The 144,179-nt window shown below is 36.3% G+C and overlaps 3 protein-coding genes and 1 pseudogene across 3 annotated transcripts; all 4 read left to right on the top strand.

Moving 5' to 3' along the window:
• The first annotated feature begins 10,739 nt into the window (after positions 1–10,739).
• On the top strand, positions 10,740–12,671 carry LOC111881435 (demethylepipodophyllotoxin synthase). Its single transcript, XM_023877829.3, has 2 exons — positions 10,740–11,722; positions 11,818–12,671. Exons 1-2 carry the CDS (start codon positions 10,775–10,777, stop codon positions 12,448–12,450), a joined length of 1,581 nt encoding a protein of 526 aa, XP_023733597.1. The 5' UTR covers positions 10,740–10,774; the 3' UTR covers positions 12,451–12,671.
• A 12,514-nt stretch (positions 12,672–25,185) lies between these two features.
• LOC111881434 (cytochrome P450 CYP82D47) lies at positions 25,186–27,327 on the top strand. The gene is made up of 2 exons (XM_042901325.2): positions 25,186–26,302; positions 26,414–27,327. The coding sequence occupies exons 1-2, from the start codon at positions 25,313–25,315 to the stop codon at positions 27,041–27,043; spliced, it is 1,620 nt and encodes a 539-aa protein (XP_042757259.1). The 5' UTR covers positions 25,186–25,312; the 3' UTR covers positions 27,044–27,327.
• A 4,931-nt stretch (positions 27,328–32,258) lies between these two features.
• Positions 32,259–34,080, top strand: LOC122197398 (demethylepipodophyllotoxin synthase). Its single transcript, XM_042901326.2, has 2 exons — positions 32,259–33,270; positions 33,385–34,080. The coding sequence occupies exons 1-2, from the start codon at positions 32,878–32,880 to the stop codon at positions 33,673–33,675; spliced, it is 684 nt and encodes a 227-aa protein (XP_042757260.1). The 5' UTR covers positions 32,259–32,877; the 3' UTR covers positions 33,676–34,080.
• A 21,849-nt stretch (positions 34,081–55,929) lies between these two features.
• On the top strand, positions 55,930–103,562 carry LOC128133595 (cytochrome P450 CYP82D47-like; annotated as a pseudogene).
• The last annotated feature ends 40,617 nt before the right edge of the window (positions 103,563–144,179 follow it).

Raw genomic sequence — 144,179 nt, 5'->3', positions numbered from 1 at the left:
AACACAGGACTGACGTTTAGGATCCAATCAGACACATTCCGCGATTGGTGAGTTCATACCCCTACCCTTTTTCAATGGTTTTTCAATGTTTTCAGGGGGGAATACAAGCAAATTGCAAATGTTTTCAAACCATAACATTGATGTATTTAAATAAATATCTGGCAAATTTATAAATATCTTTATCCCTTATGTATTATGCTGAGCATAAGGGATGATTTATCAACTACAACTATATGAATTTTAGTTAAGGAAATAATCTAACTAATCAAATTATTATGGGAATAATTTGGGGTTCTTTAGTTCTCGTTTAATCACATACTAATATATATATATATATATATATATATATATATATATATATATATATATATATATATAAAGTTATTAGATAAACTATGTCTGATTCAGTTTATCTCCGTTTCATTTGAATGTATTGCCAGATAATTTCATTGTATATAATTGTATTCACTGTATTACATTTCATATCATTTTGTATGTTTGATATTGTATGAGAACCCTGTGAATAATTTAGTACTAGCTTGTGAGTTTCGTCATTACCCTTTGGGTTATCAGTAAATCCTCCCCAGAAGTGTAACCAGAGTCTCCTGGAGGGAGAGCATGGAATTTATGAATAGATCTATTCGGGACTGACAATCCCACACCTTAACTGCTAGCTACAGTTAGGCGGACACGCCTGGGGTGACAAATTCTGGTTATCGTCCGACGTCTGACAAGCGTCAAGGAGGTCTCGTTATCGTATTAGCATGGTTACCCAACTCACAATATGTATTAATATAAGTTTATTCACGGTTTCCCTTTGGGTTTGGTTTTGACTTTGATTCGATTTCATATCTATTTTCTATCTATAGCTTCCATATCTAGTACGGGATGATAGTCCCATGGTTTTTAGTCTCTTGATCTTGTATCTAGTGCGGGATTTTATTCCTATGGTTTTCAGTATGTATATATCTTATATCTAGTACGGGGCGATAGTCCCATGATTTTAATATATATCTTGTATGAGATGGTTATCTCATGGTTTTCAACTTATATCTAGTACGGGATGATAGTCACATGATTTCAATCTATATCTTGTACGGGATGGTAATCCCATGGTTTTGAATATATATCTAGTCCGGGATGGTAGTCCCACGGTTTTCAATCTATATTTTCATGTATATCAAACTATCTTGTATCTAGTACGGGATGTTAGTCCCAAGGTTTTTAAACTACTTTCCATTTATAGTTCATGTATATCAAACTATCTTGTATCTAGTACGGGATGTTAGTCCAAGGGTTTTTAAGCTACTTTCCATTTATAGTTCATGTATATCAAACTATTTTATATTTAGTTCGGGATAGTAATCCCATGATTTTCAATATATAGTTTTATGTATTAAACTATACTCTGTGATATTCAACCAGTCTTGCATTTAGGAAAATATGGGATTTTCCTAGGGTAAAATACAACACATAATCGAATTGGTAACAAGTGATAACTAAACTAATTTTACATAAGAAAATATGGGATTTTCTTGGATAACAAACCTTTTCGGAAAACTAAAGGAAAATGGTACGTTTTCAGAAAACAAACATCTTATGAACTCACCAGCTTTATGCTGATTTTTAAACTACTTGTATTCTCAGGTTCGCATTAGACAGGTACCCGGTGATCTCTTTTGGTGAAGACGGAGTGCGTAGAAGACTCGTCTCGTTTGGTTCATATATACTATGTATCACACTTGTACGATTCACTTTTGAAAAAATGTAAACTTTTATATATGTAATGTAATGGTTGTTTACTTTGATTACTATGTGCATTGGATTTGATACTCAACATGGAGTCAACCCCGGAAATGTTTCCGCCTTTGGTTTTCGGGGTGTGACATATGCATTCTCGCATTGGTGACAAACTTCAGTGATCTGATGTAGGGCTGTCCTGCCTTGAATCTCGTTTCGGGCCACTCTGTGGACCAATATTGGTAAGATTCTATCTGCTGAGCCCCCATTGCTCAGGTCATGAAAGCTTCGGTCACCATCAAATGGCATGGGTTGCTCTTGTCCTTAGCTCCATGTTTCCAGACATTCCACCCATGGAGGCGTCGGGCCATGAAAAGCCAGACGAGGGTTAGGAATTAGAACGGGAGCTGCCTGGGGTAGGTTCTCAACCTCGGGTTCGGAGTTAGCATCGTCCGAAAGGTCTTCATCATGGTGATCATTTAAAGGAATAGGATGATCATTCTCTGGTTCTTCTCCAAACCAACCAGCAATGACTTCGTTCGGAAGATACTAGTTTCCGTGGGGATGGAGTCCAGCCATGTTATCTACATGAGAATTGGGGTAAGAAAATAATTATTCGACGAACTTATCTAGATAATTATTAAGAAGATCTTCATTACTTACATCGCTATTTGTGAAGTGCATACCAGTTATATGTAATCGAACAGGATCGGCCATCGAATAAGTGACCTCAACTCCAAATTCACACAGAATAGGGGTAAAGTAAAATTTTCACAGATTCTAAGTCTATAACATCCTAATTACATATAGCCTTAGTGTATCCACTTAGCAACTATCAACTTAGTATTGAAGATCCCGTTTTAGTTCTCAAGTATATAGCACTTATAGTAACACCAAATACCCCTATAGTATTTTAAGTTTAATGTTATGTTCTACTGTTCTTATTGTGGTATTGTTGGTAAGATTTTAGACTTGTTGCACTTATAGTAACACCAAATACCCCTATAGTATTTTAAATTTAATGTTATGTTCTACGGTTCTTATTGTGGTATTGTTGGTAAGATTTTAGACTTGTTGTAACCACACAACTACACTTAGGCACATGCTAGTCAACCCTCGGATAATACAGTTGATCAGGCTATATCTTCCCAGTTTTGACCATATGTCTCTAAGTCCACCTGTGTTGCCCAACAATCGTAATTCTTTTGTACTGTCCTAGTGACACTGATTTTAGTATGAATGCAGGCACATACACTTAATTAAATATTTTACTATTTAAAGTATAAACTCTTGGTCAGAGTATTTTTAATCCCTATGTATTTATAGTTAGTATATCTTTTATGGGTTGATATACTTAATTCACTATAAACAATGCTATGATACCAATCTGTCACACCCCAAAACCAAGAACGGTGGAAATGTTCTGGGGCGGAGGACGTCATGTACAGTATCACAACAATGAAAAGTAGTAACAAGCAACAACATCATCCATTGCATTAATAATATAATTTTAATACAAGTGTGTTCTGTCAAATTATAATAGACACTAACGTATAAATCAAAATGAAAGATGAGTCTTGAACGAGCTCCATCTTCTCTAAACCTTGCATCAGTACCTGTCTACTGTTGACCTGAGGATACAAGTTATTTTGAAAGAGAGTATCAGCTTTTAAAGCTGGTGACATCATAAGTATTTTAATGTCTTAATTTGTATGTAAGTATTTGTATGACATGTAATGAAAGACTTGAAAATGTTTTGAAAGAAAGTTCACGTAAGTATGAAAATGTTTGTAAAACAACTGTAGACGTTTGAAAAACCCTAGAAATCCCTATGACTCCTACTAGTATAAAAGAGAGTCTTCTACCAAGACCTAAATGTTCTAAATGTAGCCTTCTACCAAGACCTAATTGCTCTGAATGTATCCTTCTACCAAGACCTGATTGCTCTCAATGTAGCCTTCTACGAAGACCCGACTGTGTTACTATTATTATTATTATAAGAAATTGTATCCTTTGGTACTAGAATAGTCAAATAATTCGCCTCATCGGTTATGTGAATGAGTCACAAGATAGAGGTAATAATATAAATAACCTAAGCGTTATCATTTTGTACTAATATAACTAACAGTGTCAACTGAAGACATCCGTAGATGTACATTTACTTCTGTTGCTAACAGCTGGGTGTAGGAATAGTTAGCCCCTTAAAGTATACCTGTAACGGTATCAACCGCAGACATCCGAGGATGTGCTTTTACCTCTATAGCTAACAGAGATTCTAGGAATGGTTAATCCCGCAACATATCCTTTGGTACTAGGATATTAAATCCAATCTATCTCGTCGATTATGTGATTATATCACAAGGTAAAGATAAGAACGAGGATTATATAACATAATCTATACATATAAAATGTACTAGTAACTCATCATATGTTATCTATGTAAACGTACTCATGTAAGTGTAGTCATGTAAATGTACTCATGTAGATGTATCTATGTAAGTGTACTCATGTAAGCGTATATATGTAAACGTATTCATGTAAATGTACTCATTTAGATGTATCTATGTAAGTGTACTCATCTAAGCGTATATATGTAAACGTATTCATGTAAATGTACTCATGTAGATGTATCTATGTAATAGTATAGTAATGTACTGTGTGTACTAGCTGTAACGTGTGTTCTCTCTCTACCTAGCAAGTATTGACTCATGAATGAACTAACTCGTTGTATGATATCGCGTTCTAGTAATAGTTCTAGTATCTTCCTAACTACCCAAATGGTAGCTTAGTAGTAATGTAACTTGTACGTATGAACATGGAAGTATACCCTTGCTACCCAAGGGTATTGAATGAACTGGGAGAACCTTTATGACTATATATGTACACATCATATATAACTAATATTTAAACGACCTTCGGACGGGTACCCGATATCCCACCAGACCACATCTCAAGCGCGAAAAGGAAATAGTGTGGATAGCCTTCCTAAGTCTTTTAAACATTTCATATTTAACTATACATATATAGGCAAGCAATTGATAATATAAAAGCATAAAATAAGTTTTGTAAAACCTTTGAACATGATTATTATCTAAGAAAAGATCAACTTGATGTCAATCTATAAAACAGTTTGAAAACATAGGTTTGATAAAACAGTTTAAGTATAAAGGAATATTTGTTTGAAACACAATTGTAAATGAGTTTGAAATGAAACATACAGTGTAAAATGAACAGTTTAATAAGGAGTTTTAAACATATAAAATGTTTATGAAAATCATTTGAAGGAAACTGTTTGGTAACACGGCTAATGAGTAGCCAATCATTTGAATGCTGCTTATTAATCACATGATTGATATAATAAGTAGCATGATTCTACTTGTATCCCCCTCCCATAAAGTATTTAAAAACATTTAAAACGTTGATTAAGGGGTATGAACTCACCTGTTGCGAGTGGATCGGAAGGAAGTGTCGGATAAGTGCTTGGTGTCAAGTGAAGACTTAGACACGCACAAAGATCCTAATTACATATGAGGACATTGGTATATATGCAATTAGTCTTTAAACAACTAATAAACAAGTCAAGACACTCTAGGACATGAAAACACTTTGTATAAGTGTCATAAGTGCTAAGGAGTGCATCTAAGTGTTGTAGGGAAAGGCTAGTGTGTTTGGGGTTCAACGAACACTCCTAAAATGAGTTTACTCCCTAAAGACCAACACCCCTTGAGTTTACGTTCGTAAACTCTTGAGTTTACGGTCATAAACTCCTAACCTTTTGATCATTTGTTGATTTGAAGTCTTCTAAGCTATTCCAAGCATTCTTACTTCATGATTTAGCCTTAGGAAGTGTTGTGTGGCATCAAAACACTCCTAAATGGAGTTTACGGTCTAAGGACCATTTTTCATGAGTTTACTACCTTAAACTCATGAGTTTACTACCTTAAACTCCTAATTTTATGGTATTTGGGGTTTTCAAGTCCTTAGCTCAATCATGGCACTAGTCTAGGTTAGATTTAGACATAAGGAACAACCATGGGACTTTTATGGGACATTTAAACACTTTTTGGGGTGTTTACGGTTTCGGGACATCCCCAAACCATAAACACATAAAAATGGAAGGTTTTTGTGCTTTTTGTGTGATAAACTCATCAAGGATGAATCTAGACAAGTCCCTGAGGCATTGTGAAGCATCTAGGCACCCTAAAGCACCCTAAGGCACTAAATTTGGTGTTTACGGTTTTGGGAGCCTCCCAAAACCATGAACACCTTGTTCTTGGTGTTCTTGGGAATTTTCCTTGGTATAAACATGTATAGCTAGCTTTAAATCACTCTAGGATAGAAGTACTTACATTGTGGAAGCTTGAAATGAACTTTAAGTCCAAGAACACTAGTGTGTGTTCTTGGTGTTCTTGGTGTTTTGGAAAAACTAGTCAAAACACAAAAATGGATGGATTAAAGGATGTACAATCACTAGATTAAGTGATATACTAACTTGAAAGGGCTAGAAACACTTACTAGATTGAAGATCTTGAATTAATTGTAGGATGATACTTGAGAGGATTTTTGGAGTTTACTCTTTTGGTAAATGGGGAGTAAACACAAAATGACTAGTTTTTTGGGAGTAAACTCATGCTTAAGGCATGAGTTTACGTTTTTGGATGATTTTTCGACCCAAACATAAAATTTTGGTCATGAACTTCTAAGACACGAGGTGTTTGCGGTTTTTAAATTTCAAAACCCGAGACGACACTTTCTTTCACCCGTTCGTTTAAAGATTAATTATTAAAATAATCAAATGAACTTATTTTTCCCAAAAACAAGTAAAAGTGAACTTGACTTATAATATGAAGTGATTGACTTTTAGGGTTTCACCGAATGAAAATTCCGGGTTGTCACAGATATGCTGGAAGCCTTTTTGTTTGGTCTTTGCTGGAAAAGATAAGAAGGGCAAAGCTAAGAGGTTTTTGTTTCAAGCATGTGAAGTGGAAAGATATACTACATCCCAATATACGAACTTCATTGTTCGTATGAATAATTGCTTTAAGAATAACGAGGGGGATAAAAAGGAATTGAGGAAAATTTTGACATGGTACTCAGAGATTCGAAGGATGATGCATTTTGTTGCACATATTCTCACAAATTGAGAAGTTTGACATGATTACAAAAGGGGAGATTGTAGAGTCGAAATATATTGTAATATGTCGAAGTCTGCGTATTTGTTAATTTTCTATGTATTTACTAAGGCTTCTTTTTAACGAAGCTTAATGTCTAGCCTTAGTATTTTTGTACTTTTAGTCTCCTATAAATAGGAGCTGAACATAGAGTTGATAGTAGAGTTTTTCAAGGTTTACTATCAGTTTTCTACTCGTGTTCATTGAAAGTTATATGAGCTAAACCGGATCTTATTTAGTTTGTGTGTTCATATTATATTGTTTTACTCTGATTTGATTCTTATACTAGATTAAACACTTCAACAGTTGACCTTGACTATGGACCTTGACTTTGACCAAGGTTGACCTGGGAGTATTTATAGGATGGTGTTAAGTTAATCATTTAATGATTATAGTCAGTTAAGAAGGATCAGTGTGTGGGACATATTTGACTTCAGCTTACCAGATTAGTATTCGAGAGGTGAGTCATCTCAGCATACCCATGGGTCTAAGGCACCAACGTTGGCCCATTATGTGATTATGGTTTATGTGTTAGTCATTTCTGTGATTTGATATGTTATGTGATTATATGTTATTGTATGGAAGACCCCGGGGGAAGCCTGTGGCATTGCTTGTAAGACCATATAGGGTTGCTCATGCCAGTCATAGGTAAAGACCGTGTGGGGTAGCCTATAGCATTGTATGTAAGACCATGTGGGGTAAGCCATGCAATTCCTAGGTAAAGACAATGTGGGGTAGCCCATGACGCGATAATGTAAGACCTAGGAGGGAGCCCATGGCATCCTTACAGGTTTATGTATGCATGGCTTATGTATTATATGTAGCTTTTATAGCTAACAAGATATGAGTATTGTGTGTGGTATGCTCTGGGAAACTCACTAAACATTAGCTTACAGGTTGTGGTATGGACACTCTGATATTGGATTAAAAGTTGTATTTGATATATGTTTGAAAACAATTTCGAGCGGAGCCTAATGACGGGCAGGGCCCGATACCGGACCGGGTCCAATGACGGGCGATGCCCATTATTTATTTTGATATGTATGGTAGGTTGTATTTTGGGCAAAACTACTAAGCTTTATTCTTATCCAGTTGCTTATTATTTCAAGCATCATTAGAGTCTATGGGAAGCCGAATGTAGGACGGTACACACGCAACAACAACGTTGATGATTCCATGTTTTCTATAAAACTCTGATTTTGAACAAATGTAATTTGGAATAAACGGTTTTCTTAATAATGTATTTATAAATTGGAAAGCATTCATCTTAATAAAAATGAAAAAGTTTTGGTTGTGAAAATGGGACGTTTCATTAACTTGCTAGGTAAGCTTCCCAAATACTCCCTTTATGTATCAACATCGGTTAGGTTAAGAAAACGAAGGCTCTTTGTATGTTCATTTTCTCATCAATAATATACAAGAGCATCGACCAAATTCGTTCCAATTTTGTGTGCTTGATTCACGATTCTTATTCTAATTCTGCATTCGACATTTAGCTGTGGACATCACATCACAATTCCCATAAAAACCGCTGAAAGGAGAAACTAGAGTGCGTCTCCGCCAGTTGAATAAATACTATACATTTTGTTTTGATTCTTAGTAAAATGATGTTATTGTCTCCTTTCAATGAAAAATATGTTAATATTTAAGTGAGTAAATTGGTTATTTAAAATAGAAATTAGTTTATACTTAGCTTAATTACACTACCAATAATTTGAAAAATGAAAGGGTCTTTTAATGGATTAGATTTATAATGATTCATAGAAAATTAAAAATAATCATGTTATTCACATTTATAAATATACGTAAATTATAAGATTTATCATATTAATGGGCTATGAACTTATAAAACAAATAATATCAATTATAAATTTATGCTTACTTGTTACATTTTCAAAGATATAATAAAATAGTACACGTTTAGTTTTGTATTTAAATAAAACAATGTTATTGTCTATTTTATATATTTAAGTAACTAATTTGGTGATCTAAAATAAAATTTATTTTATATGTAGCTTATACTATTAATGATTTGAAAATTGAAACTGTATGTTATTCGTTTCGATGTTCAGTCAGTTAGATTAGTAGAAAATAATCGGTTTTATCGGTTCAATGTTTACTCAGTGTGACTAATCAACAAAATAGGATGACGTCATAAATATGTCATAACTAAATATAAAAAAATATATAAAAAATCTCCAAAATTAAAAGAGCAATAAAATATGAGATTTAAATAAAAATCCAAGAAACAAGAAGGGATGTATAACATTTTGGAACACGAACTCCTTTATGTAATAAATAAGTTATAAGATATAATGAATATAATGAACATGAAAAAATATAGTTACAAGCCGTATATTTTTGTGTTTGGCCACTCTTTTTCTTTGAGTTTTTTCTTTTAGTTTTTTCTATATTTATTAAATTATATTTTTGTGAGTGCAGATGAGTGCGGGTAAAGAATGAGAAGTCTATCTTCATTATCTCTTTTCGTGTGATTAACCACTCTTTTTCTTGTAGTTTTTTATATATTTATTAAATTATATATCTGTACAAAAATTATAAATTAATATATCAAAATTCATGATATTTTAATTCCTACAAAATGAGTATATAATATTTATTTAAAATATATTTGTATTAAAAAATTAAAAAACAAAAAGTAGTGAAAAAATGATTATTTATTGTATTTCAGTGAAGTAAAAGAAAATGAAGGAAAACTAATGCATATTCATAAAGAAATATTGTTTTCATACATACTGTATAGTCTTATGGGATCAAGTCTCTCTTTGTGACATAAATGGGAGCTTAGTATATATATATATATATATATATATATATATATATATATATATATATATATATATATATATATATATATATATATATATATATATATATATATATATATATATATATATATATATATATATTAGTTAGATGAATAATACATAAAAACGAATAGTACATTAACGGTTTGTACATTTAAGAAGTATTATTACAATCGTTGTTATCAAAATCGTAATACCATATTATCTATAAAAAACGATACGGATCGTACATGAGGTAAAATCGTAATATTGTAGGTAGGATCATAAGATCGGCACTGATCCGATCCTTCCTTCCCTTGATTTTTTTTTATTTTTTTATTTTTTGTGAAAATGAAAATTATTTTTATCACATTATGTTTATATATACCATTTACCAAATTACCCTTTATCATTTTATATTGTGACTTATGACTAATATTTTGAAGTTTTATATTTTTTGAACGAAATATTAAAAGTTTAAATATTTCCATGTTTAAAAAATATAAATTAAAATTATATTTTATTTTTTAGGATTTTAGGATACGCTTGTAAACCTTATAAACCTAAAAGTAATAATATATATGATCCCGATCTTCACATATTGATACAATCAGTAATTTTAAAGAAAAAACAATTTTAAAAATTCTATTCTCCCATCATATTTAAGAGACAAAGTTGCTTTTTAGAATCAAAATCACCTACGCTTTATCCATTGGGAGGAGAATAGGAGATATATGGTAGTGCACATTAATTAAATATATTGAAAAGATCAGTTGCTTAATGAGTAATAATTGACTATATCCACTATATCAATAATAGCTCCCTTACGAAAGATTTTCAGTTGCCAATAAGTAGAAATGGTTTGCACATTAAAAACAATCCATTTTTAGTGCACATTAAAAAAATATATTGAAAAGATTTGATTGCTTGATGAGTAATAATCGACTATATCCCTATACCAATAATAGTTCCCTTATTATAGATTTTCAGTTTGCCTATAAATAGAAAAAGGTTTGCTCATAAATATAACTACACATCCATTTCGCTCACTCAGCCATGCAGTTCTACCTCATAATATCAACGATTGTTGCAACAATCTTTTCTATTCTTGTATACCGTTTATTACTCCACAAAAAGAGTGTAAAGACAGCGACGAACCAAAAACCACCTCAAGCAAAAGGTGCATGGCCGATAATCGGACACTTACACCTTTTAGGTGGACCTGAGCTGCATCAGAAGGTTTTCGGTGACATGGCAGACAAACATGGCCCTATTTTCACCATCAAGCTCGGTGTGCATGAAGCTTTGGTGGTGAACGATGCAGCGATAGCTAAGGAATGCTTTACTACCAACGACAAAGCCTTTGCAAGTCGACCAAAAGCGGAGGCAGCAAAAATCTTGGGCTATAACTATGCTGCATTTGGCCTGGCTCCATATGGTGAATATTGGCGAAAAGTACGCAAGATGGTGGTGTCGGAGGTTCTTTCTCAACGAAGAGTTGAGATGCTTGGACATATTCGAGCTTCAGAAGTTAGAGCATCCCTTAAAGATTTATATGATGGTTGGGTAAAGAACAAACTTGGTAAAAATTCAGAGATGGTGATGGTGGAGATGAAGCAATGGTTTGCGAACTTGATTGTAAACAATATGGTTATGGTAATTATAGGAAAAAGGTTTTCGCCAAATGATAAAGAAGGACTTCAATTTCAGGCTGCGACAAGAAAATTATTTGAATTATTGGGAGCATTTGTGCTTACTGATTTTATACCTTATCTCAGCTATTTCGATGTGGGCGGATACAAAAAGGCCATGAAGACTACTCGCAAGGATTTGGACAAAATATTTGACCGATTTGTAAAGGAGCACAGACAGGAGAGTAAATTTATACAACAACACGAAGGGAATCAAGACTTCATGCATGTGCTGATTTCCATTATTCAAGGTGCTTTTGAAGAGGAATTCAAGGGTGTTGACCATGATACAATTATAAAGGCGACATGTTTAGTAAGCTCAATACTTTTATCTAATTGTTTCTTGATTCATTGAAATATTAGTTTGACTTTTTACCAATAACATTTGGTGTAAATTCCTATTCGCAGCAACTCCTACTAGCAGGCACTGACACGACACATTTGACATTAACGTGGGCTTTATCATTGTTACTCAACAACCCAAAAGCATTAGAAACTGCACAAGATGAAATTGATGAGCATGTTGGAAGGGATAGACTTGTAAAGGAATCGGACTTGAAGAACTTAGTCTACCTTAATGCGGTCATTAAAGAAACTTTTCGCTTATACCCAGCTGGACCTCTCGCTGTTCCTCATGAGTCACTTGAAGAGTGTAATGTGGGTGGCTACAATATTCCGAAAGGAACTCGTCTGTTATTAAATATTTGGAAGATTCAACGTGACCCAAAGATTTGGTCAGATCCAGACGAATTCAAGCCTGAGAGATTCTTGACAAGTGACAAAGATATCGATGTCAAGGGAAACCATTATGAATTGCTCCCTTTTGGTAGTGGTAGAAGAATGTGCCCTGGTGTTTCCTTTGCACTACAGGCATTGGGTTTAACGCTAGCAAGTTTGATACAACAATTTACGATTAAAAAACCATCAGACGAACTTGTTGATATGACGGAAAGCATGGGTATGACTAACGGCAAAGCAACACCACTTGTTGTCCTTTTGGGCCCTCGTTTATCCACTAATATGTATGAAGGTGGTCCATGATATAGCAAGTTTCAATTATGGTTATCTGATTCAAATAATCATTGCCATATGTCTTTAATTTCTGAACATTAGTGTGTCTGAAAAGTTTGTTTCAGTTACATAAGTCATTGAGTTGTGGTCTGTCATTTTAGTTTTCTTTTAGCTCATGTTTTTTTTTTGTATTTAAGCATTGTAATTTCTCAGTTTCAAGTGGCAATTAAATAAACAATGTTTATGTACAACAGTTATATCAAGTTATATATCGAGCATAATCTAGGTTTTGGTCCGTTTCTTTCTTTATCAAGCAAAAGAAAGAAGTTATTAAATGAAACACGTGAGAGAGATATAGTTATGGCAATCAATGTAACGTTACCTAACTTTTAATAAAACAGTCGTAAAATTTTATTTTATTTTATTTTATTTTACTTTTTTTTTGAACCGGCGAGAATTTTATTAAAACAAGCAAGGCAAGATGTCAAGCAAGCCACAAACCAAAATCAATTACATTATGAAGTATAGGGAGAGATCCCACCTCTTGACTAAAAGGTAAAATTTTATTTACAAAACGGATTGGCCCCATCGCAACACTTGACGGCAAAATAGTAGTTAATAATTATAATAAAAATGATTAACCAATACACAAAATTAATACTAACTGTGGTGATATTAATAACTATAGTAAAAATGATTAACATTAATACACAAAATCACATACCTAGTTTGTTGCCTTCTCCAAATAATGAAAAGCTTGTTAATCTGTGTCAACTCCCTCATTCTGTTTCACAAATTAGATTATGTAAACTTTAAGTTATGTTCCCAACTTTTTACCATGAATCAAACTGTTAACAGGCATATACATAAAGTATACACATTGAACCTTATGGTTATTACCTCTTGTGACTTTGCTTGGTAGTTCTTTCTTGTTGTAGTCATGCTAACTTTTCAATGGGTTCAGGTAATTGGTCGTTGGAAAGAAGAAACCCGACCATTGCCATTATTGATAATTCTAGAATAGGATTGAACAACAAAATTTCGGGAAAGATCTAGATCATTCTATTAATTAGATAACAAATTTCATTAGTTACAAAAGTTTATATGAAGATTGGAAGGCTTTACCAATAAAATTATAAAACAAAATATGAATCCCACTTACGGTGAAGGTCAACTGTAAACTTTGAAAAGATCTAATAGTTGGATGTAGAAAGGTGACCCCTTAGGCCCTCTTCTTTTTGCTTTCGTTTTGCACCTACTTATGCACAAGATTAGAGACAGTTGTAAGCCCGTTCTCCGTGCTTGGTATCTAGATGATGGGACTATCATTGGGGATTCAGAGGAGGTGGCTGGAGTGTTGGACATTATCCGGGTGAATGGTCCAGGCTTGGGTCTTGAGTTGAACATCAAGAAAATGGAGATTTTTTGGCCCTCCTGTAATGGTAAGAAGCTTCATGACGATTTATTTCCAACGGATATATGGAGACCTTCTTTGGGGGTGAAGCTTCTTGGGGGGGGGGGGGGGGGGTGTTAGCAGAGATGCAGGGTTTATTAGCAGGTTGGCTATGAAGAGAGCAGTCAATGATGTTGATTTGATGGGTCTTCTTCCACAACTATGTGACCCGCAGGGTGAGCTCCTTTTGTTTCGATCATATATGGGTATTGCAAAACTTTTCTTTGGTTTAAGGATATGCCAGCCGGTGCACATAGAAGAGATAACTTTTTTCTTTGACAAAGGATTGTGCATGTCTATCGAGGATATGGTGGTATGTGGAGGCCCCTTCTTCCGAGACATCCTGTGGCGTCTGGCTTTGTTACCTATTCGTTTCGGTGGTTTGGGTTAGTACTCGGCATACGAGGTTTCCTCTATGCATTTGTTGCCTCAAGGGCCCAATCATGGGCATTACAAGACCACATCTTACGTGACAGTGGCATATGCGGTCTCTACTCTGATTACCTATTTGCTATGACTCGTTTTCGTAATACGATTTCAGGATTCAGCTGTAGCAGTTTCAATAATAAGGACACCCCCCCCCCCTAAATCCCAAAAAGCATTGGCGTGTGCCCTTTTTAGCTAAATCGTCAAAGATATGGAAGTCGACTTCGAAATGACTGTTAGACATAAAGTAGTTTTTGAGTGTCTTCGGGCACCTCATGCTCAGGACTTTCTGCTAACTATCCCTATTGAGGGCCTCGACCAACATATGTCTCATGTAGAGTATCGAACTATCTGTAACATCCTGGTTCCCAAGTATTCTATATTGTTCATTATTTTTTAGTTCAAAAGAAGCAATCGACAAGTTGGTGCCTAGACTCGTCGATTAGGAACACGATTTGATGACTGGATTAGTGATTAAACTCGACGAGTCTGCACTGGCGGTGGAAACCCTAAATCTCGGGGTCTGTGACCTATTTAAAGGCCTTTATGACCTTCATTTGCGGCCATTACACCCTTGAGAAACCCTAGAGAGCAGAGAGAACGTTTGTAGTGCAAGAGGAGGGCTTCATCATTATTTGGTGTGTTTTAAGAAAGGAAAGGGAGGATTTCGAGCTAGGCAGTCTCGTGGGACTCAAATCTTCCATCATTTGGTGCAAAGCTGCTATGGGAGGTAAGGATTCATATCCATTTCCATTGAGTATAAAATCTAGGGCTTTTCTCTTCTTTTTGGTAAGAGATCTAATGTTTGAGATGTCCTCTTTTGACACTATCATCAGATCTAGACCTTGAGAGGTCCAGAGAGTCCTTATTCTCCAGATTTATGTAGTCCTTTATGAGTTTGGGGCTTAGGTTAGCATATTAAGGGTTATTTTGGCATATAGAGGTGATAGTGTGATGCATGGGCCTAAAGTTCGAACCTTTACACGACTATCATGCTTGGGAAGGTTATATCTATAGATTAGAGAAGCAGATCTGACCTCAAAAGGTCATTTGAGTATGATCATGGAAGCAACTCGCCGAGTTCATAAATGGACTCGACGAGTTGAGTCGGGGTTGCCCCGCAGTTCGTGACAGGAGGAACCCATCGAGTGGAGGGATGACTCGACGTGTCATGAGAGGCTAGAATGATTCAGAGGACCCGCATGGACTCGCCGAGTCGCCCATGTGCACTCGACGAGTCGAGTCAAAGTTTGACCGTTGACTTCAGTTGCCCTTAGGGTTTGGGCAAGACTAATTCAAGAGAATTCAGGGAAAGGTAGAATGGTCTTCTACCCAATCCTTAGGGATAAGACTACGAGAGAGTATTGATCGGGAATGTTATTTGAATGATAGGAGGAGGCTAGGTCAGGACGTTGAGCACGAGAGTTTATCCGACTTCATTGAGGTGAGTCTTCTCACTATACTGTACCTGGAAGGGTACTCATGTGTGACCGGAAGGTCTTATATGCTATGAGATATATGTGATGTATGTTGTTAGGTGATATGTATGTGTTATGTATGTTATGTATGATAGGGGCTGGAAGGTCAAGATGATATGGACCGGAAGGTCAAGAGGTTACGGACCGGAAGGTCGATACGGGTAGGACTCGAAGGTCTACCGGGATTCGAGACGGAAGTCCCCTGAGACACTTGGACCGAAATGTCCCACAGAGTTATGGCCTGGAAAGGCGTATGTGTTGTATGTGGTATTTTGAGGAACTCACTAAGCAATTATGCTTACGGTTGTTGTGTTATGTGTTTCAGGTACTAGCGGGGATCGTAGGAAGGCGCCGACATGATCCGTACACACTCATAGAGATTATGTTGAGATTCTTGGAATTGTTATGTTATGATAACATTGGATACATTATGTTTTGGGATTGTTATTGATGATTAAAAGTATGATTTAAAAATGAAAATTTGTTTTGAAAATTTACATTATTACAACTTGGTATCAAAGACATGGTTTGAGGGATTCGGGTGCATCGTCGGATGTATTTGAAGTCAAACTCAGGATTTGAGAAAGTTTTTCATAAAATAAACAATTTTTCTAAAGATGTAAAAGAATTTGAGAAAAGGAGAAGGAAGCAGTGTGTACGATCAGCCAGCGCCCGAACGGTGATTTCCCAAAATACCCTTACATTATGTGTTATGAGATATGTTATGCTATGTTATGCTAAAGTAGGCTAGGTATTCATATTAGGACTAGAGTGGGCTGATTTGTGATGCCTTAGCCTAGGAAGATTTCTGCTGTTATGAGATGCCTGAGAGTGAGTAGGTAGCAGTGAGGAGCTTATGAGAGGTCTACCGAAGGGTAGCCTATCCTAGCGAGATGTAGAGTACTTGTGATCTGGGATCCAAGGAGGAGGAATTGAGGTGAATACTGATGCGATGTGGACGGTAGTATAGGGCCCGTACTACTGAAGACACCGGATCAGTGCGCAGTCCAAGTAAGAATCCTTAGGGTACTAGGGAAGAAGTAGGGTTGAGTTATCAAGTGCGAGTATTACCTAGCGAGTCTCTGATATTTTATGTTGTATTTCAGAGACATCATGGTTGGGACATGCCACAGACCTGAGACGAGTGACGTGAGTGACGAGGAGCTTTGCCAGATGATCCATGATGAGGTGGCAGTGACGATTCGAGCCGAGATTCCGAAGATGTTTGGGTCTATCAAGACCACATTGATTGAGACCTTTGATGAGCAATACGCAACGGTTACTGAGGTTACAGGTGTGGCTGCTGCTAGGCCTTAGGGAGGTGACTCGTTTTTGTTTCGAGAGTTCAGCAACACGAAGCCACCAAGGTTTGACAGGACGCAGGATCCGATCGTTGCGATGAGATGGATTTCTGATATCGAGGGATGCTTCTACACGTGTTCATGTCCGGAGCATCTGAGGGTATGGTTCACGTTGAACCAGCTTCGCTTGGGAGCGAAGGACTGGTGGAAGTTCGTGACGGCGAGCTTCACTCTTGCAGAGATTTCAGAGGTGACCTGGGAGAGGTCCACCACCATGCTCAGAGGTGACGGCGAACTTCACTCTTGCACTGATTCTGTTACTGTGATCACCAAGAAGTTTCATGAGAGGGCGATGTTCTGCCCTGAGCAGGTGTCTACCGAGCAGGAACACATGAGCCGGTATTTGAGTGTTTTGAGGATGGATATTCGGGAGTTCGTATCGAACTCGACTTATCGGACATTTGCTAAGCTCCAGGAAAATGCCCGGAAGGGGGAGATTGACTTGGAGACTCAGGCTAGGGAGGAGGTCGAGTCTCAGGGGATGGATCGGCGGCCGACACAGTCTCAGCCGACAGCCAAGCGGGCTAAGCCCGCCGATTCGAGATCTGGAGGTCAGAAGGGTCGCACTTGTGGGAAGTGCGGCAAGGGACATGACGGGGTTTGTTGATCATGTGCTTGCTACAAACGTGGCAAGGAGGGGCATATAGCCAAGGATTGCCCCAATGGGTTCATGGTTTGCTTTCATTGCAACCAAACGGGCCATCGGAAGGTCGAGTATCCGCAGCTACGGGGGACAACACAGGGAGCACCGCAGGGATCTGCCCCTCCCGTCGTGCGAGCTACTGAGGTTCGGCCGGTGAAGGCCGAGGCACCGAAGGCTCACGGGAGAGCCTTCCAGTTGACAGCGAAGGAGGTCCGCACAATGTCCGAGGTCGTGGCTGGTACGTATTCTTTCACTTATTTATGTTGAGTTATGATATGATGCTTATTTTATGATATGCATAGGTACTTTTATTATGAATTCTTTACCTGCTTTGGTGTTATTTGACTCGGGTGCGAGACAATCATTTGTTCCTTTAACTTTTAGTCAGCACATCAGTATCCGACGAGAGGCGTTGAGTTGACCTCTACGGGTTTCTATAGCTGACGAGCGAGCGGTGTATGCTACGGATGTGTTTCGAGGATGTGTACTCGAGATCTTCGGTGTTGAGATCCCGATAGATTTGGTCCCGATCGCGATGGGGGATGTGTGTGTCATAATGGGCATGGATTGGTTGAGCCGATTTTGGGGCTGTTATAGACTACAAGCGATAGTTGGTGACGATACGAGACCATAGTGGGGGAGTACTTACGGTGTACGGCGAGGGTACCCGATGTGGGTCAGCATTTTGTTCAGCTGCCAGAGCGAGACAGAGTTTACAGTAGGGCTGCAATGGGTCTCTGGATGTTTTTCCCGAGGATTTGTCGGGTGTGCCTCCCGAGAGGCAGGTAGAGTTCCACATCGATTTGGTTCCTGGGGCAGTGTCTATCGCCAAGGCGCCTTATTGCCTTGCGCCGCCAGAGATGCATGATTTATCCTCGCAACTTCAGGAGCTGCTAGGGAAGGGGTTTATTAGACTGAGTAGTTCACCATGGGGAGCGCCGATCCTTTTTGTCAAGAAAAAGGATGGTTCACACCGGATGTGCATTGGTTACCGGGAGTTGAACAAGTTGACGGTCAAGAACTGTTATCCATTACCGAGGATCGACGATCTGCTCGATCAGTTGCAGGGAGCGTCTTGGTTCTCCAATATAGACTTGAAGTCTGGATATCATCAGATGAGAGTGCGGGATGAAGATATCCAGAAGACGGCGTTCAGAACTCGTTATGGGCATTACGACTTCGTGGAGATGCCTTTTGGGCTCACTAATGCACTGACAGTGTTCATGGATCTCATGAACAGGGTGTGCAGGCCGATGCTGGATAGGTTGGTGATCGTGTTCATCGACGATATTCTGGTATATTCGAGATCTAGAGAGCAACATGAGGAGCATCTTAGAGAGATTCTCGGGGTATTGAGGTCGGAGAGGCTTTTCGCCAAATTCTCCAAATGTGATTTTTTGTTACGAGATGTCCAGTTTTTGGGACACCTCATTAACCAGAATGAGATATTGGTCGACCCGGCCAAAATTAAGGCGGTTATGAGGTGGGAGGTGTTGAGATTATGCGAGGCCCCGATGTTAGCCCTCCCAGAAGGGATGGAGGATTTTGTGGTGTATTGTGACGCATCGATATCGGGGTTGGGTGCAGTTCTTATGCAGAGGGGGCATGTGATAGCGTATGCATCGAGGCAGCTGAATCCTCATGAGACAAGGTATCCCACCCACGATCTGGAGTTAGGGCCAGTGGTGTTCGCCCTCAAGATCTAGTGTCACTATTTGTATGGGTTTCGGTGTACCATATACACGGATCACAAGAGCTTGAAGTATTTGGTGGATCGGCCAACCTGAATATGCGCCAGAGGAGATGGTTGGATGTGGTAAAGGATTACGATTGTGAGATCCTGTACCACCCAGAGAAAGCTAATGTTGTAGCTAATGCCCTGAGCCGTAGGGCAGAGAGTGCCCCGATTTGAGACATTTGTATGCGTTTAACAGTGATGACTCTGATGCTGGACACCATTCGGGAGGCCCAGGCAGAAGTCGTGATACTGGAGAACCGCAAGTGGGAGCGGGTGATCGGGCAGGTGTCTGAGTTCGTTACCGATAACCAAGGGTTGATGACCTTTCAAGGTCGGATTTGGGTGTCGTATGCAGGTGGGGCACGTACCATTCTGATGGAGGAGGCGCACAGATCGAGATGTATGTTTCACTTCCAGGTTCTTGAAGAAGTTCAATGAGGAGTTGGGTACGAGGCTGCATTTCAGTACCGCTTCCCACCCACAGACGGACGGACAGAGTGAGCGGAAGATTCAGACGCTCAAGGGCATGCTCCAAGCATGTGGGATGGACTTCGGGGGAAGTTGGGACACGTATTTGTCGTTGGCTGAGTTCTCCTATAACAATAGCCACCATTCGAGTATTGGCATGCCTCCCTTCGAGTTGTTGTACGGGAGGAGATGTCGGACTCCTATTTGCTGGGGAGAGGTAGGGAAACGCATGATGGGCAGCACTGAGATAGTGCTCCCGACGATCAAGCAGATACAACAGCTTAGACAGAGGTTGTTGACGACTCTGAGTCGCCAGAAGAGTTCTACAGGTAGGCGACGATCCGAGCTTGAGTTCCAGGTGGGAGACTTCGTACTCCTGAAGGTATCTCCTTGGAAAGGAGTGATTCGATTCAGGAGGAGGGGCAAGTTGGGGCCCCGGTACTTTGGGCCGTTCAGGGTGACCGTGAGGGTGGGCAGGGTAGCATATCGGTTTGAGCTACCTACGGAGTTGAGCCAGATTCATGCTACCTTCCATGTGTCTCAATTGAGAAAGTGTATAGCCGATGAGTCGGCGGTGGTGCCGCTGGAGGATATTTAGGTGGATGCGAGCTTGAATTATGTTGAGAGACCAATCGCGATATGGGATCGGAAGATCAAGGTTCTGAGGAACAAGGAGGTGTCTCTGGTTCAGGTCCAGTGGCAACATCGGATAGGGTCCGGGCTGACATGGGAGCCGGAGTTGGAGATGCAGAAGCAGTACCCCGAGTTTTTTGTCGAGCGAGACTTCGAGGACGAAGTCTGATTCTAGTAGGGGAGAATTGTAACATCCGGATTCCCAGGTATTCTATATTGTTCATTATTTTTGAGTTAAAGAGAAGGACTCGACGAGTTGGCGCCTAGAATCGTCGAGTAGGAACGCGATTTGATGATTGGATTAGTGATTGGACTCGACGAGTCGGTTTGGGACTCGACGAGTCTGTGCTGGCGGCGAAAACCCTAAATCTCGGGGGTATGTGCCCTATTTAAAGGCCTTTATGGCCTTCATTTATGGCCATTACACCCCTGAGAAACCCTGGAGAGCAGAGAGAACGTTTGTAGTGCCAGAGGAAGGCTAATTCATCATTATTTTGTGTGTTTTAGCAACGGAGAGGGAGGACTTCGAGCTAGGCAGTCTTGTGGGACTCAAATCTTCCATCATTTGGTGCAGAGCTGCTGTGGGAGGTAAGGATTCGTGTCCATTTTCATTGAGTATACAATCTAGGGCTTTTCTCTTCTTTTTGGTAAGAGATCTAATGTTTGAGATGTCCTCTTTTGACACTATCATCAGATCTAGACCTTGAGAGGTCCAGAGAGTCCTTATTCTCCAGATTTATGCAGTCCTTTATGAGTTTGGGGCTTAGGTTAGCATATTAAGGGTTATTTTGGCATATAGAGGTGATAGTGTGATGCATGGGCCTAAAGTTCGAACCTTTACGTGATTATCATGCTTGGGAAGGTCATATCTATAGATTATAGAAGTAGATCTGACCTCAGAAGGTCATTTGAGTATGATCATGGAAGCAACTCGTCGAGTTCATAAGTGGACTCAACGAGTCGAGTCGGGGTTGCCCCGCGATTCGTGACAGGAGGAACCCGTCGAGTGGAGGACCTGCATGGACTCGCCGAGTCGCCCATGTGCACTTGACGATTCGGGTCAAAATTTGACCGTTGACTTCAGTTGACCTTAGGGTTTGAGCAAGACTGATTCAAGAGAATTCAGGGAAGGGTAGAATGGTCTTCTACCCAATCCTTAGGGATGAGACTATGAGAGAGTTTTAATCGGGAATGTTATTTGAATGATAGGAGGAAGGTAGGTCAGGACGTTGAGCACGAGAGTTTATCCGACTGCATTGAGGTGAGTCTTCTCACTATATTGTACCTGGAAGGGTACCCAATGTGTGATCGGAAGGTCTTATATGCCATGCGATGTATGTGTTGTATATTGTTATGTGATATGTATGTGTTATGTATGGTATGTATGATAAGGGCCGGAAGGTGAAGATGATATGGACCGGAAGGTCAAAAGGTTACGGACCGGAAGGTCGATATGGGTAGGACCGGAAGGTCTACCAGGATTCAGGACGGAAGTCCCCTGAGACACTTGGACTGGAAGGTCCCATAGAGTTATGACCTGGAAAGGTGTATGTGTTGTATGTGGTATTTTGGGGAACTCACTAAGTATTTATGCTTACAGTTGTTGTGTTATGTGTTTTAGGTATTAGTGAGGATCGCGGGAAGGCACCGACATGATCCGTACACACTCATAGAGGATTATGTTGAGATTCTGGGAATTGTTATGTTATGATAACATTGGATACATTATGTTTTGTTATTGTTTTTGATGATTAAAAGTATGATTTAAAAATGAAAAATTGTTTTTCAAATTGACATTGTTACACTATCCTCTGTTACCGCCTCATAATTCCTCTAGTCCCAACTGACGAGATATGCTCAGTTTGCCGTAAGGCATGTTTGGACACTTTTGGGAAACATATGGTTCATTGTAAAGAGCTTCCTGGTTTCAAGTATCGACATGATGTGGTTAGTGATGTTCTCTTTTATGTTTATCGGCGTGCTGGTATATCTGTGAAGAAAGAAGCGCCCGTGAACATTTTGACGGACCCGCAGGATGGAAGATCTACCCTTAGGCCGACTAACATTTTGGTATTTGGATGGTACGAAGAAAGCACGGGTGTGTGGATCTTACGCGGGTCTCTCATCTCGTCGGTTTAAGGAGTGAGGGTTTCACAGCAGGGCATACCGCTTTGAAAGTCGTTGCGTGCAAAATGGAAAATCACGAGAATGCATGTATAGAAAATCAACATGTGTTTGTACATTTTGCATTTGATACATTTAGTTTTCTCGAAGCAGAGACCGTTGAGCTCCTAAAAAAAATAGTTTTGTCATCCAAAAAGTGCTAGCGGCGCAGCTTGTTGCCCGTTTGCCTTCCATCGATATGTATTGAGCGTTATTTATTTAAATTATATGACATCAATTTTCCATGTAGAAAGGAAAGAAAACAATACCCATAGCTTTCAACAGCATTGATGACTGGTAAAAAAAAATCTTATTTATGATTTTGTCTGACTGCTACTTTCCAAGTTTCCGAGTTCAATTTAGCCACTGCATACTCCATCCTTTGATATTAGAAAGAAACATATTTAACTTCATATCAATCGATTCATATTGAAAAAGGGCAGAAATCGATAGAGCCAGAGTTTACCTAACAACCGAAATTGAAGAACACACGATGTACTCACCTTCGCTCTCTTTATGTGTTTATGTCGTCCCAGATTGTTTAAAGATAGAAACGACGATGAATTGTTCTTTTTCCGATCTCTGCAAACACACACAAAAAATTGACGACTTATAATCGAAGATGAAAAAGAAGTTTGATTTAAGGGTCGAATGGATTCAGATTTAAGATTTAAGGGTTGTATCGATCCAGGGGTTCAATACCCTTTTGCTCAAAACACACATAATCGACTGTATGTGTGTAATCTCTTTGTTGAATATAGTTGGTCCCTTTGATTTCATTCGACAACCAAAGGCGGTGGAAATGGGGACCAAAATTGACGAGCACTACAAAATAGTGGCAAATTTCTGAAAAAGCAAAAATACATTGTTCATAAAAAGCTAGGGAAATTAAGAGCAAAAATACATTGTTTATAAAAGGGTAGGGAAAGATTATATAATAATTATAATAATAATAATAATAATAATAATAATAATAATAATAATGAATATTGTTATTAACATTAATAATTATAATAAAAAGAAATTTCATTTGATCTATTTAAATTAAAAAAAAAAGTTTGAAAATAAGCAAACTTTACGCATTACCAATAGATTTTTTAAATTATTATACTTGGTCGATAATCGTCTAAATTATTTAAAAGAATACTTTCAAATGTACCCACAAATTCGTATGGATTTAAAACTGCTAAAATAAATTGCTGATCCAGTAAAAAAAATGGATCACAACGGTACTTTTATATTTGTCACTAACCAATCCGTCTCAGACCAAATATTTGTAAAATTCTATCAATAACAAGGGCTTGTGTGGTAGTGATATTTATGATAAGTTAACAAAATATATGTATAAGTTGTAAAATTTATGTCATTTGATGCATTTTGATCAACCGAAACAAGAATGGAATATGAACTTGACATGATTAAAATCTAGAATAGAAAGAACAAAAAAAAAGAGGAATAGATGATTGAAATTGGGGAAACAATCAGAGTATGAGAACCGGAAGACGCTCTGATACCATATTTGCTTTTAGAATTTTAGATGATGAAATGTTTGAGAGATTCATTTCATCACTTGGAAACAGAAAAACAAGGAGTTTATATACATGGGTATGAGCTTAACCTACACACATTAAGCTAAAAATAGCCTAACGGAAAATGATTAAAAAGAATAAAACTTTTATGTCTTTTGTTTTAACTTTTACCAACTTAATTATTAGGTGGAGGCAATCTTGTCATCGAAACCGCACTCCCTTCACTGTCACATATACGCCACATCATTTTTTATCACACAAATGTGCTTTCTTGTCTCACCCAAGGAGTGGTGCCACGTTTTTCTTTGTTTTTTTTAAATAATTTAATTTAATAAAACTTATTTTTTAATAAAAAAACATAATTTTTCATTACTTCATAATAAAAAAAAACATTACATTGCATTACTAAAAAAAAACATAAAAAATCCTATAAAGTTAAAAAACACATATCATACGCTTGTTCTGCTATTTGAGCATAACCAATAGCAGCATAAAAAATAACTTAGAATTCTTTAGAAAATGAAGAAGATGACATGTTCTATTAATTTTAAGAAAGAAAGCGATAGATAAATGTAAAGGTTTGGTTTTGGTTTGAACAAATGAAATAGATGGTTTAATTTATATGAAAGGAAAAAAAAAGTTAAATCTTAACATTTTTGACCGTTCAACCGTCAGTTTAGCATTAACCAACGAAAATATGGGCCAAAAAAGAGTGAGGTGTGGCCTAAACCCACACGAAACCGCATAGGGGAATGGTGCTTCCTTGCCTATGTGACAAAAAGTACAGTAGAAACCACACCACCCCCTTGAGTCTTAGCTTCAACCGTAAATATGTCCAACAAACTCATGTAGATGCAGATATAAAGCCATAGGATCCACTTTATTTTTAAAGGTTGACATGATTGATCTTTTAATGATCACCATAAGGATTTAGTGTTATTATCTATCGGTTACAAAAACAATATCTTAGCTTTTTAGCTTCGCAAATAAATACAACCATATGCATTCAATTTGCTCACTAGCCATGGAGTTCTACCTCTTAGTGTCAACTATTGTTGCAACAATCTCTGTCCCTATTCTTGTACACCGTTTACTACTCCCTATCCTCCACAGAAAGAACGAAAACACAGGGAAAAACCTAAAGCCACCACAAGCAAAAGGGGCATGGCCGATAATCGGACACTTACACCTTTTACGTGGACCTGAGCTACCTCACAAGGTTTTAGGTGACATGGCAGAAAAATATGGCCCTATCTTCACCGTCAAGCTTGGTGTTCATCAAGCTTTGGTGATAAGTGATTCAAAGATAGCTAAGGACTGCTTTACTACTAACGACAAGGCTTTTGCAAGTCGACCGAAAATGGAGGCCTCAAAAATCATGGCCTATAATTATGCGGTGCTTGGCCGTGCTCCATATGGGGACTACTGGCGAAAAATGCGTAAGATGCTTGTGTTGGAGGTTCTTTCTCAACGAAGAGTTGAGATGCTTGGACATATTCGAGCTTCAGAAGTTAGAGCATCCGTTAAAGAATTATATGATGGGTGGGTAACGAATAAACTTACTGAAAGTTCAGAGTCACAGATGGTAAAGGTGGAGATGAGTCAATGGTTTGGGAACTTGATTTTAAACATTATTGTTAGGATTGTTTCTGGAAAGAGGTTTTCTCCAAATGACGAAGAACGGCTTCGATTTCAGGCTGTGGCAGGGAAATACTTTGAGTTGTTTGGGGCATTTTTGGTTGCTGATTTTATACCTTATCTCAACTGGTTGGATGTGAGTGGATACAAAAAATTGATGAAGAATACTGGGAAGGATTTGGACAATATTGTTGACCAATGGTTGAAGGAACACAATCAGGAGAGTAAGTCTATACAACAACATGAAGCGAACCAAGACTTTATGCATGTGCTAATTTCCATTCTTCGAGGTGCTTCTAAACAGGAATTCAGGGGTTTTGACCATGATACAATTATCAAAGCGACAAGTCTAGTAAACTCATCCTTTTTATCTCATTGTTTCGTGATTACATTAAATATTTCTTCAGCCTTTTAACTATATAACCTAATCTGGTTGGATGTGGGTGTCAATTCTTGTTCACAGCAAGTCCTAGTAGCAGGCGTTGACACGACATCTGTGACATTTACGTGGGCTTTAGCATTGTTGCTCAACAACCCAAAAGCGTTAGAAACTGCCCAAGATGAAATTGATGAGTATGTTGGAAGGGACAGATTGGTGGAGGAGTCAGACCTAAAGAACTTAGTCTACCTCAATGCCATCATCAAAGAAACATTACGATTATACCCAGCTGGACCTCTCTCTGTTCCTCACGAGTCACTGGAGGACTGCATTGTGGGTGGCTACAGCATTCCAAAAGGAACTCGTCTTCTGGTAAATCTTTGGAAGTTGCAACGTGACCCAAGTATCTGGTCAGATCCCGAGGAATTCAAGCCTGAGAGATTCTTGACAAGTCACAAGGATATCGATGTCAAGGGAAACCATTATGAATTGCTTCCTTTTGGTAGTGGTAGAAGGATGTGCCCTGGTGTTTTATTTGCTCTTCAGGTTTTGGGTTTAACGCTAGCTCGTTTGCTACAACAATTTGTGCTTAAAAAACCATCAGACGAACCTGTTGATATGACTGAAAGCATGGGGGCGACTAATGGCAAAGCAGCACCACTTGATGTTCTTTTGGGCCCTCGTTTACCCACTGATATGTATAAAGTCGGTTAGTGATATATCAACTTCAGATCGCATACAAATCCCATTCCATCAATCATTCTCCATAAAGCAATCAATTATGATGGGGGCAAGCAAAATAACCCAATTATGACAGCCACTGTGGAACATAAATGATCGGTTTTTGAGTACTCCTATTATTTATAAAGTAATTAATAAAAGCTTGATAATTATTATGTAATGAAGTCATGTGGCTGCATTCTACTCATCTCGTTTATATGTGTTGTGTACCGATCACATTCCATATGATAATGTTTTCATTGTCACAATTAAGTTTATATATGTGTTGTGTACCGATCATTTTCATATGATAGATTTTCATATGATAGTGTTACGAAAAGTATTTTTCAATTAGATTAAAAGAATGGATGATTAGAGCATCGTGGGGAGTTTAATCGTGGGGAGTTTAATGGAAGAGTTGAATCACTACAAGAATAAACACCTCTAGGGATGAGTTCTATAGTGACGACTTAAGTCGTCACAATAGGCTTTCTATAGGGACAACATATCGTCACTATAGAGTTGACCATTTTTTATTGACTCTTTTTGATACAGGGACGTATTTTTGTCTCAACATGTTAAGCTGGAAAAATAAGGGATTGGTGTGTTCTTTAAACACCTATAGAGACCACAAATCGCTCTAATAAATAACAAAAATTAAAAGTAACATATTTTTTTAATCGTTTCACGGAAATAAAGTGTTTTGAGGAAAATATAGAGACGACTCGTCCCCATAGCATTCTATGCCCAAAAAAAAATATTTTTAATCTATTTGGTTGGAAAAGTGAAAACGATGTCGTTTGTTTGTGGGTATAGGGACGATAGATCATCCCCATACGGTTATGATCTTAGGATCCTTTTCCGTTTGGGCTTCTCCGGTCTCCGGTCTCGGATCTTCTCTGGGTGCTTGGGTGCTCCGTGCTCATCGAATAGCTTTTCTCTGGATCCATCTTCCCCCTTCACTAACCCAAACGCCTCCATCTCTATTTCTCATTCAAGGCTTAGAACTCAAGCAAATCTCTATCTTTTTGCACATGTTCGTTGAAGCTCATGCGCATCTCAATATTTCTATGTTTTTTTTTCCTTCTTATCCATCCCTAACTTGTGATTTTCTATGATTTCACGGTTGCACTCTTAGTTGCTGTCTCAGGATGCGATTTGCTCCCACCATTTCTGGTTCCCAGCTTATTAAAAGGTATTTTGTTTTCAGCATTGATAATCACAGTTGCTTTTTCATGTACAATATTCACAGATTTACTTCAATTGTTGAAATTTTCTCATATCTAGTTGAGAATTTCTTATGTTTGCTTAAGAAAATCCATTATTTTCATCCAATTTTGGGGTTTTAAGCAGCATGATTACAATTTTGAGTTCATTAGAAACTTGGATTTTCTGTGTTATAAGGAGAAGAAGGAACAAATGAATTGACAATGTTAAATGTCAATGATACAATTATACCCTTCTGTTGAAACTCCTCAGGTAGCTTCAAAACCATATCTTCATTGCAATTATTTGGAGATAATCCATCATTAAACATACAGAAAACAAACACTTTAGCATATTCAATATCTTTAATCTTGCAAAATCCATGAACTAATGCCTTGTAAATAAACAAATCAGGCTTTAATCCTGCATACAACCTTGCAATAAGCATTAATCAACGTGTTACAAGTGATTTTATCATGAACAACCTTTTTCTCAGTCATTTCATTCAACATTTTGTTTGCATCCTTTATTCTTCCATCTTCACATAATTTAGTTTCTTCCATACCATGTATCATATCTAAACATGATTCAGAATTTTCATAATTATTGCTTATGTGTCTTCTAATGTAGCTTGTGGTGAGCAATTGCTGACACCATCAACTTCTTTACCTGACTCCACATTGTTGTCACTTTGGTCAACTTTGCAGACTTCTTCTATATCAATTTCTATATGATTTGCACCATAGAAGCTATGGATTTCTCACTTTATTCGGCATCATCATAATCACTCGATGAGTTCCCAGTTATATCCACATCACAAACATCATAAAACTTCTTTTGTGTCTTCTTCCATGTGGCTTTCTGTGTCACTTTCCTCTTTCACTTCTTTTTCTTCCTCAACCACTTTCTCACTTGCTTCATCATCACTATTTGATTCATGAATCTCTACAATTAGTACTTCCTCAGTGTTCAAGAACTTCCTGCTTTGTATTTTCCAATAACCCCAATGCTTCACTGAAACTCTTCTCATAACCATTTTCATCATAATCATGGGATGTTTTCTTTTCATTTTCCACCTTCTGATACAAAGCTAAGTTGTTGGTTTCATCAGCAAGATTATTAGAATTACTTGATCCCACCTCATCCTTATTCTCCTTTGACTCTATGTGCATGTCATCTTTGACTGTCTCCTTATTTTCACAAGTGTCAAGTACAAAATAAACATTTGGTCCTTGTCTATCTTTCTTCAAAGATTTATTTACATCATTTTCAATCACCTCAGAAGACCTTGTTGGATGTTCTACAAATTTTGTTTCACCTACAATTTCTTTAGCATCACAAACAATTTTATCATCTTCCAATTCATGAGAAAATCTTATTGGTATCTCACAGTTCTTATGATTCTTTCCCACATTCAAAGAAACTTCTAAAGCACTTACATTTGCCATTCTAGCTTTAAAGATTTCTTTAATCCAATGTTCATTTTCTTTTTACTCTTCACTTGTGCTTATCCATAATGATTAACCTTTTTGTTATTCTCTATTGAGTTGCCAATTTTTCCATGGAATATCCCCCTCAGGTCTGTGTGTAGCTTTGTAATCCTGTTTGTATTACGTGCACATCCATTAACATATGAAACATCTATTCGATGCCCACTAAAAATAAGGGAAGGTAGACACTTGCGATGTCAACGGGGGCAAACGGGACGGGGATTCCATCCCCCGCACCCGCCCCCAAAATTTTCCCGTTCCCCCGGCCCTGTCCCCGCCCCTGAAATCTCCATCCCTTCCACCCCCGCCCCGCCCCCGCTCCCCCACCCCCGATTGATTCTGGGCTACCTTAATTGGGCTAAAAGAAATTCTTGTTTGGGCTAAAAGAAACTATTTCTTGGGTAACAAATAGATATTTATAACATAATTTTACAAGTTACAAACAACTTAGAAACATTTTTTGTAGAATTTTTGTATGTAAAAATCATTTTATTGTTTATTATAATTATATAATTAATATATGTCAATTTATATAATTAATTAACAGGGCTCCCACGGGTGTTTCGGGACGGGACTACCAACCCCGCCCCCGCCCCCGAAATCAAAACGGGGCTTAACCTTGCCCCCGCCCCCGCCCCCGCCCCTGCCTCCGTCCCCTATTTTTTTCAACAAATGCTCTCATACGAGACGGGGGCCCTACGGGATCGGGGTCCCACGGGACTTTTTGACACCCCTAGTAGACACATATACAATTGAAATCAGCTTACGATTACATCTTTAGTCCCTGTGCTATAGCAATATTTTCAGATTTGATCCAAAGAGGATTATTTTTTTCCTTTTTCGGGAATGATTTGGGTGAAACAGGGACCAAAGGAAAATAAAAAAGGTTCCTTGTTGTAGCAGATCTAAAAATATCATTATAGTCCAGGGACCAAAAAGGAAAAAAGATTCGTTGTTGAACCAGATCTAAAATATCACTGGAGGACAGGGACAAAAATGTAATTTACTTGATAATCTAATCAATGGTTGAAATTTGAAAATACTGGACAACTTAGACGAACTTACTGCAACATGAAAGCTATTTATTTCTTCTTTGTTCATAATATCACCAGAACTTCATTTAAATCTTTTTGGTGTTTGGTTTGGTTGAAATCTGAAATAATTGATATTTTGTCACATGTTTTGTTGACAGAATTGGAATGGAATTCAGTTCCAAACCTTTGTATATTTCTGTTTTTAAATGAATATAAATGATAAATGGCAAAACTACTCGTTTTTGTAAAACACAAAATGGAATTCAAGTTTTGAATATTATAAACAATGATAATTACCCTTTGAAAAAATATGTATTCTTAACAAGGAGAATTCCTTGGGACTCATAATGAAATGTTTGAATCAAAAAGGATTTTGTGAATTCCAACTGAATTCAAAATTCATAGTCTTTTACAAACAATGAAATGGAATTCCAAATCCCATGGAGTCCAACAAACCAAACACCAAAAAGATTTAATTGGGTTATTTTTGTTGGTTGTTTCTGTTTTTGTAGATTCTTGGACCAGGGTTGATTTCTAGGATAGAGTTTACAGATAACAAGTCACCAGAATGGGGTAACATTCCAATCATTAAACTTAAAGAAAAATCCAAATTTAAAGATATATAGAAACTGAATTATGAATAGTAAAGATTCATTTGGTTTCTGATTATCTTTCTTCAAAGATTCAGTTACATCCTTTTTAATCTCTGATACTCTGTATCGCATTCCATTCAGACTCCTGTTCTATGTCTATTTTGATTAGAGAAAATGAGACCTGATTAAAATCAATATTGCTAAATATGACAATATATGTTATATTGTTGTTAGGAAACTTCATATTGTCTACTCGCAAATTGATCATGAAAGTTCATTGATTAAAAAAGCTCAATTCCAAAAGTTGAAAATTCAAGAACATATAGAAATACCGAGGAATAAAATAAAGAAATCTATTAGATTTTGCCTGTTATTCGTATGGATTGAATTTGTTATTAGCATTGGATTATGAACTTAAGTTACGATCTTTTTTCTTGGCGCAATTAGATTGAAATAAGCCGACAATTGAAGACCAGGTCGTCTTGTACTGAAATTTTTTTTTAAAAAGTTCACAAAATCTCGTTAATTTGCCAATCTACTACTATTAATCTAAAATGGATTGCGTATTTTTTATTTAAGAATATTATATTTGCCTTATCATATTAGTTAAATGAAATATTTGATTTATTTTAATAAAATGCTATCATTCTATATGAAGCACCGACAGTTGGCATTAGTGTGCTATGACAGGATTAATATTCAATTATAAATAATTAAAACTATTAAATTTATTTTTAATGGTGACGTTTTTTAAATAAATATTGATCATATTAGTTAATGTTATTTTTTATTTTTATTTTTCATAGAAGCATCCAAAGTGTTACCCTCAAGGGTAAATATGTCTAACAAATTGATGTAGACGTAGATATAAATCCATAGGATCCACTTTATTGTTAAAGGTTGACATGATTGATCTTCTAAGGATCACCATAAGAATTTACTGCTATTATCTATCGGCAAATACAACCATGCATTCAATTTGCTCAATGGAGTTCTACCTCTTAGTATCACTATTGTTGCAACAATCTTTGTCTCTATTCTTGTACACTGTTTGCTACTCCCTATCCTCCACAGAAAGAAGGAAAACACAGTGAAGAACCAAAAGCCACCACAAGCAAAAGGGGCATGGCAGAAAAACATGGCGCTATCTGCACCATCAAGCCTGGTGTTCATCAAGCTTTGGTGGTGAGTGATGCAACGATTGCTAAGGACTGCTTTACTACCAATGACAAGGCCTTCGCAAGTCGACCGAAAACAGAGGCATCAAAAATCATGGCCTATAATAATGCCGTGTTTGGCCTGGCTCCATATGGGGACTATTGGCGAAAAATGCGCAAGATGGTCGTGTTGGAGGGTCTTTCTCAACAAAGAGTTGAAATGATTGGACATATTCGAGCTTCAGAAGTTAGAGCATCCGTTAAAGAGTTATATGATGGGTGGGTAATGAATAAACTTACTGAAAGTTCAGAGTCACAGTCACAGATGGTAAAGGTGGAGTCCTGGAGATGAGTCAATGGTTTGGGAAATTTGTTTTAAATATTATGGTTAGGATTATTACAGGAAAGTGGTTTTCGCCAAATCATGAAGAAGGGGTTCAATTTCAGGCTGTGGTAAGGAAGTTCTTTGAGTTAATGGGGGCATTTGTGCTTGCAGATTTTATACCTTATCTCAACTATTTGGACGTGGGTGGATACAAAAAAGTGATGAAGAATACTTGGAAGGATTTGGACAATATCTTTGACCGATGGTTAAAGGAGCACAAACAGGAGATTAAGTCTATACAACAACATGAAGCGAACCAAGACTTTATGCATGTGCTAATTTCCATTCTTCGAGGTGCTTCTGAAGATCAATTCCCGGGTTTTGACCATGATACAATTATCAAAGCGACAAGTCTAGTAAACTCAAACTTTTTATCTCAATGTTTCGTGATTACATTAAATATTTATTCAGCCTTTTAACTATAGAACCTAATCCACGAGTGTTTAATTTGTGTAAACTCCTGTTCACAGCAAATCCTATTAGCAGCCGTTGACACGACATCTGTGACATTAACCTGGGCTTTATCATTGTTGCTCAACCACCCAAAAACATTAAAAATTGCGCAAGATGAAATTGATGAGCATGTTGGAAGGGACGGATTGGTGGAGGAGTCAGACCTAAAGAACTTATCTACCTCAATGCCATCATCAAAGAAACATTACGATTATACCCAGCTTGACCTCTCGCTGTTCCTCACGAGTCACTGGACGACTGCACTGTGGGTGGCTATAACATTCCAAAAGGAACTCGTCTTTTGGTAAATCTTTGGAAGTTGCAACGTGACCCAAATATATGGTCTGATCCCACAGAATTCAAGCCTGAGAGATTCTTGACCAGTCACAAGGATATCGATGTCATGGGAAACCATTATGAATTGCTTCCTTTTGGTAGTGGTAGAGGAATGTGTAAGATTACTTGGGTTGAAACTTGTGTAAATAACAAGCAAAAATAAACCCTTATGCAACAACTAAAAAGAATACGTGAGAATGGAAGAATTGAAACCAATATATTACTTGAATAAAAGTAAACTAGAAAAGGTCTTGCATAAAAGAAAATACCATACCATTGATCCTATTTATACTAGACAAATAAGTATCCTACTTGAATTCTAAAACCATGCAGGATATAAAATAAAAAACTTAAATATGGCTACTTTCCTAATTGCCCATTATTTAAACTAAACAAAATAAACTCCTAAAATAATAAAACCGATTAATCCAACAATCACCCCCTTAATCGGTTTGGTCATACGAGCCACTCGTTCAAAACAATGTTGGTTCCTCTTCGATTAGACCCGCTTCTTCCTTTTTCCATTTAGGACACTCGTTTTTATAGTGACCAAGCTCACCACATTTGTAACATCTAACGTGACTTTTATCCCGGACACGTTCATTACCATCTCGACTTCTCCCGGACCCCCGACCTCTTCCCCGGCCACGTCCAAAGTCATCCCGATTTGAACGTCCATTGCCACAATGCTTACAAACATGTGACGTTTCGTCACTAGCCAACAACAACCCACCTTGAGTGTTCTCCACTTTCTCGGTTCCTCTTATACGCTCCTCGTACGCCTCCAATCTACCAACCGCTTCATCGAATAACATTGAATCCAACTCGAAACATTGCTCAACTGAAGCCACGATTTGGAGATATAAAGTAATGCTTCTAATTATGTATATATTGCTTTTCTGATAGCGTACATTGGTGTAGCTTATATAGCCTACTGTTATAACCTAATCTAGAGATAAAGTAGGAACATTTACAGGAGAGAAATTAGTATTGACTATGACTGAATACAACAACTTGTGACTATGTAAATATTGGTGTGGAACACGTGTAGATTATCTTTATTCCTTAATACGCCCCCGCAAGATGGAGGATCCATAGGATACGCCAATCTTGGAACGTAGTCTCTGAAATGGACCCCGTGAAAGTGGTTTGGTAAGAGCATCTGCTAGCTGATCAAATGAGTTAACGTGTCTGACAATGAGAGAGCCATCTTGTACTTTTTCCCGAACAAAATGATAATCAAGTGCAACATGTTTCATCCGAGAGTGGTAAACTGGATTTGCACATGAGTATGTAGCGCCTGTGTTATCGCAGTAAAGAGTGGCTGCTGATGAGGATTTAATACGAAGTTCACTGAGAAGATTTTGTACCCACATAACTTCCGATGCAGCATTGGCTAGCGCTTTGTATTCCGCCTCCGTGGAGGACCGAGAAACTGACTTTTGTCTTGCTGATCTCCAAGATATGATATTAGGACCAAGAAACAGCAAGTATGCAGTAGTTGAGCGACCCCCATTGTCAATTCCTCCCCAGTCAGAATCCGAGAATGCAGTGAGGGAATGTGACTGGTTCCTGTGCAAATAAAGCCCATGATGAATAGTACCTTTAAGATACCGTAGTACACGTTTTAGTGCTGCCAGTGCGTCTCAGTTGGTGCATGCATGAACTGTGACAGCTTGTTGACTGCAAATGATATGTCGGGTCAAGTGAATGCCAGGTACTGAAGTGAACCAACTAGCTTTCGGTATGGTGTTGGATCTGTGCTGGCGGACCCGTCATGCAAGGTGAGAGAAACTGAGGAGCTCAGCGGAGTAGTAACTTCTTTAGCACCATCCATGTGAAATTTTTCAAGTAGATCATGGATATGACGATGTTGGGATAAAAACAGACCAGAGGAGACAGGAATTACTTCAACTCCTAGAAAGTGATGTAGAGGACCAAGGTCCTTGATTGAAAACCGTTTTGCTAGAGAGGAAACAAAGGAGTCTAAGAATGAATTGTTGTTACCCGTGAGTACAAAATCATCAACATATACTAGAAGGTAACTGAGGATACCATTTGAGTGGTAGATAAAAAGAGATGGATCAGCTCTAGATTTTCGGTAACCAGTGGAAACAAGGAAGGAGGTGAGTTCAAGGTACGATGCTCTTGGAGCCTGTTTTAGGCCATACAACGATTTTTTAATTTGCAAATATGGGATGGGAATTCAGGATGAGTGAAACCGGGTGGCTGAGACATGAAGACCTCTTCATGGAGGGTGCCATGAAGAAACGCATTATTGACATCTAATTGACGAAGAGGCCAGTTGTGAGAGAGTGCTATGGAGAGAACATCACGAATAGTTACTGGGTTAGTGACCGGGCTGAATGTATCAAAGTAGTCTTTCCCGTATTGTTGAAGAAAACCTTTAGCTACAAGACGAGCTTTGTATTTGGATATGGTGCCATTGGGATTTCGTTTGATTCGGAAAATCCATTTACAACCAATTGGGGTGTGATTGGTTTTTGGAACAAGTTCCCATGTTCCGTTTTGTATAAGGGCATTAAACTCTTGATCCATTGCTTCCCGCCATTTTGGATCTTTTAAAGCTTGAGTGTGTGTATTAGGTTCAATGGCTGTGGGAATCGGATGTAAGGTTGTGGTGTTAACAAATGAGGGGTTGAAATATTTGGAGTTTGCTTTGCGATGTCTAGTGGTGGGAGGGTGTGGTGGAGGTGGAGTGGGATTAATAACAGTTGACGGAGGTGATGAAGCTTCAGTTTGGGGTGATGGTGGTGGGGAGGGAGTTTGTGGGGATGTCGGTTCCGGGTGAGCAGGTTGTGGTAAAGTGGGGTCGAGTATGGGATCAAGGGGATGTATGGGGATAGATATTTGAGGAGGAGGGTCGGAGGTCGGGATAGGAGACAGGTCAGATGGTGGTGTTAGGAACTGATATGGGCTCGGTAGAGATTCCAGGGGAGTTTTAGCTTGATATGGGAACTGAGTTGGAATAAACTCCACATGTCTTGAGTGATACAGTTTTTTTGTGTTTGGGTCATAACATTTATAAGCTGATTTAGAGGATGAGTAACCAAGAAATACACAAGGTGCGGATCTAGGTTGTAGTTTAGATGTGGTGTAAGGACGTAACCAGTGGTAGCATAGACATCCAAAGGGTTGAAGTTTGTGATAATTTGGGTGTTGGTTGAAAAGACACTCGTATGGAGATTTATTGGAAAGGATGGGTGTAGGAAGACGATTTATGAGGTAAATGGCTGCTTGAAATGCATAAGACCAGAATGTGAGCGGAAGATGTGCATGGTGGAGGAGTGCTAGGCCTGTCTCGACAATGTGTCGATGACGGCGTTCAACAATACTGTTTTGTTCAGGTGTATGAGGTGGAGTTGTGTAATGGGAGATTCCATGTTTTTGGAGATAGGGTGATAGACCTTGGTATTCACCACCATTATCATTGAAGAGAGATATAATGGGGTGCTGAAAGAATTTCTCAACCAGTAATTTGAATTGAGGGAAGATGGTAGCTACATCACTTTTATGACTGATTGGATAGAGGCAGGAGTATTTTGTAAAGTAGTCAACAAACAGAACATAGTAGGAATATTTGTCAATCGATTTTTGGACAGGTCCCCATACATCTGAATAAATAAGTTGAAGTGGTTTAGTGGCAACAAAAGAGTTTTGACCAAATGGTAATTTGTGACTTTTATTAATAGAACATGAAGGACAATGAACATCAAACTTTGATTTGAACCTAAAACCTAATTTGGAAACAACATGCTTGAAAACTTGACGTGAAGGGTGACCCAACTTATGATTAAGTAGAAGAGGCGAATGCTTGAGGGTGGTGTTAATGGAATGACTCGTGAGTGACTTGGCGAGGTAGACTCCATCAACTCTCTCTCCTCGCATGAGACGCGCCCCCATGCCCAGATCCTTCACAAAAAAATGAGATGGAAAAAATTCCACCGAAACTAGATTAGTATCACATAATTCACCAACAGAAACTAAGTTTTTGTGTAATTTAGGAACATGTAGCACATTAGACAAAATAAGTTGTTTTTGTGGTGTATTAATATAGGAATTGCCAGTATGGGCAATAGGTAAACTTGTACCATCACCGAGTACAATCTCTTCTGCGCCACCATACTTAGAGACTTGGTGGAGAGTGTTGTGATCTGAGGTAACATGATTGGAGGCACCGGTGTCAAACAACCATTGAGGAGAAGCTGGTGCTGATGTGGTTACATGGGCTTGTGGAGTCTGAGATTTTGTGGCATCAGTGACAATGTTGTTGTCACGAAGGAACCTGGCAAGCTTTCGGCAGTCTTTGGTTGTGTGACCCGGAATGTTGCAAAATTGGCAAAATTGACTGCTTCTGTTTGACCGAGTACCAGAGGTGTTGTGATTGTTCCATTGTGATTGTGGAGCGCCTCTTGACTGATAGGATGGGGGTGACGTGTTGTTGCGGTTATAGTAATTGTTATGTGACCCGGAATGTTTGTTATTGTTTGACTTGTTTTGGAATCATGAATTGCGAGAAGTGTAATTGACAGTAGAAGGCATTGAATCAGAGGAGAGTGAGGTTTCCTTAAGTGCTCTTTCAAAGTCAGTGAGACGGTCAAAAAGTTCTGAGTATGAAAGGGAGGTATCTCGCACCTTAATGGCAGCTACAATTGTGCTGTAATCATCACCTTATTGAGAAAGAATATGCACCATAAGATCTTCTTCCAGAACAGGGATTTGGGCAAGGGCTAGGTCATCGGCAATTGAGCGCATCTCCTGGAGGTATTCGGTGATTGATATGGTTCCTTTGGGGTTCTTGACTAATTTTGATTTTAGAGAGATTATACGTGACCTGGATGTAGAGGCAAAGCTGGAATGCAAGCGATTCCAGGCTTCACGGGCTGTTGTGGCTGAGGAGACGAGAGGTTGTATTGAGTCTGAGCAACTTCCTAGCAGAGCACTGAAAATCATCTGGTCCTTAGAGAACCATGGGCGATAATCGGGATTGGCCACTGTTTTTCCCTCCTTGTCTGTGAGTGTTGGTGCCAGTGGTGCAGAGGTGATGTGACCATCGAGCTCTATACTGATGAGAGTCGATTCCACCTGCTTTCTCCAAACTGGGTAATTATTGGGTGTGAGTTTGATTGTAAGGTGGGTAGTGGCAGTGATTTGGGTGGTATTTTTGGACGCCATCTAGAGTCGCTGATGGATCGGATTAGGTCGCGTGTGAGCACTTGTGGCTCTGATACCATATAAAGTAATGCTTCTGATTATGTATATAGTGCTTTTCTGATAGCATACATTGGTGTGGCTTATATACCCTGCTGTTATAACCTAATCTAGAGATAAAGTAGGAACATTTAAAGGAGTGAAACTAGTATCGACTATGACTGAATACAACAACTTGTGACTATGTAAATATTGGTGTGGAACACGTGTAGATTATCTTTATTCCTTAATAAGAGAAACGACTTAGGCATCGAATCTACTAACATTTTTACCAAATCACCTTCTTCAAGCTCATATCCAAGACTCCTTATTTTTGACGCTAAACCGGATAATTTCGTCACAAAATCATCAACCGTTTCATCCTCTTTCATGCGTAAACTTTCAAGCTCCCTTTTTAAGGTTGCAAGTCGAGCCGTTCTCAACCGATCCACTCCCAAATTGTAACAACCCAAATTTTCAAACAAATTTTTCATTTCAACAATAAAGTATTTTCATTCAAACAAGGCATAATTATTCCAATTGTCATGTCAAAATACAAATTATAGAATTCCCAAGATCTCAAAACGACAATCAGTGTGTACAGATCACGCCGGCGCCTTCCCACGATCCTCGCTAGTACCTGAAGCACATACATAACAACTGTAAGCATAAATGCTTAGTGAGTTCCCCAATATACAACTTACGCACATACGCCTTTCCAGGCCCTGACCTTCCGGTCCATTTGTCTCAGGGGACTTCCGTCCCTGCTGGGTAAACCTTCCGGTCCTACCCACGCCGACCTTCCGGTCCATAACACAACGCCTTCCGGCCCATAATATAATCGCCTTCCGGCCCATAACATAATGCCTTCCAGCCCATAACATAATCGCCTTCCGGCCCATAACATACATAGCACATATAACAAATAACTTGCCACATATAGCACATATATCACATATCATATCTGACCTTCCGGTCATACAGTCAAACCCTTCCGGGTACAGTATAGTGAGAAGACTCACCTCGTGAATACTGAAAGCTAGCAAATCCTGGAATTACTCATGCTCGATCCGCCGAGCTACAATCTCCCTATAACATCATATATCTCTTATTAACACTTTTACCTTCTAAGTTTAACTGTCCCTAAGAAGACACACATAGGTCAACTCTGGTCAACGGTCAACGGTCAACTCGACCGGACTCGGCGAGTGCCATGGCGACTCGGCGAGTCTAGACGTCCTCCAATTCTCTAAGATTCCCCTTCTACTCGTCGAGTATCCTCCTTGACTCGACGAGTTACTCCTGGAAGAATCGCGGGGCCACCCCGACTCAACTCGCCGAGTCTGAAGAACAACTCGACGAGTCCCAGTTAATCTTCAAGCTACTCGCCGAGTCTGTTCATCGAACTCGGCGAGTCCATGCCATGCAACCGCTCAAACTGCTTCCTAAGGTCAGAACTGCTCCGACCATTCATAGGTCTGGCCTTCCTAGACTGATCCATCACGTAAGGTCCTCATTTCGGTGCTCATGATACACCCCATGACTTTTAATTTACATTTTGACCTAAGGCATAAGGATTCCAATCCAAAACCTTCATCAATTCCCGAAATGCTCAGGCATGGGACATTCTGGACCTCCAAAGGTCTCAATACAGGGTTCCAATCGTTTGGGGGACTAGGGTAACATTCAATCTAATCACAAAAGGGTTCCATAAACCCTAAATCCATAAATACATCAACATAGCAGAGTATACTCGAATTCTTACCTAGATGATGTACTCTCTGCGTCCCCAATCCTCAGAACGTGACTCCCTTGCTGTTCCTTTAGCCAAGCCCTTCTCTTCCTTGCACAACAACTCCTCTAAAATCAACAATGGCCTTTAACCTTGCTCCAGATGCACACAATCGATTTAGGGTTTCTCTCAGAAGGCTAAAATGAACAATGACGGCCAATAAGTCCCTTTTATACGTCCCAAGCCTGAACGGTTAGGGTTTTCGCTAAACAGCGCAGACTCGCCGAGTCCATATCCGGACTCGTCGAGTCCAGTCGCGAACCCGCGACCAGGTCTGCGATCCTACTCGGCGAGTCTAGACTCCAACTCGCCGAGTCCCCTCTTAAAACACCCCAAAAACATAATTTTAACAATACCTGAAAATTCGGGCTGTTACAACTCTACCCCACTAGGACTAGACTTCGCCCTTGAAGTCTCACTCTGAAAATAGCTCTGGATGCTGCTCCCGCATCTCCCGCTCCGGCTCCCAAGTCATTTCCGATCCCTTCCGGTGTTGCCACTGAACCAACACCAGAGGTACCTCCTTGTTCCTCAGAACCTTGATCTTCCGATCCCTGATGGCCACTGGTCTCTCAGCATAATTCAGGCTCGCATCCACCTGAACATCCTCTAATGGAACCACTGCCGACTCATCGGCTATACACTTCCTCAGTTGCGACACATGGAAAGTGTCGTGGATTTGCCCCAACTCTGCTGGCAACTCCAAACGATAGGCTACCCGGCCTATCCTTGCAATCACCTGAAATGGCCCAATATACCGGGGTCCCAACTTGCCCCTCTTTCTGAATCGGATCACTCCTTTCCAAGGAGAGACCTTCAGGAGAACGAAGTCGCCGACTTGAAACTCAAGCTCGGATCGGCGTCTGTCTGCATAACTCTTCTGTCGGATCTGGGCGGTCAATAACCTCTGTCTAACTTGTTGAATTTGTTCTGTCGTCTGAAGCACGATCTCTGTACTGCCCATCACTCTCTGTCCCACCTCTCCCCAGCAAATGGGGGTCCGACACCTCCTACCATACAACAGCTCAAAAGGTGGCATACCAATGCTCGAATGATGGCTGTTGTTGTAGGAAAACTCTGCCAAGGGTAAATACGCATCCCAGCTACCCCCGAAGTCTAACACACACGCTCGAAGCATGTCCTCCAGCGTCTGAATCGTTCGCTCCTCATGGAATTTCTTCCAGAACCTGGAAGTGAAACGCACATCACGGTCTGAAACAATCGAGATCGGCACCCCATGCCGAGATACCGCTTCTCTCACATATATCTCCGCCAACTTCTCCGCTGAAGAACTCTCGCTGATGGCAAGGAAGTGTGCACTCTTCGTCAACCTATCCACAATCACCCAAATTGCATCAACTCCCCTGGCAGTCCTCGGCAATTTGGTGATGAAGTCCATAGTGATCTGTTCCCACTTCCACTCGGGAATCTCCAATGGCTGTAACTTGCCATGCGGCCTCTGGTGCTCGGCCTTAACCCTACGGCAGGTCAAGCACCTCTCAACGAACCATGCGACGTCCCTCTTCATGCAGGGCCACCAATACTCTTTCCTCAAATCCAGGTACATCTTCGTAGCACCGGGATGGATCGAGAATTTCGATCTATGAGCCTCTTCCATCAAAGTAATACGCGTACCACCCACGAACGGTACCCAGATCCGACCCTGAAACGTCAGAAGCCCTCGTCCATCCTTAACGAACTCTGAAATTAACCCAACAACCCGCTCTTTCTTCTGCATCTCTGGTCGCACAGCCTCGGCCTGTGCCCCACGAATAGCATCCAATACTGGAGTCATCACAGTCAATCTCAAACATACATCTCACAATGGAGTGCTCTCTACCCTGCGGCTCAATGCATCGGCTACCACATTAGCCTTGCCTGGGTGGTACAGGATCTCACAATCATAATCCTTGACCACATCCAACCACCTCCTCTGACGCATATTTAAGTTGGGCTGATCCATCAAATACTTCAAGCTCTTATGGTCCGTGTATATCGTACATCGAACCCAATACAGGTAGTGACGCCAAATCTTGAGAGCGAACACTACTGCCCCCAACTCTAAATCGTGCGTGGGATATCTCGTCTCATGAGGCTTCAGCTGCCTCGACGCATAAGCTATCACATGACCCCTCTGCATCAATACTGCACCCAGTCCCGAAATCGATGCATCGCAATATACTACAAAATCTTCCATCCCTTCCGGGAGAGCTAATACCGGGGCTTCGCACAACCTCTGGCGAAGTGTCTCAAAGGAGGTCTGCTGCTCGGGTCCCCAAGAGAATGCAACACCCTTCCGGGTCAATCTGGTGAGCAGCACTGCGATCTTGGAGAAATCCTAATGAATCTCCGATAGTACCCTGCTAACCCAAGGAAGCTCCTGATCTCAGAGGGTGACTTCGGCACCTCCCAACTCATCACCGCCTCAACCTTGGCCAGATCGACCAATATCCCTTCTTGATTAACAACATGTCCTAGAAATTGGACCTCCCACAACCAGAAGTCACATTTGGAGAACTTTACATAAAGCTTCTCCGACCTCAATACCTCAAGGACCTCCCTCAAATGCTCCTCATGCTGCTCTCTAGATCTCGAATACACTAGAATGTCGTCGATAAATACAATCACTGACCGATCCAACATCGGCCTGCATACCCTGTTCATGAGATCCATGAACACAGCCGGGGCATTGGTGAGCCCGAAAGGCATCACCACAAACTCATAATGCCCATATCGCGTCCTAAATGCTGTCTTTTGGACGTCCTCATCCCGCACTCTCACCTAATGGTACCCTGACCTCAGATCGATTTTGGAAAACCAAGATGCTCCCTGCAACTGATCGAATAAATCATCGATCCTCGGTAACGGGTAACGGTTCTTGACCGTCAACTTGTTCAACTCCCGGTAATCAATGCACATCCGGTGTGAACCATCCTTCTTCTTGACGAACAGAATAGGTGCTCCCCACGGCGAGCTGCTCGGCCGAATGATCCCTTCCCCAGCAACTCCTGGAGCTGCGAGGACAACTCTTGCATCTCTGGAGGTGCAAGACGATAAGGCACCTTAGCAATAGGCGCGGCCCCCGGAACCAGATCGATACCAAACTCTACTTGCCTCACAGGAGGTACTCCCGGCAGCTCCTCGGGGAAAACGTCTGGAAACTCACACACCACTGGAACCTCCTCAACTGACCTCGGTCTCTCGGAAACCTCCCGCGTATCCATCACATACGCCACAAAACCCTTACAGCCCTGCTGTAGACACTGCCTCGCCCTAGCGGCCGAACAAAAAGCTGACCCTGAACGGGTACCCTAGCCGTACACTGAAAGAACTCCCCCACTATGGTCTCGTATAGTCACCAGCTGACGCTCACAGTCGATGACAGCGCCGAATCGGCTCAACCAGTCCATGCCCACGATGACACAGACATCACCCATCGCAATAGGAATCAGGTCAATCGGGAACTCAACCCCGAAAATCTCTAGCACGCATCCCCGAAGAACCTCCGTGGCACAAATCACTCTCTCATCAGCTATAGAAACTCTCAGAGGCCGACTCAACGACTCCCGACTAACGCTGATATGCTGACTGAAAGCTAAAGATACAAAGGACCTACTCGCACCCGAGTCAAATAATACTAGAGCAGGCACAGAGTTTACAAGGAAAGTACCTACGCATATAATAACATAAGCATAACATCTCGACATTAAAATAAATACATGAATTACAGTATACCTGCCACAACATCGGGCGCAGCGCGGACCTCCTCCGCAGTCAGCTGAAAGGCTCTCCCCCGAGCCCTCGGGGCCTCGGCCTTCACCGGTCGAGTCGCAGTAGCTCTGGCAGCAGGTGCAGATCCCTGAAGAAGCTGAGGGCACTCGGCCTTCCGATGGCCTGTCTGGTTGCAATGAAAGCAAACCGTGAACCCCTTGGGGCACTCCCTAGCAATGTGCCCCTCCTTGCCACACTTGTAGCAAGCACCAGATTGACACGCCCCATCATGACCCTTGCCGCACTTTCCGCAAGTGCGGCCCTTCGGACCCCCTGTCCTCGAATCGGCGGACTTTATCCGCTTGGCTGCTGGCTGGGACTGAGCCAGTCGCCGGTCCACCCGCTGAGACTCGGCCTCCTCCCTGGCCTGGGTCTCCAACTCGATCTCGCGCTTCCTGGCATTCGCCTGAAGCTCAGCAAAGGTATGATAGGTGGAGTTTGACACAAACTCCCGGATATCCCTCCTCAAAACACCCAAGTACCGGCTCATCCGAGCCTGCTCTGTAGTCACCAGCTCGGGGCAGAACATCGCCCTCTCATGAAACTTCCGCGTGATCACCGCAACCGAATCAGTACCCTGCTTGAGGGTCAAAAACTCCTGAACCAATCGTTCCCTCTCCACCGGGGGAACGTACTCGTCTCTGAACATAGTAGTAAACCCCTCCCATGTCACTGCTGTAATCTCTGCCAAAGTGAAGTTCGCCGTCACGAACTTCCACCAGTCCTTCGCTCCCAGACGGAGCTGGTTCAAAGCGAACCGTACCCTCAGGTGCTCCGGGCATGAACAAGTGTAGAAGCACCCCTCTATATCCGCGATCCACCTCATCGCAGCAATCGGATCCTGCGTCCCATCGAACTCCGGTGGCTTCGTGTTGCTTAACTCCCGGAACAGCAGCGAGTCACCCCCTTGTGGCCTGGCAGCGGCCACAGCTGCGGTAGCTGCAGCGGCTGCAGCTTCAGTCAATGCGGCGTACCGCTCCTCAAATGTCTCCATCAGGGTGGTCTTAATAGACCCAAACATCTCCGGGATCTCAGCCCGGATCGCCGCAGCTACCTCCTCGTGAATCATCTGACGAATCTCCTCGTCACTCACACCGCTCGAACTCGCTCCGTGGCGTGGTCTAACCATGATGTCTCTGAAATACAACATAAAACTATCAGAGACTCCATCGAGTATAATCGTACTCGATAACGCAACCCTACTCAGTCTCCGACATCCAGGGATTCTTACTTGGGTCTCCCACTGACCCGATGCCTTCGGTAGTACGGGCCCAATACTACCGACCACACCGCATCAGTATTCATCCCAAATCTTCCTCCCCAAACCCCGGATAGTGAGTACTCTACTTCTGTTATGCACTATCTACTCGCACGCTAGCAAAGCATCTCATATCGGCAAACTTCCCTAGACTAAGGCATCACAAATCAGGCCACTCTAGTCCTATCATGAATACCTAGTCTTCTAGCATGCATAACAATTCATATCATATAATATTGTAAGGTATTTTGGGGATCTTTACCGTTCGGGCGCTGACTGATCGTACACACTGCTTCTTTCTTGCTTGCCACAAAACCATTTACAAGAGTTTATGCCTTTATTTAAAAAGTTTTTCTCAAATCCTCGGTTTGAGTTCAGTTACTCCCGAAGGTGCACCCGAATCCCTCAAACCAAGGCTCTGATACCAATTGTAACAACGCAAATTTTCAAACAAATTTTTCATTTCAACAATAAAGTATTTTCATTCAAACAAGGCATAATTATTCCTATTGTCATGTCAAAATACAAATTATAGAATTCCCAAGATCTCAAAACGACAATCAGTGTGTACAGATCACGCCGGCGCCTTCCCACGGTCCTCGCTAGTACCTGAAGCACATACATAACAACTGTAAGCATAAATGCTTAGTGAGTTCCCCAATATACAACTTACGCACATACGCCTTTCCAGGCCCTGACCTTCCGGTCCATGTGTCTCAGGGGACTTCCGTCCCTGCTGGGTAAACCTTCTGGTCCTAGCCACGCCGACCTTCCGGTCCATAACACAACGCCTTCCGGCCCATAATATAATCGCCTTCCGGCCCATAACATAATGCCTTCCGGCCCATAACATAATCGCCTTCCGGCCCATAACATACATAGCACATATAACAAATAACTTGCCACATATAGCACATATATCACATATCATATCTGACCTTCCGGTCATACAGTCAAACCCTTCTGGGTACAGTATAGTGAGAAGACTCACCTCGTGAATACTGAAAGCTAGCAAATCCTGGAATTACTCGTGCTCGATCCGCCGAGCTACAATCTCCCTATAACATCATATATCTCTTATTAACACTTTTACCTTCTAAGTTTAACTGTCCCTAAGAAGACACACATAGGTCAACTCTGGTCAACGGTCAACGGTCAACTCGACCGGACTCGGCGAGTGCCATGGCGACTCGGCGAGTCTAGACGTCCTCCAATTCTCTAAGATTCCCCTTCTACTCGTCGAGTATCCTCCTTGACTCGACGAGTTACTCCTGGAAGAATCGCGGGGCCACCCCGACTCAACTCGCCGAGTCTGAAGAACAACTCGACGAGTCCCAGTTAATCTTCAAGCTACTCGCCGAGTCTGTTCATCGAACTCGGCGAGTCCATGCCATGCAACCGCTCAAACTGCTTCCTAAGGTCAGAACTGCTCCGACCATTCATAGGTCTGGCCTTCCTAGACTGATCCATCACGTAAGGTCCTCATTTCGGTGCTCATGATACACCCCATGACTTTTAATTTACATTTTGACCTAAGGCATAAGGATTCCAATCCAAAACCTTCATCAATTCCCGAAATGCTCAGGCATGGGACATTCTGGACCTCCAAAGGTCTCAATACAGGGTTCCAATCGTTTGGGGGACTAGGCTAACATTCAATCTAATCACAAAAGGGTTCCATAAACCCTAAATCCATAAATACATCAACATAGCAGAGTATACTCGAATTCTTACCTGGATGATGTACTCTCTGCGTCCCCAATCCTCAGAACGTGACTCCCTTGCTGTTCCTTTAGCCAAGCCCTTCTCTTCCTTGCACAACAACTCCTCTAAAATCAACAATGGCCTTTAACCTTGCTCCAGATGCACACAATCGATTTAGGGTTTCTCTCAGAAGGCTAAAATGAACAATGATGGCCAATAAGTCCCTCTTATACGTCCCAAGCCTGAACGGTTAGGGTTTTCGCTAAACAGCGCAGACTCGCCGAGTCCATATCTGGACTCGTCGAGTCCAGTCGCGAACCCGCGACCAGGTCTGCGATCCTACTCGGCGAGTCTAGACTCCAACTCGCCGAGTCCCCTCTTAAAACACCCCAAAAACATAATTTTAACAATACCTGAAAATCCGGGTTGTTACACAAATACCGTGTTTTTAGCCCATCCCACACTTGCTTCGGGTCGGTGTAACTCGCCATTTGCAACACCATGTCTTCGAGTATCGCTTGGAACAAAAAAGCAAGAGCTTGTTTTGACTTCTTTTGATCTGGCCCTTTATCTGACGTCTTCGGTTCGACCGTCTCCCATATGCCATGTGCATCCATAATTGACTTGACCTTAACCGCCCACACCAGATAATTCGTTGGAGTCAAAACCGGAACTTGATATGTCAACGAACCTCCTTCTTTAACCAACGACATCATTTTCTCCTTAACCCCGACTTCTTTAATCAAGCTTGTTCCGAGAGCACTCTTCCACCGGACAACAAGACAAGGTCACAACCACCTTTACCGTCTTTCGTCACCCGCAAAACAAACCGAATCAAAGCCACCCGCTTTGACGTCTTCCTGTTCGTTTACTTCGTGCCTCCGGTTAGTCTCTCACAAGCCCGATTAAAAGAAACCGGGGTTGCTTCTAATCAACCTCGAATTACACCCCTTTCAACGAAACCACGCTCTGATACTAAGTGTAAGATTACTTGGGTTGAAACTTGTGTAAATAACAAGCAAAAATAAACCCTTATGCAACAAGTAAAAAGAATACGTGAGAATGGAAGAATTGAAACCAATATATTACTTGAACAAAAGTAAACTAGAAAAGGTCTTGCATAAAAGAAAATACCATACCATTGATCCTATTTATACTAGACAAATAAGTATCCTACTTAGAATTCTAAAACCATGCAGGATATAAAATAAAAAACTTAAATATGGCTACTTTCCTAATTGCCCATTATTTAAACTAAACAAAATAAACTCCTAAAATAATAAAACCGATTAATCCAACAGAATGTGCCCTGGTGTTTTATTTGCCCTTCAGGTTTTGGGTTTAACGCTAGCTCGTTTGATACAACAGTTTGTGCTCAAAAAACCATCAGACGAACCTGTTGATATGACTGAAAGCATGGGGGCGACTAATGGCAAAGCAACACCACTTGATGTTCTTTTTGGCCCTCGTTTACCCACTGATATGTATAAAGTCGGTTTGTGATATATCAACTTCAAATCGCATACAAATCCCATTCAATCAATCATTCTCCATAAAGCAATCAATTATGATGGGGGCAAGCAAAATAACCCAATTATGACAGCCACTGTTGAAAGTGAATGATCTTGAGTATGGTTTTTGAATACACCTATTATTTATATAGTAATTAATAAAACCTTGATAATTATTATGTAATGAAGTCATGTGGTTGTATTCTACTCGTCTCGTTTATAGATGTGTTGTGTACCGATCACACTCCATATGATAATGTTTTCATTGTCACAATTAAGTTTATATATGTGTTGTGTACGGATCATTTTCATATGATAGTGTTACGAAAAGTATTTTTCAATTAGATTAAAAGAATAGATGATTAGGATGAACAATAACACCATGGTAAATAACGGAAGAATATTTAAGTGTTTTCCTTATTGAAACAACCGGTAAGGTATATTGGAAAATTAATATGCTGAACAACTAATAAGGATATTGTGGATGTTCAGGAGTACAAAGACCTATGTCAATCAAATTTTAAAAATACATCAGGAAATCCATTAATAACAAAGGATGATGATGATTTTGTTGCCCTACCTCAAGGTTAGGTTCACTTATTCTTAAGCTTCTAATCGAATTTGAAAATTTCAATTTTTTAAAGAATGGATGTAGGGAAATTGAAATTGTGTTTTCAAAACATGAAAAAAAAATAAAATTAGAATCAACTTTAGAATTTTAGTTCATGGATAAAAAACTAGAAACAGCAAAAAAATATTTTGAAAGTTAAGTCAAGGTGTTTTAATATATATTTTTAATTTTTTGAGTTTTGTGGATTAAAATTCTAGTTCCTGAAAAAAGAATTGCCGCTATTTAAAACTAATTTTTAGTGAAGGTTTTCTGAAAACATGGTCGTTAGGCCTTTCATAATTTTTGTCACCAAAAGTCAAACTAACTTTTAGGACTATTTTAGTCACAATTTATTCGAAATGTGTTAACCATTGCAAATCATATTTCACACCTTAGAAACAGTTTTATATAGGAATTGTGAACAATCACTACAAGAAATACAACCATTACTGGCGACACTAATAGTGGCAATAACACCTTTAGCAGCGACAAATCGAAAAGTTGTCGCTATTGGTGTCGCCGGTAATGCGTACCTATCCGATTCCGCATTCTCACGTTCTGGTGAACGCCAACCGTTCGATCATTTTTATAATCCAATGGCTGAGAAACTCGTGGAACGCACAAAACCAATACCTGCCACCATATGTCGTCACTAAAGACCTAAAATTGTCACCGCTAAAGGACGAAAAAAACATGCCTTCTTTTCCCTCTACGTATGTCGCCACTAGAGATTGGATGTCGCCGATATTGATTCTTTTGTAGCCACTATTGGGTGTCGACGCTAAAGGTCGACACATATTTCACCCACTTGCTTCCGCTTTCTGCGTCGATCTGCTCTCATTTTGTTCCATTTTCTCGATCATTTGCGCTGACTATTCTCCATTCCTCCAACGATTCACCCTCGTTTAGCAACATATAGTTGAAGAGATACTGCCGGCCACCGAAAACTTCCCCTCTCCGACCACCGACACTGTTGCTGTTGTCGATTTCCTTCTCTCGGATTCGTGTTTCCTTCTTCAATTCATCTCTTCCTTTCTTTCTATTTTAATGTGATTTCCATAAGAATTTGTGATTAATTGCATTTTTGTTTTCAAAAAGCTATTTTCCACTCCGGTCACCACCACTACCGTCAGCTGTTGCTGTCATTGGCATCAACTACCACCATCACTGTTGCAGCACCACTACCGTCAGCTGTTGCTGTCATTGGCATCAACTACCACCATCACTGTTGCAGCACCGAAGACTACCACCACTAGTTGAAAGAGGGAAAAGTTTTTGGGAACCACAGGTGCATTTTGTTTGTAATTTGTTTTGTATGTGTGCATTTGTCTGTGTATTTTGTATATATATGTGTGTGTATTTCATATGTGTGTGTGTGTATTTCCTATATATGTGTGTTTCATATATGTGTGTGTATAAAAAATACGTGTATATCTGTATAATGTATGTATGTATGTATGTATGTATGTATTTGTATGCAATTTGGATTGTGTTCATGATTGTTTAATGTGTATAAAAAGTATGTATACATGTGTATGATGTATGTATGTGTGTATTTATGTGCAATTTGGAGTGTGTTGATGGTTGTTCTATGTATATAAAAAGTATCTATATATTTGTATAATGTATGTATGTGTGTATTTGTATGCAATTTGGAGTGTATTTGTATACAATGTGTAAACTAGCTACAATGTCATAATGGAAAAAAAGAAACAAAAAACAAGTAGGACGCTATTATTGAAATGTTATTCAAAGTAAATTACTATAATAGTTCCTATACAATCTGTATTTGTAGATAAATGGGTAATTATTAGTTTGTTGGTTTGTTAGTTTGATTGTTGGTTTAACTTAGAAGGTTAATGTTAATTAGTTGGGTTGTTAATTTGATAGTTTGTTGATATATATATATATATATATATATATATATATATATATATATATATATATATATATATATATATATATATATAGATAAATTGGTAATTGTTAGTTTTCTTATAATTTGGTAACTAGGTGTGACACCCACGTATTACATGAGTTTATTTACAAAAAAAATTAAATATGAAATTTTAACAATTTGAAAAGTTTGAATTTATAAGAAAAAAATAAGAAAAATTTTGAATTATTAAAATTAATGAGACTTTAATGTATTGAATACATTACATATATAAACTATTTATAATAAATACCTTACATATATATTACCTTACATATTAAATGTCGAATTTTAATTTAATAAAATGACAAATACAATAAAATGACAAATGGAAAATAAAAAATTCAAAAATTCTAGAAAATGTCATGTGTCCAAATGAAGGAGAAGAGGACATGTAACAAAAAGTTCTTTATTTATTAGGGAGGATGTTTAGTTTGGTTTAAATTAATAGGTTAACTTAAAATTGTATATGTTGTTATTTACTATGTAGTTGGAGAATCTTCGATCAATGTCCAACAATCCGGAGTCAACCGTGGAACTTATAGGATGGAACAACAGTGGTAGGGATGATGACACGTCGTATTAGTTTTATCTTATATTAGAAATTGTAGTATGACATAAATTTATAAGAATTTTGTTATTTATTTTGGTGTATGTATGGTATTATAAAACTTGGATGTTATGTTATCGTTTTTCTGCATTTAACCTATCGGTTTTTCTGCATTTCACGTTATTACGTATCGATTTTTGGATAGCCGAGAATGGCTGCTTAAAAAAAAAGGCAATAGCGGCGACATTATCATTAGCGGCGACACGTAACATTAGCGACAACTTTTTGAGCAATAACGACAGGACAGTAGTGGCGACATGTCGCCGGTAAAGGTATTAGCCAATGGCATAGCCACATTAGTACAAGGGTGGGCCTTGGCCCACCCAAATAAATTTGAGTTTATATATATATATATATATATATATATATATATATATATATATATATATATATATATATATATATATATATATATATATATATATTAAAATTTTCAAATTATACACAAATAGAATATCTTTTGCCGTATATATTGTTACATTTTGTTATTATTTGAAGTATTTTACTACCGTTCATATTTTGTAAATTATTTGGCCCACCCTAAAACAAAATTCTGGCTACGCCACTGATGTTAGCGGCAACTTTGATGAGAAATAGCGGCGATTTTTGTCGCCGCTAATATCCTTTCTTCTTGTAGTGAATATTGACATGATCGAGAATCCTGGCAAAATTGCATCATTTATAACGGTTTTTACATTGATACGTACATTTACCTTGTGACAATTATTAAGTGAGACGTAAAACATACAAGGTGATGAAGTATAATGTTAAGTGACTAAATCGTATATTGGAATTAGTCATACGAAAAAAACGTGAAGGTATAGGTTATATAGTGACGAAAATTTATTTAAGCAACCAAAGGGTTATGGTCATAATTTAATACTCGTTTTGTCACTAAAAGTAAACAATATTCATAATAAAAATAACTTATAATTTGTCGGTACAAAGTTGTAAAATATCAATGTTATTATAAATAATGTATGATGATGGTTGAATTTATTATGTGATTAAATGTAAACAACAATCATTATAAATGATTAAACATGTGACTACATGCAAAAATAAAATGTTTGTGACTATATGTATTTTAGGGTGATTCTTTGTCTATTAGCAAACATTTGTTATCATAAAAGTTGAAAATAATATACCTACAAGTTATTTCTGGTCACAGTTAAACTCTTAGGGATATCTTATAAATATAATTTTGTTTATTTAAATTCTTCATGACATTCTATTTATATTATTCTTCTAACTTAAGGGAATGGTTTAATTTCGAAGTCAAATACTTAAGTATATCTTATAAATCATTATCCGGCACTCTGGTTTAATTTCTTCCATACCATGTATCATATCTGAACATGATTTAGATTTTTCATAATTATTGTTTCTGTGTCTTCTAATGTAGCTTGTGGTGAGCTATTGCTGACACCATCAACTTCTTGACCTGATTCCACATTGTTGTCACTTTGGTCAACTTTGTAGGCTTCTTCTATTTCAATTTCTATACGATTTGCACCATGGAAGCTATGGATGCTCTCACTTTCTTCTGCATCATCATAATCACTCGATGAATTCTCAATTATTTCCACATCACAAACATCATAAAACTTCTTTTGTGTCTTCTTCCATGTGGCTATCAGTGTCACTTTCCTCCTTCACTTCTTTTCTTCCTCAACCACTTTCTCACTTGCTTCATCATCACTATTTGATTCATGAATCTCTGCAATTACTACTTCCTCAGTGTTCAAGAACTTCCTACCTTGTATTTTCCAATAACCCCAATGCTTCACTAAATCTCTTCTCATAACCATTTTCATCATAATCATGGGATGTTTTCTTTTCATTTTCCACCTTCTGATACAAAGCTAAGTTGTTGGTTTCTTCAGCAAGATTATTAGAATTATTGGGTCCCACCTCATCTTGATTCTCCTTTGACTCTGTGTGCATGTCATCTTTGATTGTCTCCTTATTTTCACAAGTTTCAAGTACAAAAAAATATTTGATCCTTGTCTATCTTTCTTCATAGATTTATTTACATCATTTTCAATCTCATCAGAAGACCTTGTTGGATGTTCTACAACTTTTGTTTCACCTACAACTTCTTTAGCATCACAAACAATTTTATCATCTTCCAATTCATGAGAAGATCTTATTGGTATCTCACAGTTCTTATGATTCCTTCCCACATTCAAAGAAACTTCTAAAGCACTTACATTTGCCATTCTAGCTTTAAAGATTTCTTTACTCCAATTGTCATTTTCTTTCTATTCTTCACCTGTGCTTATCCATAATGATTAACCTTTTTGTAATTTTCTATTGAGCTGCCAATTTTTCCATGGAATATCCCCCTCAGGTCTGTGTTTAGCTTTGCAATCCTACTTGTATCACGTGGACATCCATTGATATATGAAACATCTATTTGATTCCCACTAAAAATAATGGAAGGTAGACAATAGACACATATATACAGTTGAAATCAGCTTACGATTACATCTTTATTCCCTGTGTTATAGCAATATTTTTAGATTTGATCCAAAGAGGATTATTTTTTTTTCCATTTTCGGGAATGATTTGGTTGAAACAGGGACAAAAGGAAAATAAAAAAGGTTCCTTGTTGTACAAGATCTAAAAATATCATTATAGTCGAGGGACCAAAAAGGAAAAAAAAAAAAAGATTCATTGTTGAACTAGATCCAAAACATCAGTGGAGGACAGGGACAAAAATGTAATTTACTTGATAATCTAATCAATGGTTGAAACTTGAAAATACTGGACAACTGAGACGAACTTACAGCAACATGACAGCTATTTATTTGTTCTTTGTTCATAATATCACCAAAACTTCATTTAAATCTTTTTGGTGTTTGGTTTGGTTGAAATTTGAAAGAATTGATATTTTGTCACATGTTTTGTTGACAGAATTGGAATGGAATTCAGTTCCATTCCTTTGTATATTTCTGTTTTTTTAAATGAATATAAATGATAAATAGCAAAACTACTCGTTTTTGTAGAACAAAAAATGGAATTCAGGTTTTGAATATTATAAGCAATGATAATTACCCTTTGAAAAAATATGTATTCCTAACAAGGAGAATTCCTTGGGACATAGAATGAAATGTTTGAATCAAAAAGGATTTTGTGAATCCCAACTGAATTCAATTCCATAGTCTTTTACAACCAAACAATGGAATGGAATTCCAAATCCCATGGAATCGAACAAACCAAACACCAAAAAGATTTAATTGGGCTATTTTTGTTGGTTATTTCTTTTTTTGTAGATTCTTGGAACAGGTTTGATTTCTAGGACAGAGTTTACAGATAACATGTCACCAGAATGGGGTAAGATTCCAATCATTAAACTTAAAGAAAAATCCAAATTTAAAGATATATAGAAACCGAATTATGAATAGTAAAGATTCATTTGGTCTCTGATTATCTTTCTTCAAAGATTCATTTACATCATTTTCAATCTCTGATACTCTGTGCTGCATTCCATTCAGACTCCTATTCTAAGTCTATTTTGATTAGAGAAAATGAGACCTGATTAAAATCAATATTGCTAAATATGACAATATATGTTATATTGTTCCTAGGAAACTTGATATTTTCTACTCGCAAATTGAGCATGAAAGTTCATTGATTGAAAATTCAATTCCAAAAGTTGAAAATTCAAGAACAAATTGATGTAGAAGTAGATATAAATCCATAGGATCCACTTTATTGTTAATGGTTGACATGATTGATCTTTTAAGGATCACCATAAGAATTTAATGCTATTATCTATCGGAAAATACAACCATGCATTCAATTTGCTCACTCAGCCATGGAGTTCTACCTCTTAGTATCAGCTATTGTTGCAACAATCTTTGTCTCTATTCTTGTACACTGTTTGCTATTCCCGATCCCAGGGCCTGTCCAAACATATATGGGGCCCGGGGCGAAAAGAAACAAAAAGACCCCTCAAATACAAATATAATAACGATTCAAAAAAATATCATTACTCTTAAATATAGACGTTTTCAAATAGAAATAACAAGCAAACTAAAGTGTTTATATTTTGAGCTAAATTGAGTTTCAACAAACTTTAGGTCTTAAAAATCATTTAGGTACTTTTATATATATATATATATATATATATATATATATATATATATATATATATATATATATATATATATATATATATATATATATATATATATAAATTACATAGCCCATAAATTTTGGGCCCCCTGGAGTCGTGGCCCTGAGCGGTTGCCCGGGTTGCCCACCGTCTGGACCGGCCGTGCCCTATCCTCCACAGAGAGAAGGAAAACACAGGGAAGAACCTAAAGCCACCACAAGCAAAAGGGGCATGGCCAATAATCGGACACTTACACCTTTTACGTGGACCTGAGCTACCTCACAAGGTTTTAGGTGACATGGAAAACATGGCCCTATCTCCATCAAGCTTGGTGTTCATCAAGGCTTGGTATTGGGTGATGCAACGATTGCTAAGGACTGCTTTACTACCAATGACAAGGCCTTCGCAAGTCGACCGAAAACAGAGGCATCAAAAACCATGGCGTATAATAATGTCGTGTTTGGCCTGGCTCCATATGGGGACTATTGGCGAAAAATGCGCAAGATGGTCGTGTCGGAGGTTCTTTCTCAACAAAGAGTTGAAATGATTGTACATATTCGAGCTTCAGAATTTAGAGCATCCGTTAAAGAGTTATATGATGGGTGGGTAATGAATAAACTTACTGAAAGTTCAGAGTCACAGTCACAGATGGTAAAGGTGGAGTCCTGGAGATGAGTCAATGGTTTGGGAAATTTGTTTTAAATATTATGGTTAGGATTATTACAGGAAAGAGGTTTTCACCAAATCATGAAGAAGGGGTTCAATTTCAGGCTGTGGTAAGGAAGCTCTTTGAGTTAATGGGGGCATTTGTTCTTGCTGATTTTATACCTTATCTCAACTATTTCACTACAAGAATACCAAGCTAAGCCGACGACACCTATCCCGACGCCGGAAGTCCTCGCTACAGGTCAACCTATGCCGACGACAAGTTGTCGCCATAGCTTTTGGAACGTTTGACCAACTTTCTTTGACCGCTATATCTGTGCAGACGACAAGTCGTCGCCATAGGTCTGGCGGGATCGACGAAAATGTTGGCGGTAATATGAAAATATATACTGACGACGTGTCGTCGGTATAGGTAAGAAAAAAAGGATTTTTCATTTATTTTTATTCCAAGTGCCAGAAAAAGAAAACGACGTAGTTTTTGAACATCCTATACCGACGACAAGTCGTCGGCACAGGATTTTTAATTTACATTTATATTTTTATTCCAGGATTAAATGATACGTCGTCGTTTATGTCGACCCTATGCCGACGACATGTCGTCGGCATAGGGGTATACCCTAAAACAGATACGCAACTTTCTTTCATTTGCACACAACGATTTTTTCTGCATCCTCTCCTCCCAAGCGACGAAATCGGCTACCCAGCTTCAATTTCCGGCGATTAACCCAATCCAAGGTCGTTACTACCCCTAATTTGTTTTTTATTGTTGTTTGATATTGATTTTTACCCCTAATTTGGTGTTTTTTTGTGTGTAGCAACCTGTGGTGAAGCTCTACCAATCTAGTGACTGCCTCACCTTCCACCACCTAGTGTTGCCGCCTGAAATCACCACCAGCCAACACCTTGCTTCTTTGACTAGCAAAAAAAAAAACAGAACATCACAAGAACAAAAGGTTAGTTTTTTTTTCTAATTTTTTTTAAATTGAATTTGAATTGTGTTGAAATTGTTTGTTGTTTGTATATATATATATATATATATATATATATATATATATATATATATATATGTGTGTGTGTGTGTGTGTGTGCGTGCGTGCTTGTGTTGTATATATATGTGATTGTGTTGTTGTTTGTTGTTTTTTTCTAATTTTTTTTCTAATTGTATTGTTTGTTATATATATATATATATATATATATATATATATATATATATATATATATATATATAGTCTTTATATATAACACAATTTAATGGTATAGTTTATACAAATATAGTCTTTATGATTTTCATCCATAAATTCTTGTGTAAATTCCAACTAATAACACAATTTAACAATATCAACAAATATTAATTTGTAAAAAACGTAATATAGTATATACATCAAACGTACTCGAATAATGAATATTATTCCAATATAAATCATATTAATTTATTCTATAGTGAATATATAAAGAACACTCACAAAAAGATATTCATGATCGAATCTAATATGGTAAAAGATATTCAATAGCCTCAACCGATCCAAAATTCATAAATGAATTCATAACTCTAAAATTTATCTTTAACAACATGTTATATCTTAACCCTCATGGTAACCCAATTTAAGTTTAGTACTCCTAGTTAAATTTTTATAAATAATGAAAAACATGAATCTATAAAATGTAGGGTCTTTGTGGAATACACCTAGTTTAACCGTTGGTAACCGGTTTTAGGCTGAAATAACAAAAAATAAGTAAAAATTTGATTTTTTTTTTCCAAAATAGAAAAGTCAACATATAAAGGTTTTTTTATATAATAAACATTTTTTATATTATAAATTTTGTTTTGATGAATCGCGGAACAAGAAATTCACATTTCAATATAAGTAATTTTTTTGAACGGCAAGGATAAAACATTCATTAAAAGAAGTCAGCAGGACGCTGGGCGATCACAGTACATACAGGAGATGAATTAAGAAGAGAGAGAGAATAGATGTAGATAAGATAGCCTAGACTAAGCTAATGTTGATCTAGGAAATTTAATTGGAATCCAAAACATGTTTACAACCAGATTCTCCGCCTAGAGTGCTTGAGGCATCGAAGACCTTTGATTGAAGCAACACCGACAGGGTAGTTTTGCACAGCGGGTGAGATGGTTGTGCTTCAAAGCAAACTATCCCTCCAGAAGACTAGATTCTACCGGATTTTATGTTCCTTGATGATCCTCCAGGTGCGAATATGAGATCCTTTATGAAAATTCTGCATATATATCCAATTCCAAGGAGTGCATGCGTGTGTCCTAATTTTTTATAGACCTTATGAAATTTATGCAGCTACCTCCAACTCCAAGAAATGCAATTGAGAGATCCTGCAAGATGTTATGCGACTACCTCCAAAACCAAGAATGAATTGAGGGAACCTGCAAGAATAGACAAACACGAATAGAGAAAAACACACACCAAGATAACATTTCCCCCCATCCCATTTTAAATCGACACACACTAGAAAGAAACACACGAAAGAATGCCAAGCATAGTTATATGCCTAAAAAAGATGCCTACCCGGGGTAAAGAAAAAAACGCACACCAAACACACTAAAAATACTACCTGGCATACACCTAGACACCAAAACAAATGAAGTGGAACCAATCCCCCCCCCCCCCCCCCCCCCCCCCCCCCCACAATATAAGTATTTAAGATGAAAAGTAGCTCACACAAACTTGCGGCTGATTTTCAAGAAATTGGTAGTTATTTTTAAAATCCAGAAAAAATATGATTATCTTGAAATATTAACCTTTGTGATAATTTATGAATAACTCTATTATTATTTTCCCTTAGAAAAGTTATTTTGCTAAAAGCATCACAAAATACGTTTTTTTAAATAAATAGTTTTTAAGAATTTAAAAGGCTATTGGAGTATTGGAGTTTTTTCCAAAACCGCTTTCCTTTTCAATTAACATGTTAATTAAAAACAATTTATGGGTATATTTTCTTTTTAGTTAAAAAGCATTGTCATGTTTGTGTTTTTCATGCAATCGAATTTTATTTATGTATCTCTTAAAAATTTTTGGTTGAGTTATTTTGCACAATGTAATTTTTACACATATTTTGGTGAAAAATAGCTTATTTATTATCAATTGTATGATTAAATAATTATTTATTCTATTCTATTAATTTTTTTTATCAACCACGGTTTTCACAGGTTATAACCTAATATGAGTAATATTGTTTTATCATATTTCACAAATGTCATAACAACCTAACATTGAAAATCCAATTAAATAATGTAAATAACAACCCAACATTGATAATCCAGTTAAATAATGTAAAGTCAGCAGCAAAAGAAATAGTCGGAAGCTGCATAAAAAGTTGGTGATAAAGAAATCAACAAGGTGAAAGTATTTACCGATTGAGGAAAATCACACATCAACAAACGTTACTAATAGCAACATAAAAAGAAAATATAAAAATATTTAAACTAATAAAAGTATGATTATTGAGAGTAAACAAAATATAAAAGTATTTAAACTAATAGAAGTACATTTATTGTAACTATGTATACAATCTAACTTTTTATAATTAAAAAGTAATGACGAACGATAAGAGTTGGATTCGGGAACACCGAACGTCCCCAAGTCGTCGCCATAGGTCTGGCGGGAACGACGAAAATGTTGGTGGTAATATGAAAATATATACCGACAATGTGTCGTCGGTATAGGTAAGAAAAAAAGGATTTTTCATTTATTTTTATCCCAAGTGCCAGAAAAAGAAAACGACGTAGTTTTTGAACATCCTATACCGACGACAAGTCGGCAGCACAGGGTTTTTAATTTACATTTATATTTTTATTCCATGATTAAATGATATGTCGTCGGTTTTGTCGATATACCCTAAAACATATACCCAACTTTCTTTCATTTGCACACAGCGATTGCTTCTGCATCCTCTCCTCCCATGCGACGAAATCGGCTACCCAGCTTCAATTTCCGGCGATTAACCCAATCCTAGGTCATTTCTACCCCTAATTTGTTTTTTATTGTTGTTTGATATTGATTTTTACCCCTAATTTGGGGTTTTTTTATGTGTAGCAACCGGTGGTGAAGCTCCACTGATCTAGTTACTGGCTCACCTTCCACCACCTAGTGTTGCCGCCTGAAATCACCACCTTGCTTCTTTGACTAGCAAAAAAAACAGAACATCACAAGAACAAAAGGTTAGTTTTTTTTTTCTAATTTTTTTTGAAATTGAATTTGAATTGTGTTGAAATTGTTTGTCTATATATATATATATATATATATATATATATATATATATATATATGTGTGTGTGTGTGTGTGATTGTGTTGTATATATATGTGATTGTGTTGTTGTTTGTTGTTTTTTTCTAATTTTTTTTCTAATTGTATTGTTTGTTTTATATATATATATATATATATATATATATATATATATATATATATATATATATATATATGTATGTATGTATGTATGTATATATAATCTTTATATATAACACAATTTAATGGTATAGTTTATACAAATATATACTTTATGATTTTCATCCATAAATTCTTGTGTAAATTCCAACTAATAACACAATTTAACAATATCATCAAATATTAATTTGTCAAAAACGTAATATAGTATATACATCAAACGTACTCGAATAATGAATATTATTCCAATATAATTCATATTAATTTATTCTATAGTGAATATATAAAGAACACTCACAAAAAGATATTCATGATTGAATCCAATATGGTAAAAGATATTCAATAGCCTCAACCGACCAAAAATTCATAAACGAATTCATAACTCTAAAATTTATCTTTAACAACATGTTATATCTTAACCCTCATGGTAACCCAATTTAAGTTTAGTACTCCTAGTTAAATATTTATAAATAATGAAAAACATGAATCTATAAAATGTAGGGTCTTTGTGGAATACACCTAGTTTAACCGTTGGTAACCGGTTTTAGGTTGAAATAACAAAAAATAAGTAAAAATTTGATTTTTTTTCCAAAACAGAAAAGTCAACATAAAAATTTTTTTTTTATATAATAAACATTTTTTATATTATAAATTTTGTTTTGATGAATCGCGGAACAAGAAATTCACATTTCAATATAAGTATTTTTTTTTTTTGAACGGCAAGGATAAATCATTCATTAAAAGAAGCCAGCAGGACGTTGGGCGATCACAGTACATATAGGAGATGAATTAAGAAGAGAGAGAGAATAGATGTAGATAAGACGGTCTAGACTAAGCTAATGTTGATCTAGGAAATTTAATTGGAATCCAAAATATGTTTAAAACCAGATTCTCCGCCTAGAGTGCTTGAGGCATCGACGACCTTTGATTGAAGCAACACCGACAGGGTAGTTTTGCACAGCGGGTGAGATAGTTGTGCTTCAAAGCAAACTACCCCTCCAAAAGACCAGATTCTACCGGATTTTATGTTCCTTGACGATCCTCCAGGTGCGAATATGAGATCCTTTATGAAAATTCTGCATATATATCCAATTCCAAGGAGTGCTTGCGTGTGTCCCAATTTTTTATAGACCTTATGAAATTTATGCAGCTACCTCCAACTCCAAGAAATGCAATTGAGAGATCCTGCAAGATGTTATGCGACTACCTCCAAAACCAAGAATGAATTGAGGGAACCTGCAAGAATAGACAAACACGAATAGAAAAAAACACACACCAAGATAACATTTCCCCCCATCCCATTTTAAATCGACACACACTATAAAGAAACACACGAAAGTATGCAAGCATAGTTATATGCCTAAAAAAGATGTCTACCCGGGGTAAAAAAAAAAAACGCACACCAAACACACACTAAAACTACTACCTGGCATACACCAAGACACCAAAACAAATGAAGTGGAACCAATCCTCCTCCTCCTCCCCTCCCCCCCCCCCCCCCCCCCCCCCCCCACACCACAATATAAGTATTTAAGATGAAAAGTAGCTCACACAAACTTGCGGCTGATTTTCAAGAAATTGGTACTTGGTAGTTATTTTTAAAATCCAGAAAAAATATGATTATCTTGAAATATTAACCTTTGTGATATTTTATGAATAACTCTATTATTATTTTTCCTTAGAAAAGTTATTTTGCTAAAAGCATCACAAAAGACGTTTTTTCAAATAAATAGTTTTTAAGAATTTAAAAGGCTATTAGAGTATTGGAGTTTTTTCCAAAACCGCTTTCCTTTTCAATTAACATGTTAATTAAAAAAAATTTATGGGTAGATTTTCTTTTTAGTTAAAAAGCATTATCATGTTTGTGATTTGCATGCAATCGAATTTTATTTATGTATCTCTTAAATATTTTTGGTTGAGTTATTTTGCACAATGTAATTTTTACAAATATTTTGGTTAAAAATAACTTATTTATTATCAGTTGTATGAATAAATAATTATTTATTCTATTCTATTAATTTTTTTTATCAACCACGGTTTTCACAGGTTATAACTTAATATGAGTAATATTGTGTTATCATATTTCACAAATGTCATAACAACCTAACAGTGAAAATCCAATTAAATAATGTAAATAACAACCCAACATTGATAATCCAGTTAAATAATGTAAAGTTAGCAGCAAAAAAAAATAGTCGGAAGCTGCATAAAAGGTTGGTGATAAAGAAATCAACAAGGTGAAAGTATTTACCGATTGAGGAATATCACACATCAACAAACGTTACTAATAGCAACATAAAAAGAAAATATAAAAATATTTATACTAATAAAAGTATGTTTATTGAGAGTAAACAAATTATAAAATTATTTAAACTAATAAAAGTACATTTATTGTAACTATGTATACAATCTAATTTTTTATAATTAAAAAGTAATGACGGTCGATAAGAGTTGGATTCGGAAACACCAAACGTCCCCAAGTCGTCGCCATAGGTCTGGCGGGAACGACAAAAATGTTGGCGGTAATATGAAAATATATACCGACAACGTGTCGTCGGTATAGGTAAGAAAAAAAGGATTTTTCATTTATTTTTATCCCAAGTGCCAGAAAAAGAAAACGACATAGTTTTTAAACATCCTATACTGACGACTAGTCGGCAGCACAGGGTTTTTATACATTTATATTTTTATTCCATGATTAAATTATATGTCGTCGTTTATGTCGACCCTATGCCGACGACATGTCGTTGGCATAAGGGTATACCCTAAAACAGATACCCAGCTTTCTTTCATTTGCACATAGCGATTGTTTCTGCATCCTCTCCTCCCAAGCGACGAAATCGGCTCCCCAACTTCAATTTCCGGCAATTAACCCAATCCAAGGTCGTTTCTACCCCTAATTTGTTTTTTATTGTTGTTTGATATTGATTTTTACCCCTAATTTGGGGTTTTTTTGTGTGTAGCAACCGGTGGTGAAGCTCCACCGATCTAGTGACTGCCTCACCTTCCACCACCTAGTGTTGCCGCCTGAAATCACCACCAGCCACCACCTTGCTTATTTGACTAGCAAAAAAAAACAGAACATCACAAGAACAAAAGGTTAATTTTTTCTTCTAATTTTTTTTGAAATTGAATTTGAATTGTGTTGAAATTGTTTGTTTATATATATATATATATATATATATATATATATATATATATATATATATATATATATATATATATATATATATATATATATATATATATCTGTGTGTGTGTGTGTATGTATATGTGATTGTGTTGTTGTTTGTTGTATTTTTCTAATTTTTTTTTCAAATTGTATTGTTTGTTTTATATATATATATATATATATATATATATATATATATATATATATATATATATATATATGTATGTATGTATGCTTATATAGTCATTATATATAACACAATTTAATGGTATAGTTTATACAAATATAGTCTTTATGATTTTCATCCATAAATTCTTGTGTAAATACCAACTAATAACACAATTTAACAATATCATCAAATATTAATTTGTAAAAAACTGTAATATAGTATATACATCAAACGTACTCGAATAATGAATATTATTCCAATATAAATCATATTAATTTATTCTATAGTGAATATATAAAGAACACTCACAAAAAGATATTCATGATAGAATCTAATATGGTAAAAGATATTCAATAGCCTCAACCGACCCAAAATTCATAAACGAATTCATAACTCTAAAATTTATCTTTAACAACATGTTATATCTTAACCCTCATGGTAACCCAATTTAAGTTTAGTACTCCTAGTTAAATATTTATAAATAATGAAAAACATGAATCTATAAAATGTAGGGTCTTTGTGGAATACACCTAGTTCAACCGTTGGTAACCGGTTTTAGGCTAAAATAACAAAAAATAAGTAAAAATTTGATTTTTTTTCCCAAACTGAAAAGTCAACATATAAAGTTTTTTTTTATATAATAAACATTTTTTATATTATAAATTTTGTTTTGATGAATCGCGGAACAAGAAATTCACATTTCAATATAAGTTTTTTTTTTTGAACGGCAAGGATAAATCATTCATTAAAAGAAGCCAGCAGGACGTTGGGCGATCACAGTACATATAGGAGATGAATTAAGAAGAGAGAGAGAATAGATGTAGATAAGACGGTCTAGACTAAGCTAATGTTGATCTAGGAAATTTAATTGGAATCCAAAATATGTTTAAAACCAGATTCTCCGCCTAGAGTGCTTGAGGCATCGACGACCTTTGATTGAAGCAACACCGACAGGGTAGTTTTGCACAGCGGGTGAGATAGTTGTGCTTCAAAGCAAACTACCCCTCCAAAAGACCAGATTCTACCGGATTTTATGTTCCTTGACGATCCTCCAGGTGCGAATATGAGATCCTTTATGAAAATTCTGCATATATATCCAATTCCAAGGAGTGCTTGCGTGTGTCCCAATTTTTTATAGACCTTATGAAATTTATGCAGCTACCTCCAACTCCAAGAAATGCAATTGAGAGATCCTGCAAGATGTTATGCGACTACCTCCAAAACCAAGAATGAATTGAGGGAACCTGCAAGAATAGACAAACACGAATAGAAAAAAACACACACCAAGATAACATTTCCCCCCATCCCATTTTAAATCGACACACACTAGAAAGAAACACACGAAAGTATGCAAGCATAGTTATATGCCTAAAAAAGATGTCTACCCGGGGTAAAAAAAAACGCACACCAAACACACACTAAAACTACTACCTGGCATACACCAAGACACCAAAACAAATGAAGTGGAACCAATCCTCCTCCTCCTCCTCCCCCCCCCCCCCCCCCCCCACCACCACCACAATATAAGTATTTAAGATGAAAATTAGCTCACACAAACTTGCGGCTGATTTTCAAGAAATTTGTACTTGGTAGTTATTTTTAAAATCCAGAAAAAATATGATTATCTTGAAATATTAACCTTTGTGATATTTTATGAATAACTCTATTATTATTTTTCCTTAGAAAAGTTATTTTGCTAAAAGCATCACAAAAGACGTTTTTTCAAATAAATAGTTTTTAAGAATTTAAAAGGCTATTAGAGTATTGGAGTTTTTTCCAAAACCGCTTTCCTTTTCAATTAACATGTTAATTAAAAAAAATTTATGGGTAGATTTTCTTTTTAGTTAAAAAGCATTATCATGTTTGTGTTTTGCATGCAATCGAATTTTATTTATGTATCTCTTAAAAATTTTTGGTTGAGTTATTTTGCACAATGTAATTTTTACAAATATTTTGGTTAAAAATAACTTATTTATTATCAGTTGTATGATTAAATAATTATTTACTCTATTTTATTAATTTTTTTTATCAACCATGGTTTTCACAGGTTATAACCCAATATGAGTAATATTGTGTTATCATATTTCACAAATGTCATAACAACCTAACATTGAAAATCCAATTAAATAATGTAAATAACAACCCAACATTGATAATCCAGTTAAATAATGTAAAGTTAGCAGCAAAAAAAAATAGTCGGAAGCTGCATAAAAGGTTGGTGATAAAGAAATCAACAAGGTGAAAGTATTTACCGATTGAGGAATATCACACATCAACAAACGTTACTAATAGCAACATAAAAAGAAAATATAAAAATATTTATACTAATAAAAGTATGTTTATTGAGAGTAAACAAATTATAAAATTATTTAAACTAATAAAAGTACATTTATTGTAACTATGTATACAATCTAATTTTTTATAATTAAAAAGTAATGACGGTCGATAAGAGTTGGATTCGGAAACACCAAACGTCCCCAAGTCGTCGCCATAGGTCTGGCGGGAACGACAAAAATGTTGGCGGTAATATGAAAATATATACCGACAACGTGTCGTCGGTATAGGTAAGAAAAAAAGGATTTTTCATTTATTTTTATCCCAAGTGCCAGAAAAAGAAAACGACATAGTTTTTAAACATCCTATACTGACGACTAGTCGGCAGCACAGGGTTTTTATACATTTATATTTTTATTCCATGATTAAATTATATGTCGTCGTTTATGTCGACCCTATGCCGACGACATGTCGTTGGCATAAGGGTATACCCTAAAACAGATACCCAGCTTTCTTTCATTTGCACATAGCGATTGTTTCTGCATCCTCTCCTCCCAAGCGACGAAATCGGCTCCCCAACTTCAATTTCCGGCAATTAACCCAATCCAAGGTCGTTTCTACCCCTAATTTGTTTTTTATTGTTGTTTGATATTGATTTTTACCCCTAATTTGGGGTTTTTTTGTGTGTAGCAACCGGTGGTGAAGCTCCACCGATCTAGTGACTGCCTCACCTTCCACCACCTAGTGTTGCCGCCTGAAATCACCACCAGCCACCACCTTGCTTATTTGACTAGCAAAAAAAAACAGAACATCACAAGAACAAAAGGTTAATTTTTTCTTCTAATTTTTTTTGAAATTGAATTTGAATTGTGTTGAAATTGTTTGTTGTTTATATATATATATATATATATATATATATATATATATATATATATATATATGTGTGTGTGTGTGTGTGTGTGTATGTATATGTGATTGTGTTGTTGTTTGTTGTATTTTTCTAATTTTTTTTTCTAATTGTATTGTTTGTTTTATATATATATATATATATATATATATATATATATATATGTATGTATGCTTATATAGTCATTATATATAACACAATTTAATGGTATAGTTTATACAAATATAGTCTTTATGATTTTCATCCATAAATTCTTGTGTAAATACAAACTAATAACACAATTTAACAATATCATCAAATATTAATTTGTAAAAAACTGTAATATAGTATATACATCAAACGTACTCGAATAATGAATATTATTCCAATATAAATCATATTAATTTATTCTATAGTGAATATATAAAGAACACTCACAAAAAGATATTCATGATAGAATCTAATATGGTAAAAGATATTCAATAGCCTCAACCGACCCAAAATTCATAAACGAATTCATAACTCTAAAATTTATCTTTAACAACATGTTATATCTTAACCCTCATGGTAACCCAATTTAAGTTTAGTACTCCTAGTTAAATATTTATAAATAATGAAAAACATGAATCTATAAAATGTAGGGTCTTTGTGGAATACACCTAGTTCAACCGTTGGTAACCGGTTTTAGGCTAAAATAACAAAAAATAAGTAAAAATTTGATTTTTTTTCCCAAACTGAAAAGTCAACATATAAAGTTTTTTTTTATATAATAAACATTTTTTATATTATAAATTTTGTTTTGATGAATCGCGGAACAAGAAATTCACATTTCAATATAAGTTTTTTTTTTGAACGGCAAGGATAAATCATTCATTAAAAGAAGCCAGCAGGACGTTGGGCGATCACAGTACATATAGGAGATGAATTAAGAAGAGAGAGAGAATAGATGTAGATAAGACGGTCTAGACTAAGCTAATGTTGATCTAGGAAATTTAATTGGAATCCAAAATATGTTTAAAACCAGATTCTCCGCCTAGAGTGCTTGAGGCATCGACGACCTTTGATTGAAGCAACACCGACAGGGTAGTTTTGCACAGCGGGTGAGATAGTTGTGCTTCAAAGCAAACTACCCCTCCAAAAGACCAGATTCTACCGGATTTTATGTTCCTTGACGATCCTCCAGGTGCGAATATGAGATCCTTTATGAAAATTCTGCATATATATCCAATTCCAAGGAGTGCTTGCGTGTGTCCCAATTTTTTATAGACCTTATGAAATTTATGCAGCTACCTCCAACTCCAAGAAATGCAATTGAGAGATCCTGCAAGATGTTATGCGACTACCTCCAAAACCAAGAATGAATTGAGGGAACCTGCAAGAATAGACAAACACGAATAGAAAAAAACACACACCAAGATAACATTTCCCCCCATCCCATTTTAAATCGACACACACTAGAAAGAAACACACGAAAGTATGCAAGCATAGTTATATGCCTAAAAAAGATGTCTACCCGGGGTAAAAAAAAAACGCACACCAAACACACACTAAAACTACTACCTGGCATACACCAAGACACCAAAACAAATGAAGTGGAACCAATCCTCCTCCTCCTCCTCCCCCCCCCCCCCCCCCCCCCCACCACCACAATATAAGTATTTAAGATGAAAAGTAGCTCACACAAACTTGCGGCTGATTTTCAAGAAATTGGTACTTGGTAGTTATTTTTAAAATCCAGAAAAAATATGATTATCTTGAAATATTAACCTTTGTGATATTTTATGAATAACTCTATTATTATTTTTCCTTAGAAAAGTTATTTTGCTAAAAGCATCACAAAAGACGTTTTTTCAAATAAATAGTTTTTAAGAATTTAAAAGGCTATTAGAGTATTGGAGTTTTTTCCAAAACCGCTTTCCTTTTCAATTAACATGTTAATTAAAAAAAATTTATGGGTAGATTTTCTTTTTAGTTAAAAAGCATTATCATGTTTGTGTTTTGCATGCAATCGAATTTTATTTATGTATCTCTTAAAAATTTTTGGTTGAGTTATTTTGCACAATGTAATTTTTACAAATATTTTGGTTAAAAATAACTTATTTATTATCAGTTGTATGATTAAATAATTATTTACTCTATTTTATTAATTTTTTTTATCAACCATGGTTTTCACAGGTTATAACCCAATATGAGTAATATTGTGTTATCATATTTCACAAATGTCATAACAACCTAACATTGAAAATCCAATTAAATAATGTAAATAACAACCCAACATTGATAATCCAGTTAAATAATGTAAAGTCAGCAGCAAAAAAAAATAGTCGGAAGCTGCATAAAAGGTTGGTGATAACGAAATCAACAAGGTGAAAGTATTTACCGATTGAGGAAGATCACACATCAACAAACGTTACTAATAGCAACATAAAAAGAAAATATAAAAATATTTATACTAATAAAAGTATGTTTATTGAGAGTAAACAAATTATAAAATTATTTAAACTAATAAAAGTACATTTATTGTAACTATGTATACAATCTAATTTTTTATAATTAAAAAGTAATGACGATCGATAAGAGTTGGATTCGGAAACACCGAACGTCCCCAAGTCGTCGCCATAGGTCTGGCGGGAACGACAAAAATGTTGGCGGTAATATGAAAATATATACCGACGACGTGTCGTCGGTATAGGTAAGAAAAAAAGGATTTTTCATTTATTTTTATTCCATGTGCCAGAAAAAGAAAACGACGTAGTTTTTGAACATCCTATACCGACGACAAGTCGGCAGCACATGGTTTTTAATTTACATTTATATTTTTATTCCAAGATTAAATGATACGTCGTCGTTTATGTCGACCCAATGCCGACGACATGTCGTCGGCATAGGGGTATACCCTAAAACAGATACGCAGCTTTCTTTCATTTGCACACAACGATTGTTTCTGCATCCTCTCCTCCCAAGCGACGAAATCGGCTACCCAGCTTCAATTTCCGGCGATTAACCCAATCCAAGGTCGTTTCTACCCCTAATTTGTTTTTTATTGTTGTTTGATATTGATTTTTACCCCTAATTTGGGGTTTTTTTGTGTGTAGCAACCGGTGGTGAAGCTCCACCGATCGAGTGACTGCCTCACCTTCCACCACCTAGTGTTGCCGCCTGAAATCACCACCAGCCACCACCTTGCTTCTTTGACTAGCAAAAAAAAAACAGAACATCACAAGAACAAAATGTTAGTTTTTTTTTTCTAATTTTTTTTGAAATTGAATTTGAATTGTGTTGATATTGTTTGTTGTTTATATATATATATATATATATATATATATATATATATATATATATATATATATATATATATATATATATATGTGATTCTGTTGTTGTTTGTTGTTTTTTTCTAATTTTTTTCTAATTGTATTGTTTGTTATATATATATATATATATATATATATATATATATATATATATATATATATATATATATATAGTCTTTATATATAACACAATTTAATGGTATAGTTTATACAAATATAGTCATTATGATTTTCATCCATAAATTCTTTTGTAAATACCAACTAATAACACAATTTAACAATATCATCAAATTTTAATTTGTAAAAAACTTAATATAGTATATACATCAAACGTACTCAAATAACGAATGTTATTTCAATATAAATCATATTAATTTATTCTATAGTGAATATATAAAGAACACTCACAAAAAGATATTCATGATAGAATCTAATATGGTAAAAGATATTCAATAGCCTCAACCGACCCAAAAATCATAAACGAATTCATAACTCTAAAATTTATCTTTAACAACATGTTATATCTTAACCCTCATGGTAACCCAATTTAAGTTTAGTACTCCTAGTTAAATATTTATAAATAATGAAAAACATGAATCTATAAAATGTAGGGTCTTTGTGCAATACACCTAGTTCAACCGTTGGTAACCGGTTTTAGGCTAAAATAACAAAAAATAAGTAAAAATTTGATTTTTTTTCCAAAACAGAAAAGTCAACATATAAAGTTTTTTTTATATAATAAACATTTTTTATATTATAAATTTTGTTTTGATGAATCGCGGAACAAGAAATTCACATTTCAATATAAGTTTTTTTTTTGAACGGCAAGGATAAATCATTCATTAAAAGAAGCCAGCAGGACGCTGGGCGATCACAGTACATATAGGAGATGAATTAAGAAGAGAGAGAGAATAGATGTATATAAGACAGTCTAGACTAAGCTAATGTTGATCTAGGAAATTTAATTGGAATCCAAAACATGTTTACAACCAGATTCTCCGCCTAGAGTGCTTGAGGCATCGACGACCTTTGATTGAAGCAACACCGACAGGGTAGTTTTGCACAGCGGGTGAGATAGTTGTGCTTCCAAGCAAACTACCCCTCCAGAAGACCAGATTCTACCGGATTTTATGTTCCTTGACGATCCTCCAGGTGCGAATATGAGATCCTTTATGAAAATTCTGCATATATATCCAATTCCAAGGAGTGCTTGCGTGTGTCCCAATTTTTTATAGACCTTATGAAATTTATGCAGCTACCTCCAACTCCAAGAAATGCAATTGAGAGATCCTACAAGATGTTATGCGACTACCTCCAAAACCAAGAATGAATTGAGGGAACCTGCAAGAATAGAAAAACACGAATAGAGAAAAACACACACCAAGATAACATTTCCCCCCATCCCATTTTAAATCGACACACACTAGAAAGAAACACACGAAAGAATGCAAGCGTAGTTATATGCCTAAAAAAGATGTCTACCCGGGGTAAAAAAAAAAATGCACACCAAACACACACTAAAACTACTACCTGGCATACACCAAGACACCAAAACAAATGAAGTGGAACCAATCCTCCTCCCCCCCCCCCCCCCCCCCCCCCCCACCCCCCACAATATAAGTATTTAAGATGAAAAGTAGCTCACACAAACTTGCGGCTGATTTTCAAGAAATTGGTAGTTGGTAGTTATTTTTAAAATCCAGAAAAAATATGATTATCTTGAAATATTAACCTTTGTGATAATTTATGAATAACTCTATTATTATTTTTCCTTAGAAAAGTTATTTTGCTAAAAGCATCACAAAAGACGTTTTTTCAAATAAATAGTTTTTAAGAATTTAAAAGGCTATTAGAGTATTGGAGTTTTTTCCAAAACCGCTTTCCTTTTCAATTAACATGTTAATTAAAAAAAATTTATGGGTAGATTTTCTTTTTAGTTAAAAAGCATTATCATGTTTGTGTTTTGCATGCAATCGAATTTTATTTATGTATCTCTTAAAAATTTTTGGTTGAGTTATTTTGCATAATGTAATTTTTACACATATTTTGGTTAAAAATAACTTATTTATTATCAGTTGTATGATTAAATAATTATTTATTCTATTTTATTAATTTTTTTATCAACCATGGTTTTCACAGGTTATAACCCAATATGAGTAATATGGTGTTATCATATTTCACAAATGTCATAACAACCTAACATTGAAAATCCAATTAAATAATGTAAATCACAACCCAACATTGATAATCCAGTTAAATAATGTAAAGTCAACAGGCAAAGAAATAGTCGGAAGCTGCATAAAAAGATGGTGATAAAGAAATCAACAAGGTGAAATTATTTACCGATTGAGGAAGATCACACATCAACAAACGTTACTAATAACAACATAAAAAGAAAATATAAAAATATTTAAACTAATAAAAGTATGATTATTGAGAGTAAACAAAATATAAAAGTATTTAAACTAAGAAAACTACATTTATTGTAACTATGTATACAATCTATTTTTTTATAATTAAAAAGTAATGACGATCGTTAAGAGTTGGATTCGGGAACACCGAACGTCCCCAAGTCGTCGCCATAGGTCTGGCGGGAACGACGAAAATGTTGGCGGTAATATGAAAATATATACCGACGACGTGTCGTCGGTATAGGTAAGAAAAAAAGGATTTTTCATTTATTTTTATTCCAAGTGCCAGAAAAAGAAAACGACGTAGTTTTTGAACATCCTATACCGACGACAAGTCGGCAGCACATGGTTTTTAATTTACATATATATTTTTATTCCAGGATTAAACGATACGTCGTCTTTTATGTCGACCCTATGCCGACGACATGTCGTCGGCATAGGGGTATACCCTAAAACAGATACGCAACTTTCTTTCATTTGCACACAACGATTATTTATGCATCCTTTCCTCCCAAGCGACGAAATCGGCTACCCAACTTCAATTTCCGGCGATTAACCCAATCCAAGGTCGTTTCTACCCCTAATTTGTTTTTTATTGTTGTTTGATATTGATTTTTACCCGTAATTTGGGGTTTTTTTGTGTGTAGCAACCGATGGTGAAGCTCCACCGATCTAGTGACTGCCTCACCTTCCACCACCTAGTGTTGCCGCCTGAAATCACCACCAGCCACCACCTTGCTTCTTTGACTAGCAAAAAAAACAGAACATCACAAGAACAAAATGTTAGTTTTTTTTTTTCTAATTTTTTTTGAAATTGAATTTGAATTGTTTTGAAATTCTTTGTTGGTTGTATATATATATATATATATATATATATATATATATATATATATATATATATATATATATGTGATTGTGTTGTATATATATGTGATTATGTTGTTGTTTGTTGTTTTTTTCTAATTGTATTGTTAGTTATATATATATATATATATATATATATATATATATATATATATATATATATATATATATATATATATATAGTCATTATATATAACACAATTTAATGGTATAGTTTATACAAGTATAGTCATTATGATTTTCATCCATAAATTCTTGTGTAAATACCAACTAATAACACAATTTAACAATATCATCAAATTTTAATTTGTAAAAAACGTAATATAGTATATACATCAAACGTACTCGAATAATGAATGTTATTTCAATATAAATCATATTAATTTATTCTATAGTGAATATATAAAGAACACTCACAAAAAGATATTCATGATTGAATCTAATATGGTAAAAGATATTCAATTGTCTCAACCGACCCAAAATTCATAAACGAATTCATAACTCTAAAATTTATCTTTAACAACATGTTATATCTTAACCCTCATGGTAACCCAATTTAAGTTTAGTACTCCTAGTTAAATATTTATAAATAATAAAAAACATGAATCTATAAAATGTAGGGTCTTTGTGGAATACACCTAGTTCAACCGTTGGTAACCGGTTTTAGGCTGAAATAACAAAAAATAAGTAAAAATTTGATATTTCTTTTTTCCAAAACAGAAAAGTCAACATATTAAGTTTTTTTTAATATAATAAACATTTTTTATATTATAAATTTTTTTTTGATGAATCGCGGAACAAGAAATTCATATTTCAATATAAGTATTTAAGATGAAAAGTAGCTCACACAAAGTTGCGGCTGATTTTCAAGAAATTGGTAGTTGGTAGTTATTTTTAAAATCCAGAAAAAATATGATTATCTTGAAATATTAACCTTTGTGAAATTTTATGAATAACTCTATTATTATTTTTCCTTAGAAAAGTTATTTTGCTAAAAGCATCACAAAAGACGTTTTTTCAAATAAATAGTTTTAAAGAATTTAAAAGGCTATTGGAGTATTGGAGTTTTTTCCAAAACCGCTTTCCTTTTCAATTAACATGTTAATTAAAAACAATTTATGGGTAGATTTTCTTTTTAGTTAAAAAGCATTGTCATGTTTGTGTTTTGCATGCAATCGAATTTTATTTATGTATCTCTTAAAATTTTTGGTTGAGTTATTTTGCACAATGTAATTTTTACACATATTTTGGTTAAAAATAGCTTATTTATTATCAATTGTATGATTAAATAATTATTTATTCTATTCTATTAATTTTTTTTATCTACCATGGTTTTCACAGGTTATAACGCAATATGAGTAATATTTTGTTATCATATTTCACAAATGTAATAACAACCTAACATTGAAAATCCAATTAAATAATGTAAATCACAACCCAACATTGATAATCCAGTTAAATAATGTAAAGTCAACAGCAAAAGAAATAGTCGGAAGCTGCATAAAAAGTTGGTGATAAAGAAATCAACAAGGTGAAAGTATTTACCGATTGAGGAAGATCACACATCAACAAACGTTTCTAATACCAACATAAAAAAAAATATAAAAATATTTAAACTAATAAAAGTATGTTTATTGAGAGTAAACAAAATATAAAAGTATTTAAACTAAGAAAACTACATTTATTGTAACTATGTATACAATCTATTTTTTTATAATTAAAAAGTAATGACGATCGTTAAGAGTTGGATTCGGGAACACCGAACGTCCCCAAGTCGTCGCCATAGGTCTGGCGGGAACGACGAAAATGTTGGCGGTAATATGAAAATATATACCGACGACGTGTCGTCGGTATAGGTAAGAAAAAAAGGATTTTTCATTTATTTTTATTCCAAGTGCCAGAAAAAGAAAACGACGTAGTTTTTGAACATCCTATACCGACGACAAGTCGGCAGCACATGGTTTTTAATTTACATTTATATTTTTATTCCAGGATTAAATGATACGTCGTCGTTTATGTCGACCCTATGCCGACGACATGTCGTCGGCATAGGGGTATACCCTAAAATAGATACGCAGCTTTCTTTCATTTGCACACAACGATTGTTTCTGCATCCTCTCCTCCCAAGCGACGAAATCGGCTACCCAACTTCAATTTCCCGCGATTAACCCAATCCAAGGTCGTTTCTACCCCTAATTTGTTTTTTAGTGTTGTTTGATATTGATTTTTACCCCTAATTTGGGGTTTTTTTTGTGTGTAGCAACCGGTGGTGAAGATCCACCGATCTAGTGACTGCCTCACCTTCCACCACCTAGTGTTGCCGCCTAAAATCACCACCAACCACCACCTTGCTTCTTTGACTAGCAAAAAAAAACAGAACATCACAAGAACAAAATGTTAGTTTTTTTTTTTCTAATTTTTTTTTAAATTGAATTTGAATTGTGTTGAAATTGTTTGTTTATATATATATATATATATATATATATATATATATATATATATATATATATATATGTGTGTGTGTGTGTGATTGTGTTATTGTTTATTGTTTTTTTCTAATTTTTTTTCTAATTGTATTGTTTGTTATATATATATATATATATATATATATATATATATATATATAGTCTTTATATATAACACAATTTAATGGTATAGTTTATACAAATATAGTCATTATGATTTTCATCCATAAATTCTTGTGTAAATACCAACTAATAACACAATTTAACAATATCATCAAATTTTCATTTGTAAAAAACGTAATATAGTATATACATCAAACGTACTCGAATAATGAATGTTATTTCAATATAAATCATATTAATCTATTCTATTGTGAATATATAAAGAACACTCACAAAAAGATATTCATTATTGAATCTAATATGGTAAAAGATATTCAATAGCCTCAACCGATCCAAAAATCATAAACGAATTCATAACTCTAAAATTTATCTTTAACAACATGTTATATCTTAACCCTCATGGTAAGCCAATTTAAGTTTAGTACTCCTAGTTAAATATTTATAAATAATGAAAAACATGAATCTATAAAATATAGCGTCTTTGTGGAATACATCTAGTTCAACCGTTGGTAACCGACGACATGTCGGCAACACATGGTTTTTAATTTACATTTATATTTTTATTCCAGGATCAAATGATACGTCGTCGTTTATGTCGACCCTATGCCGACGACATGTCGTCGGCATAGGGGTATACCCAAAAACATATACGCAGCTTTCTTTCATTTGCACACAACGATTGTTTCTGCATCCTCTCCTCCCAAGCGACAAAATCGGCTACCCAGCTTCAATTTCCGGCGATTAACCCAATCCAAGGTCGTTTCTACCCCTAATTTGTTTTTTATTGTTGTTTGATATTGATTTTTACCCGTAATTTGGGGTTTTTTTGTGTGTAGCAACCGGTGGTGAAGCTCCACCGATCTAGTGACTGCCTCACCTTCCACCACCTAGTGTTGCCGCTTGAAATCACCACCAGCCACCACCTTGCTTCTTTGACTAGCAAAAAAAAACAAAACCAGAACATCACAAGAACAAAATGTTAGTTTTTTTTTCTAATTTTTTTTGAAATTGAAATTTAATTTTGTTGAAATTGTTTGTTGTTTGTGTGTGTATATATATATATATATATATATATATATATATATATATATATATATGTGTGTGTTTGTGTGAGATTGTGTTGTTGTTTGTTGTTTTTTTCTAATTTTTTTTCTAATTGTATTGTTTGTTATATATAGTCTTTATATATAACACAATTTTATGGTATAGTTTATACAAATATAGTCATTATGATTTTCATCCATAAATTCTTGTGTAAATACCAACTAATAACACAATTTAACAATATCATCAAATTTTAATTTGTAAAAAACGTAATATAGTATATACATCAAACGTACTCGAATAATGAATGTTATTTCAATATAAATCAAATTAATTTATTCTATAGTGAATATATAAAGAACACTCACAAAAAGATATTCATGATTGAATCTAATATGGTAAAAGATATTCAATAGCCTCAACCGACCCAAAATTCATAAACGAATTCATAACTCTAAAATTTATCTTTAACAACATGTTATATCTTAACCCTCATGGTAACCCAATTTAAGTTTAGTACCCCTAGTTAAATATTTATAAATAATGAAAAACATGAATCTATAAAATGTAGGGTCTTCGTGGAATACACCTAGTTCAACCGTTGGTAACCGGTTTTAGGCTGAAATAACAAAAAATAAGTAAAAATTTGAAATTTTTTTTTCCAAAACAGAAAAGTCAACATATAATTTTTTTTTATATAATAAACATTTTTTATATTATAAATTTTGTTTTGATGAATCGCGGAACAAGAAATTCACATTTCAATATAAGTATTTAAGATGCAAAGTAGCTCACACAATCTTGCGGCTGATTTTCAAGAAATTGGTAGTTGGTAGTTATTTTTAAAATCCAGAAAATATATGATTATCTTGAAATATTAACCTTTGTGATATTTTATGAATAACTCTATTATTATTTTTCCTTAGAAATGTTATTTTGCTAAAAGCATCACAAAAGACGTTTTTTCAAATAAATAGTTTTTAAGAATTTAAAAGGCTATTGGAGTATTGGAGTTTTTTCCAAAACCGCTTTCTTTTTCAATTAACATGTTAATTAAAAAAAATTTAAGGGTAGATTTTCTTTTTAGTTAAAAAGCATTGCCATGTTTGTGTTTTGCATGCAATCGAATTTTATTTATGTATCTCTTAAAATTTTTGGTTGAGTTATTTTGCACAATGTAATTTTTACACATATTTTGGTTAAAAATAGCTTATTTATTATCAATTGTATGATTAAATAATTATTTATTTTATTCTATTAATTTTTTTATCAACCATGGTTTTCACAGGTTATAACCTAATATGAGTAATATCGTGTTATCAAATTTCACAAATGTCATAACAACCTAACATTGAAAATCCAATTAAATAATGTAAATAACAACCCAACATTGATAATCCAGTTAAATAATGTAAAGTCAGCAGCAAAAGAAATAGTCGGAAGCTGCATAAAAAGTTGGTGATAAAGAAATCAACAAGGTGAAATTATTTACCGATTGAGGAAGATCACACATCAACAAACATTACTAATACCAAGGTAAAAAGAAAATATAAAAATATTTATACTAATAAAAGTATGTTTATTGAGAGTAAACAAAATATAAAAGTATTTAAACTAAGAAAAGTACATTTATTGTAACTATGTATACAATCTAATTTTTTATAATTAAAAAGTATTGACGATCGATAAGAGTTGGATTCGGGAACACTGAACGTCGCCAAGTCGTCGCCATAGGTCTGGCGGGAACGACGAAATTGTTGATGGTAATATGAAAATATATACCGACGACGTGTCGTCGGTATAGGTAAGAAAAAAAGGATTTTTCATTTATTTTTATTCCAAGTGCCAGAAAAAAAAACGACGTAGTTTTTAAACATCCTATACCAACGACAAGTCGGCAGCACATGGTTTTTAATTTACATTTATATTTTTATTCCAGGATCAAATGATACGTCGTCGTTTATGTCGACCCTATGTCGACGTCATGTCGTCGGCATAGGGGTATACCCAAAAACATATACGCAGCTTTCTTTCATTTGCACACAGCGATTGTTTCTGCATCCTCTCCTCCCAAGCGACGAAATCGGCTACCCAGCTTCAATTTCCGGCGATTAACCCAATCCAAGGTCGTTTCTACCCCTAATTTGTTTTTTATTGTTGTTTGATATTGATTTTTACCCGTAATTTGGGGTTTTTTTGTGTGTAGCAACCGGTGGTGAAGCTCCACCGATCTAGTGACTGCCTCACCTTCCACCACCTAGTGTTGCCGCTTGAAATCACCACCAGCCACCACCTTGCTTCTTTGACTAGCAAAAAAAAAAACCAGAACATCACAAGAACAAAATGTTAGTTTTTTTTTTCTAATTTTTTTTGAAATTGAATTTGAATTGTGTTGAAATTTTTTGTTGTTTGTGTGTGTATATATATATATATATATATATATATATATATATATATATATATATATATATATATATGTGTGTGTGTGTGTGTGTGATTGTGTTGTTGTTTGTTGTTTTTTTCTAATTTTTTTTCTAATTGTATTGTTTGTTATATATAGTCTTTATATATAACACAGTTTAATGGTATAGTTTATACAAATATAGTCATTATGATTTTCATCCATAAATTCTTGTGTAAATACCAACAAATACCACAATTTAACAATATCATCAAATTTTAATTTGTAAAAAACGTAATATAGTATATACATCAAACGTACTCGAATAATGAATGTTATTTCAATATAAATCAAATTAATTTATTCTATAGTGAATATATAAAGAACACTCACAAAAAGATATTCATGATTGAATCTAATATGGTAAAAGATATTCAATAGCCTCAACCGACCCAAAATTCATAAACGAATTCATAACTCTAAAATTTATCTTTAACAACATGTTATATCTTAACCCTCATGGTAACCCAATTTAAGTTTAGTACCCCTAGTTAAATATTTATAAATAATGAAAAACATGAATCTATAAAATGTAGGGTCTTCGTGGAATACACCTAGTTCAACCGTTGGTAACCGGTTTTAGGCTGAAATAACAAAAAATAAGTAAAAATTTGATATTTCTTTTTTCCAAAACAGAAAAGTCAACATATAAATTTTTTTTTATATAATAAACATTTTTTATATTATAAATTTTGTTTTGATGAATCGCGGAACAAGAAATTCACATTTCAATATAAGTATTTAAGATGAAAAGTAGCTCACACAAACTTGCGCTGATTTTCAAGAAATTGGTAGTTGGTAGTTATTTTTAAAATCCAGAAAAAATATGATTATCTTGAAATATTAACCTTTGTGATATTTTATGAATAACTCTATTATTATTTTTCCTTAGAAAAGTTATTTTGCTAAAAGCATCACAAAAGACGTTTTTTCAAATAAATAGTTTTTAAGAATTTAAAAGGCTATTGGAGTATTGGAGTTTTTTCCAAAACCACTTTCTTTTTCAATTAACATGTTAATTAAAAAAATTTAAGGGTAGATTTTCTTTTTAGTTAAAAAGCATTGCCATGTTTGTGTTTTGCATGCAATCGAATTTTATTTATGTATCTCTTAAAATTTTTGGTTGAGTTATTTTGCACAATGTAATTTTTACACATATTTTGGTTAAAAATAGCTTATTTATTATCAATTGTATGATTAAATAATTATTTATTTTATTCTATTAATTTTTTTATCAACCATGGTTTTCACAGGTTATAACCTAATATGAGTAATATCGTGTTATCAAATTTCACAAATGTCATAACAACCTAACATTGAAAATCCAATTAAATAATGTAAATAACAACCCAACATTGATAATCCAGTTAAATAATGTAAAGTCAGCAGCAAAAGAAATAGTCGGAAGCTGCATAAAAAGTTGGTGATAAAGAAATCAACAAGGTGAAATTATTTACCGATTGAGGAAGATCACACATCAACAAACATTACTAATACCAAGGTAAAAAGAAAATATAAAAATATTTATACTAATAAAAGTATGTTTATTGAGAGTAAACAAAATATAAAAGTATTTAAACTAAGAAAAGTACATTTATTGTAACTATGTATACAATCTAATTTTTTATAATTAAAAAGTATTGACGATCGATAAGAGTTGGATTCGGGAACACTGAACGTCGCCAAGTCGTCGCCATAGGTCTGGCGGGAACGACGAAATTGTTGATGGTAATATGAAAATATATACCGACGACGTGTCGTCGGTATAGGTAAGAAAAAAAGGATTTTTCATTTATTTTTATTCCAAGTGCCAGAAAAAAAAACGACGTAGTTTTTAAACATCCTATACCAACGACAAGTCGGCAGCACATGGTTTTTAATTTACATTTATATTTTTATTCCAGGATCAAATGATACGTCGTCGTTTATGTCGACCCTATGTCGACGACATGTCGTCGGCATAGGGGTATACCCAAAAACATATACGCAGCTTTCTTTCATTTGCACACAGCGATTGTTTCTGCATCCTCTCCTCCCAAGCGACGAAATCGGCTACCCAGCTTCAATTTCCGGCGATTAACCCAATCCAAGGTCGTTTCTACCCCTAATTTGTTTTTTATTGTTGTTTGATATTGATTTTTACCCGTAATTTGGGGTTTTTTTGTGTGTAGCAACCGGTGGTGAAGCTCCACCGATCTAGTGACTGCCTCACCTTCCACCACCTAGTGTTGCCGCTTGAAATCACCACCAGCCACCACCTTGCTTCTTTGACTAGCAAAAAAAAAACCAGAACATCACAAGAACAAAATGTTAGTTTTTTTTTTTCTAATTTTTTTTGAAATTGAATTTGAATTGTGTTGAAATTTTTTGTTGTTTGTGTGTGTATATATATATATATATATATATATATATATATATATATATGTGTGTGTGTGTGTGTGTGTGTGATTGTGTTGTTGTTTGTTGTTTTTTTCTAATTTTTTTTCTAATTGTATTGTTTGTTATATATAGTCTTTATATATAACACAGTTTAATGGTATAGTTTATACAAATATAGTCATTATGATTTTCATCCATAAATTCTTGTGTAAATACCAACTAATAACACAATTTAACAATATCATCAAATTTTAATTTGTAAAAAACGTAATATAGTATATACATCAAACGTACTCGAATAATGAATGTTATTTCAATATAAATCAAATTAATTTATTCTATAGTGAATATATAAAGAACACTCACAAAAAGATATTCATGATTGAATCTAATATGGTAAAAGATATTCAATAGCCTCAACCGACCCAAAATTCATAAACGAATTCATAACTCTAAAATTTATCTTTAACAACATGTTATATCTTAACCCTCATGGTAACCCAATTTAAGTTTAGTACCCCTAGTTAAATATTTATAAATAATGAAAAACATGAATCTATAAAATGTAGGGTCTTCGTGGAATACACCTAGTTCAACCGTTGGTAACCGGTTTTAGGCTGAAATAACAAAAAATAAGTAAAAATTTGAATTTTTTTTTTCCAAAACAGAAAACTCAACATATAATTTTTTTTTTATATAATAAACATTTTTTATATTATAAATTTTGTTTTGATGAATCGCGGAACAAGAAATTCACATTTCAATATAAGTATTTAAGATGCAAAGTAGCTCACACAAACTTGCGGCTGATTTTCAAGAAATTGGTAGTTGGTAGTTATTTTTAAAATCCAGAAAATATATGATTATCTTGAAATATTAACCTTTGTGATATTTTATGAATAACTCTATTATTATTTTTCCTTAGAAATGTTATTTTGCTAAAAGCATCACAAAAGACGTTTTTTCAAATAAATAGTTTTTAAGAATTTAAAAGGCTATTGGAGTATTGGAGTTTTTTCCAAAACCGCTTTCTTTTTCAATTAACATGTTAATTAAAAAAAATTTAAGGGTAGATTTTCTTTTTAGTTAAAAAGCATTGCCATGTTTGTGTTTTGCATGCAATCGAATTTTATTTATGTATCTCTTAAAATTTTTGGTTGAGTTATTTTGCACAATGTAATTTTTACACATATTTTGGTTAAAAATAGCTTATTTATTATCAATTGTATGATTAAATAATTATTTATTTTATTCTATTAATTTTCTTATCAACCATGGTTTTCACAGGTTATAACCTAATATGAGTAATATCGTGTTATCAAATTTCACAAATGTCATAACAACCTAACATTGAAAATCCAATTAAATAATGTAAATAACAACCCAACATTGATAATCCAGTTAAATAATGTAAAGTCAGCAGCAAAAGAAATAGTCGGAAGCTGCATAAAAAGTTGGTGATAAAGAAATCAACAAGGTGAAATTATTTACCGATTGAGGAAGATCACACATCAACAAACGTTACTAATACCAAGGTAAAAAGAAAATATAAAAATATTTATACTAATAAAAGTATGTTTATTGAGAGTAAACAAAATATAAAAGTATTTAAACTAAGAAAAGTACATTTATTGTAACTATGTATACAATCTAATTTTTTATAATTAAAAAGTATTGACGATCGATAAGAGTTGGATTCGGGAACACTGAACGTCGCCAAGTCGTCGCCATAGGTCTGGCGGGAACGACGAAATTGTTGATGGTAATATGAAAATATATACCGACGACGTGTCGTCGGTATAGGTAAGAAAAAAAGGATTTTTCATTTATTTTTATTCCAAGTGCCAGAAAAAAAAAACGACGTAGTTTTTAAACATCCTATACCAACGACAAGTCGGCAGCACATGGTTTTTAATTTACATTTATATTTTTATTCCAGGATCAAATGATACGTCGTCGTTTATGTCGACCCTATGTCGACGTCATGTCGTCGGCATAGGGGTATACCCAAAAACATATACGCAGCTTTCTTTCATTTGCACACAGCGATTGTTTCTGCATCCTCTCCTCCCAAGCGACGAAATCGGCTACCCAGCTTCAATTTCCGGCGATTAACCCAATCCAAGGTCGTTTCTACCCCTAATTTGTTTTTTATTGTTGTTTGATATTGATTTTTACCCGTAATTTGGGGTTTTTTTGTGTGTAGCAACCGGTGGTGAAGCTCCACCGATCTAGTGACTGCCTCACCTTCCACCACCTAGTGTTGCCGCTTGAAATCACCACCAGCCACCACCTTGGTTCTTTGACTAGCAAAAAAAAAAAAACCAGAACATCACAAGAACAAAATGTTAGTTTTTTTTTTTCTAATTTTTTTTGAAATTGAATTTGAATTGTGTTGAAATTTTTTGTTGTTTGTGTGTGTATATATATATATATATATATATATATATATATATATGTGTGTGTGTGTGTGTGTGTGTGTGTGATTGTGTTGTTGTTTGTTGTTTTTTTCTAATTTTTTTTCTAATTGTATTGTTTGTTATATATAGTCTTTATATATAACACAGTTTAATGGTATAGTTTATACAAATATAGTCATTATGATTTTCATCCATAAATTCTTGTGTAAATACCAACAAATACCACAATTTAACAATATCATCAAATTTTAATTTGTAAAAAACGTAATATAGTATATACATCAAACGTACTCGAATAATGAATGTTATTTCAATATAAATCAAATTAATTTATTCTATAGTGAATATATAAAGAACACTCACAAAAAGATATTCATGATTGAATCTAATATGGTAAAAGATATTCAATAGCCTCAACCGACCCAAAATTCATAAACGAATTCATAACTCTAAAATTTATCTTTAACAACATGTTATATCTTAACCCTCATGGTAACCCAATTTAAGTTTAGTACCCCTAGTTAAATATTTATAAATAATGAAAAACATGAATCTATAAAATGTAGGGTCTTCGTGGAATACACCTAGTTCAACCGTTGGTAACCGGTTTTAGGCTGAAATAACAAAAAATAAGTAAAAATTTGATATTTCTTTTTTCCAAAACAGAAAAGTCAACATATAAATTTTTTTTTATATAATAAACATTTTTTATATTATAAATTTTGTTTTGATGAATCGCGGAACAAGAAATTCACATTTCAATATAAGTATTTAAGATGAAAAGTAGCTCACACAAACTTGCGCTGATTTTCAAGAAATTGGTAGTTGGTAGTTATTTTTAAAATCCAGAAAAAATATGATTATCTTGAAATATTAACCTTTGTGATATTTTATGAATAACTCTATTATTATTTTTCCTTAGAAAAGTTATTTTGCTAAAAGCATCACAAAAGACGTTTTTTCAAATAAATAGTTTTTAAGAATTTAAAAGGCTATTGGAGTATTGGAGTTTTTTCCAAAACCACTTTCTTTTTCAATTAACATGTTAATTAAAAAAATTTAAGGGTAGATTTTCTTTTTAGTTAAAAAGCATTGCCATGTTTGTGTTTTGCATGCAATCGAATTTTATTTATGTATCTCTTAAAATTTTTGGTTGAGTTATTTTGCACAATGTAATTTTTACACATATTTTGGTTAAAAATAGCTTATTTATTATCAATTGTATGATTAAATAATTATTTATTTTATTCTATTAATTTTTTTATCAACCATGGTTTTCACAGGTTATAACCTAATATGAGTAATATCGTGTTATCAAATTTCACAAATGTCATAACAACCTAACATTGAAAATCCAATTAAATAATGTAAATAACAACCCAACATTGATAATCCAGTTAAATAATGTAAAGTCAGCAGCAAAAGAAATAGTCGGAAGCTGCATAAAAAGTTGGTGATAAAGAAATCAACAAGGTGAAATTATTTACCGATTGAGGAAGATCACACATCAACAAACGTTACTAATACCAAGGTAAAAAGAAAATATAAAAATATTTATACTAATAAAAGTATGTTTATTGAGAGTAAACAAAATATAAAAGTATTTAAACTAAGAAAAGTACATTTATTGTAACTATGTATACAATCTAATTTTTTATAATTAAAAAGTATTGACGATCGATATGAGTTGCATTCGGGAACACTGAACGTCGCCAAGTCGTCGCCATAGGTCTGGCGGGAACGACGAAAATGTTGATGGTAACATGAAAATATATACCGACGACGTGTCGTCGGTATAGGTAAGAAAAAAAGGATTTTTCATTTATTTTTATTCCAAGTGCCAGAAAAAAAAAACGACGTAGTTTTTAAACATCCTATACCAACGACAAGTCGGCAGCACATGGTTTTTAATTTACATTTATATTTTTATTCCAGGATCAAATGATACGTCGTCGTTTATGTCGACCCTATGTCAACGACATGTCGTCGGCATAGGGGTATACCCAAAAACATATACGCAGCTTTCTTTCATTTGCACACAGCGATTGTTTCTGCATCCTCTCCTCCCAAGCGACGAAATCGGCTACCCAGCTTCAATTTCCGGCGATTAACCCAATCCAAGGTCGTTTCTACCCCTAATTCGTTTTTTATTGTTGTTTGATATTGATTTTTACCCGTAATTTGGGGTTTTTTTGTGTGTAGCAACCGGTGGTGAAGCTCCACTGATCTAGTGACTGCCTCACCTTCCACCACCTAGTGTTGCCGCTTGAAATCACCACCAGCCACCACCTTGCTTCTTTGACTAGCAAAAAAAAAAAAAACCAGAACATCACAAGAACAAAATGTTAGTTTTTTTTTTCTAATTTTTTTTGAAATTGAATTTGAATTGTGTTGAAATTTTTTGTTGTTTGTGTGTGTATATATATATATATATATATATATGTGTGTGTGTGTGTGTGTGTGTGATTGTGTTGTTGTTTGTTGTTTTTTTCTAATTTTTTTTCTAATTGTATTGTTTGTTATATATAGTCTTTATATATAACACAGTTTAATGGTATAGTTTATACAAATATAGTCATTATGATTTTCATCCATAAATTCTTGTGTAAATACCAACAAATACCACAATTTAACAATATCATCAAATTTTAATTTGTAAAAAACGTAATATAGTATATACATCAAACGTACTCGAATAATGAATGTTATTTCAATATAAATCAAATTAATTTATTCTATAGTGAATATATAAAGAACACTCACAAAAAGATATTCATGATTGAATCTAATATGGTAAAAGATATTCAATAGCCTCAACCGACCCAAAATTCATAAACGAATTCATAACTCTAAAATTTATCTTTAACAACATGTTATATCTTAACCCTCATGGTAACCCAATTTAAGTTTAGTACCCCTAGTTAAATATTTATAAATAATGAAAAACATGAATCTATAAAATGTAGGGTCTTCGTGGAATACACCTAGTTCAACCGTTGGTAACCGGTTTTAGGCTGAAATAACAAAAAATAAGTAAAAATTTGATATTTCTTTTTTCCAAAACAGAAAAGTCAACATATAAATTTTTTTTTATATAATAAACATTTTTTATATTATAAATTTTGTTTTGATGAATCGCGGAACAAGAAATTCACATTTCAATATAAGTATTTAAGATGAAAAGTAGCTCACACAAACTTGCGCTGATTTTCAAGAAATTGGTAATTGGTAGTTATTTTTAAAATCCAGAAAAAATATGATTATCTTGAAATATTAACCTTTGTGATATTTTATGAATAACTCTATTATTATTTTTCCTTAGAAAAGTTATTTTGCTAAAAGCATCACAAAAGACGTTTTTTCAAATAAATAGTTTTTAAGAATTTAAAAGGCTATTGGAGTATTGGAGTTTTTTCCAAAACCACTTTCTTTTTCAATTAACATGTTAATTAAAAAAATTTAAGGGTAGATTTTCTTTTTAGTTAAAAAGCATTGCCATGTTTGTGTTTTGCATGCAATCGAATTTTATTTATGTATCTCTTAAAATTTTTGGTTGAGTTATTTTGCACAATGTAATTTTTACACATATTTTGGTTAAAAATAGCTTATTTATTATCAATTGTATGATTAAATAATTATTTATTTTATTCTATTAATTTTTTTATCAACCATGGTTTTCACAGGTTATAACCTAATATGAGTAATATCGTGTTATCAAATTTCACAAATGTCATAACAACCTAACATTGAAAATCCAATTAAATAATGTAAATAACAACCCAACATTGATAATCCAGTTAAATAATGTAAAGTCAGCAGCAAAAGAAATAGTCGGAAGCTGCATAAAAAGTTGGTGATAAAGAAATCAACAAGGTGAAATTATTTACCGATTGAGGAAGATCACACATCAACTAACGTTACTAATACCAAGGTAAAAAGAAAATATAAAAATATTTATACTAATAAAAGTATGTTTATTGAGAGTAAACAAAATATAAAAGTATTTAAACTAAGAAAAGTACATTTATTGTAACTATGTATACAATCTAATTTTTTATAATTAAAAAGTATTGACGATCGATATGAGTTGCATTCGGGAACACTGAACGTCGCCAAGTCGTCGCCATAGGTCTGGCGGGAACGACGAAAATGTTGATGGTAACATGAAAATATATACCGACGACGTGTCGTCGGTATAGGTAAGAAAAAAAGGATTTTTCATTTATTTTTATTCCAAGTGCCAGAAAAAAAAAACGACGTAGTTTTTAAACATCCTATACCAACGACAAGTCGGCAGCACATGGTTTTTAATTTACATTTATATTTTTATTCCAGGATCAAATGATACGTCGTCGTTTATGTCGACCCTATGTCAACGACATGTCGTCGGCATAGGGGTATACCCAAAAACATATACGCAGCTTTCTTTCATTTGCACACAGCGATTGTTTCTGCATCCTCTCCTCCCAAGCGACGAAATCGGCTACCCAGCTTCAATTTCCGGCGATTAACCCAATCCAAGGTCGTTTCTACCCCTAATTCGTTTTTTATTGTTGTTTGATATTGATTTTTACCCGTAATTTGGGGTTTTTTTGTGTGTAGCAACCGGTGGTGAAGCTCCACTGATCTAGTGACTGCCTCACCTTCCACCACCTAGTGTTGCCGCTTGAAATCACCACCAGCCACCACCTTGCTTCTTTGACTAGCAAAAAAAAAAAACCAGAACATCACAAGAACAAAATGTTAGTTTTTTTTTTCTAATTTTTTTTGAAATTGAATTTGAATTGTGTTGAAATTTTTTGTTATTTGTGTGTGTGTAGATATATATATATATATATATATATATATATATGTGTGTGTGTGTGTGTGTGTGTGTGTGTGATTGTGTTGTTGTTTGTTGTTTTTTTCTAATTTTTTTTCTAATTGTATTGTTTGTTATATATAGTCTTTATATATAACACAGTTTAATGGTATAGTTTAAACAAATATAGTCATTATGATTTTCATCCATAAATTCTTGTGTAAATACCAACTAATAACACAATTTAACAATATCATCAAATTTTAATTTGTAAAAAACGTAATATAGTATATACATCAAACGTACTCGAATAATGAATGTTATTTCAATATAAATCAAATTAATTTATTCTATAGTGAATATATAAAGAACACTCACAAAAAGATATTCATGATTGAATCTAATATGGTAAAAGATATTCAATAGCCTCAACCGACCCAAAATTCATAAACGAATTCATAACTCTAAAATTTATCTTTAACAATATGTTATATCTTAACCCTCATGGTAACCCAATTTAAGTTTAGTACCCCTAGTTAAATATTTATAAATAATGAAAAACATGAATCTATAAAATGTAGGGTCTTCGTGGAATACACCTAGTTCAACCGTTGGTAACCGGTTTTAGACTGAAATAACAAAAAATAAGTAAAAATTTGAAATTTTTTTTTCCAAAACAGAAAAGTCAACATATAAATTTTTTTTTTATATAATAAACATTTTTTATATTATAAATTTTGTTTTGATGAATCGCGGAACAAGAAATTCACATTTCAATATAAGTATTTAAGATGAAAAGTAGCTCACACAAACTTGCGCTGATTTTCTAGAAATTGGTAGTTGGTAGTTATTTTTAAAATCCAGAAAAAATATGATTATCTTGAAATATTAACCTTTGTGATATTTTATGAATAACTCTATTATTATTTTTCCTTAGAAAAGTTATTTTGCTAAAAGCATCACAAAAGACGTTTTTTCAAATAAATAGTTTTTAAGAATTTAAAAGGCTATTGGAGTATTGGAGTTTTTTCCAAAACCGCTTTCTTTTTCAATTAACATGTTAATTAAAAAAATTTAAGGGTAGATTTTCTTTTTAGTTAAAAAGCATTGCCATGTTTGTGTTTTGCATGCAATCGAATTTTATTTATGTATCTCTTAAAATTTTTGGTTGAGTTATTTTGCACAATGTAATTTTTACACATATTTTGGTTAAAAATAGCTTATTTATTATCAATTGTATGATTAAATAATTATTTATTTTATTCTATTAATTTTCTTATCAACCATGGTTTCACAGGTTATAACCTAATATGAGTAATATCGTGTTATCAAATTTCACAAATGTCATAACAACCTAACATTGAAAATCCAATTAAATAATGTAAAAACAACCCAACATTGATAATCCAGTTAAATAATGTAAAGTCAGCAGCAAAAGAAATAGTCGGAAGCTACATAAAAAGTTGGTGATAAAGAAATCAACAAGGTGAAATTATTTACCGATTGAGGAAGATCACACATCAACAAACGTTACTAATACCAACGTAAAAAGAAAATATAAAAATATTTATACTAATAAAAGTATGTTTATTGAGAGTAAACAAAATATAAAAGTATTTAAACTAAGAAAAGTACATTTATTGTAACTATGTATACAATCTAATTTTTTATAATTAAAAAGTATTGACGATCGATAAGAGTTGGATTCGGGAACACTGAACGTCGCCAAGTCGTCGCCATAGGTCTGGCGGGAACGACGAAAATGTTGATGGTAATATGAAAATATATACCGACGACGTGTCGTCGGTATAGGTAAGAAAAAAAGGATTTTTAATTTATTTTTATTCCAAGTGCCAGAAAAAAAAAACGACGTAGTTTTTAAACATCCTATACCAACGACAAGTCGGCAGCACATGGTTTTTAATTTACATTTATATTTTTATTCCAGGATCAAATGATACGTCGTCGTTTATGTCGACCCTATGTCGACGACATGTCGTCGGCATAGGGGTATACCCAAAAACATATACGCAGCTTTCTTTCATTTGCACACAGCGATTGTTTCTGCATCCTCTCCTCCCAAGCGATGAAATCGGCTACCCAGCTTCAATTTCCGGCGATTAACCCAATCCAAGGTCGTTTCTACCCCTAATTTGTTTTTTATTGTTGTATGATATTGATTTTTACCCGTAATTTGGGGTTTTTTTGTGTGTAGCAACCGGTGGTGAAGCTCCACCGATCTAGTGACTGCCTCACCTTCCACCACCTAGTGTTGCCGCTTGAAATCACCACCAGCCACCACCTTGCTTCTTTGACTAGCAAAAATAAAAAACCAGAACATCACAAGAACAAAATGTTAGTTTTTTTTTTCTAATTTTTTTTGAAATTGAATTTGAATTGTGTTGAAATTTTTTGTTATTTGTGTGTGTATATATATATATATATATATATATATGTGTGTGTGTGTGTGTGTGTGTGTGTGTGTGATTGTGTTGTTGTTTGTTGTTTTTTTCTAATTTTTTTTCTAATTGTATTGTTTGTTATATATAGTCTTTATATATAACACAGTTTAATGGTATAGTTTATACAAATATAGTCATTATGATTTTCATCCATAAATTCTTGTGTAAATACCAACTAATAACACAATTTAACAATATCATCAAATTTTAATTTGTAAAAAACGTAATATAGTATATACATCAAACGTACTCGAATAATGAATGTTATTTCAATATAAATCAAATTAATTTATTCTATAGTGAATATATAAAGAACACTCACAAAAAGATATTCATGATTGAATCTAATATGGTAAAAGATATTCAATAGCCTCAACCGACCCAAAATTCATAAACGAATTCATAACTCTAAAATTTATCTTTAACAACATGTTATATCTTAACCCTCATGGTAACCCAATTTAAGTTTAGTACCCCTAGTTAAATATTTATAAATAATGAAAAACATGAATCTATAAAATGTAGGGTCTTCGTGGAATACAGCTAGTTCAACCGTTGGTAACCGGTTTTAGGCTGAAATAACAAAAAATAAGTAAAAATTTGAAATTTTTTTTTCCAAAACAGAAAAGTCAACATATAAATTTTTTTTATATAATAAACATTTTTTATATTATAAATTTTGTTTTGATGAATCGCGGAACAAGAAATTCACATTTCAATATAAGTATTTAAGATGAAAAGTAGCTCACACAAACTTGCGGCTGATTTTCAAGAAATTGGTAGTTGGTAGTTATTTTTAAAATCCATAAAAAAATATGATTATCTTGAAATATTAACCTTTGTGATATTTTATGAATAACTTTATTATTATTTTTCCTTAGAAAAGTTATTTTGCTAAAAGCATCACATAAGACGTTTTTTCAAATAAATAGTTTTTAAGAATTTAAAAGGCTATTGGAGTATTGGAGTTTTTTCCAAAACCACTTTATTTTTCAATTAACATGTTAATTAAAAAAAATTTATGGGTAGATTTTCTTTTTAGTTAAAAATCATTGTCATGTTTGTGTTTTGCATGCAATCGAATTTTATTTATGTATCTCTTAAAATTTTTGGTTGAGTTATTTTGAACAATGTAATTTTTACACATATTTTGGTTAAAAATAGCTTATTTATTATCAATTGTATGATTAAATAATTATTTATTTTGTTTTATTAATTTTTTTTATCAACCATGGTTTTCACAGGTTATAACCTAATATGAGTAATATTGTGTTATCAAATTTCACAAATGTCATAACAACCTAACATTGAAAATCCAATTAAATAATGTAAATAACAACCCAACATTGATAATCCAGTTAAATAATGTAAAGTCAGCAGCAAAAGAAATAGTCGGAAGCTGCATAAAAAGTTGGTGATAAAGAAATCAACAAGGTGAAATTATTTACCAATTGAGGAAGATCACACATCAACAAACGTTACTAATAACAACATAAAAAGAAAATATAAAAATATTTAAACTAATAAAAGTATGTTTATTGAGAGTAAACAACATATAAAAGTATTTAACTAATAAAAGTACATTTATTGTAACTATGTATACAATCTAATTTTTTATAATTAAAAAGTAATGACGATCGATATGAGTTGGATTCGGGAACACCGAACGTCCCAAAGTCGTCGCCATAGGTCAGGCGGGAATGACGAAAATGTTGGCGGTAATATGAAAATATATACCGACGACGTGTCGTCGGTATAGGTAAGAAAAAAAGGATTTTTCATTTATTTTTATTCCAAATGCCAAAAAAAGAAAACGACGTAGTTTTTGAACATCCTATACCGACGACAAGTCGGCAACACATGGTTTTTAATTTACATTTATATTTTTATTCGAGGATTAAATGATACGTCGTCGTTTATGTCGACCCTATGCCGACGACATGTCGTCGGCATAGGGGTATACCCTAAAACATATACGCAGCTTTCTTTCATTTGCACACAGCGATTGTTTCTGCATCCTCTCCTCCCAAGCGACGAAATCGGCTACCCAGCTTCAATTTCCGGCGATTAATCCAATCCAAGGTCGTTTCTACCCCTAATTTGTTTTTTATTGTTGTTTGATATTGATTTTTACCCTTAATTTGGGGTTTTTTTTATGTGTAGCAATCGGTGGTGAAGCTCCACCGATATAGTGACTGCCTCACCTTCCACCACCTAGTGTTGCCGCCTGAAATCACCACCAGCCACCACCTTGCTTCTTTGACTAGCAAAAAAAAATAGAACATCACAAGAATAAAATGTTAGTTTTTTTTTTTCTAATTTTTTTGAAATTGAATTTGAATTGTGTTGAAATTGTTTGTTGTTTATATATATATATATATATATATATATATATATATATATATATGATTGTGTTGTTGTTTGTTGTTTTTTTCTAATTGTATTGTTATATATATATATATATATATATATATATATATATATATATATAGTCTTTATATATAACACAATTTAATGGTATAGTTTATACAAATATAGTCTTTATGATGTTCATCCATAAATTTTTGTGTAAATACCAACTAATAACACAATTTAACAATATCATTAAATATTAATTTGTAAAAAACGTAATATAGTATATACATCAAACGTACTCGAATAATGAATATTATTCCAATATAAATCATATTAATTTATTCTATAGTGAATATATAAAGAACACTCACAAAAAGATATTCATGATTGAATCTAATATGGTAAAAGATATTCAATAGCCTCAACCAACCCAAAATTCATAAACGAATTCATAACTCTAAAATTTATCTTTAACAACATGTTATATCTTAAACCTCATGGTAACCCAAATTAAGTTTAGTACTCCTAGTTAGATATTTATATATAATGAAAAACATGAATCTATAAAATGTAGGGTCTTTGTGGAATACACCTAATTTAACCGTTGGTAACCGGTTTTAGGTTGAAATAACAAAAAATAAGTAAAAATTTGATATTTTTTTTCCATAATAGAAAAGTCAACATATAAAGCTTTTTTTTTATATAATAAACATTTTTTATATTATAAATTTTGTTTTGATGAATCGCAGAACAAGAAATTCACATTTCAATATAAGTATTTAAGATGAAAAGTAGCTCACACAAACTTACGGCTGATTTTCAAGAAATTGGTAGTTGGTAGATATTTTTAAAATCCAGAAAAAATATGATTATCTTGAAATATTAACCTTTGTGATATTTTATGAATAACTCTATTATTACTTTTCCTTAGAAAAATTATTTTGCTAAAAGCATCACAAAAGACGTTTTTTCAAATAAATAGTTTTTAAGAATTTAAAAGGCCTATTGGAGTATTGTAGTTTTTTTTTTTTCCAAAACCCCTTTCTTTTTCAATTAACATATTAATTAAAAGAAAATTTATGGGTAGATTTTCTTTTTAGTTAAAAAGCATTGTCATGTTTGTGTTTCGCATGCATTCGAATTTTATTTATGTATCTGTTAAAATTTTTGGTTGAGTTATTTTGCACAATGTAATTTTTACACATATTTTGGTTAAAAATAGATTATTTGTTATCAATTATATGATTAAATAATTATTTATTCTATTCTATTAATTTTTTTTTATCAACCATGGTTTTCACAGGTTATAACCTAATATGAGTAATATTGCGTTATCATATTTCACAAATGTCATAACAACCTAACATTGAAAATCCAATTAAATAATGTAAATAACAACCCAACATTGATAATACAGTTAAATAATGTAAAGTCAGCAGCAAAAGAAATAGTCGGAAGCTGCAAAAAAAGTTGGTGATAAAGAAATCAACAAGGTGAAAGTATTTACCGATTGAGGAAGATCGCACATCAACAAACGTTACTAATAGCAACATAAAAAGAAAATATAAAAATATTTAAACTAATAAAAGTATGTTTATTGAGAGTAAACAACATATAAAAGTATTTAACTAATAAAAGTACATTTATTGTAACTATGTATACAATCTAATTTTTTATAATTAAACAGTATTGACGATCGATAAGAGTTGGATTCGGGAACACCGAACGTCCCCAAAATTCTTGGAAGGTCTTAAAAACTTTATGAAGATTGCTAGGCAACATGTTGACTCTGAAGACAAAGTGCATTGTCCGTGCATAAAGTGTGTGAATATGTATCGACAGTTGTTGAGTACGGTTTATGCCCATATACGTGACCGTGGGTTTCTAAAATCGTATACTATATGGATTTATCACGGTGAGAAGCATTATGTTTCAGATTTGGGCTACAATTCGACTCCAATAAACATTCCAACAAATAATGAGATGTTTGATGTAATTGATGATGTTATGGCGGAAAAAAATACAAATGAAGAAGATACAGATGATGAAGGACGAGGCATGGACCCAGAATTTGATGCTTTATTTGAGCACCTCAATATCAAGTTACACCCTGATTGTGAGATGTCTTCTTTAAACTTTTTGGCAAAGTTGTTGCATATTAAAGTGATCAATAAATGGACAAATAGTTCATTTGACCAACTTTTAGAGTTGCTAGGAGTTGCTTTCCTGAAGAGCAAGATTCCAACTTCACACTATGAAGCTAAGAAAAATTTGAGAAAGATAGGGTTAGGATATGAGTCCATCCATGCTTGCAAATATGAATGTGCTTTGTTTTGGAAGGAGAATGATTCCATGCAGAATTGCCCGATTTGTAACGAGAGTAGATGGGTGGACACAACCACAAAGGGGAAGCGAGTACCACAAAAAGTGTTGCGGTACTTTCCTTTGACTCCAAGACTTCGACGGATGTATAGTTCCAGATTCACAGCTAAAGATATGATTTGGCATAATACTGGAAGATCAACGAATGGTATGATGTATCATCCGGTAGATGGGAAGTCATAGCAAGAATTTGATAAGAGATATCCAGAGTTTTCCAAAGAACCTAGAAATGTTCGTCTAGGTTTAGCTGCTGATGGCTTTAATCCATTTGGCAACTTTAATCACAATTATAGTATTTGGCCGGTTATATTGACTTCCTACAATACACCACCATGGATATGTATGAAAGAGTCTTCTTTCATGCTAACTTTGTTGATTCCTGGTTCTAGATCACCCGCAAAGGACATTGATGTTTACTTGAGGCCTTTGGTGGATGAGTTGAAAATGTTGTGGTTCGAAGGATTCCAAATGAGAGATGCATCAACCAACACTGTATTCAATATGCGTGCGATGTTGTTATGGACTATCAATGATTTCCCAGCACGTAGTAGTCTATCTGGATGGAGTGGTCAAGGTTATTTAGCATGCCCTACTTGTAACGAAGACACATCTTCCATTTATGTGACCGACAAGATGTCTTACTTTGGTCACAAACGATTCTTGAATATAAACCATAGTTGGAGGGAGAGTCTATTGTTTGATGGTCAACCTGAGACAAGACCGCGTCCTAGAAGATTCAGTAATGCAACTATATTAAAGCAAGTAAATTGTCTCTCTGATCGAATTCCAGGGAAACATCCTGATTATGGGGGCAAAAAAAGAAAGCACGAGGATGAAAGGAAAAAGAGAGAGTTAAATTGGACAAAACGAAGTATCTTCTTTGAGCTTGAGTATTAGTCTTCCCTCGACCTAAAACACAATTTTGATGTTATGCATATTTCAAAGAATGTGAATGAGAGTGTGTTGAATACTGCACTGATGAATGATAAAAGCAAAGACAAAAAAGAAGCAAGAATTGACTTGAAAAATATGGGCATTAGACCAGATCAATGGCCAAAAGAGAAAGTCAAGAAGATGAAGAAACACAACAAGGAAGAAAACAAGAAGAAGGAAATACTCCCACATGCTTCTTACTCTTTCAAACCGATTGATCGACAACGTTTCTGTCAATTCATTAAAGGAGTGAGACTACCTGATGGTTTTGGATCGAACTTTAAGAAGAAGGTTAATGATACTGAATCAAATTTGGTTGGGCTGAAGTCTCACGATCATCACGTCCTCATGCAATGATTGCTACCTATAGGGGTTCGAGCATGTCTCCCACCAAATGTTTCAAGAACAATCATTGACCTATGTACATTCTTTATAAAAATTTGTGCACGGTCATTGGATGTTAACGACATCAGAAATGCCAGAACAGAAGTGGTGAAGATCTTACGCAATCTTGAGTTGATATATCCTCCAACATTTTTCGACATAATGATTCATCTTATTCTTCATTTACCTGATGAAGCCATTCTTGGAGGGCCTGTACACATGAGATGGATGTATCCTTTTGAAAGATATATGAAAAAACTTAAAAAATATGTCAGAAACAAAGCCAAACCAGAAGGTTTAATAGCAGAGGGTTATGTTGCAGACGAAGCTTTGACATTTTGCTCTATGTATCTTGAGGGTATGCAAACTAAATTTAACCGTGCTGATAGAAATGATGATCTCGGCCTTCCAAAAAGGCAATTTTCTGTCTTCTCATCACAATGTCGAACAATGTCGGCTAAGAAAATTGCTGAACTTTGTAACGAGGCCAAAAAATCATTGTATTGGTTTGTACTAAACAATTGCGATGAGGATGAGATGAAAAGCTACAAATCATAAGTTTCTAATCTATTAACTACCTTTTCGATAGTGTTTTAAATATTCTAATTATTTTGTCCCATATTCAGTGAATTCAAATTAGAATTGCCTGAAAGTGATTTCAAAAAGGAATTTCCTTCATGGTTCAAAGAAAAGGTAAGTATGTTATATATTTATAATGTAAAACTAAGTTATTACTTAAACATATAATCTTATATTTCCTTACAGATTTATTGTCTCCAAAAAGATGTGCCTACGGATTGTACTGACGAATTAAAGGCGTTGGCATATGGTCCGTTGCGTACATATTCGTACACTGCATGCATAGTAAATGGTGTCCGATTTGTCGTGAATAGTCGTGATCTCCGACGCACTACTCAATATAGTGGTGTTGTTACATTCGAAGAAGACGGTACACCATTCTATGGTCAATTAGAGGAGATCATAGAGTTGCATTATTTATATGATAAATCAGTTGTACTCTTTCGTGGTAAATGGTTCAATGCCTCATTACGTAATGGACGTTTAAAGACTATAAATAATATGATTCTTATCGATACCAGTCATGAATGGTATGTCGGTAAAACGTGGTTTGATGATCAACAATACATCTTAGCCACATAAGCTAAACAAGTATTTTATCTCCAAGATCCCACTCAAAACAATTACTGGAGAGTTATGGAAGAGGTTCATCATCGAAAACTTTGGAATCATCCAAGTATCGGTGTTGTGAATGAGATAGATGTTGTGAACAACACTCAATCAACTGATTTTACCTTGGTTGTCGACTTAGGCACCTTACCTATGCAGACGAATTTAGGTGAAGTTGGTGAATCAAGTGTGGTTGCTAAGAGGAATGCTGCTCCTAATATAAACGACGACGATTTCATTAACGATGAAAATGACGATGATGATACGTACTCTTCAGATGAAGAAATAAATAATGAAAACTATGACAGTGATGATGATGTTGTACATGTATATTGTTCTAGTGATGAATCTGATTGACGGTATGTTATTGTTATTATATGTCCTGATTGCTTATAATATTTGTTAAATTTTGAAATGTTGCTTATTTGTAGTTTTATTATATATTCTGAATGTTTATAATATTTGTTAAACAGATGGCAGAAGTCGCGAGGGGACACGGAGGAGACGGTGGGGATAGACCTCCACACGGGATTGCACGCGGTGTACCATCGGGTTGCCAATCTTGTAAGTTATATGAAATTTTTAATTATTAGATATATTAATGTTTTAAATTTCTAAATTTCCAATTGTATATGTAAATATAGCACAAGCGAAGAATATGAATGTGCGTGGCAAAGGGAGAAACTTAAATTTGTATGACGTGTATGAAAAAAACAAGTGTAAGCCTTTGGAATTGCTAATTGATATCTCCGGGCGGACGTATCGATTTATAGGGGACAACGGGCAAATGTTTGTCAGACTGATCTCAAATCTGGTGGGATCAAAGGTACTGTTGCATTATCATACTTGGCGTCGTGTTCCTGCCAAGTACAAAGTTGATTTATATCTCGAGCTAGAGGTAAATATACAATACATTTATATGTATTGAATTTTACACTTATTAAATATTTTTTTACTAATCATATATGTTTTTCCTTTTGCAGACTTATTTTGATATTGATAGGTATCGGGGCACAAACTTGTGGGAACCCCTTCGAGCGGGTATCCAAGCAGATATGCAAAGAGCTTATCGAGAGAGCAAGTATCAGATAAAAAAACATTTTGATAGAGTTGATGGATATCGTAATGTGGAAAGGGCAAGAAGACGTCCACCGGATGATTGGACCGCCCAAGCTTGGAACGATATAATTGATTTGTTGTTTTTGACCGAGGAATACATATGCACGTCGGAAAAAAATAAAGTTACTAGGTCTAAACTTCCACACACAAGTGCTCACGATGTAGACCGTATGCTCAACGACGTTATTTAGAGGTAATAAAATACATTAGTATTATTTAAAATTGTTATTAACATTTGTACAAATACATTTATTGTTTTTTCACTTATTATAGGAACAAATGAGAATCAAGCCGCAGCATATTGAGGGCTGGAGACAAATGCGCTACAAAGAAGGTTCGGTTGGTGTACAAGTCGAGCAGAAGAAGACTAGGTAAGTGATAAACGAAATGAATATGTTGTTTAAATATATTATTATTAATTATAGTTTCTTGTTTAAGGAATATTATTATTTTTTGAATGTTTAAGTTTAGTTGTTTGTTTTAATTAACGTATGTTAATTGTTTTCTTTATTTTCGGAGAAAATTCAAAATGAATATGAGAAAATGCAAAACGAGGTTGGGGAAGGAGGAGAAGTAAACGAGGAAGAATGTTTAGAACGTGCCCTTGGGACGAGACGTGGACATGCTCGCAGGGTGGGTAGGAGACCAACCGCCAACTTCGGTTTAATTCCAAATGAACGGCCTTCCACTTCCAAATCGTCCCAATCTCAACCCCAATCTCAATCCGAATTCGATGCACAACAAATGCAAGAATATTTGCAACAATATAATGCATCATTGGCGGCTTGTATTCCGAACTTCCAACCACCACCATTTCCTAACTTTCTATTCAACTATAACACACAAGCAAGTAGCTCTCAACAATTTGCCGAAAGGATGGAAGAAGAAGGAGAAGGAGAAGGAAAAGGAGAAGAAGAAGGAGAAGAAGAAGGAGGAGAAGAAGGAGAAGAAGAAGAAGGAGAAGACGATTATGATAATGATGATTGATGTTTTTTTAGTATTATGAACAATGTTAGTTAACTACTTATTGTAATATTAAACTTGAATTTGATGTTTTGAATTTGAACAATGGTACCTAGTTAATGTATTTCAATTGATATATGCTGCAATGTTTTTTGGATTTGTTAAAAATGCAGGATTGGTAATGCACAAAACCTATAAAGCTAAAAAAAACAACCAGTAGCTATCCCGATGACTAGTCGTCGCTATAGGTCCATAACCGTTAACTGATAAAACCCTTTAGCGACGACAAGGCGTCGTAATAGCCTCAACTTGTCCCGACGACTTGTCGTCGCCATAGCTATCCCGACGACTAGTCGTTGCCATAGGATTTTAATAAAACATTATTTTTTTCCGCCGAAAATGTCGTTGACAAAATCTGTGCCGACGACATGTCGTCGCAATAGAGCTAGCTATACCGACGACTTCTATGCCGACGACCTAACAGACCTATGCCGACACGCCTGTGCCGACGACTTTTGTCCGACGACTTGTCGTCGCCATACACTATGCCGACGACTTGTCGTCTCCATAGGGTCTAAAATCTTCTTCTGCACAGGGTCCGACTGTTGTAGTGGGACGTGGGTGGATACAAAAAAGTGATGAAGAATACTTGGAAGGATTTGGACAATATATTTGACCGATGGTTAAAGGAGCACAAGCAGGAGATTAAGTCTATACAACAACATGAAGCGAACCAAGACTTTATGCATGTGCTAATTTCCATTCTTCGAGGTGCTTCTGAAGATCAATTCCCGGGTTTTGACCATGATACAATTATCAAAGCGACAAGTCTAGTAAACTCAAACTTTTTATCTCATTGTTTCGTGATTACATTAAATATTTCTTCAGCCTTTTAAGTATAGAACCTAATCCACGAGTGTTTAATTTGTGTAAACTCCTGTTCACAGCAAATCCTATTAGCAGGCGTTGACACGACATCTGTGACATTAACCTGGGCTTTATCATTGTTGCTCAACCACCCAAAAACATTAAAAATTGCGCAAGATGAAATTGATGAGCATGTTGGAAGGGACAGATTGGTGGAGGAGTCAGACCTAAAGAACTTATCTACCTCAATGCCATCATCAAAGAAACATTACGATTATACCCAGCTGGACCTCTCGCTGTTCCTCACGAGTCACTGGATGACTGCATTGTGGGTGGCTACAACATTCCAAAAGGAACTCGTCTTTTGGTAAATCTTTGGAAGTTGCAACGTGACCCAAATATATGGTCTGATCCCACAGAATTCAAGCCTGAGAGATTCTTGACCAGTCAGAAGGATATCGATGTCAAGGGAAACCATTATGAATTGCTTCCTTTTGGTAGTGGTAGAAGAATCGCCCTGGTGTTTTATTTGCCCTTCAGGTTTTGGGTTTAACGCTAGCTCATTTGATACAACAGTTTGTGCTCAAAAAACCATCAGACGAACCTGTTGATATGACTGAAAGCATGGGGGCGACTAATGGCAAAGCAACACCACTTGATGTTCTTTTTGGCCCTCGTTTACCCACTGATATGTATAAAGTCGGTTTGTGATATATCAACTTCAAATCGCATACAAATCCCATTCAATCAATCATTCTCCATAAAGCAATCAATTATGATGGGGGCAAGCAAAATAACCCAATTATGACAGCCACTGTTGAAAGTGAATGATCTTAAGTATGGTTTTTGAATACACCTATTATTTATATAGTAATTAATAAAACCTTGATAATTATTATGTAATGAAGTCATGTGGTGGTATTCTACTCGTCTCGTTTATATATGTGTTTTGTACCGATCACATTCCATATGATAATGTTTTCATTGTCACAATTAAGTTTATATATGTGTTGTGTACGGATCAAAGAAGCTGTGACAATCCGGTATTTCAAGTCAATGTAATGACATAAGCCAAATATTGTAATCTATTTTGAATTAGTAAATAAATAAAAATAGCGTCAGAAATGAAAATATCAAAAGTCTCAATTGGGATACATAAAGTATTAGATCTTGTAACTATGTTTTCAGAAATATAAAGAACACAAAAATCCGAGTTTTAATTAAGAAATTATGACCAATCGAAAATCCGCAGCAAAACCGGTAATAAACTATTAAAGCGTAAAACGCGAAATTTTAATAAAATACTTTTTAGCCTTAAGTACCTAAACGAATGTCGTAGATATCTTTAAACGTGAAGATACATAGAAAGAACGTCCAAATCTGACTTCGTATGAGGAAGTTAGGATTTTTCTAAGTTTCGGAGTAGTGGTAGACAGCTAAAACTCGAAATTGAGATCGAGCGATAGTTAGCCGACACAACCTAAACGAGAATCGAAGATCTCATCAATAGTAGCACAACGATAAAAAGTCTGATGAAAACAGATATCAGATGAAAAAGTTGTGTATTTTTAACGGACTTTTTGTGTCCTTGGCCTATTAAAAATATATAATTAAAAATAAAATCAAAATTTGCCGACGAAGTCAAAACAAGAGTTGTAGAGTATATTTTCACCTACGCGTGGATATAAAAAACGTCAAAAACGGAGCTCGTATGCTAAAGTTACACATTTTAGAAGTTTGAGGCACACAAATAGAGGAGGGTTACGCCCGACGTAACTTCGGAGTACGTCCAGCGTAGTCATACGGGGTCTCGGATCAGCCACGTCTCCCCTACGCCCCTACCCCCGTCCCATCCGAAGTCCGACAAACGAGGAAGGCTTCATGCATGACGTATGCCTCGCGTAACTCCGGAGTATGCCAAGCGTACGAAGCCTCTCACACCCCTATAAAAAGGATGCGAGGGTGTCGGCCATTTTTGTTAATTTACCTCCTTTCTCTCCCACTTTTCACTTTCGAGCCCCTCGAGACTACCCTGACACCCCGATTACGTATCCAAGTACCGACGAAGGTCCGAAGCTTCGAAATACCCGAGAAACTCACTTGCTTCCAATCATAGTGTTGCTCGCAACAAATCTCGTTTTCTTCAAATCATCAATCTTTCTAGGTGAGTTCATACCCCCATATCTTCACGCTTTTACTATATTTTAGGGGGAGAAATACAAGTGAAACGCAAGAAAATCTTATGTTAAAATGCAAATCGTTACATATAGTTTTAAATACTTTATCTACATTTGGTGTATAAATGTCAAATACATAGAGTAACATTTTTTTTTACAAATGTCATATCATTCCAACACCTGAAGAACGTTGTAACAAGCAGTCTGGTCAATAGTACATTTATAAAACTCGCATGAAGTATTAAAACATTTGATTTACGAGGCTATCAAATGCCTTAGTGATTTTATATACATATATAAATCTACTTACACTATTTTAGGTATAGAAAATACTTACGCATTTCGTTATTGAATCATTTAAAAACTACTATTCATTTATGGAAAATATTGGATTTTCTAGATACAAACACAATCGCTTTATACAAAAAGGCATACAATTCTTATACAAAAATTCTTATGAACTCACCAACATAATTGTTGACACTTTTTCAAAACTACTTGTATTTCTCAGGGATTCAGTAATACAAGTAACAACTGCATTTGGGAAGGGATGCTAACGCGTCAATTTCAAAGTTATTATATTATCATAATGTAATTTCTTTTAAAATATGTAATACAATCAACAATGTAACTTTTTAAATTATATTTATGATGGTTGTGTTTGCTTTCTTTACTATCTATTCAACTGTTATGATACATGAAGTCATCCGCCCTCGAACGATTCCGCCGTTCTGGTTTGGGGGTGTGACAGATTGGTATCAGAGCATTGTTTATAGTGAACTAAATATATCGAACAACATAAGATATACAAACTATAAATTCAAAGGGAATAAAACCCTCTGACAAAACACTTTCACTCCTACCATACTTCATTTAATTAAAATGCTAGTTTTCATAAACGTACAAATACATGCATGCAACAGTTTAATGTCATAGTTAGAAGCATACAAAAGCATTATCACATGTTGGACACTATGGTTAAACCTCGGAGTATGTGATCAGATCTAGGATGAATATAGCCTGATCAACTATATTTTTCCGAGATATGACCAACGTATGTCGGGGAATAGTCATAGTAAGCAACAAGTCAAAAACTTACTAAAGTAACACTAATATTAAAATTTCAAATTTAAATGCTATAGGAGTATTTATGACAAAATAAAAACTATAACAAGCGAGTAAACGCCGACGTTTTGTTAGGATTAGGATCGTCAAATAGAATAAAAATTAAACTTATAACAACTAAAAACCTTCGCTGACAAGGCTATAATTGCAAAGTGCATACTTCAAGGTTACACATGAGTGAGGTTGCATGGGCTTAGGACTTATGTTTTCGCTTTAATCTCTTTTCCTTGTTTGGATGTGGGCATGGAGTGAAACTACTTATCCAACGGTCCATTCAATCTCAATTGTATGTAATTCGTATACACTAGGTAATTATAGAAGACTCGGTGTAGGTCTTATCATGAAATTTTCTTCTTACACTCAAATTCTATATAATTCTCGTATCTCTATTCTCGATCAGGCAAAATGGCAGGATTTCACATCCCCGGGTCACTACTACCCAAACCAAGGCAATGGGGGTTGGATTGAGGAGGATCCAGAAGAGGACCCCGAAGAGATTTCCGCGGAGGAGCCAGACAAGGATCCCGAAGAAGAGGAAGAGGATGCCGATGATGAGGGCACTGACTCCGAACCTGAGGTCTACAATCCTCCCCAGGTAGTACCAGACCTCTAGCGAGACTTTCAGAGCTCGGTGCCCCTCTAGGCTGTAGATCTGAAACAATGGAGCAGGGAACAAGGACAATGTCCACCCTACAGCATGGCGCAAGGCTTTTATGACCTCCGTAACGGGGGTTCAGCGGACAGGGCACTCCCTGTCATGGTTCGTCGCATCGCCAATCTAGGTGAGCAAACACGGATAAACGCCAGCCAAATGCTGGACGTTGGTGCACTGCCCAGATCGCTGCGGTACGTCTTTGTCGCCTGGACAAAGAACATGATCGCATTATAGAGCACACCTTTTCCCTCCAGAAAGACATTACCACTGCTAGAGCTGAAGTAAGGGAGTTTCGGAAGAACCAAGCCGCAATGGAGAGGCGTGTCATCGATGTTGAACATCAAGTAAATCGAGCTCGGACTTCCACGACATGCCGTGGTCTGCAACGTACCACCCGCTCGGAGTAGAGCGCATGATTCTTCTGTTATGCATATATACTTATCGAGTGAGCGTTGGTGCTACTCTGTATGTATGCTCGGCGGATTGTGAGTACACAATTCGAGGGCCTGAATGCGGTCAAATTTTCCCATTTTCATTGATGTACTCTAGACCTTTGTTAAGGTCAAATTTTCCTGATCGATGTATCGAATATTAAAATCAATGATACCAACAACAACAACAGGAAGAAGTTTTGGAACAAGAGGAAGGGTCAACCTTCGCAAGAACCTTCCAAGAAACAGCAGCTAGTGACAGTTCATGCCGCTATTACTCCCACCGCTGTCCCTGTCACTCCTGCACCAGCAAAGCAATATGCTGGAAACCTACCAAAGTGCAGCACATGCAATTACCATCACATCGGAAATTGTAGGATGATGCACTGTATTAACTGCAACAGGAAAGGGCACACTGCCCGTTTCTATAAGGCACCAACACAACCAATCACCCAAGTTCTTGGAGTCGGGGTGGGCCAGGCATGTTATGGTTGTGGCGAAGCTGGGCACTACAAAAGAGACTACCCTATTTCAAGGAATACTGGCGGTGTAGGAAGGGTGTTAGCAATAGGGCAGAACGAAGCAATAGCTGATCCTACGGTGGTTACGGGTACATTTCTCCTCAATGGCGCTTATGCATGCATACTTTTTGATTGTGGTGTGGAGAGGAGTTTCGTGAACCATGAATTCAAACACTTATTTAAGCAAAACCCCCAATCACTTAATAAGATATTTCCAGTAGAAATGGCAAACGGTAAAACAGAAAGCACAAACGATATGTACATAGGCTGCAAGCTAGATTTAAATGAACACTCGTTTTAAATCGATCTAATGCCAATCACTATAAGAAGCTTTGATGTCATCATCGGTATAAATTGGTTAAGCCTTCACCATGCCGATATACTTTGTCACGAAAGGGTCGTTCACCTTAATCTGCCAAATGGTGAAACTCTTATAATTTATGGTGATAAACCCGGTACAAATTTACAAATCATCTCTTGCGTCAAAGCCTAAAAATACCTGCGCAAAGAATACCATGCTTTCCTAGCCCATGTGGTAGATAAGGAACAAGAAACGAAAGACATCAAAGACATTCCAGAAGTCTGCGATTTCCCCGAGGTCTTCCCTGAAAATCTTCTAGGAGCTCCCCCAGAACGTCAAGTCGAGTTCAGGATCGACTTGCTTCCCAGAGCTACCCCAGTAGCAAAATCGTCGTACCGTCTAGCCCCGGCAGAGATGCAATAATTATCCAACCAACTAAACCAACTACTCAATAAAGGATTTATCAAGCCAAGCTTCTCATCTTGGGGAGCACCAGTCCTATTCGTGAAGAAGAAGGATGGATCCTTTCGCATGTGCATCGACTACCGAGAACTGAACAAACTCACGATCAAGAACAGGTATCCTCTACTGTGCATAGATGATCTGTTCGACCAACTCCAAGGAGCAAGCTACTTATCAAAGATCGATTTAAGATCTGGGTACCATCAGCTGCGAGTCCTGGAAGGAGATGTCCCCAAGACGGCCTTCCGAACTCGTTATGGTCACTATGAGTTTGTAGTGATGCCCTTTGGATTAACAAATGCACCGGCGGTGTTCATGGATTTAATGAACATAGTATGTCGTTCTTTCCTAAACAAATTTGTGATTCTGTTCGTAGACGATATACTCATCTATTCAAAGACCAAAGAAGAACATAGTCAACACCTCTGATAGATCTTGTAAGCACTAAGGAAAGAGAAACTATACGAAAAATTCTCAAAGTGTGAATTTTGGATTCGGAAAGAAGATTTCCTTGGTCACATGGTCAGCAAGGAGCGGATACACGTGGACCCTTCCAAAATCAAGGCAATCGAGAACTAGTCAGCACCAAGAACTCCAACAGAAATCCAACAATTCTTGAGCCTTGCAGGCTATTACTAAAGATTCATACAAAACTTCTCGAAGATTTCCAAACCACTTACTGCCTTGACATAGAAGGGTGTAACCTAAAACTGGGGAGAAAAGAAAGACACTACGTTTCAGACGTTGAAACAAGCCCTATGCAGCACACCTATATTATCCCTGCCAGAAGGAATAGAAGACTTTGTTGTCTACTGTGACGTATCAAACAAAGGTTTGGGATGTCTTCTCATGCAACGAGGAAAGGTCATCGCATACGCCTCGAGGCAACTCAAGACGCACGAAGTCAACTACACTACCTACGACCTAGAACTAGGAGCAGTCGTTTTCGCCCTAAAGATCTGGAGACATTATATCTACGACACAAAATGCACAATCTTCACCGATCATAAGAGCCTTCAGCACATTCTCAACCAAAAATAACTCAACATGAGACAGAGACGATGGGTTGAGCTATTAAGCGATTATGAATGCAAGATTCGTTATCATCCGGGAAAAGCTAATGTAGTAGCTGATTCCCTCAGTTGAAAGGAATAATCGGGCACCCGAGTTAAATCCTTATCCATGAAAATCCATTCACACCTATCCACGCAAATCAAGGAAGCTCAAAAGGAAGCCTTGAAAATAGAAAACGTGGTTGGCGAAGCCTTAAGAGGAATGGATAAGAACCTTGAAGTCAAGGGTGATGGAGTTCGTTACTTCATGAATCGAATCTGGACACCGAAGTTTGGTGGATTCAGAGACGTTGTCATCAATGAGGCTCATAAGACTCGATACTTTGTGCCTCCCGGTGCAGACAATATGTATCTGGACCTCAAGAAACTGTATTGGTGGCCGAACATGAAAGCCGAATTTGCTGCCTATATAGGCAAGTGTCTGACTTGCACCAAAGTCAAAGTAGAGTACCAAAAGCCCTCGGGATTGTTACAACAAACCGAAATACCCAAGTGGAAGTGGGAGAAGATGACCATGGATTTCATAACGAAGTTACCCAAAACAGCGGGTGGACTTGACACCATCTGGGTGATCGTCGACAGACTAACCAAATCCGCGCACTTCCTACCTATAAAAGAAACTGACAAGATGGAGAAACTAGCTTGAACATACATCAGAGAGATTGTACGACTGCATGGTGTACCTATATCAATTATCTCTGACAAAGATAGTAGATTCACCTCGCTATTCGAGCAGTCACTACAAAAATCTATAGGGACGAGACTAGACATGAGTACCGCTTACCATCTACAAACTAACGGTTAGTGTGAGAGGACCATTCAGACTTTGGAAGATATGCTAAGAGCTTGTGTGATTGATTTTGGTAAGGCCTGGGATACCCATTTACCGCTAGTCGAGTTCTCATACAACAATAGCTATCACACTAGCATCAAGGTTGCTCCATTCGAAGCCCTCTACGGTCGCAAGTGCAGATCACCTCTGTGTTGGGCCGAAGTAGGCGACACGCAACTAGCTAAAGGACAAGTACCTGACAACACTCTCACCGGCCTGGAAATCGTCACAGAGACGACCAAGAGGATTGTCCAAATCCGAGAACGGCTAAAAGCTTCAAAAGATAGAAAAAAGAGTTATGCGGACAAGAGACGGAAGCCCTTGGAATTTTAGGTTGCAGACCGGGTTCTATGGAAGGTCTCACCCTGGAAGGGTTAATATGTTTTGGAAAACGTGGGAAACTAAATCCAAGATATATCAGGCCATTCGAGATCCTTGCCAGAATCGGCCCGGTAGGATACAAGCTTTGATTACCGCATGAACTAAATAACATACATCCTACATTTCATCTATCAAACTTAAACAAATTCTTGTCCAATGATGTCACACCCCGAAACCAAAGGCGGAAACGTTCCGGGGCGGAGGACGTCATGAATATCACAACCAATGTACATAGTAAGCATAGTAAACACAAAACTTTACATTACATAGATTCATTTACATTGTCTGAAAACAAAGAGTTACATGCATTATACATATACATATCGTATGAACAAAAGTAAAGACGTGTCTTCTACGTACTCCGTCTTCGCCAAAAGGATCGTTGGTACCTGTCTAATGTGGACCTGAGAATACAAGCAGTTTGAAAATCAACATAAAGCTGGTGGGTTCATAAGATGTTTGTTTTCTGAAAATGTACAAGTTTCCTTTAGTTTTCCGAAAAGTTTGTTATCCAAGAAAATCCCATATTTTCTTATAAGTATAGTTTAGTTATCCATTGGTTACACGGTCTAATTAAGAACAGTTCAGTTATCCTAGGAAAAACCCTTATTTTCCTAAAAGCAAAGTTTAGTTAAATACCACAGAGTATAGTTTAATACATAAAACTATATATTGAAAACCATTGGGAATTACCATCCAGTATAACAGTAGATATTTTTAATACATAAAAATATTGATTGAGAACCATGGGAATATTAACCCGTACTAGATATAAAATAGTTATTATTTTATAAGACTATAGATTGAAAGCCATGGGAATACCATGCCGTACTAGATATAAAATAGTTTTTAATACGCAAAACTATAGATTTAAAAGCCAAGGGAATACCATCCCGTACTAGATATAGATATAGATTCAAAACCATGGGATTACCATCCCGTACTAGATATAGATTCAAAACCATGGGATTAACATCCCGTACTAGATATAGATTCAAAACCATGGTATTACCATCCCGTACTAGATATAGATTCAAAAACCATGGGATTTACATCCCGTACTAGATATAGATTCAAAAACCATGGGATTTACATCCCGTACTAGATATAGATATTATAGATTGAAGATAGATATAAAATCAAATCTGTCAATAAACTTATGTTAATACGTATTGTGAGTCGGGTAACAATGCTGATGCGTCACCGAGACCTCCTTGACGTTCATCAGAAGTCGGACGATATCCAAAATTTGTCACCCCAGGCGTGCCCGCGTAACTGTAGCTAGTAGTTTAGGTGTGGGATTGTCAGTCCCGAATAGATCTATTCACAAATTCCACGCTCTCCCTCTTGGAGACTTTGGTTACACTTCCGGGGAGGATTTACTGATATCCCAATGGGTAATGACGAATCTCACAAGCTAGTATTAAATTACTCACAGTGTTTTCAGACGTTATCAAACATACTAATCTTTTTGAAACATAATACAGTGAAAACAGTTAAATACAATGGAATTATCTGGAAAAATACTCTAAATTAACTTAAAAAGAGATAAACTGAATCAGACATAGTTTATCTAAAAGCTTTACATAAATCTGTGCTTGTTAAGTAAGAACTAAAGATCCCAAATTATTCCCATAATAATTTGATTGATTTGATTTGTTTCCTTTACTGAAATCCATGTAGTTATAATCGATAAAAACATCCCTTATGCTCAGCATAATACATAAGGGGTAAAGATATCTAAAAGTTAGCCAGATAAATATAGAATTACATCAGTTTTAGGTTTTGAAAACATTTATAATTTGCTTGTATTCCCCCCTAAAAACATTGGAAAACACGGAAAAAGGCTTAGGGGTATGAACTCACCAGTCGAAGAACGTGTCGTCTAGGATGCTAAATGTCAGATCGGGGCTTGATAACGCGTAAGGTTCCTATGTAATATGAAATGATACACAATTGTATCTAATTAGACTTTGAATCACTAATTAGATAAGATTATACACTCCAAGACGCGAAAACACTTCAAAATAAGTCTTTGGAGTGACCCGGGTGACATCTAAGGATGTATAAGGCTTGGATATGGAGCTTAATCCTCAAGAGTAAACTCATAAGAGGTTTTACGGCCCTAATGACCCTCTCCCCATGAGTTTACGTCCATAAACTCATGGTGGGGTGTTCTATGATGCTAAATGGCCTTATATCACTTGGGAAAATTGGCTAGGATCAAATCTAGGGCATAGGAATGGATTAAACTCACATATGGACCGTTTAATGGAGTTTACGGCAGTAAACTAGGAGTTTACGGCCATAAACTCCCCCACACTCAATCCCTTGATGTTTTGGTGGTCCTAGGTCATTACAATGCACATAGGAAGGTTCTAGGGTTGATTCCATGGCTTAGGAAATGTTTGGGACTTGAATTGACCTTGGAAAAGTAGTTTACGGTCTATGAAGATGTTCTTGGGAGTTTACTACCTTAAACACATGAGTTTACAACCGTAAACTCATGTTTGTCCATGATTCATGTGTTTTGGTGGTTGAAAGTCAAGCATACTAAGTTCTAGACCCATTTCTAAACCATACAAGGTGTTAAGGCCAGTTTAACACCCACTGGATGAGTTTAAGGTCTAAGGAGATGAGTTTACGGTCTAAGAATGTTCTTGGACCGTAAACTCAAGCTTGTCCCATTTGTGTAAGTTTTGGTGCATTTCTTGAAGGATTATAAGGTTCTATACTCTCATGGAAGCTTGTTGGAGGTGTTTAGGGGCAAACTAACACCTTAAATTGAGTTTACTCCCCAAGAATAGGTGTTTACGGTCCAAGCATGTGCTTGGACCGTAAACTCATTCTTATGCCCCAAATGATGAGTTAAAGGTATTCTAAGTCCATGCAAATAAGTCCCTTAGTCATATCTAAGCTCCAAATGAGGTTTGGAAGGGTTTTAAGGCTCAAAACCCCTTATTACATGTGTTCAAGGCCTAAGGAGGTTCTAGGACCGTAAACACATGTTTATGGTCCTATTCCTCATATATTTCACGAATTTGAAGGCCAAAGGTGTTATACTAGGAGCTAGGGTAGTTACCTTGATGGTTTGGAGCTTGATTTGGATGATTTTTGCTTGATTTCGAGTTTTAGAGAGAGAAAGTAGAGAGAGAGTAGAGAGAGAGAGTGTGGAAAAGGTTTCAAATGAGGCTCTCTCAACTTTATATATGCTCAAAGTTTGGGTCACGGTGGAATTCTACCCGATACTGACGTTAGACGAGGCTTTTGGTCGCACCCGATTAATTTACCGTAATTATGACTTAGATGAAACTAAATATTTTCTAAATGAAAATAGAAAATATTTTAATGAATTAAAATGTATCCCGACACTTATGAAATTTAAATAGAAGTCGCAAACAAATTAAATGAAAACAAAGTTAACGGAAAATTTTGGAACGTAACGACTTTATTAATGGAACCGGGTTACGACGACGGAACAAACTTTGGGTTGTCACATTATCCCCCCGTTAGTGGGAATTTCGTCCCGAAATTCAAACTTTAGATGCGACTCGCGAATTTGGAAAGAGAATACGGATACTTCTGTTCTATTGGATCATCACGCTTCCTAGTGAATTTGGATTCTCGCATGCCATTTCGGGGAACCTTTCACTTATCGGGATACGGATTGTTTCATACGTTTAACCTCTTGATCTATGTTTTTTATTGGTTTTACCATGAAGTTCAGACTTCCATTGATTTCGGTCTCATCAAATAGATTACTGTGGTTTCATCGGGTAGACACTTCTTAAGACCAGAGACGTGAAATACCGGATGGATGCTGCTAAGTTTCTGAGGGTAGTCGGAGTTTGTTGGCTACGGGATTGATCCTAATGAGGATTTCAAAAAGTTCTATGTACCTCGGGATTCAGGTTTCAGAAGGTAACATGCCTTCTTCGATTACTACATGGTCAAAGAAAATGATTAGACCGAAGGGCATCACTACATCTTCGTAGTGACTATATCGAGTCCTGAATGCTGTTTTGGAAACATCATTCCTGTGATCTCATAGCTGACTGGAAAACTCCTGCATTACTGTTGGCGCTAATCGATACGCGGCTTGGTTACGAGGGTAGCTCCAGGAATTTGGTCGATGTGAAACTCGACTCGACACTCGGGAGGAATTCCTGGAAGCTCTTCGGGAAAAGACACCAGAAAAGTTGCAGACTTCGGGGATGCAACTTCCTGTTTCTCGATGGTCACATAGGCTAGGAATTTATGGCACTCCCTTCTGGGAAGCCTTTTTGAGCTTTGACGCAGGAAATGATATGAAGATTCGAGCTAAACTTATCGCCACGGATCGTGAGAGTCTGACCAGAGGGAAGGTTGAGACGGATGGATTTTTCGTAATAAAGGATATCCGCATAATTGGAACTCAATCAATCAATCCCAAGGATAACATCAAAACTCTCTATGGAAAATAGCATTAGGTCGACGGGAAAAGAATGATCGTCCGGGGTAAGGGTACAGCCTATGAATCTATCGCTAACATCCTCTTTCTCGTTGTTAGACACCTCGACGGTAGACATTTCAGTTACTAATGGAGGACTAAGGTTAAGATGATGTTTGATTGAATAAATAATAGATTCTCTTTCAACAATATAATCGAAAAGGATTGTAATTATAAGGGCTGTCGAGGAAGAATATACCTGTGGCAACTGTGGTATCGGCGGCTGTCTCAACTTGTTCTATAGCTAGGACTCTTCCAGTGTTGCTAGTTGCTGCTACTTTGGGGCAGTTCCTCTTGAAGTGCCCATCTTCACCACAATTATAGCAGGCCTGACCGACACCCGCTCCGGAATATTGATTTGTTGATTGGGCTGGTTTTCTGCAGTTTCGAGCAAGGTGGCCCTTCTTGCCACAATTGTTGCAGAGACGTTCGCGACATGGCCCAGGAGTACAGTGATGGTAGCTGCACTTGTTGCACCAAGGAAGGGTACCGGTATATCTGCTGGTAGGAGTCTGGGCAATGGAACCAACAGCAGAAACAGTAGCAGAGGCAGTAGCAACGTGGACTACTACCGTTTGCTGTTTCTTAGAGGATCCCTGTATACTTTGGGCCTTCCGCTTGTTCCAGAATTTCTTTTTACTTCCACCACTACTCTTAACCAGCTCAGGAGTGGTGGTCTCCTCATCAAGGTTATCTTCGTGATCAATCAGGGTTTGCGCCAGACATTTAACGTTGTCGAAAGTGTTTGGCTTTGCAGCCAACACATTCCCTTTTTTTGGCTGTGTCAGCCCCCAAATAAATCTTTCAATCTTCTTACTCTCCGGAGTAACCATTCCTGGACAGAGCAGCGCCAAGTCTTCGAATCTAGAGGTATAAGCGATTAAGTCAGAACCCTGCATCTTTAGGTTCCATAGTTCATGTTCTAATTTCTGCATCTCGCCTCGTGGGCAGTACTCTGCAAGCAGAAGTTCTTTCATGGCCTCCCAACCCATGGAATTGGCTACGGGTAGGGTTAGGGATTTGACTCGGCAGTTCCACCAAGTCAAGGCTTTATCGGTGAAGGTACAAGCGGCGAACTTCACTTTATCAGATTCCGAACAGACACAAATTTCAAAGATAGATTCGATTTTCTCGAACCATCGGGTTAGGGAAATGACACCTCCAGTGCCATCGAAGGGTGTGGGTTTTGCGTTCATAAAGTCCTTATGGGAACACTCCTTCTGGTGTCCTTGGTTATCATCTTGGTTTAGGGGCTGGGGACCACCTTCTGAACCACCGGGGCCACCGGGGTTCCTTTGAGACATGGCGGCTGCCACTGCGGCAGTAACAGCTGCTTGGAACATCACATGATCAAATTGGGGAGGAGGTGGCGGCAGAGGGTTGTTGTTGTTCTTTGAGCTGGGTCTCTTTCTTGGAGGCATCTTGATCTAAAAAGATCAGGAAAGAGAGGATCATAAGTCCTCTGAATTGAATCAAAAGATATGGATCAGAGGATATCTCATTAAGACAGATATAGCATTCTATTAAGCGATAAAGTAGGAAAGAGTTATCAAAGCAGATAAACTATCGCTAAAGGAATGATTGAGGAGTAATGCTGGAATGAGAATTTCTATAATAGATTTGGCTCGAGAAATACTCCCATAGTATTTCATGATTCGCTGCAGCGACGGCTCGTTGTTTGGGCATTGGGCAAGTTTTAGGCATGCTGCATACCACAGTCACTCCCAAGCACATGTTGGTTGTGTCTCGAATGAATATAGTTGGCCAGGCTATATTGATCCTAGACATGACTACATAACTACCCAGGTTTAACCGTAGCGTACAACACCCATTTACTTATGTTTTGTTCTACTTGCAGTTACGGATTTCGACGGTTAAGTATACTTGTATACTCTTAAAAATACTTATATTTTAAGGTATACTTTTAGTTCAGAGCACTTAGGCCCCTTAGTGTTTATAGTCTTATACCATGTAAGGTTTGGTATACTAGTTCACTTTAAACAAGGGCTCTGATACCAATCTGTCACACCCCGAAACCAAAGGCGGAAACGTTCCGGGGCGAAGGACGTCATGAATATCGCAACCAATGTACATAATAAGCATAGTAAACACAAAACTTTACATTACATAGATTCATTTACATTGTCTGAAAACAAAGAGTTACATGCGTTATACATATACATATCATATGAACAAAAGTAAAGACGTGTCTTCTATGTACTCCGTCTTCGCCAAAAGGATTGTTGGTACCTGTCTAATGTGGACCTGAGAATACAAGCAGTTTGAAATTCAGCAAAAAGCTGGTGAGTTCATAAGATGTTTGTTTTCTGAAAATGTACAAGTTTCCTTTAGTTTTCCGAAAAGTTTGTTATCCAAGAAAATCCCATATTTTCTTATAAGTATAGTTTAGTTATCCATTGGTTACACGGTCTAATTAAGAACAGTTCAGTTATCCTAGGAAAAACCCTTATTTTCCTAAAAGCAAAGTTTAGTTAAATACCACAGAGTATAGTTTAATACATAAAACTATATATTGAAAACCATTGGGAATTACCATCCAATATAACAGTAGATATTTTTAATACATAAAAATATTGATTGAGAACCATGGGAATATTAACCCGTACTAGATATAAAATAGTTTTTATTACATAAGACTATAGATTGAAAGCCATGAGAATACCATCCCGTACTAGATATAAAATAGTTTTTAATACCAAAACTATAGATTTAAAAGCCAAGGGAATACCATCCCGTACTAGATATAGATATAGATTCAAAACCATGGGATTACCATCCCGTACTAGATATAGATTCAAAACCATGGGATTAACATCCCGTACTAGATATAGATTCAAAACCATGGGATTAACATCCCGTACTAGATACAGATTCAAAACCATGGTATTACCATCCCGTACTAGATATAGATTCAAAAACCATGGGATTTACATCCCGTACTAGATATAGATTCAAAAACCATGGGATTTACATCCCGTACTAGATATAGATATTATAGATTGAAGATAGATATAAAATCAAATCCGTCAATAAACTTATGTTAATACGTATTGTGAGTCGGGTAACCATGCTGATGCGACACCGAGACCTCCTTGACGTTCGTCAGACGTCGGACAATATCCAAAATTTGTCACCCCAGGCGTGCCCGCGTAACTGTAGCTAGCAGTTTAGGTGTGGGATTGTCAGTCCCGAATATATCTATTCACAAATTCCATGCTCTCCCTCTTGGAGACTTTGGTTACACTTCCGGGGAGGATTTACTGATAACCCAATGGGTAATGACGAATCTCACAAGCTAGTATTAAATTACTCACGGTGTTTTCAGACGTTATCAAACATACTAATCGTTTTGAAACATAATACAGTGAAAACAGTTAAATACAATGGAATTATCTGACAAAATACTCTAAATTAAATTAAACAGAGATAAACTGAATCAGACATAGTTTATCTAAAAGCTTTACATAAATCTGTGCTTGTTAAGTAAGAACTAAAGATCCCAAATTATTCCCATAATAATTTGATTGATTTGATTTGTTTCCTTTACTGAAATCCATGTAGTTATAATCGATAAAAACATCCCTTATGCGTAGCATAATACATAAGGGGTAGAGATATCTAAAAGTTAGCCAGATAATTATAGAATTACATCAGTTTTAGGTTTTGAAAACATTTATAATTTGCTTGTATTCCCCCCTGAAAACATTGAAAAACACGGAAAAAGGCGTAGGGGTATGAACTCACCAGTCGAAGAACGTGTCGTCTAGGATGCTAAGTGTCAGATCGGGGCTTGATAACGCGTAAGGTTCTTATGTAATATGAAATGATACACAATTGTATCTAATTAGACTTTTAATCATTAATTAGATAAGATTATACACTCCAAGACGCGAAAACACTTCAAAATAAGTCTTTGGAGTGACCCGGGTGACATCAAAGGATGTATAAGGCTTGGATATCGAGCTTACTCCTCAAGAGTAAACTCATAAGAGGGTTTACGGCCCTAATGACCCTCTCCCCATGAGTTTACGGCCGTAAACTCATGGTGGGGTGTTCTATGATGCTAAATGGCCTTATATCACTTGGGAAAATTGGCTAGGAACAAATCTAGGGCATAGGAATGGATTAAACTCACATATGGACCATTTAATGGAGTTTACGGCAGTAAACTAGGAGTTTACGTCTGTAAACTCCCCCACACTCAATCCCTTGATGTTTTGGTGGTCCTAGGTCATTACAATGCACATAGGAAGGTTCTAGGATTGATTCCATGGCTTAGGAAGTGTTTGGAACTTGAATTGAACTTGGAAAAGTAGTTTACGGTCTATGAAGATGTTCTTGGGAGTTTACTACCTTAAACACATGAGTTTACAACCGTAAACTCATGTTTTTCCAAGATTCATGGGTTTTGGTGGTTGAAAGTCAAGCATACTAAGTTCTAGACCCATTTCTAAACCATACAAGGTGTTAAGGGCACATTAACACCCATTGGATGAGTTTAAGGTCTAAGGAGATGAGTTTATGGTCTAAGAATGTTCTTGAACCGTAAACTCAAGTTTTTCCCATTTTTGTAAGTTTTGGTGCATTTCTTGAAGGATTATAAGGTTATATACTCTCATGGAAGCTTGTTGGAGGTGTTTAGGGGCAAACTAACACCTTAAATTGAGTTTACTCCCCAAGAATAGGTGTTTACGGTCCAAGCATGTGCTTGGACCGTAAAATCATGCTTATGCCCCAAATGATGAGTTAAAGGTATTCTAAGTCCATACAAATAAGTCCCTTAGTCATATCTATGCTCCAAATGAGGTTTGGAAGGGTTTTAAGGCTCAAAACCCCTTATTACATGTTTTCACGGCCTAAGGAGGTTCTAGGACCGTAAACACATGTTTATGGTCCTATTCCTCATGTATTTCATGAATTTGAAGGCCAAAGGTGTTATACTAGGAGCTAGGGTAGTTACCTTGATGGTTTGGAGCTTGATTTGGATGATTTTGGCTTGATTTCGAGTTTCAGAGAGAGAAAGTAGAGAGAGAGAGTGGAAAAGGCTTCAAATGAGGCTCTCTCCACTTTATATATGCTCAAAGTTTGGGTCATGGTGGAATTCTACCCGATACTGACATTAGACGAGACTTTTGGTCACACCTGATTAAGTTACCGTAATTATGACTTAGATGAAACTAAATATTTTCTAAATGAAAATAGAAAATATTTTAATGAATTAAAATGTATTCTGACACTTATGAAATTTAAATAGAAGTCGCAAATAAATTAAATTAAAACAAAGTTAACGGAAAATTTTGGAACGTAACGGCTTTATTAACAGAACCGGGTTACGATGACGCAACGAACTTCGGGTTTTCACAAATGAGACCCTCGTCGTCCCTCTGGACGAAATCGAAATCAATGAGAGTCTCCAGTTTGTAGAAGAACCAGTAGAAATCATGGATAGGGAAATTAAAAGAACAAAACAAAGTTGCATACCCATTGTGAAGGTTCGCTGGAATGCAAAGCGAGGACCTGAATATACCTGGGAGCGAGAAGAACAGATGAAACAAAAATACCCATATATTTTCCCAAGTCCAAAAATACTTGTCTTAGAATAAATTTCAGGACGAAATTCTCCCTAATTGGGGGATGATGTGACAACCCGATATTTCAAGTCAATGTAATGACATAAGCAAAGTATTGTAATCTATTTTCAATTAGTAAATAAATAAAAGTAGCATCAGAAATGAAATTTTCAAAAGTCTCAATTGGGATACATAAAGTAATAGATCTTGTAACTAGGTTTTCATAAATATAAAGAACACAAAAATCCGAGTTTTAATGAAGAAGTTATGACCAATCGAAAATCCGCAACAAAACCGGTAATACACTATTAAAGCGTAAAACGTAAAATTTCAATAAAATACTTTTTAGCCTTAAGTACCTAAATAATGTCGTAGATATATCTTTAAACCGTGAACATACATAAAACGAACGTCCAAATCTGACTTCGTATAAGGAAGTTAGGATTTTTCTAAGTTTCAGAGTACCGGTAGACATCTAAAAACTCGAAATTGAGATCGAGCGATAGTTAGCCGACGAAACCTAAACGAGAATCGAAGATCTCGTCAATTGTAGAACAGCGATAAAAAGTCTGACGAAAACAGACATCAGATGAAGAAGTTGAGGATTTTTTAACGGACTTTTCGTGTCCTGGCCTATTAAAAATATATAATTAAAAATAAAATCAAAATTTGCCGACGAAGTCTAAACGAGAGTTGTAGAGTATATTTTCACCTACGTGTGGATATAAAAAAACGTCAAAAATGGAGCTCGTATGCGAAAATTACGCATTTTTGAACTTTGAGGCACACAAACCTAGGAGGGTTAAGCCCAGTGTAACTTCGTAGTACACCCAACTTAGCCATACGAGGCCTCAGATCAGCCATGTCTCCCTTACGTCCCTTTACCCCCGTCCCATCCGAAGTCCGGCAGACGAGGAAGGCGTCATGCATGACGTATGCCTCGCGTACGAGGGTACACCCAACGTAAGGGCTGCGGAGGCGTTACGCCCCGCGTAACTCCATAGTACACCCAGCGTACGAAGCCTCTCACACCCCTATAAAAAGAATACGAGGGTGCCGGCCATTTTTGCTAATTAACCTCCTTTATCTCCCACTTTTCCACTTCCGAGCCCCTCAAGACTACCCCGACGCCGCGGTTACGTATCCAAGTCCCGTCGAAGGTCCGAAGCTTCGAATTACCCAAGAAACTCACTTGCTTCCGGTCGAAGTGTTGCCTGCGAGAAATCCCGTTTTCTTTAAATCATCAATATTTCCAAGTGAGTTCATACCCCCATATTCTCACGCTTTTACTATATTTTAGGGGGAGAAATACAAGTGAAACGCAAGAAAATATTATGTTAAAATGCAAATGGTTACATATAGTTTCAAATACTTTATCTACATTTGGTGTATAAATGTCGAATACATAGAGTAACATTTTTTTTACAAATGTTATACTTTACAAACAAAGTTAATCACATATTAAGGTTTACCATGCAAATGAAATACATTTTTGGAAACTATAATAGGTATAGTTTATGAGATATTCATGATATTTTACACTCTATAAACACTATAGAAAGAAAATATTTACATATACAAGAACAATGGACTTTTCATACGTAACTCTATTTGATACAAACTTTTGAGACATTTTACTTCACATACTTCCACGTACGCATTTCAAGTTCTATATTATATACCATAGTATCTTGTAGGGAGAACGTGATAGTTGTGTATAGATCTATACGTGATTGACAATCCTGCACCTAAACTGTTAGCTACAGTTAGACCGACAGGTCTGGGGTGACAAATGTTATATCATTCCAACAGGCAGTCTGGTCAATAGTATGGTTATAAAACTCGCATGAAGTATTAAAACATTTGATTTACGAGGCTATCAAACGCCTTAGTGATTATATGTACATATATATATATATATATATATATATATATATATATATATATATATATATACTTACACTACTTTAGGTATGGAAAATACTTATGCATTTCGTTTTCAAATCATTTAAAAATTACTATTAATTTATGGAAAATATTGGATTTTCTAGATACAAAACAGTCGCTTTATACAAAAAGGCATACAATTATTATACAAAAATGCTTATGAACTCACCAACTTAATTGTTGACACTTTTTCAAAACTACTTATATTTCTCATGGATTTAGTAATACAGGTAACAACTGCTTTTGGGAAGGGACACGAGGGCGTCAATTTCAAACTTATTATATCATTATAATGTAATTTCTTTTGAAATATGTAATACAATCAACAATGTAACTTTTTAAACTATATTTATGATGGTTGTGTTTGCTTTCTTTACTATCTATTCAACTGTTATTATACGACATGAAGTCATCCGCCCTCGAACGATTCTGCCGTTCTGGTTTAGGGGTGTGACAGAAGCACTAACACAAAGGTATGCTCGCTCTTATGATAATTATTTTGGGATTTTCCGTTGATGATATACGGATGAATATTTCTTCTTAATAATGTTGATAGCTTTTATAGTGGAATAGTACGGATTATTCCAGATTAGCATTACCTATGTAAGATGGATGTGAGGTCGCATCTTTGGGAGCTGATACGGCTAAGCTCTCTAAAAGTCTCATGAAGAAAGGATTGTTCACGACCGAAAAAAACACAATGGTAAGAAATGAACCATGCTTAGATATGATATGTGTGATACTTCTTGTTTTTTATTCTACTATAAACAGTGGTTAGTTCAAGACTCTAGCTCACTACCTACAAAGTGGATCCAAGTAGTACTCACTAGGAAAGGTTCAAGTTTTCCAACACCTATTCAGATGCATGTCATATCTTACTTCCCTTATTTGAATATCAAAGTTCACTTATTTTCTATTTAAATGTGGGGTATTCTTAGAGTTTGAATAGAAAATGTGGGGTATTGTTGGAACTTTGCTCTATAAAATTACAATGTGGGACTTATCCCACATTAGTGGAAGAGAAAACTTTTTCCCATCTTATAAGAATTGTCCCACTCATTTATTTAAATGGACCAAGTAATGGGTTAAGAAAATTGGGTTTGTGTTGTGGTGTTGTACTAGTCAAATTGGGCTAGTAGTAGGCTTGGATTATTAAATATTAATGGTCAAAGATAGGGCCTTTGGCCTTCGGTCTCTTGGGTTGTTCTTGACTAATTAATATTTTTTATATATAATCCGAAATTAATTAGTCATTAATTATTTATTTATTACAAAACAAATTATGTTAAATAAAGGGTTAATTGTAGTCAGTTTTTAGCAGTTATTTTTGGTTGGTGGTTTACAACCACTTTTGCAAGCCTGTAAATGGAGAAATTCAGACAGAATTTGAAGGCTAATGAACCACATGCACTTTCTCAAAGATCTGTTCTTGAATTGGTTGTTGTATCCTCAAGACAGACCCATTCTAGGGAAATTTCTGTCTTAGGACACTGCAAAAGTAGGCCTCAATCTGTATAATTTCGTGATTTTATTTTCTATGTAGTCAACATTCAAGTATGTTTTCTGTAATCTAATTCTTGTATATTACATATATTTGAATTTCCTTTGTTTTATTTCTAATGGTTTTGTTGATTGTATACTTCTGTCATAACATTCTCAGACAGAAATCACAGAGTGGAAGAATGGATCAACAATCCATCATCAAAACACATGTGGAAAAGCCTGAGAAATTCAAAGACTCAGATTTTCGGAGATAGCAATAGAAGATGTTGTTTTATTTGACAACTCTTCATGTTTCCAATGTTCTCACTGATGATTCTCCCTCTCATCCCACTGGTGTAACCACTGCAGAAGGAGTAACACCACATACTGCAACCCAATTGGAAGAACACCAAAGGGCTATGGAAACTTGGAGCACAAATGAATATAATTGTAGAATTTATATTCTGAATACCTTGGATGATTCCCTTTATGATATCTACTCTATCATTCCTACTGCAAGAGAGATATGGGAATCACTGGAAAAGAAATACAAAACAGAAGTGGCATGTTCCAAGAAATTCGTGATTGGAAAGTTCATGAATTTCAAGATGGTGGATACCAAATCTGTCCTCAAACAAGTGGAGGAAATTCAATTAATCGCACATGATCTTGAAGTTGAAGGTATGGATATAAACTCTAACTTCCTTGTTGGTTCAATCATTGAAAAACTTCCTCCTTCTTGGAAGAATTTCAAACTATATCTTAAGTACTTAATTGATGACATGAGTTTTGAGCAACTTGTGTTGAGAATTTGTGTGGAAGAAGATAACAGATTGAATGAGAAGGCAGATGCAAACTGCTTGGAACCAAGTACAAACTTTGTTGGAGAAGCAAGTACTTCAAGGGCAAAGCACAATAAGAAAGGGAAGCAAGGCTCCAAAAACTCTTCCAAAGATGACAAAAATCATGCCCCTAACAAGAAGAATTTCAAGAAGTGTAACGCTCTAAAAAATTCCAACCAATTTAAACTTTTCAAAACAACCCAATTTCGTTAAGTTATTACAAAAAGGTATTCAATACAATTATTATTAGAGTCTTCCCATAACCATATCATAAGACATAAACATGAGGAGCGGTACGATCACGCCTTTGCCTTGCCACAGTCTCCTGAAGTACCTGAAACATTTCAACCACAACTGTAAGCCCGAAAGCTTAGTGAGATGCCCCCAAAATACCAACCACATACACATACACATAACATGCCATATCATAACAGAACACATAACAGCCATGCACTTCGGGTCTACTGTGTGACTGTTCCGCCGTACCGGGCCTTTAGTCCACCTGGTCCACCCTCCGAATCCATTCATATACATCGAGTCTACAGTGTGATTGGTCTACCCGTACCGGGCCTTCAATCCACCTGGTCCACTCTCTGAGTCTATAGTATGACTGGTCCGCCTGCACCGGGCCTTCAGTCGTCCTGGTCTATTCCCCGAGCCTCGGCACATCTGGTCCGCCCTCTTGGGGCCTACAGCCTATCCGGACCGCTCGCTGGGCCTTCGGGATAACCGGTCCGCCCTGGGTATGTTGGCCTACAACACAAATAAGGACCCCCCTCAACCCAACCCCAGTCCAACAACCATGTGCACATAAACATACAATCGTATAAACATTAACATCCAATCAAACCGATTTGGCAAATCACAAACATAACATCATCCTAACTAGGATACTGACCTAACCGGTCACTAGCATAACATCATCCTATATACCAGGATACCGACCTTAACCAGGTCTCTAACGTATACCATCCTAACCACCATGATATAAACATAGCAAAGCAATAACATAACAACGATACCCGAATTACAATCCGATAAAGGGTTGGCCTTGGTGCCGTAGACCCTGTTGATATAGTGAGGATAACTCACCACGTCACGGATGACTAAAAATATAAGATCATGCTGCTCCAACCTCCGACACGAACTCCACCACTGATTAATACCAAAAGACTGAGCTCAATAAGTACCAATATTTAGCAAAATACCCCCGGAGGTCAACTGGTCAACTCTTGGTCAAATTCAACCTTCCAGACTGACTCTACTTGCCGAGTCAACCCACTGACTCATCGAGTCCCTATACTCAGAACTCCCAGTCCACGAATCAACTCACTGAGTCGCCCCAAGACTCGCCGAGTCCAACAAACTCTGAGTCCTTTCTCGCTTAACTCACTGAGTCATCCATCGACTCACCGATTCACAGCTCAACCAAAAAGGTTAGGACTCCACGACCAGACTCGCCGTGTCCAAGAACAGACTCGCCGAGTCCAAGGCAACATTCAACATACTCGCTGAGTTGTTCTTCCAACTCGTCGAGTTCCTATCTATCTTCATCCAAATCGCCAAGTTCACCCATGTGACTCACCGAGTACCTCTAGTTCTTAATCCATACAGTGGCTTTCCAAGCCATGCAGAGGCTCCAAACCATAGATCCACTCCCCTACAACCCATCCATCACGTAAAGTGGCCAACTTTACGTGAATCCAAAGAGATCTAAGCATAATACACTCTTGGGCTAACGTTTGGGACAAAAGAACTTCACCTACATCTCTTAAACAGAGACTTTATGGCTCCTTGGGTCATAACAAGCCTAGATCTGAGGTAGCAACCTCAGATTTTACACCAAACTCGAGATGGACCTCATTTATGCCCAAAAAACCCCCACAATTGATAGATCTATGTGCACAAAAGCTCAAGAACAAATTTATTACCTCCAATGCAAGCTCCCACTGAAGTAGACCTCGAATCTATACCACTCACTTGCTGTAATCCCATAATCTTCAAGTTCCCTTTTCAAGATTTCCTTTTCCCAAAGCTCCAATTTCACTATCAATGGAGTTCCACTCGATTTCTAGTGTTTTCAGGCTCTCAAGGGTGGTACGGAGGCTGAAGAAGGGATGATATGTTCTTTATATAGGGCACAACCCCCGAGATTAGGGTTTTCTCCTTTTAGTATCAACTCGTCGAGTCCGAGCTACTGACTCGGAGAGTTGGTCACTTATCCCACAACCAAATCCCGCTCCGACTCGGTGAGTCGGAATACCTACTCGTCGACTCCCCTCCTTAATTTACACTTTAGCCCGTGAACAATACTTCTGAATTTTCTGGATGTTACAAGAAGAATTCTGGTCCATCCTATGTTTGTGGAAAAATTGGACACAAGGCCAAAGATTGCAGATTCAGGAGGGGTCAAGGAGGAAACAATGGAGGAAATAATGGAAGAAACATTTGAGGGAACAATGGAAACAATATGGTAATTCTGGTGGAGGAAATTCTAGTCAAACCAACATGGTTGAATCACCAAATCAGTTTGTTGGTGTGATTCAAAACAACATGGTTAGCAATTGTGTGGATTGGTGGATTGGTACTGGAGCCACAAGGCACATTTGCAATTTTCCACGTAATGTCCATCTCTTCAACATCTTCGGGATGAATTTGATCCAAATCAGCAAATGACAGTTGAGGAGGTAGCTCACTAGCCACAAAATCATTATAACATTTGACAAGACCGGTTGCAAGAGCCAAATTTTCGTCATTTTCTTTGGGAGCGAGAGTTCAAGCAAGAACTAGAGCTGGTGCCTTTAAGAAGAAGCAACTTGTAAATAGGATACTGGAGATAGAACACTTTGCATGGATCGAATGACATATGATGATGGTAAAGGAGCAACAAATGGTTGAACTTGAGGATTGGTGAAGGATGAGAAAGCATTATTGGATTGAATTCCGAGATTAGCAGTGGGGTATGTGTTAAGGTGATTGATCTCCCTTTTCTTATCATCCAGATCACAAGCCTTAATGATGGCCATGGTTTCGGCCAAACTAAGTCAGTTAAAATATTTTGTTTTCTTGATGATAGCAACATTCATATCCCATGCCTTTGGAAGAGAGTTAAGCAACTTCTGGTTGATTTCTGATCTTCGCACTGAGATACCAGCTGAACTCATCTCAGTGGCGAGTGTGATACAAAGTTGTAGTTTAGCTTCCAAAGTTTCTCTAAGAATGTGATTAAACATATTAAATTTTTGTCACAGCATGTCTTGATGGCTTTGTTTCATATCCTTATTTACTTCATACACTTCAATCAAAGCTTCCTACAGAGCTTTTGCTGATGTGTATTCCCGAAACCCTGAGCAATTTCTGGAGAAAGAGCCATAGTAAGTGTAGCAAGTGCCTTCTCTTGTAGATCGACTTTATCAAATTCTTCATTAGTATACTCTTCAACGTTCTTGTCAACAATTGTTCCATTCTCAAGTGTTGTTGTAATTCTGTCAGGCCCTTTTAAGATGCATCTCCAAATTTTGAAATCTTTCATCTTGATATATTTTTTCCATCCGATACTTCCATTCTGGGAAACCTTCGCCAGATAGCATACGAGGAATACGTGTGGTTGTTCCCATTATGGAATCCAGTTCATGAAGAATTGTTGAGTTTTGTGAATCCATTTTTTTGTTTTTTGTTTATTTTTTAATTTTCTTGATTAATGGAAATGTAAAAGAAAATTAAAGATTAAGGCAATAGAAGATTTTGCAGTTGTAAACTGGATTACAGTTAAGTGGTTTACAATCAATTAATCGTTTCCGATCATTGAAGATTAACTATTTACGGCTTTTGAAGATTAGCTGTTTACGGCTATTGAAGATCAAGTGATTATGGCTGTGTATGGAGTTTACGGTCGTACTCCCTTCAATACCTCTAACCGTAAACTCCTAGAAATGATGAAAACAACAATGTTTTTCAAGCAGATTTTGATTCCCTTAGCTGTGAAAGCACGATTTGATGTAGAACCAAGCCTTAAACGATGATGAAATTGAAGATCCTTTAACCGTAAACATCACTAAAGTTTGTTTCAACACCATATTTGCTCTGATACCAATTGTATGGTCCTGATTGAGAGAATCAAACTAGTGATCAAAACAACCAATAACGAGAATGAGTAGAAGAAGAAGATAATCAAGCAATGCACATGTTCATTCACAAAACGTCTGGTACACCTTGAAGAACACACACACTGACCGTAAACTCTATGGATATGTCACTTCTTATAGACTCTGACACATACAATTTATAGGAATTGAATGGCCGTAAACAAGTTTAAGGCCGTAAACTAGTTCACGGCCGTGAACACCAACTCAACCATAAATAGACACAAACACACATATTACAAGATCAAGACCCTATACGACTTATATAGATGATTACCTAGCCCAAACCACAAATCTATGACCTATTAATCTCCCCCTTGGTTTGTGGATAACATAAGCTCGATCATTTTTTATCATGGTTTCTCTAGCAGCCTCATCTCCGATCTTTCAATAGCCCCCATCCAAAGCCTATTTGTAATGATCTTTGCAACCATTCCTGTGTACTCTTTAGCATCTGCCTCCAAGATGTCTGATTTACAAATTATTTGATGATTTGCTAAGGTGTGAATATCTCTCTCCATGAACCTCATAAGATACTTAGGTTCAACAAGTCGAAGGACAATGTCACTGTCTAAAAACTTGATTGTTGCAGTGGTCGAGACCTCATCAAAGCCTAGAATTCCATCCGATCCAGATATCCATCTTGAGAGTGTTGAGGAATTGGAATTTTTTTCAGCTGTTTAGTAGAAGGCCACAACACTATCTTCATTGGCTCGTTTGTTTGGGGGTCAAACGAATTTGAAAATTTTCTTTTACCTGTTGCTCCAAAAAGAATTTGAAATTGAAAGCCTGAGGGTCCTTGGAGGGATTGTAGAATGGAGCATTTGAGGGTTCTATAAGATCAACTTTTTTCGAAGAACAAAAGTCGTGTGTACTCTTGTAGTATCAAGGAGCGCCAAAGTTCCTCTTCACCAACCACAGTTTTAATGCAACATGATATCCCCACATCTTAATTCCCGAACGATTTCCAAGAGTTAATGCTGGCCTCCACTTCGATTCTCATCAGAGTTCTTCATAAACAGCCATCCTTTTTTCTGTTGGATTAGTGTCTAAGGCTGCAACTATATTAGGCAAGTATTTGACCCGGTTGTGCATGGTCCTTTTGGGTTGCCTTCACCATAGCAACTTGATAGGATGATTTATTAAGAGAGAGTAATTATTATTAGTATATTATCAGAATAATATATTGTTATTTGATTAATATAAGTCATAGAATTAATTGGAATTAATTTGGTGACTTAAAGAGATTAATTAAATAAGAGGGTATAAACTGTCAATTGTTTGATAGTTAAACTTTAGACTGTAAATCCATATAGATATGGATTGGACGGATTCTAGAAGCTAAAGGATAGCTCAAATCGTCCAAGAGTTATCTAAGAAATGGATTTGGATAGCCTTAAGAGAAGATTATCCAATTAGGGTTTAGGTTGTAACCCTTAAGGAGTCTACAAGTATAAATAGACCCTATGGCACAAGGAAATCGGTACTTCATCTAAAGTAACAGAACCCTGGCCGATTTCCTCCCCTCTCCTCTCTCCCAAATCATCCTCCTTGCTATTTGGTGTTTGTAAGCCATTAGAGGAGTGACAATTGTGACTCTAGAAGCTCCAAGACAACAAGATCAACAAGGAATTCAAAGGTATGATTCTAGATCTGTTTTAACATTGTTATTATTCCTAAATAGTCATTTTAAGTCTTGGATTCAAAGCATGTTTAATTAGAAAGCCTAGATTCAAGCATTAGGGTTTTGCATGCGCACATAGGAAAGTTCTTATGGCTAAAACCCATCAGTGGTAACAGAGCCTAGCTTGGTTTTCATTAAATTGTTGCTTAATTTTCTGAAACTAAACTGCAAAATTCGATTTTTTTGTTTCTGAGTCATGGACTCGGCGAGTTGGCTTGACTCGGCGAGTCACTTGGTGCACTCGGCGAGTCCAAGCGTCAGGAATGGCCAGATTCGGGATTTCTTCATGATTATCTTATGGAAACTTACCTTAATCATATTAGATCAACCCTAATCCGATTTTTTGATATATATGACTATTATCTTGATCTAATTAAAGATATTTATCAACTAATAAAATATTTAATTTCCTTATATGATAATTAATTAATTATTTTGATTATTTTGGTAATTATCTTGCAAGAAATCTTGAATAAATCAAATATAGATAATTAGGAAATTAATTGTTAATTGAAATTATTTGTTATTTGATCCTCCATGTTTAAAACTTGTCCGCAAGTTTTGAAATTTGTATTTTGTGATTAAAAGTTTTAATCTAGACAATTTAAATTTCAAACCCTAGATTTTAAAATGTCTAAAATACAACCCTATACTAATATAATATTACAAGATTAATATATGTGTATATATATATATATATATATATATATATATATATATATATATATATATATATGTATAACTAAAATGCTAGTCTTACCGTTAGTAGGCATCATTCACGAAGCCGATCTATAAGGTGGGTATAAGGTTGCGGCCTATAAAATGGCGCTTAATGAGTGTACACTCACACCCACCGCTTGCTTGATCGGTGGAGGGTCGTTAGCCGAACGGGTAGGATAGGGCAACCTCATCCTCTCATTAAAAGTATAATAGGAAATACAAAGTAACTACACATATTTTTAAAATTTCCCAATCTTAGTTACTTTAGGAAAAGTGAATTGATGCAATCCCATGAAATTACACTTTGCACCCTTGCTAAGAAGTTAGTGGAGCGTGTGTGGTTTACCAGCACACTAATTGGCTCTAAGCAAAGGTGGCAAAGGGTGATTCATTGTTTATCATAGTTCTATGGAGCGTGTGTGGTTTACCGGCACATCGAATTGATGATCGTTACAATGAAGGCACCATGTGAATTTGCATGGTAATTCACACCCGCTTTGTGATCCTCGGTATCCCAATCACAAACGAGAGGGGCATATCGAGATTTAAACATGCCATTGAATAGTTTCAATGAATCTCATCCGAACCTAGGAATTCTCAATACATTTAGGACTTAAAGTTATGTTTATATGGTGGAGAATTAGTGAATCCTCATTCACTTACCTTCAATTTATTTGCATGTTAGATTACGGCATCCCTTTTCTAATATGTAAATGTTGTTGTTGGATCCTAGCCCTAATTCTTCTTATTGGGTGATAATTAGGGATTCATATTCTAATCTATCTTTGTCCTTTCTATTTGTAGATGTCGAACGCAAACAACGCTGCTGCTAGTTCTTTCATGTTGATGAGCCTTTGCCAAAAGGTCACCTTCGATGGAACAAACTTTAGCGAATGGATAAGATACATTCGCACCATTGCTCGCTATTGTTGGATAAGGTGTCTAAGTCCATAACTTATTTGGTATATACTTGACCCGACCGGCATGGTCCATTTGGGTTGCATCTCATCCAAACTATTATGGATAATTTTATGAGAGTTATACACATATGTTTATTAATATATTATGAGTTATAATATATTAATATGAAGTTACGTAATTTAATTAGTTTTAGTCTTAAATTAATTATGGATTAATTTAGAGATTAAAAGGAATACTAATTAAATTATGGGCTATTTGTTTTATATAGTGTGGGCTAATACTCATTTGTTAATGGGCTAGGCTTATGTGGAAGTCCATGGATGATCCATGGAGCTTTTAACCCATGGATCCTTGGAAAAGGAAAAGACATGGGTTATTAGGGTTTCACCCTAACCATGCATACTATATAAGCATGCTTATGGAGCATGAAAGTGAGCCTAAGATAGCCTAAGAAAAAGCTAGTGTTCTAGTGTGTGTGTGCATGTGTGTGGCCGATTTATACAAGGTGTATATACTCTCTAAAAGTTTTCCAAGAGTTTGTGGTGTTTGTGATTCCATTTGAGGCATTCACACTATTGGTGCTTGGCCCTCAAACTCCTAAGAACCCAACACAACAAAGGTATGTAATCTCTTCTAACTCTTTTATGTTGAAATGTTCCCCATGCCATGTTAGATAGGTTATAAACCTTGGAAAATTATTATTTTGCATGTATTTAGACAAACATAGATCCAAGGTTTATTAGGGTTACATGCACACTTAGGAAGTGTTAGATTGCTCAAAACCCAACAGTGGTATCAAAGCCTAGGCTTGCTTGTTTGATACTTGATGCAAAATAGTGAAAAAAGTCGAAATCGTTGCTGTCTGCATGCTAGACTCGCCGAGTCCATTGGGGGGACTCGCCGAGTCCAAGGCAAACTTCAACCTACTCGACGAGTCCGTTCGTGCACTCGGCGAGTAGGATCGAAAGAATGCAGAATCTCGACTTTTGCTGCTGGAAATGGACTGGAAACATTACCCTAAATTGTTTTGGTGTTGTAAAACTTATTTTAGTTGGTGTAATGGTTGTTCTAATCCATTTACAATAGCATATATCAAAAATCCATGATTTTATGTGTTCATATAATTCTTGAATTTTTGATGATCATGTTCATGTTCTTATGAATTTAGAAAATGATAGGAATTATTTGCTGAATTGTTTAGAATTAATTCTTAATCATTTATGTGTTTTAATGGAGTCCATAATTTGTCCTCAAGTTATGGATTACCAAAGGTCACTTTCTTTTAACACACACTTAAAACACATAAGTTACATAAAAAATGAAGAGTCTTCATTTTTATGAACCTTTAATTCATAAGTTATGAAATGAAGAGTTTTGCAAAGTTACAAAACTTGTCCTCAAGTTTTGGAATTTGTAAAGTTTCACACACTTTAATAAACTTTAATTCCAAACCTTAGAGTTTTAATAGTTAAAATTCAACCCTTATACTATTTATAACATTAATGGTTAATTATTATATATATGTATAAGAATAAGTCGTTTTACCGTTAGTAGGCCTCATTCACGAAGCCGGTCTATAAGGTGGGTATAAGGTTGTTGCCTATAAAATGGCGACTTAATGGGTGTATACTCTCACCCACCGCTTGCTTGATCGGTGGAGGGTCGTTAGCCGAACGGGTAGAACAACGACTTTAAATCCTCATTAAAAGTATAATGAATATTATAAAATAACTAAACTCTTTTAATTCCCAATCTTAGTTATTTTAGGAAAATGTGAACATGGTGCTAATCCATGGAATTCACACTTTGTACCTTACCAAGTCGTTAGTGGAGCGTGTGTGGTTAACCGGCACACTAATTAGACTAGTAAGGATCACGAAGGGTAACTTAATGTTGTCATAGATCAATGGAGCGTGTGTGGTTAACCGGCACATTGATTAGGTGATAATATTAGGAGTACCAAGTGAGTTGGCATGGTTATTCACACCTTGTTTTGTGATCCTCGGCATCCCAGTCACAAAACTTGAAGGGCACAATCGAGATTGAAACATGCCATTGAAAAGTTCAATGAATCTCAAAAGAATCTAGGAATTTCAAATCCAATTAAACCTAATTAATCATTTCGTTTTCATGGTGGAAATTGGTGAATCGTCATTCGCCTACCTTTCAAATATATTATTACTTAGATTACGGCATCCCTCTTCTAAGTGTAATATATTGTGATTGGATCCTAGCCTTAATATTACATTTGGGTGTCTTATTAAGGATCCTAAATATCTAATCTAAACTTACTTTCTTCTTTCAGATGTCTTCCAACACTAATGCTTCAGGCTCTAACCCAACTGGTTCTTTCTCTCTCATGAATCTTTGTGGGAGGGTCATCTTTGATGGTTCCAACTTCATGGATTGGATTAGGAACATCAGGATGGTTACTCGTTACGAGGACAAGGAATATGTCCTCGATAAGGAGTTAAAAGAGCTTGACGAGTCTACTGCTACTCCTGAGGAGATCGCTGAATTCAGGACTCATGAGAGAGATGCTACTAAGGTGGCATGTATCATGATGGCCACGATGACAGCCGAGCTCCAAAAGTCATATGAAGATTTCTACCCTTTTGAGATGCACCAAGACTTGATGGAAAGGTACCATCAGAGTGCTCGTCAGGAGCGGTATGAAATAATCTCCTCCATAATAACTACCCGCATGAAGGACGGTGAATCCGTCACGGGCCACATGCAAAAGATGCAAAGGTATGTGGACCGTTTGCTGAAGCTGAATGTTAACATCCCCGAGGAGTTAGCAATTGACATCGTTTTGCACTCCTTGCCTTCTTGTTATGATCATTTTCGAATGACATATCATATGAACAAGGAGGAAGTTACCCTCAGCAAGCTTCAAGGACTCTTGAAGACCGCTGAAACCGGTCTTAAGGGTAAAGCGGTTGTTACCTCTACTACTCCTACTCCAACTTCTACCCCTGTTTTAGCTATTGGGCAAGGCAAAGGGAAAAAGAGGAAGCACCCTTCGAAGGGTACCAAGGGAAAGTCTCTTGAAGGCTCCTCATCCAAGACTAAGAACGGTTCTGTCACTCCTTCTGCCATTCCAAAGGATGCTGAATGCTTTTATTGCCATGAAAAGGCACACTGGAAGCGAAACTGCCCTAAGTACTTGCAGGATCTAAAGGATGGGAAAGTGAAACCCACCTATGCAGGTATTTACACTATATTGTCTAATTACTCAACATATTCTAACTCTTGGGTGCTTGATACAGGATGTGGTATTCACATATGTTCTGATTTGCAGGGCCTAAGAAGAAGTGAGGATGTGGAGCACGGGAAGATAAACTTAATCATGGGGAATAGGAAGGCTTCACCTGTTTCCAAGATTGGAGTTTATACTTTGTTGCTTAATAATGGGTTAAAATTAGATTTGAATAAATGTGTATACTCGTCTGAAATGGCGAGGAATATTATTTCGTTTCATGCTTTGTACAAACAAGGTTTTACCTTTTCGTTTGATAATGAATGTGGTGGTATTAATGCTTTCTTTAATAATGTGTTTTATTTTAAAGCATTACCTTGTGATGGCGTGTATGAAACTGTGTCGATTGTAGACAACTTAGGAAATAATGTGTTGTATATTGATTCTTCTACTAGCCTAGATAAAGCATCATTGTGGCATTGTCGTCTTGGACATGTAAACAAGAAACGCATAGACCAACTCCAAAAGAGTGGAGTCTTGGAATCATTTGACCTCAAATCAGATGATAGTTGTGAATCTTGTCTACTTGGAAAAATGACAAAATCACCCTTCACTGGAACTTGTGAGAGGGGTGAAGGTTTGTTGGACCTAATACATACTGATGTATGTGGGCCATTCAAAACCGCCACAAGGGACGCTAATCGGTATTATGTGACTTTTATTGATGATTATAGTAGATATGGGTATGTCTACTTGATCAAATACAAGTCCGAAACCTTTGAAAGGTTTAAGGAATTCAAACAGGAAGTAGAAAATCAATTGGGCAGGAACATTAAGATGCTTCGATCCGATCGAGGTGGTGAGTATCTTAGTACCGAGTTCCTTGACTATCTTAAGGAGTGTGGGATTGTCTCACAATTGACTCCTCCCAGGACACCACAGCTGAATGGTGTAGCTGAGAGGCGTAATCGTACCTTGTTGGACATGGTTCGCTCTATGATGAGTCGAGTTTCGTTACCAATCTCTTTTTGGGGGTATGCCTTAGAGACTGCCGCCCATATCCTTAATCTAGTCCCTACAAAGAAGGTTACCAAAACACCTCATGAAATGTGGACTGGGAAGGTTCCCAATTTGGACCACATCAAAATTTGGGGTTGCGAAGCCTTCGTGAGGCGTGAAACTCATGATAAGCTTGAACCCCGAAGTGAAAGGTGTATTTTCATCGGCTACCCACAGAAATCCTTCGGTTACCTTTTCTACAGACCCAGTGAGAATGTGGTCTTTGTAGCACGAAGAGGGATCTTTCGCGAGAAAGAATTTATAAGCCAAGGAGACAGTGGGAGGCAGATTGATCTTGAAGAAATTCAAGAATCAATTGGTGAAGGAACCTCAGACACTAGCAATCAACCTGAGGAAGAAACTCCTGTTGATCCAGCTGACGAGTCTGTAACTCCGAGACGTTCCACACGGGTTAGGAACACACCTTCGTTTTATTATGGTTTTCATATTACTACGGAAGGTGATACGTTTATTAGTGATAGTACACTAGTAAATTTGGATGAACCTAGCAGTGTTAAGGAAGCCATGGCAGGCCCGGAGTCTGCTAAATGGAAGGAGGCTATGGACAGCGAGATACAGTCCATGTATGACAATCAAGTTTGGAACTTGGTTGACAATGTACCAGGCCGTAAAACAGTCGGGTGCAAGTGGATCTTCAAAAAGAAGACCGACATGGAAGGAAAAGTGCATACTTATAAGGCTCGACTGGTTGCGAAGGGTTTTACTCAAACTCAAGGTATTGATTATGATGAAACCTTCTCGCCGGTGGCCAAGATTAAGTCTATTAGGGTTATGTTAGCCATTGCAGCATTTCATGATTATGAAATATGGCAAATGGATGTCAAAACCGCTTTCCTTAATGGAAAGTTGGCTGAGGATGTGTACATGAATCAGCCAGAGGGTTTTGTCAATGCAGAGTACCCTAATAGAGTATGCAAGCTTAAGAAATCCATTTATGGATTAAAACAAGCATCTCGTAGCTGGAATCTTTGTTTTGATGAGAAGGTAAAAGAGTTTGGCTTCTTGAGAAGCGAAGATGAGTCTTGCATGTATGTCAGAGCTAGTGGGAGTATAGTTAGCTTCTTGGTACTGTATGTGGATGACATACTACTCATAGGAAATGACATCCCAACCTTGCAGGAGGTTAAGTCCTGGCTTGGGAAGTGCTTTGCTATGAAGGACCTAGGGGAGGCTACCTATATCCTAGGGATAAGGATATTAAGAGAAAGGAGTAGAAGACTAATTGGACTTAGTCAGAGTATCTACTTGGATAAGGTGTTGAAAAGGTTCAACATGGAGAATTCCAAGAAAGGAGATTTACCGATCCAAAGCAATACCAAACTGAGTAAAACTCAGAGTCCGAGTACAGAGGCTGAGATAGCTGAGATGAGCCAATTACCATATGCTTCCGCAGTTGGCTCGATCATGTATGCTATGACTTGTACCCGTCCTGATGTGGCATTTGCTTTGAGCATGGTCAGCAGGTATCAGGGGAACCCTGGCAAGGCTCATTGGACCGCGGTAAAGAACATTCTCAAGTACCTGCGGAGGACTAAGGATTGGGTCCTTACCCTTGGTGGCAGTGATGACTTGAGAATATTAGGGTATAGTGATGCTGGTTTTCAGACTGATAGGGATAATTTCCGCTCTCAGTCGGGCTGGATCTTTACCTTAAATGGAGGGGCAATTTCTTGGAAGAGTTCCAAGCAGGAGACGGTGGCTGATTCGACTTGTGAATCAGAGTATATAGCAGCGAGTGAAGCAGCGAAGGAGGCGATATGGCTAAAGAACTTCATCGGAGACCTTGGAGTTGTACCAGCTATTAAGGAACCTATAGAGATTTTCTGTGACAACAATGCTGCGGTTACCTTAGCCAAGGAACCAAGAGATCATGGCAGATCTCGACACATTGACAGAAAATATCACTTCATAAGACACAAGATTGAAGAAGGACTCCTTGTGACAAGGAGGATATCGTCGGATGAGAATCCTGCAGATCCCCTTACGAAGGGACTGACGAGGGTTAAGCATTTTCAGCATGCGAGACGCATCGGGCTGAGGGACGATATTAGTTTTACAGATTAGATAGTTTTCCTGAAACTTGTAAAATGTAATCGACGTTTGATGATGAATAAAATTTGTGATTTATTTATGAGTAAAGTGTTACTATCATTGTCAATTATTTACTATTGTTTCAGTTTTGCATGTTTTGACTTCCAGAATAATTAATTTGTTCAAACCTCCACAATCGATCATACGTCGGAAGTAGGTATGAATCAAGATTGTCATGAATTGGGTTTGTAGATGCCTTAAAGGTGTTTAGGCATGGCAATGGTTGCTGCAACATTCATGAGTACTCATAAGTTATGAGTATTGGTATAAACCCACGCTCACTTGTATCACTTCATGGAATTTATCTCGAGTGATCGTGAGACGATAACATCATATAAATCTTTAAACCTAGAGATATGAGTTGTTACCTATGAGTTGGTTGTGCATTGATTGCACGTAAACGCATCAGTAACTTGATGTTATAAAACGTGCCTTTGTGTACAATTCAATAAGTAGTAGAACAAGCATATCAGTCGAAGTTTATCTGTTCCTTCTAGAAATAGAAGCGATATCCGGGCCCCTCGATGATTTTGTGTTGACCCATATACCAGGCCTGGTCAGAACTAAACCGATGTGTTCAGTGAAGTTCTTCGTCAAACAAATCGGATAATCGAGAAACAACTGCTAGACAATAAGCAAGACATAGTTCCATGTGTTTGTCCGGCTGATATCATGAGAACAGAGGATTATGTGATCACTTATCTAAAATGGCGCTTCATAGTTCGACAGAGTCTTCATTGTTCGAGGGAGTTTTCGAGAGCTACGATTGTTGGTTGGTTCCTGAAGTTATAGGCAAATATAGTTATTAGACTTATCCAAGTGGGAGTCTGTTGGATAAGGTGTCTAAGTCCATAACTTATTTGGTATATACTTGACCCGACCGGCATGGTCCATTTGGGTTGCATCTCATCCAAACTATTATGGATAATTTTATGAGAGTTATACACATATGTTTATTAATATATTATGAGTTATAATATATTAATATGAAGTTACGTAATTTAATTAGTTTTAGTCTTAAATTAATTATGGATTAATTTAGAGATTAAAAGGAATACTAATTAAATTATGGGCTATTTGTTTTATATAGTGTGGGCTAATACTCATTTGTTAATGGGCTAGGCTTATGTGGAAGTCCATGGATGATCCATGGAGCTTTTAACCCATGGATCCTTGGAAAAGGAAAAGACATGGGTTATTAGGGTTTCACCCTAACCATGCATACTATATAAGCATGCTTATGGAGCATGAAAGTGAGCCTAAGATAGCCTAAGAAAAAGCTAGTGTTCTAGTGTGTGTGTGCATGTGTGTGGCCGATTTATACAAGGTGTATATACTCTCTAAAAGTTTTCCAAGAGTTTGTGGTGTTTGTGATTCCATTTGAGGCATTCACACTATTGGTGCTTGGCCCTCAAACTCCTAAGAACCCAACACAACAAAGGTATGTAATCTCTTCTAACTCTTTTATGTTGAAATGTTCCCCATGCCATGTTAGATAGGTTATAAACCTTGGAAAATTATTATTTTGCATGTATTTAGACAAACATAGATCCAAGGTTTATTAGGGTTGCATGCACACTTAGGAAGTGTTAGATTGCTCAAAACCCAACAGCTATGAGGATAAGGAGTATGTCCTCGATGAGAAGCTCGAGAAGATTAACCCTGAAATTGCTACTCTGGCTGAAATTACCGCTTTTGAAACTCATGAGCAAGATGCAACGAAGGTACATTGCATCATGATAGCCACCATGAACTCCGAATTCCAAAAGTCCTACGAGGACATGTACCCGTACGAGATGCATCAAGACTTATTGGAGAGATACCACCAAAACGCGAGACAAGAGCGTTATGAGATTTTCACTAACATGATTTCCGCTAAGATGGGTCATGGAGAGTCTCTTACTGTGCACCTGCAAAAGATGCAAAGGTATGTCGACCGCCTTTGCAAGTTAAATGTTGACTTTGGGGAAGACTTGGCGATCGACATGGTGCTTCACTCTTTGCCTCCGATGTACAATCAATTTAGGATGACCTACCACATGAACAAAGAAGAGGTCACCCTAAGAAAACTCCAAGGTCTCTCGAGGGTCGCTGAGAGCAACTTCAAAGACAAGTATGTTGCACCAACTCCCAATCCACCCGCTGCTCCTGTCTTGGCTATTGGTCAAGGAAAGGGAAAGAAGAGGAAGGCTTCGTCTAAGAACTATTGCAAGGTTAAAGCCCGAGATGGTGCCTCTTCTAGTGGGACCAAAGTTTATCCCTCTAAGCCTTGCCCTAACCCTAAGGAGGCAGAGTGCCACCACTGCCACAAGATAGGACATTGGAAGAGAAGCTGCCCAGAGTACCTGTAAGACATCAAAGAAGGAAAGATCAAGCCATCTTTCGCAGGTATATATACAATTAAATCTAACGATTCTAATCATGCTATTTCTTGGGTTCTTGATACCGGTTGTGGTTACCACATTTGTTCTAATGTGCAGGGACTAAGAAGAAGTAGGGATGTGGAGCAAGGAAGGATCAATCTAATCATGGGGAATAGAATATCGTTGCCTGTGACCAAGATTGGAGTGTATTCTTTAGTGCTTAGGAATAATTTATGTTTAGATTTGAACAATTGTTGCTATTTGCCAGAAATGGCTAGAAACATCATTTCATTTCATGGTTTGTTTAGACAAGGTTTTAGATTTTCTTTTAATAATGAGAATGGTTCTATTTTGGCTTATCTAAATGGTGTCTTTTATTTTGAAGCTATACCATGTAATGGACTTTATGAAACTGTTATGATTGTTGATAACTTAGGAAATGATGTTTTGAATATAGATTCTTCCACTAGTATGGATAAAGCATCCTTGTGGCATTCTCGTCTTGGACATGTCAACAAGAAACGCATAGCCCAACTCCAAAAGGATGGAGTGTTGGAGTCATTCGACCTTAGGGAAGATGACACGTGCGAGTCTTGTTTACTTGGAAAGATGACTAAATCACCCTTCACGAGTACGTGTGAAAGGGGTGAGGGTCTATTGGACCTAATACATACCGATGTATGTGGACCGTTTAGATCACCCACGAAGGATGGGAACCGCTTCTACGTGACTTTTACCGATGATTATAGTAGATATGGGTATATCTATTTAATCAAGCAAAAGTCAGAAACTTTTGAAAAGTTCAAAGAGTTCAAGAATGAAGTGGAGAATCAATTGGGCAGGAAAATCAAGATGCTTCGATCCGATCGAGGAGGAGAGTACCTAAGTCTTGAATTCCACGATTACCTCAAGGAGTGTGGAATAGTTTCGCAATTGACGCCTCCTGGGACACCGCAGTTGAATGGTGTGGCAGAAAGGCGTAATCGAACATTATTGGATATGGTTCGCTCTATGATGAGTTGTGCTTCACTACCTATATCTTTTTGGGGGTATGCCTTAGAGACTGCCGCCCATATCCTTAACCGAGTCCCTACTAAGAAGGTTGCCAAAACACCTCACGAAATGTGGACAGGGAAAGCTCCCTCGTTGGCACATATCAAGTTTTGGGGTTGCGAGGCTTTCGTAAGACGAGATACTCACGACAAGCTCGAACCTCAAAATGAGCGATGTATTTTCATCGGCTACCCGCAGACATCCTTTGGATATCTCTTCTATAGACCGAAGGACAATGTTGTCTTTGTTGCGAGGAGAGGAGTTTTCCGAGAGCGAGAACTCATAGGCTAAGGAGACAGTGGGAGGCAAATCGATCTTGAAGAGATTCAAGAGTCGATAAACGAAGGAACCTCTACCGCTGGAACTCAACCCGAGGAGGAAACTCCGGTTGAACCGATTGACGAATCCTTACCTCTTAGACGTTCCGATAGAGTTAGAGTTCTACCCCAGTTTTATGGTTTTCATATTACTACCGAAGGGGACACGTATATTAGTGATGGTACACTAATAAATCTTGATGAACCTAATACCTATAAGGAAGCCATGGCAGGCCCGGAGTCTGCGAAATGGAAAGAGGCAATGGATAGCGAGATCCAATCCATGTATGATAACCAAGTTTGGAATTTGGTTGATTATGTGCCCGGACGTAAGACCATTGGGTGCAAATGGATCTCCAAGAAGAAGACCGACGTGGATGGAAACGTACACACATATAAAGCGCGATTGGTCGCGAAGGGCTTTACTCAAACTCCCGGAGTTGACTATGATGAGACCTTCTCACCAGTTGCGAAGATAAAATCTATTAGAGTGATGCTAGCGATTGTCGCATTTCATGATTATGAGATTTGGCAAATGGATGTCAAGACCGCTTTCCTTAACGGAAAGTTGGCTGAGGATGTTTACATGGCTCAGCCAGAGGGGTTTGTGGATCCGAAGCATCCGAATAGAGTGTGTAAGCTTGAGAAGTCCATTTATGGACTTAAGCAAGCGTCTCGCATATGGAATCTTTGCTTCGATGAGAAAGTCAAAGAGTTTGGATTTGTATGAAGCGAAGATGAATCATGTGTATATGTCAAAGCCAGTGGGAGTATAGTAAGCTTCCTCGTTCTATATGTCGATGACATATTACTCATAGGAAACGACATCCCGACTCTGCAGGAAGTTAAGTCCTGGATCGGAAGTGCTTCCCTATGAAGGACCTCGGAGAGGCTTCTTACATTTTGGGAATAAGGATAGTAAGAGAAAGAAGTAAGAGACTAATTGGACTTAGTCAGAACACTTTTGGAGAAGGTACTAAAACGTTTTAGTATGGAAAACTCGAAGAAGGGAGAATTACCGATACAAAGTAATGCCAAGTTGAGTAAGACTCAAAGTCCGAGTACCGAAGCTGAAATAGCAGAAATGAGCCCAGTTCCATACGCTTCCGCAGTTGGCTCAATCATGTACGCTATGACTTGTACTCGCCCTGATGTAGCTTTCGCTTTGAGCATGGTTAGCAGATATCAAGGGAATCCTGGCAGAGCACATTGGATTGCGGTGAAGAATATCCTTAAGTACCTTCGGAGGACGAAGGAATGGTTCTTAGTCCTCGGAGGGAGTGATGACTTGAAGGTGCGAGGGTATAGTGACGCTAGCTTTTAGACCTACAGGGACAACTATCGTTCGCAGTCAGGCTGGGTCTTTACCCTAAATGGAGGAGCAGTCACATGGAAAAGTTCCAAGAAGGAAACCGTAGCTGATTCAACGTGCGAATTAGAGTACATTGCAGCGAGCGAAGCGTCGAAGGAGGCAATATGGTTGAACAACTTCACCGGTGATCTTGGAGTTGTACCTGCCATAAAGGAGCCCATGGAGATTTTCTGTGATAA

This window comes from Lactuca sativa, chromosome 4, assembly GCF_002870075.4.
Source record: "Lactuca sativa cultivar Salinas chromosome 4, Lsat_Salinas_v11, whole genome shotgun sequence".
In the NCBI taxonomy this organism is placed as follows: Eukaryota; Viridiplantae; Streptophyta; class Magnoliopsida; order Asterales; family Asteraceae; genus Lactuca; species Lactuca sativa.
The sequence above is the reverse complement of the archived record's forward strand: the minus strand, read 5'-3'. Positions and strand labels throughout refer to the sequence as shown.

What these genes read in the sequence shown, in the direction of transcription:
- LOC111881435 (XM_023877829.3), top strand. Translation starts at nt 10,775, where the DNA reads ATGCAGTTCTACCTCATAATATCAACGATTGTTGCAACAATCTTTTCT. An exon ending in TTATAAAGGCGACATGTTTA is followed by an intron (nt 11,723 to 11,817) that starts GTAAGCTCAATA and finishes TCCTATTCGCAG; the next exon opens with CAACTCCTACTAGCAGGCAC.
- LOC122197398 (XM_042901326.2), top strand. Translation starts at nt 32,878, where the DNA reads ATGAGTCAATGGTTTGGGAAATTTGTTTTAAATATTATGGTTAGGATT. An exon ending in TTATCAAAGCGACAAGTCTA is followed by an intron (nt 33,271 to 33,384) that starts GTAAACTCAAAC and finishes TCCTGTTCACAG; the next exon opens with CAAATCCTATTAGCAGCCGT.
- LOC111881434 (XM_042901325.2), top strand. Translation starts at nt 25,313, where the DNA reads ATGCATTCAATTTGCTCACTAGCCATGGAGTTCTACCTCTTAGTGTCA. An exon ending in TTATCAAAGCGACAAGTCTA is followed by an intron (nt 26,303 to 26,413) that starts GTAAACTCATCC and finishes TCTTGTTCACAG; the next exon opens with CAAGTCCTAGTAGCAGGCGT.